The sequence below is a fragment of the Cinclus cinclus genome, chromosome Z (genome assembly GCF_963662255.1).
Source record: "Cinclus cinclus chromosome Z, bCinCin1.1, whole genome shotgun sequence".
Lineage (NCBI taxonomy): Eukaryota > Metazoa > Chordata > Aves > Passeriformes > Cinclidae > Cinclus > Cinclus cinclus.
This window is the reverse complement of record NC_085084.1, coordinates 47,498,393-47,642,571: the sequence shown is the minus strand read 5'-3', so window position 1 is coordinate 47,642,571 and position 144,179 is coordinate 47,498,393. Positions and strand designations below refer to the sequence as shown.

The 144,179-nt window shown below is 38.6% G+C and overlaps 2 protein-coding genes across 2 annotated transcripts; one reads left to right on the top strand and one right to left on the bottom strand.

Annotated features, from left to right (window-relative positions):
• The first annotated feature begins 26,873 nt into the window (after positions 1 to 26,873).
• On the top strand, positions 26,874 to 27,704 carry LOC134056975 (uncharacterized). The gene has a single exon (XM_062513939.1). It carries the CDS (start codon positions 26,874 to 26,876, stop codon positions 27,702 to 27,704), a length of 831 nt encoding a protein of 276 aa, XP_062369923.1.
• A 40,296-nt stretch (positions 27,705 to 68,000) lies between these two features.
• Positions 68,001 to 127,704, bottom strand: AGTPBP1 (ATP/GTP binding carboxypeptidase 1). The gene is made up of 26 exons (XM_062513109.1): positions 127,673 to 127,704; positions 126,580 to 126,650; positions 119,228 to 119,358; positions 118,613 to 118,680; positions 118,129 to 118,192; positions 117,608 to 117,754; positions 117,226 to 117,357; positions 115,321 to 115,414; positions 113,649 to 113,686; positions 111,903 to 112,111; positions 111,318 to 111,495; positions 103,744 to 103,841; positions 102,626 to 102,742; positions 101,316 to 102,028; positions 97,794 to 97,877; positions 97,452 to 97,538; positions 97,217 to 97,365; positions 95,749 to 95,836; positions 95,018 to 95,162; positions 92,165 to 92,318; positions 91,249 to 91,429; positions 89,753 to 89,882; positions 89,271 to 89,402; positions 87,470 to 87,646; positions 82,083 to 82,243; positions 68,001 to 68,178 (listed from the first exon to the last, which is right to left on the bottom strand). Exons 2-26 carry the CDS (start codon positions 126,609 to 126,611, stop codon positions 68,001 to 68,003), a joined length of 3,687 nt encoding a protein of 1,228 aa, XP_062369093.1. The 5' UTR covers positions 126,612 to 126,650; positions 127,673 to 127,704.
• Between the last annotated feature and the right edge of the window lie 16,475 nt (positions 127,705 to 144,179).

Below are 144,179 nucleotides of genomic sequence, written 5' to 3'. Positions count from 1 at the left end.
AGATTCCCAGAGGTTCCTCTCCTCCCCATCTGGGGAAGATGACATACTATTTCAGTTTGTCTCAGCCAAGGGAGAAACTTATATGCATAGGTTGGCAGTCATTATCCTGTCTGTCTCTAGCCATGAAAAACACCAACACAAAGCTCACCCACCATGGCAAGCCTTCCAAAACTGAAGGCAGAGAAGTGCATGCAGCCTGACTGTCAATGAAACACACTGCTGAGTATTGGCCACCTAGCTCAGCCAAGTGCCCACAAGCTAAAAATAAAATAAAGGCAAGCCTTAGGAGGTTTTCCCAAAACTATGCTGGGAAATTCAATGTTTCTAATATCATATACATAGAAGAAAAGCACTTATTGTGTACTCTTGCATACTTAATATCAAAAAATCTGCTTGGATTATTTGAATAGCTGACTGATGACTGAAGAAACCATAATCAATAATCATACACTGGAACCAAAGTCTAAAGGAATTTCAGCCACAAGTATATTACAAAGTAGATATGCAACGATTCAAGATTTTATTTGCCACAGCTGACAAAAAAAAGTGAGCTACAGATTCCAAGAATAATATTTTTCTGCTGCCAACAAAGACTAGGAAAGAAATGTCTTGATCTTACTACAGGATCTGCATTAGCAATACAGTCAGAGGTACTTACTAGAGACACAGAAAACAGCATGTGTGAGCTATTTACTAGGTGGATTTTCTTCCTCAAACAGCTGTATGCACTTCTTTCAAAAATCTATTTGTTTGAAAACCACAAGCTGAAAAGCTGCCACATTTCCCTTCAAGCACGTTGTTTCTTTGTGGTTTTCTCCATTCCATCTCACCACAGATAAACTGATGAAGCCTCAGCTTGTAACCAAAATAAATACAACCAGTATAAACACATTTTCCATGATACACTAAGATCATCTGTAATTACCAGACCTTGTGGTAACAAACCCTTTTATGAAGCATTTATTCAAGGTTTGTCTCTCCCAAACTGTGGGGAATACTTAATTTGTTTTCTAAGCCATACTTTGTGTAACTAAATAATTAATCTCATTGATATTCTATCAATACATCTTTCTTTAATGGTTAAACATATGTTAATAATTCAAATATCTATGGGTGACCTCTTTGCACTCCTGTGATTTTCAAAAACCCCAGTGCTCTTTGAAGGCACTCTATCATTATCGTGTGATGTGCAAGTTAAAAGCCTTTTGTTCTTTCTTCTTTTTTTTTTTTTTCCCTCTTTCATGAGCAGGTACCTTGCCAAGAGGGGTCCTTTGGACCATCAACAACCTGGGGTTGGTTTTAGGTGGAACAGGAAAGTTCAAGTGCTTCAAACTGCTGATTCAGGTACAATAGGTGAACACAGAGTAAATGTACTGAGTGGGCAGAAGACTGTTACAGAGTACAGTCCTTTTTGTACTCATCTGACAAAGCTTTTTAATTGTGATTAAATTCATCGGTAGAGTCTGAAAACCTCTGATGTTTCCCTAATTCACAGGTCATGTAATTATAAGTTATTAGAGTCTAGTAGTCTAATGCTGTAAAATCCCAAAAGAACCTGTTCTAAAATACAACCTCTCTTAGAAAACTTTAGTGTGTGCTGCTTACAGTGACAGCAGTGATGTTTCCAGGCAAACCAGAAATCTCTGTAAAAGAGCTCAGAAACAGCAAATACAGAAGTCTTCTCTTATGTCCTGAAAGGCATTTTTGGGCAAACCTTTCCCTATATTCCATTCATGGGAAAAGAGTGTCTTACTGTCAAGTTTTCTAGGTTTTAAGGTGAAGAATAGAGCTAACTTCCAAAGGTTACAGTGGAATCTTATAGCAGAGATCATAAACTACAACAGATAGTCTCTCATTCCTGTCTACTGTTTCAACATGAAAACACAGTTCCTTGTTAAAGCTAAGCTGATACACAACAAGAATTTTTTATCATTCAGTGAATCTTCACATATTCATTCTTTTGGAGTTGTTTTCTCCCAAAGGGTATGTCAAAAATTTTGTTTATTTAGTGTACTGGTTTTGGTCCAGTTCAGTTGTGGCAGAGCAGAGGCTGGAGCTCTCTGGGTGTGGCGATGATGCTAATGATATCCCACAGCATTCTACTTTATTGCTAGGAGCTGGGGAAAGGGACTCTCTCACACATCTGAGAACAAAGGGTGTTTCTTTTCCAGTGGAGCAAGACTGGCAGAAGGAGTGGTGAGGTGACATTGATCACAACCAGAGGGATTAGTTTGGGTGATGTAGCTGCTGTTGGGTTGAGTTCTCCATCTTTTTTTGCCTTTATTATTAATATTGTTGTTGTTACTGTTTGTTTTCTTATCTCATTACAGTTTCCTGTAAAATGTTCTTGTCTCAGCCTGTGCTTTTTGCTATTGTGTCTCCAATTCTCCTCTCTGGCCATCTGCAGGTGGAAGTGGGAGAAGGGGAAGCCAGTGAGCAGTATGTGGTTTTGGAGTCTCAGCATGGTGGAAGAAGGCAGCAAATTGGGGGATAGCATTTCTAAGCCATGACAGTCGGGGCTTCTGATTCACACAGTTTGGAAAATAAAGCAAGTTTCTTACGTAAAAGAAGTTTGGAGAGTAATTATGGGAATTTTGGGAGTGTTTTCTTGTCCAGAAAAGTTGTGAATGGTGTTCCCACTTTTTTATCTCTTTTAAACTTGTGTGTGAAACAGAACCAGAGACTGGCTTAGAATGAATGCAGCATGTGGAGTTGATGCTGGAACAGACTTAGTTTGCTTGTGTGTGAGGAATTATAGCAAATAAATAAATAACTGCTTACAGAGGTGAGTGGGAAGTGTATTTTTAAATGACACCACTCATGATCTCAAAATCAGTCCTATCAGACATACCATAAGAAAGAAGGTTTTTTTCCTCTGGAACCACCTCTTCTTAAAAGTATGGGGAGTGGAATAATTTACAGTATGACATAAGAACCTTTTGTTAATTTCTTTCATCTTCAGCTCTGTCTGCAGAGAGAAAAATGAATCTGTTAGTAAAGAGCATATACCAATTTACCCCATCTATGCTACCATGTAGTATCTATATATTGGTACACATTGCCCTACCTTCAAACTCATGATAAAACTGAGAAATACAGGTAGCTCTTCCAAGTCCAAATTAAAAAATTCCTGTTTAGGAAAGCTATAAAACTGACATTTTACTGTTGTGTTACATCAACCTGGTCTCATAGCCAAGCATTTTCCCCCAGAATGGCTGGGCCTTAACCCATGCTTGAGCACCAAGCGTCCTGTTGCAGGTCACAGAAAAAAAAAAAAAAAACTTTAGAAAGGGCTCTGACAAGTAGCACAATGGTTACCTGTTAAAACTTCCCCTGTGCAAAGCAAGAAAATGCTTTAAAATAACAGCTCAGTATCAGGATGAGAATATTTGTTTGACAGAGAGCCAGATTCATCACAACATCAATTCAGGACCAACAAACGCACAAAAGCACGCAAAGCCCATGTGCTTTCCTGACATTTCCTCAAAGTGGGATACACCTGCAAGTGTGTTAAATCATGACCCTGTGCTCATTTAGCCCATCACTTCTTTGCCGCAGAAGTCATTCCAAGAATTACAGAGCATAGTTCTTCTAAAACAACTGCAGTCTGTGTCAGAGAGGGAGACATTTTCTGAGAGCTTAGTGTGGGCAAGCATCTCAACAGCATACACTGTGGTGTGTGGTCAGATGACTTGTGGAAATCCTCCTGGTTTTCAGCCCAAGGGAAAGTCATATATCTCTGAATCCACATATGCTGGAAGGATGTATTCCAAATCAAAGAATAACTCAAAGTTCAGTTAAGAATGTTTATTGTTTTATCTGTGCCTGTTCTTAATATTTATGCCAATTTCCATTGCAAAACAAAACCATTTTTCTTTTTTAAGGTAATTTTTTACATTGTGGGAAATGTTATGCAAGGAAACAAAGCTATATACAGCAGTCTTGGAGGTCAATGCAAAAACAAAACCAGATCCCTTGGTCCAATGGCACTAGCTATCCCAAAGTGTTGTTATTAGACAAGATTTATGTCTATGAGGACAGCAGGGGTCTTTTTTCAGGAGTAAGGGACAGTGCTTACAACCCCTCAAAGAACTTTCACAGAGCACTAACCAAGAATACTATCTCTCCAAAATGCAAATTTAAGTTATTTATGGTTTTGTAAAGCCCCTCAGACTAGCTGGCCACAGATTTGGAGTGATATCCATATGAACAGAACAAACTTTATCCTTTTTGTTGCACATTACAGTCAACCCACTCCTTAAATACTATTTAATACAGGCATCAAATACAAGTAATTACTATAATCTTCAGATATAAAAATATGTACCCAGATGACTATAAGCAACAGCTGTCAACTTGAAACTAATTTAAAACCTTACTTCACAAGGTCACTAGGAGTTATATTTCTTAGCTAGCTGAGATCACAATCCTTTATATAGTTACTACATCATAAAAATAAGCACATTTTTCTCCTTTATGTTTACTCTTTTTCATTGTTAAGAATCTACATATTTAGGAACATTGTTTTATTCCCAAATCACTACTTCTATGGGGACACTGCTGTCACTCTGACTTGCTGATGAACCATCTGAGGCACTGAAATGTGAATTAGCCAGCTGGAAACTGCATAAGGTAGTGAAAGAGACAAAATTTTAAATAAGCATTTCCAGAACCCAAGGCCTTAGTTCTTTAGACACCCCAAGCTCTTTGTGCAGGAATCTTGTTGGAAAAACCTGGCTAGATGAATCAACAAAGTTAAAATAGGAATAATCTGATCCTTAACTTAATGTGGGGGGTGGAGTTTTGTTTGTTTGTGGGTTTGTTTGTTGTGGATTTGTGGGTTGTTGTGGCCTTTTTCAGTCTCTGTCATCTCCGACTTGCCCAGTACTATCACACCGTGACAATCACAGAAAACACTTTTCTTCCCAGTCCTAAAACAGAATTTGTGGTAACAACCTTTCTCCAGAGGCTGAGGTGGCTTTCTACCTTGGCTCAGAATGTTTTGGGTCCGAACAGTGTCCCTTCCCCTCCTATTGTGGCTGCAGTGACAGAGGCCATCCAGAGCATCTCTGGTGCCTGCTCTGTGACCTGGTTGTCCCTACACTGCCTGGCCAATGATGGTGGCTGTCCTGCGTGGTGAGCCTCTATTTGTAGAACACACAGCAAATATCTCCTTATGGCCAGGCAACCATGTGTAGATGAATGGGAATTTTGCAAAAAAGAAGACACTGAGCTGAGAACCTCCCTTCCTTGAAGTGCCAAGGAAACTCCCACTGCTTATCAAGCAGCCTACAGTGTCAGGCTCTGTTATAGAAAACATCAATTAGCTCTGGCTTTGTCCTCTGACAACATAATAAATATTTGATAGTCATAAGTTGCCTAATGCCAGACAAGTTTCTAGGGAGGAGACATGATCAAATCAGCTGTGTGCACACCTCTCATCTTTGCAGTGGCATGGAGTCAGGACCAATCACTTGTGCCTGTTAGAGAAATGAATTTGGCTGGTTTGGATTAGCTCATGGCCAACCCGCAGAAAAAAAATCAGTGCTGGGGTTGGAACCAATCTGAAATTTCTGTGTGATATATTCATCCCACATGCAAAAGGTCAGCCTTCTCCATTAGAATCCAGAGCCTCGGCAGATTCTGGATGCTTTTCCATTTTGAATTTTCTCTGCACACAACTGAGGCAAGAGCTGTGGTGTCTCCACTCCATGATAAAAAAAAATACATAATGTAGAAAAACTTCCTCTCCCAGAAAGTAGTAAAGAGTTAAAGCCAGTAGGAACGAATTTTTAATGAACTCTGACAGTGGCTACTACTTTCCACTGGAGCAGTTTCCTAGAGATAATGGGATCACACAGACATTTTGTATTTTGGGGTACAGTAGTGGTATTTTCTGAGGTTACTGATATTCTGATTTTTGTGACGGTAGATGAAAAGCTTAAGAAAAATCTTGTTGAATCAACATATGGAAGTAAACCTTGTGTTTCAAAATGTTATTTCAGCATTTTATTTTGATAAAATATAAGATTGCCATTACTTCAAAACACATCTTCTCATTGCAATACCCACATAGACTTTCAAAAACCATATATTCTGAAACTTCCAGCTCCATAAAAGAGGAGAGAAAACATCTAAACAAATTTATTTGGACATGTATTTATTAAAATAACTGTTGAAATAGTACAGTCTTTGTCACAAGAAAATCCCTCCTCCAAAGAACTACAAAGCATTCTATTTTGTAACAAATAACACTCATCAGGGATTTTAGTTCTTGCCCTGCCCATGTTCTAGGAAATTTTTCTTCACAATGCATAGAAAAAGTAATTTCTTCCATGAAGTCTCACTTTCCTGGTCAACATTCAAATTGGAGTGACTAATCTAAGAAAAATATGCTTATTCTAGAGTTGTACATGATACATTTGGTGTTGTGGTGTCGCTTTACAAACCTGCTTTGTACTTTACTGCTTTGCTCTGCCTGAAATGTATTCATCTGAAGAATAGCTCAAAGTTAGTTAAGCAGTTCTTCCAGTAAATATATTTGCAAAATGGGGAGGGGTTGAGGTTTTTTGTTGGTTTTTTGGGCTTTGTTTTTGGATTTTTTTAAATGTAAATATGGTGATCCTGTTAATATTTAAGAATAGGCAAATATCAGACCCTCCTAGCAGAGCTGACTTTTATTAATAGTACAAAATCTACTATGCTGCCTGTTCATCTTGCACAAGAAAAGGGAATCCACTCCAGATATTTTTAAGATGTTTTGGAAGCTCACAAGTCTTGGCCCTCCAGAATGATACTCTTGCTTGTTAGGATTACTCCAGCACTACAAAACTGACAGATCTCCAGTCCAGCAGTTTGAATCCAAGACTTTTTTTTTTTTTTTTTAATGCACTTGAAAGGGACCAAGGTAGCACTGCAACAATTTTCAAATTAGATCTAGCCCAAACCCGTCCCATTTGGAAAAGGTCTGGAAGGTTGCTGCAAATTCATTGCTGGCTGCTAACAAAGGTAAAGCAGTTCTTGTGGCATTGAATGCCACATTTTATCTTGAACCTACCATTTTACACTACAGCACAGATGAGAATAAAGCAAATTCCCTGGAACAGAGAAAACTACTTTTTTTAAAAAAACAATGTCCATCTTGCCATAACAGTTGCCCTTTTTCTTTCTGTCACCTAACTTTACTGCTTTTACTATAAACCTGGGACTTGCTGAGAAACAAATCTCATGGTTTGCTTGAAGCTCAGGATTCCTGTAGAGCCCAATGCAACAAAAGTTATGGTCCTACCTGCTGGGGAACAGTGTTTGGTTTTCTGGACAATAAAATGTAACATATTTGTTTAGCTTTTCAGACCAAGATATTAACTGGTATACTTGCATATGATATATGTATTTCCTGTGGCAAGGTCTGATCCCTGCTCATTGTACAGAGACCTGTCTGAAAAACAGGTAAAGGGCAAGTACATTTTTACCACTAGTTTGGTATATTTTCATTTATGCTGGCTTGTGCTCAAAAGGATATCCATGGTGAAAAGTCAACATGCAAGAAAAGAATAGTTTTGCCTGCTTATGCTTCCCATCAGAATCCTGGAAAGGGCATTTCTTCACAGTCCTCCTTTACCTACCCAGCGAATCTTGGGCTTGCTGAGGCTTTTCTGCTACCATGCTTGTCATCCAGTACTTGCTGAATATCACAGATTAGATTTTCTGGACTGTTTTGGAGAAAGGAACAGGTGAGAATGAGAAATATCTGGCTGGGAGTCCTTGCAAAGGAATGATGAACCCTTCCTTTGTCCTTGCTGAAATGCATATGCAGTTCATGTCAGCTAAGGCTTATATAAATCACTTAAATAATGGAGTTAGACTGACTCCCACCCACTGAAGTTCCCAGCCTGTATCCTGTTGGTATATTTTGGCATGGCCACAACCTCATTATTTTTTTGTGCAAATTGAGGCACTTCATAGAAAAATCTCTGAAGCATCAATTGAAAGAGAAAGACTGAGTTACAGAAAGGTATATTCCAATCTGTATCATGCAAGTATCTGACCCAAAGACATTACAGTAAATTCTTGTGTCATCTGTGAGAAGTCCTGGCAAACAGTTTTGCCATTAGAGTCATTAGAGATGGGCCTTCTTCCTTTTTCTTTCTTTTCATCAAATTCTCTGGAAAAGTCATTCTTTGAGTGCCCAGACTTCTCAGCAGATTCAGATGGAACTGGCAGAGGATTTTCATCTGAAAAAAAAAATGACACAATAGTTTGTGAATACTTAAGATACCTCTCTGAGAAAAAAAAGAAAAAGAAAAAAAGATAGGTGCATTCTCAAATGCATTTTTAGGCACGCAAACAAAACACAAAGGAACAGTTCCACTTTTACCTGTCAGGACGGTCAAAGTTCCCAGTGTATCCCAGGCTTGAACCTTTCTCCCACTTGTGCTCTTTTGCTTCCAGCACAGGTCTGCTCACCTTTGACATATTATTTTCCCTTTGGCATGGACAAAATCTTTCAACCAAGGAGGAAAAAAGGATTTGTACAAAGACCCTGATACACCCTGGAAGCTGGACATTGAACATCACACTACCTTTCTAACTGAGATGTATTTTTATTTCTGATGGGTATTGCTAGAGCAATCACACAAATGCTTCCATGGACTCTCAAGCAATAATGTCCTTTCATTAGCTCACTGAACCAGTGGAACAGAAAGACACCTCAAGCAGCTTCCTTCTTCATCTTCTGCCTACATGCCTATTAATGCCATGATCCTGATGAATTGTTTCAAAGTCATGTTAGACAGAAATTGCACTCTGACATTTTTTAGCACCTCAGAGATGGATACTGGACAATCAGGACATCTACTCCTTTGCTGTCCTAACCTTTAGAAAGTTTTGTCTCTGATTTTGTTCTTGCTACAGACCAGGATTCTTCTCTCTTTCCTGTAAACTTTAATCTGTCTAGGGACTATTATCTTTCAGTTTACATGGGATTCACAATTTTCAGTGCAGTCTCTCCAGGATTCCTTACTATGACATGGCAGTACATTGATGCTGGCCAGATGACAGGCACCTACCAAAGCCACTCTCTTACTACCCTCCAGAGCTGGACTGGGGATTAAAAAAACAACAACTAAGATATGGGTTGAGATAAGTACCAGGAGAGATCATACATCAAAGGTCATCAAGGACAAAACAGGCTCAATTTAGAGATATGAAGTGAATTTATTACTTATTAAATCAGAGCAGGACAATGAGAAGTAAAATAACACCTTAAAAACAACTTCTCCATTATTCCCCCTCCTTCCCAACTGTATCTCCTACCCCAGCAGTGCAGGGAGACAGAGAATGGGGGTTATGGTCAGTTCATCATCAGAGGCTTCTCCTGCTGCTCAGGGAGAGGTGTTCCCTGCTGCACCATGGGGTCCCCCCCACAGGGGACAATTCTCCATGAACTTCTCTGATGAGAAGTTCACCTCATGAGCAACAGCTCTCAGTGACCTGCTGCAATGTGAGTCCATCCCATGGGCAACCATCCTCCCAAAACTGCTGTAGCATGGGTCACTCTTCCAGGGGTTGAAGTCCTCCAACAACAGGCTGCTCCAGCATGAGAGCAGGGCTCCTCTCTGCACAGGTCTTCCATGGGCTCACAGTCTTCTCTAGGCATCCACCTGCTCCAGCATGGAAGTGGATCTCTGCATCCCTATAGACTTCCATGGGCTGCAGGGGCACAGCTGCTTCACCATGGGCAGTACAATGCGCTGCAGGGGAATCTCAGTTCTGGTGCATGAAGCACCTCCTGCCACACCTCTGCACTGACTTGGTGTCTCCAAGGTTGTTTCTCTCACATGTTCTCACTCTGCTCTTCTTGGCCACAATTGCATCTGCACAATAACTTTTTTTTCTTTCTTCTTATATGTGTTATCACAGAGAAATTACCACCATCTCTAATTGTCCCAGCCTTGATCAGCAGAACATCTGTCTTTGGAGTTACCAGAGATTGGCTCTTCTGGACTTGGAGAAAGCTTCCAGAAGCTTCTCACCAAAGCTCTGTAGTCCCACTGCTACCAAAAACCAGGCCATGCATACCAAGTACAAATATTTTGATGGATAAGACACCATCTTTGGAGATGTGATTTTGATACATAGGTTACACATGTACAGGAGTGTTCTAGCCACATGGCTTTAAACAATTGTGAAGAGAAAGTACAGGAGTCTTGTTATAATATGCAGAAGTCCTGTTATGAAATATATGGTACCATTTCACTTTTGTGGAAAAATTAATTTAGAAAAATCCGCATTTAAAATTCAAGTATATAACACCTGTATCCCATTCCATTCAAGTGCTGCTGAAAGAGCTGGCCTGTCCTTTCCTGAGAAGAAAATCATATGTGCCACTTTGGGAAACCAGATTCTGTGGTAAAGCTCAAACAAAATGTTTGCTCTCTTGTTCTAGGACAAAACCCAATATCGTGTAATCACTCTGATCACGGCAGGTTTCCCACATTATTGTTCAGCACCTCAATTAAAAAAACATAAGGCCCTACTCACCATATTCAGACATATTAACACTTCCGAAAATTATAGATTTTAAAAAGTCTAGGAACATTTAATTTCAATTATTAAAGCTAAAATAATTTTGGTCCTTATTTACAAATTTCTATAATGTTCTTCAAGAAAAAATTTAACTAAATTTAACCTGTTTTTCCAGAGAAAGATTCATGATGATGGGCAACATTCTTATTTTATTCAGAGTCATAGTGTACTATTCTTAAATTTAGATGAATACCACTCTGAATGACTCCTGAAAGAGAGATTCATATATTTTAAACAAATTTCTATACAAAAGCAATACAGAAACACTGTTTATCCCTCCATAAAGATTTGACTTCCTTACACCACACACTAAAGACTGTCTCACTAGGCAATCTTACACTTTGAGCTCATTTCCTAAAAAGTGTTTTGACTTCCTAGTAGTGTAGCATGCACAAGAGAAAGATATGCATTGTATTTTTCCTGTGTTTATTATTTTCTCTTCCTACTGGAGCTTTCTTTTTGCCTCATTACATTTTTCCCATTGAAAGTTTTGGTCAGAGTCCAGGGAATTGCGGTTGGGTTCTGCAGGGATTTTTTTCCGGGTTCTTTCTCTCCATGCATATTTCATGTGCCCATTACTTTAGGTGCCATAAACACAAATTAAAACCAGCATCATTTCTGTCAGAAAGGGCCATATTTCTCTACTCATTCATTATTTATATTGCTTCCTTAATTGGCGTTCTTGCTTGTCTCTAATAGAGGATACAAATTATTTCACAGCCTTTGTTCGTTACCAAGGTTGGGCTGATCAGGAGCTCCACTGAACTTTAAAAGCAATGAGACTCATCTCTGCTGATAGATAAATCCATGAACAATGTTTGCTGCTGAACAACCTGCCCCAGGCAGCCACAGAAACCACATTAGCCTCACCTTTCACTGTGTGTCATGGTAGGGATGATTTCTGTGCTTTGGGCCCATTTGAGCATCGAGTATTTAACCTCTGCACCTAGAATGGACTATGAACTTACATGGCACATAACCAACCTCCAAATTTGAGTAAATAAAGAGGTCTCCTGTGTCACTGTGTCTGATCTGGTGAACTTCACCTTCTTCTCAGAGACAAGTTCATTTAAAAATCCATTTGATTTCCCTCTCCTGCTGCTTTGATAAAGACATCTCCAGATTCTCTCTAATTTTTACAGAGCTTCCTATTTCATCCTGTATTTACATATGGTCAGATTTAACCACCCTTTTCTTTTTTGATGCCATCATTATTACTCTCTGATTACGTAGTCCTTTCCACCACAGTGCCTTTCCACTACCATCTCAGATATTGTATTTTGTTATGCAAAAAATGGGTCTATTAAGCCAAAGCAGAGACCACTCCACTAAATTTTGACTACTGGTCATCTGAGGCCTGCAAAAATCATGGCACTAAAGTGCCTTGCATTTTCCTGGGCAAATGGAGGAAATTTGTTTCCTACAATCAAGGCCTCTGCTTTTCACATTTTCAATCTGCTCCCACAAAGAGGAAAACTATACACTCCCTTTAAAAGAAGAGAAATTAGCTTATCTGCATGTCATGCAAATGAAGACTGAAGCACTGAGAACATCTAATGTTGTGAAATTCATAATGAAATTGTGAGACTTGACCACACCACATTAGTTCTATTTTATCTGAGTAGATCAGAGTGGTCAGTAGGCCTGTGTTATCATGTGCTGCAAGATCACCAGTGAGCCCAACCTAAAGAGGCTATAGAGGACTCCCGTATGTTAGCAGCAGTCAGATTCCCATTACACAAGGCACAAGGCATTTGAAGGACACTTTATTTCCCCCTCAACACCTGTGGTGCTATGGATGTCTTGTTGAAGGAGAGAAAACGTCTCAGGTCTAGTACACTCAATCCTTGCAATTTTGTGAATCCCAGAAGGACCAGAGCTTCATTTGACTGCAATCTGCAGTTTCTGGTGCTATCACTGACAGCTCACCTTGCAATGAACCTGACCTTCAGGACCAGTTCTGCTGTTCTCTTGGAGAGCTGAAGGACAGCCAATAAATCCTGGCAATGGGTGTTTGCTGTAGGCTGGTGTGTTTCCTCATTTTCAATACGTCCCAGCTAGGACTGGGGAAGCTACAGCATTTCCTTTACAGGAGTACAGCCTGCTTGGGAAGTAAGAAGGAGAAAGGATGGAAAAGAAGGAAAAGGAAGGATAAAGAATGGGTAGTAAGGACTGCAAAAAATAGGCCTAGTCCATGAAAGTCTGTGCTTTCCCATGCAAAAATTAAATACCAAATATGGCCCTAAGACCTACCAACTGTTTTCCTTCTACTGTCGATCCTTACTCTCAAGGGACTCTTGATAACAGAGATAACTGTTCCTACAATATTTACACACATTTTCACCCATTTCCAGAAATTTCTTTCTTCCCTTTCTCTTTAAGGGATTCCTTTAGACAGCAATGAAAGCTCAAAAGCAGCAGAGCTCTATCAGAGTAAAGGAATAGTATTTAAAATTAATTAAGAAAACAATATTAGGCAGGTTATGAGCCCTGGGTTGTGCAGAGACATCACTCTCTCTGTGTGTCTTCAGCAGGCAGCAGCACAGCACGGGCAGCAGGGCTGCTGACATGGCAGGAGAGCACTGCCACCAAGTGCAAACCCAGGTCCTCCGCATCTTGGTGCCAGGAAAACAGTTTTTAAAAGCCCCTATTCACACTCTCTCTTCAGTCCCTCGCCTCAATAAAACTATCACAAGTCCCACAGCTGGTCATATTGGGTTGGGGTTTTTTTTTACTTTTTGTTGTTGTTGTTGTTGTTGTTTTGTTTTTTTGCTGGCTGTAATTACTCCATCATTTCATCATTTTTACTCTGTGAACTATTATCTCAGCCTATTCTTTCACACCTTCTTTTTAATCATGAAGGTTTTTTAAGTAACTCTGCATCAACAGATAATATCATTGACCTTTTTAAGAGGTGATTATATTAACTGCATGATGGCAGGGCAGGGAGCAATCTGTGAAGTGCAAAAATAAGAAATCTCTCAGCTGCACTGAGAAGACATGGTAGAACATGGCTTCAAGATTTAGAAGACAAGATTAGGTTCTTCCTAAATGGAGAATATGGTTTCAAGACAGAAAACAAAACGGGGTTTTGCTATGGCTATGTTGGGATGCTGAAGAAAGGTAAACAGAGCTAATTTAAGGTGCAGATTTAAATCAGCAAACCACATTATATTGCAAAGAGAATTAAAAGAAATAGAAATAGGGCCTGGTTTTTTTTATTTTTTTTAAAGTCACCTGAATGAGGTAATGCAATTTTACCAATATATTTAAAATAAAATTTTATTAACTTTCCTGCAGGTCCTGCCCAGGCACAGACTAGCCCCAGATCATGATGCAAGTGTAAATAGAGGTGGCTGGGAAATGGTGATATTCCCTCCTGTCATGCTCTCTGTCACTGGTTTTCTGAAATTAATTTTGTTCTGCTCCACATCTGTGTCAGAGAAAGCAGCCTGGCTCCTGCTTCCATTGTCTGGATGCTAGGCAAATATGTAATGACTCTGTCTCTGGTTCAGCCACCTGCTGAATGGGGAGGCTACTTTTCTTTAGAGAGGGTAAATGATGAAGAAAATGCTTATGAAATACTATTCTCTCTTCAGCACAAAAAGATACAAGAATAAACAGAAAAAAAGCCATACTCAGTTGTCTACGTAAGGACAGACAGGCCAGTTCATTTTTATTTTCCTTTCCTCATTATACAACTAGTAATAATATAAATGTTCATGCTTAGCATTTAAATATTTATACTATCAGTGAAATTGAGAAAAATTCCCTATAAATGTAAACAATGGAAAATCTGAGCATCAGACACTTATTCTCAGGCAATATTTAGGAACTTCAGCTTGACTATGCTCCACCACAGTCTTCAAAACCAGCCTGTGCTTTGTTCTGTCCTCTGGATGCCAGCAAAATTGTTCACAATTGCCATGAACAATGCATTTAGTAAGGTTAATAAGCAGTTCCTTCCTGGCTGTTTCATATCACAGTTAAAGGTTAAGGAAATAAAATAAAGGAAATGTTAAAGGCTGTTACTAAATATTGCATTTTATTCCCAGCTTCATAACAGTAGAGTGGACTCTACAGTGATGCCCTATCATCTCTTTGTTAATGACTGGCCATATTAAGTCATACCACTACTTACTTTTAATAACTATAATCCCACTAGCATTCTTCATAATTTACATATCATACATCAATGAAAATAAAAGTTTTGAAAAAACTTTCTCTTATTCTTCCTTCTATTTTCCTGCCCAACCTTGGGGGAAATTAAATGTAGGTTAGAAAAACCACTGAGAACACAGAGAGCTGCTGACAAATCCCTTGCTTATTGAGAAACAAGACGCCTGGACAAGTGATTACACTCAAAAATAGGCAAGGCAGAAGATTTCTCATTGTCTTGCTCTGACATGGCCCCATGTGACTCTGCCATGCACAGTCTTTGCTGAGCACCTGTGCCTCACTCAGAGCCTGTAAACCATAGCACCACCCTGTTGTGGAGACCCTTGCCAGCATTAATCACAACCAAGTTCTTTCTTGTGTACTTCATGGAAAGAACTGAGGTCAGGCAGGAACAATGCTGCTGGAACTGAGGAGGGATGGTGGAGAAAGCTGGTTTGGATCTTTCCCAGCGAGAGATCGGAAAGGTAAAATATCCTGAATATTATTTTCAGAGAAAAACACGTGCACCCAAGGCACGTGCTTTCAGGTCAAGCCTTCCAAAAGGTTTTCAAATCCAGCCAGGATTTTCAAGGTGCAAGCTGCAAATGAGAACAGGGAGAGATGGACAGTGAGTAAACTTAAATCACATTCAGAATAAATCTTGGCTGAATTTTGACACTAAGCCTTTTGGTGCTGTGAAGTGAAGGAGCCCAGCCAGGATGCCAAACTGAACACATGGTATTTCCAAGCAGGTGGCAAAGCACAACAACCTTGCAATGGGAAAGTGAGGGTAAAGGACCCCTCTCAAATGTGAGGTCAAATGCTGGGCAGTCCTTCCAGGACAATATTTCCAGATGCCAGCTTTTGGGAAGGAAAATACAGTGTAGAACATTGTGCAGCTGCAGGGAAATACCAGGCACTTGTTTTAGTACAAAATTAATGAAGTCAGGGAAAAGATCCTGATTAAATCTATTTTTTAACATATTCCAAGGCTGAAAAAGAAATGCAGTAGTAAAGAAAGATAGGAGGAAGCCAGATCATATAGGACATTTACATTAAGTGGAATAAGCCCTTGCAAATGTGCAGCAGGGATTAATTGCACTATGGCAGAGAGGGACTAGATGACTTACTGCAACAGTTCTGGAGGTAGCTAACAGCCAGAATAAGTCATCTTGAAAATGCAGCAAGGAAGCTTAGTGTCGCAAAGATTCACAGCAGAAATGGCACAGTTCTTCTGCATGATAATAAGGAAAAGCACAAAGGGGTGAATTAAGGACAGAGGGTTGATTTTGCGTTTTAATTTCACAATTTTTGTCAGGTTATATTGTAATTTAAACATTCCTAAGAGGTATGGCAATTTTTTTACTGCAAAATTTGTATTTGTTTTATTTTTGCTTTTCTTTTTCTCCTAAGTAGGAGGGGGAAATATCTTATGACAGATTATTAAGTAGCTGATGCAGCTTGGCAAGAAGCCCTTTTACAGGGACGCATGTTGGAAATAAGTCTGTTTAGTGTGTGCACTACATGGTTATATCACAAATCCTTTTTTGCCAGGTAATCACCTTTTAAACAAAACTTCAGCCTTTATATAAGAATTCTTTTCTTTACCCTATAGATTCAAAAAGCTCTTGGGGAAATGTATATTTAGACATCTCCAAAAAGTGATTTATTTATCCTGTTCAATACATTAAATCTGGAGATTAGATGATTCACCTGTCAGACATCAGGGCCTCCTCAGGAACTGTTTTGTTCTGATAAGCAAATGTGCATTTCATGCCTGCTTACCAGGGAAAAATAACTGTATTTGCACAATATCTTGTAATGACTCTAAAGAGGTATTTAAACTTCACTAGCATTTTCAACCCCCTACACAAAAAGCAAACACAAAGACAGTCAATACTGTCCCTATACAGTCTGATAGTCAGCTATGCTGAGGCTTTGATTCAGGGTTGGTGAATATTTACATCTCTGAGACAACTGCTGTCTTCAGACAGGGAGTCATTTTGTCTTCAGACTGAAGCAGGCAGTGGAGAATCTATAAAGAAAATGTGCTTCTTAAAAATGTAATTGAGTCCTCTCTCACTTAGGGTATTCTAACTGAGAGCACATGCCTGTTACTAATGTAAAGGAAGGCAACATTTCTACTAAAAACAGAGTTGTTTATATAGGAAGAATGTTATTCCAGGCTGTCTTTTCAAGGTGGCTTAAAAAAAATGATGTGAAGTGCAATAACTAAAAAGAAAGGAAAAATCAATGTCTTTGTTTAGCATGCGAAGCTAGACCAACCCTACAGCAAGAGCTTATAATTTTCCCAGATGGTTATGTTTCCCCAAAGACAAACTCAGAATTGATTTTTTTTTTCAGCCCTCTACAATTTAGGGAAAGGGAAAGGGAAAGGGAAAGGACAATATAAGAATTCAGACAAGCCACCTAGATTCTCTTTCTTTCACTTCATGTGCAAAGGGAGAGTATCAAGAACAGTTTCCCAGCTGATGACTGTTTATACCATTTAAATTATTAAGACCTACTCTAGTCAGCAGCAAAGTGACTGCCAGTTGTTTGGGCATCTTCAGAAGAAAGGTCAGGAGTAACAAAGAATCTGAGTGGATTAATATGGAGCCTGGTTCCAGAGAAATAAGAAGTACTTTGGTGAGCAACAACAGGGTGGCAATTTGCATAAGAGACTGACAATAATATTGATACTGTCACTTTCTGGAAATGGCAAACCATTTTTAGAATTCTAAGTGAAAACTATTGAATTTTTATTGAGCGTGTTATGAGATATTCAGCGTAGAGGCTGGAAACTAAAAGCTACAGGAGAATCAGACAAGTAAAAAGAGACAGGATCAGACCCAAAAAGCTAAGTAAAGATGCAAAGGATACATTGCTATCAGATTTTCAACTCAAGAAGGCTTCTCCTTTGGGACTGCAGAAGGGAGAATTTCACACATTGGGTAAACAGAGGCAGTGGTATGGGAAAAGCCAGATTTTCAAAGTGTATTGAAACACAATGGAAAGGGGATAAAATAAAAAGCTATAGTTCCTTCGCCTTTATGACTACAATAGGTGCAAGCTTTTCTCTGCAAGAGGTATTCTGAATTACTCTGCTCATATGGGCTTAAATGTCCTTCCACTGCCATGCACCTTCTCTCTTCCTTTTCTTCCTCTGCCTCAATCTCAATACAGACCACCAACCTGTGAGACTATGGATGTCCTCTTTGAAACTTCTCACTGCTGGGGGTTCCAGTTTTGCCAACATAGTTATAATGGATGTCCAAACACCAAATGTGGAGAAGAAAAGTTCCTACATTATGTTTTTAAGTCACGTAATCATAGTAATCATGTAATCATTTTGCTCTTATAAAACATAATGTTTTTCATTCAAAGACCTCTGAGCTTGTAACTGATTATTTAATTTAGTCACAAAATGTTCCAGTGATCTAGGAAAGTATTGAAATGGGTGAGTAAACTAGTATAGATGAGTAAAGTCATTAGTCAAGATGACTAACAGATGAGAAATGTACTAATAAAGGGTAATTGCTGTAAAAGAAAATGAACTAGAAACAACTTAGAAGAGCGATTTTTAGAGATTAGCTCTGAACACCTACACTCTTTCATATCCAGTAGAAGCTGTGATAGTTCAGAAGTGCCTAAAAGCCAGACTAGGTCTGATTTACCTAGTTATGCTGACAAGGGCAGAAGAGACACTTTTGAATCAAAAATGTTTATGTGGCATAGGAACACAGTGCTTTGAACAACAGGCTGAACTAAGTCTACTCACTCACCTACATGGACAGCCACAGAAAATGGTTTTAGCCTAGGAGTCCCTACAGACCATATACTACTCACCACCCATCTCCAATGTCAGTTGTCATTTTAGATGATACTGGCACAGAAGTCTGTCCTGAGTGGATCTTACTGATGCTTGCTTCCAGTGGTGGATATGTGATCCCCTTCCTGCATAGATACATTTACTAAAACTGCATAAGCAAGACAACCATGGCTCTATTCAGTCATCCTATGCTGAGTTTCACTGCACTCTATGGCTCACCAGCATCTTTTCCAGAAGTAACATGAGAGAGGAGCAGAGAGAGACAGTGCCATTTATTTCCCTTGTTGAGTAGTGAGGGTACCAAAGGGCTGATGGATGCGGAGTAATGCTTAGGTAAGATTGACAACTATTTCCTCCTGCTTCATATACATAACCAGCACCCACCTGTTTTCCTCCCACCCAGAGATATTTTTGAAAGCTTCTTCTAGCAAATTTCTGCACCAAAATTAAACCCATATAGCAGTCAGCCTTATTGCCGTGTTCCCACGTCAGCTGTGTGTCATGACAACAGATGATAGAAATGCTGCTATTCAGGCTTCAGGGTACATGTTTCTTTTTTTCTTCTTTTTTTTTTCTTCTTTTTTTTCTTTTAATTTTAATAGCTTTAAAAAGAGCTCTGAACAAAAGTGCTTGCTCCATGATGCAGAACTGAGCTAAAGCACACAGGGCAGGTATACCTGCCCACATGCCAACAGGCAAAAATAAGTAGAGTGGGAGAGGTTTCCTGTGGCGCTGTGGGGGCTGAAGGAGAAATACTTTGAGGAGAAAAGGAGTTGACAAGATAAGGGAAAATGGAGAGGCAGAAGCAGAAGTGGTCCCCTTCCCTGCACCCCTCTGCTGTGGGCCTTCAGCAGTGGGGAAGCTCCATGCACCACACAGGGATGTCCCTGTACTGCCCCATCTCCTAAAACTGGCGAAACCTCCCTGTTTTGGAGTACTCCTTGGCAGACTCCCGCCTGATCCACCAGAAAGGGCACTGTTTGTCTCACCCTGGTCTGCCGTGAAGGAAGGGAGTTTTGAATTTCCAGGCAGGAAAATTCTTGTTCTGCAAATCAAATCTGAGTTATTCCATGGGAGTAAAGTACTAACAAATAAAAGCTTCCTCACATGAAGCAGTGCTATTCCCACAAGACATAATTTCTCACAGGTTAGACATGCAGATACTCCTTTCTACTCAATAACTCAAAATTTATCTATATGGCCTTGGTTTTGGTCGTGAGTTTTTTGTTGGTTTTTTTTTGTTTGTTTGTTTGTTTGTTTGTTTTGGTTTGATTTGGATTTTTTAATGTACTGCTAGATTCTCAAGGAAGAAAAGGAAATGAATCTAGTAAAAGCATGGTCCCAGTTACTTTAGGATCTATGCAAGGGCAGTCAGAAGCCTGTAGAGGAGGGCTCTCCAGCTGGAACTGCTGCAGTTCACAGCTCATACTTCAGTAATCGTCACATTTGTTTCTGTTTCACAGCATCATAAAAGACAGCAAGCAACTCCTGAGCCAAGCAAGAATTTAAATATGTCTTTGAGGCCTTCCCCATTTAGAAAATCGCTTGTGTCTGTGTTTGATACTAAGGGCTGCTTCTGAATATAAATGCTTCCCTGAATCAGGGTTACACAAGTATCAGAAGCTTAGATCAAGAAGCTGATCTGTCCAAATCAGACATTAGAGGCATGATAAAATGCTGCAGATCTTCCCTTTAATGAAACTTAGTTTATGAAAACCCTTTAATAAAGCTGCAGTGAGTATATTTACATTCCCAAAAGAGAAGAGCTCTCTCTCAAAATGAAAAAAATTGCCACAATTAATAATATACTGATATTCTTCATAATGCCAGTAGATTGCAAGTTTTTGTTGAGCTGTTCATCATTTTGAATTTCCATGCATCTCTTTATTCCACAATCACATTTATACCCACTGGGGCACTTTAGGGACTAAAATTCATCGCTGCATATTAAAAATAGCAAATGAATCTCATTATTTCTTTTGTACCTCCCCAGTTTATTCAGCATACAAAAGACAAAATCAATAGCATCCTGCCTGAGGAATAGGGTTAATTTTGTATTTGCAGATTTTTGGCTTTACTCTTGAAACTGATGCACTGCACCAATATATTTTCACTCTATGAGTTTTCAGATTGTCTGCATTTTGCTGTGCTAATCCCAGATGTTTAATATCAAGGAAAATAGTATTAATATCCCATTCATCTCTTTCTCCAGCATCTCCTGTGTATCTGCATGTTCATTTTCCATTGCCAAGAGTCTGAATGTTCAGAAATATTCAGAAATTTTCTTCTCAGTGGTCCAGATCCAAGTAAGCACTTACCCCTAAGTTTATGTATAATTTAAGATAAATTTGGATTTGAGGATCTGATGTACAAAAGAAATAATAAGCTGAGAGATGCATAATAGGATAAAGGAGGGAGGGGATGTCCCTATGGGGTCTACCTTTTGGGAGGAACTGGGACTTGTAGATCTGGGTAGAATTCTGGAATTGGTCTGCTTCTTGTAGAAAAATAAGATATTTCCGTTCCTTCCATTTTTCAGCAGTTCTACAATGGCCTACTGTTTTCAAATAGTTTTAAGTAGAAAAAAATTATTCAGGAAACAGTATCTTTAACACCTAAGGATGTGTGTCATCTAGGTCACCTGTATATGTCTAGACCTTTTAATTTTATTTTTTTTTCAGTTTATTCCCTTTTGCATCTACTGGGGTTGTTTTCCATCCACTTTATATATTTTTCTCAGATGAAAGCAAAGCAAGTTCAGTGTTTCTACCATGCCAAGACTTTTTTAATATAGTCTCCCTCCCAATTTATTAACAGATGGACTTCCTACAACCTTCCAATAGTGCTCTTTCCTTAGCATACTGATAAAATGCTTTCTATTTGTTCTCCTATATCTGAGAGGTACTCCACTTTTCTCTGTCCTCTTTTCTCTGTAATCATCAGCTGCATAATTACTCTATACACATGGATTCCAGTATTGCCCCAAACCATTCACTAGTTCTGGTTATTTGATTTTATTATTCTTGATCCTGAAACACAAGGCTGAAGACTTTCCATTTTATGACAAAATTCTTTCTAGTGTAAATTTTGGATATGTTTTACTATTTTTTTTACTTTTAAGGCAGAACAGAAAACACAAAAAAATACACTTTTTTCTTCTTTCACCATTTCTTCTGGGACTTCTCCCTGAAATGTGAACAGGTTTTTTAGTAAAGCAAAGCAGATGTTTTGCAACAGTTTTCACAACTCTATGTCTGTGACAAGCTATATATCTTAGATGTGTCCTGTGCAGCAACCATTGCATGATTATCTTTACATAAAACGAGTCACAATAAAATTAATATGAATATGTACCCCAGTAAGCTAATCTTCCTGTTTGGGAAAAAAGTTTTCTTTGTATTTCCATATATATATTTCTCCCCTTGGTAAACTGATTACAAGGAAACCATATACATTCTTACAGTGATATGAATTTGTGATAGAATTTGCAAATATTTTAGTTTCATTTCTCTGACTTCTTCCTAATTTATGACTCAGGTAGCTACATGATGTGTCTAAACTCTGACTAAATGTTTACAAATTTAGAAAAAATGGAGGTCTGATACGAACTTATATTAAATTTATCTTGAGTGCACTTCAGATGCTCTAACTGATTTCATCTCAACCAATGTACCCAAAGAGGAGTCATCCTTGAAAGACATCTTGACTTTTTTCCTTTAGAAAGTTCAATCATTATCAGTTTGCTTCTGTTTCCTTTTTTCTTTCACTGAGAATGTTTGTTCTCTCTAAAAAAATGGAACCAAACAATGCTATTATGTGAGTCATCAGAAAAGAGCAGCAGAAGTCGTACATGGCTGTTGATGGTGATCAGTCTGAATTGCTTACTGCCCCACTGCGAATCCTGTGGAAACTTTGGCATTTGGAGGATAACTTACTTGTTTGGGTAACTTGGTGCCTTGCTGCTCATAAGACAATAAGCAAAACCAGTTTTACCTGAGAACTAGGTTTGCATTCCAAAAACATTGCAAGTCTTTTACACTGCAGACTTTCCTTAGCTGACTGCAAAACATCAAACGCTAGTAATGAAAAGTGGAGATGGCTGCCTTCTACATATAATACAGGATACATCCCTAGCTAGTCCAAAATACATCTAATTTTGCTAGATGTGAAGAGATGTCATGCTGCCACATCAAAATGTTTCTTATTGTCCTTAAATTGATCATTCAATCCACTTGCCATCAAACAGTAAAAGTAGCCTTCCTGCTTTCATCTCACTATGAAAGGGAAAAAAGAGAAGATATACATGGCAGTAATTCTTACATCCTATGGCTTTTTTATTTTTTTATGAAGAATAGCATGCTATCAGAGCAGCAGTAGGCAAAGAGAACAAGAAAAGAAAATTCAGTCTCTTTGAGATTTTACTATGCAGAAAATCTCTTCTTGTTTCTCTGCAACCCTTCTAATATTGCCATCTGAGTTAGAACCTCACATACTTGTGCAGTTGGACATCTGACAATAGCTGGAGCAAAAAAGATTTTGAGGCACGCATCATCGACATGTAGATAAAAAATTACAAGGCCTAAACAATTCAGAACAATGCAAGGAAATTACTGAAATTAAAAAGGATTGAGAAATATGTTGATTCTTCTTGAATCAAATATCAGTGTGAAAGAAATTAAACAGACCTCTGCAGCTTACACTACAGAAAAATTGTCATTCGTGGATGTGTTCTGTAGATTTGTACTAGCCAGCAATAAAGATTTGTTTGTTCTGTATTAAAACATAGAGAAGGGGGAATCACAATACTGAAGCACCACCTTCAGGTTCCCAAACCTGAAGCACAGCAGCAGAGGCAAATTAACGATATTTAACGCACCCAAGGAGTCGGGACGGAGCAGTTGGCCCAGCCCGCCGGCACCGCTGCTGAGGGCGGCAGCGGCGGCCGAGCGCCCTCTAACGGCGAGCGGCGGCGCGGCGGGGGCTGCGGCGGGGCTGCGGCACGGCCTGCGGGCTCTGCGGGCTCTGAGGGCTCTGCGGGCACGGCCTGCGGACTCTGCGGGCTCTGAGGGCTCCGCGGGCTCTGAGGGCTCTGAGGGCTCTGCGGGCTCTGCGGACTCTGAGGGCTCTGAGGGCTCCGCGGGCTCTGAGGGCTCCGCGGGGTCTGCGGCGCTGCTGCTGCTGCCGCTGCCAAGGAGCACTGCCATGCCCCTCCCGCCCCCGTCCCGCCGGCAGGAGACCCTCGAGACTTCATCTCGCCCCAGCCTTCTCCGGGCCCTGCTTGTTTGTCCTCTCGTACAGGGAGGGAGGGTGGGAAAGTGCCACTGAACGGGAAGATTTTGCAGCGTGCTGTGGTCTCCCAGGGATTTTTGGCAGGTTCTCATTTCCTCGGGGAGCCAAGAACATTTTGTCTCTGCATCTCACATGCTTCCCTCTTGTCTTGGATGCCGTGCAGGGGCAGTGCTGCCTGGAGACATCTCAGAGGGGCTGGCGGCTTCTATGGCACTCAGGTCCCAACCTATGGGGCGTGTAAGGACAAAAGTCCAGGGCACAAGGGTACAGGCAGCAGGGATGAATGGGGATGACTGCAGGTGTTCGAGACTTTGGCTTAGCTCAGACTCAAGGCATTATGGAAAAGACTTTTGGGAAGCAAGAGACATATGTGGAAATTCCTCCACAATAAGAGGCAAAAGTTCCAGTGCAGAATTATCAAGCAGAGGGTGAAGGGCCCAGCCAGACATTTTAGCAGAAACTCGTAACTCTGGCAGTCAAATCACTACATTCTGGGTCAATAAAGAGAAACTAAGTTACACTCACCCACTGGCACAGGCCAACATCCTTCATCAATACAGGTGCCTACAAAGGCCAGGGACTGACTCCATGCCTGGGGCTCAGGAATGCCTCACACCACTTGTCAGCCTCTCTCTGCCAGCACAGATGAGTCTTTCATGCATTCTAGTGATGCAACATCGTCATTGCTGGAAATCCCCAAGCCTGTTGTGGCACTTCTGCCACACATCAAGCTGTACTCTCAGTCCCAAACATACATCTCCTGGAGACACAGCAGGCACCAAAAGCATACTCAATGGGTTTGCCCACACCGAGAGGAGAGATGAGAGGAGGTGAGGTGTGAGACCAGATCTATGTCTCCACTGTACCAGCTGGATTCAGCATTGTTATCTGCAGAGGCCAGCAAAGGGAAGGGGGAAGAGAGATTGGTGACATGCACACCCGCCCATGGTCATGCACAACCCACAGCTCTCACTCTAGGAGGTCACACTCCTGTGGCCACCAGTGGTCTAGGAAAAGCAACTTTCACTCCATTTTGTGGGTAAAAATGGAAGAGCTTGGAGAACAAAAGCTATTATTAATTCCCATCTGTTGAAAGGAGGCTGCAGCTGTTTTGAGAGGTTTTCCTGCAAGCTATGCAGAACTGCTCAGAATTTTAATGGTTGTTTACCAACCAAAGCATGCCATTGAAAGAGCAAGATGTTTCCAGGCAAACATGGTGTGAATGTCATTTCAGCCTAGAAATAAATCTCTTCTTTCTTGCAAACATTTTTCTAGGTGACAAAAGCTGGCTTTGTATTTTATTCTTTTCAGCTGTTCTCATCCTTTGCCATCTAAGAAACATACAGGAGAAGAGATACCTTGCAATGCAGTTTTACATGCACAAAAAACCTTGTTAACCCCAAATATTCTGTGTGGTCACTGTAGGTAGCCCCACAAAACACTGGTGTGCAGCTGGAGTAGTATGTGCTAGTAAAACTGGTATCTGTCCAAAGAACCTAGCAAGCCCCTAAGAAAACACTGCATGCAAAAGATGAAAAAAAAGGGAAAAGGCTTTGTTATATTCTGGTAAATGAAAATACATGTGACAGGCATTTTACCTTACATTTTCTGCCATGGTCATATCTTCAAGAGGATTGTTATTGCTAAGAAATTAACATATCTTTAGCCAAACTCTCTAACGTGTGTTATTTATATCAGAAATTAAGCCCCTGCAACCATGCCCGTGTTTTATGGCTGTGTACAATGAAAAGACTTGCTTCTGTGATATTAATACATGCAGTTTCTCTGTGACATATATCTTGTATATAGCAGAAAGAAGCACTACAGAAATGCCTTAGATAGATTTAAAAAAAACCCAGTTTTTCACTACAGTGCATTAGAAATCCAACCTTTTTTTCTTTATTCCAGTAGTCTTTGAGCTTTGAGCTGCCTGACTTACAGAAGGTATTTACAGCTAAAATGACAGTTCATGAACACAGCCTAGTATTCCTGGTATCACTGCTGTAATTGGGGGATGGGAAAGATCCACTATCACCCACCACTTAGCCACAAAATTATAACCATCCTGCATTTAAGAAAGACTATGCCTGAGAAACTGAAAAGACAAGAAAGTTATATGACATAGTAAATGGTCACCAGGAAATGACCAGGAAATTAATATAACATAGAGGCAGTGCTAAGGAGAGAGTTGGACAGCCTGCTGCTATTCCATCAGGTCATGCAACAGAAAATATTAGTGAGAAAATTAAACTATTTATCTTTCACTAAGACAGAAGTGAAAAGCAATCTGTGCAGTCTGACCTTCTGATCTAAGTCAACATGTAAACAATAAAAATGGCCTAATATTTCAAGGAATTTTGTTCTAATGACTGTGGGGGTTCAAGTTACCAGGGGGTGTTTTCCTGTAATATGATAGAATCCCACTAAATGGTCATTATTTGACTTCTGGTAATGGAGACATCAAGGCTCTCTCTGTATCCTATGTTTCTGTTACAGGGGTCCAAAGGCTACTGAGATGGATTTCACCCATATAGATTAGAATTTATTTTCTCTTAATAAATGCTAACCTACAGTTTTGTATAATGGCAGTGTAGGTCTGCTCTGTGATAGCTAATTCATGGCAACTAGCTTCTACATGAGAATGAACAGCTGTGAACTGATAAATATTAGGAATTATTAAATACACTTTTTTACAAATATCATACTTGCCCATTCCTTACAAATAATTTTTCTGTTTTGAAGTTCAGTCTCCAGTATAGCACAAACAATGACTGAAATAAGTGTTACAAAAGAAACACTAACAGATGGGAAATCAAGAAAGTGATAAACATAACGAAGTAAATGGCATGACCTAAATTCAGCAGAGATATCAACTGAGGTAGCCAAGGTTAAGAAATCACCTCTCACTGCCCAGTTTTTCCTTACAAAGAGTGTTGATGCCCTCTGCCTTGGTTTGAAAGACAGGTGTCATCTAAGGAAAGCAGAAGCCTCTGTTGGAATGGAAAATATGACCCATTTTCCTCCAAAATATTATAACTCTGATATTAAGGGCCTTTCAGGCAAAGGTGTGGGGAAAGGAGTAGCAGCAGTTCTTTCCAGTGTGTGTATGTATGAGCAGACAAACGGACAACGCCAGTGCCAGCCCCAGCAGAGCAGAGCAGCAATCCCAGGGAAGTCTCTCCCCGCTCTCCAAGCCCTCTCCCCGCCGGTGCCAGCCCCAGCAGAGCAGAGCAGCAATCCCAGGGAAGTCTCTCCCCGCTCTCCAAGCCCTCTCCCCGCCGGTGCCAGCCCCGGCAGAGCAGAGCAGCAATCCCAGGGAAGTCTCTCCCCGCTCTCCAAGCCCTCTCCCCGCCGGTGCCAGCCCCAGCAGAGCAGAGCAGCAATCCCAGGGAAGTCTCTCCCCGCTCTCCAAGCCCTCTCCCCGCCGGTGCGGTTACGGCCGCAGCCGGCAGGGGGCGCTGCTGGCTCCCGGCGGGCAGGGCAGGGCGGTTGTTCCCCCGCGCCGGCAGGGGGCGCTGTGGCGCGGGGCCGCCCGCGGCTCCCTCACGCGGTCATGGCGGACGGGCTGGCAGAAATGGGCCCGAGCAGGAGCCTCGGAGCAGCGCCTGAAATGTCAGGGCGGGTTCACCCGGGGCAGCAAGAGGCAGCAGAAACTGCAGCTGTAGCTGGAACCGCGCCGTGCCACCGCAGGCAGGGGGTGCGGAGCTACAGTGTGGCAGCAACGCGGAGCTGTGGCAGAGGAACGGCGGGGTTGGGCAGTGGCAGCCTGGCTCCCGAACACAGCTGGGAGAGGTTCCCTTGGAGAGCAGAGGGTCTCGGGGTCCCGGGGTTTTCCTGACGGACCCGAGCAGGTGGTGAAGGCTCCTCTTTGTAGTGAGGTAGTGTGTCAATAAGATCCCAGTGTCATGGCAGCTCTTACGAGTGGAGCTCCGCTCGCGGTAGAAGGCGGCAGCAGGAGCCAGAACCACACAGTGGTGCTGAATTCTCCCCACAGCAGCTGCAGCCTGTCTCCCACTTCGAACCCAACAGTGCAGGGAGCTAGGAGCTGTGCCCAACCCCTTCCCCCAGCCCAAATGTCAAGGTATCTCTGCTGCTCCAAGAGAAATCCCTCAGACGAGAAGTGCAGCCAGGTGCCCATCTACCCTGAGCCCCGGCAAATTCTTTTGTCTCTCCTAAGTACCAATTGTTACGGTCTCTTAGTGACAGATGGGACAAAATTCCATGACAGAAAGAAACAAAAGGAAAAATCCTAAACCCCAACACCTTCCCATATTTTAGAAATGTTTAATACAATTTGGCGTTATAATCCAGCTACCCCAAATCTTTTTTAATGCATGCTGGCATCCATGGATATGATCTCAACAAATCTAGGCCCTTTGATTTACTATGACATAATATCAAGAAAACACATTACCTGAAAATAACCTGATTTAATATATCCTTGATTTTACCAATGCACTGTCTGCATGTCTCTATAGGTAGACAGATGAATAACAGAATCACAGAATTTGTGTTGGAATGGACCTCCAGAGATCACCAAGTCTGACACTTCTACAGTTAACATGGACATTTTCAACTGGATCAGGCTGGTCAGACTTCTGACCAACCAGATCTTGAATGTTGCCAGGCATGGGGTATCTACTCTCTCTTGACAACCTGTGCCAGTGTTTTATCATTCTCATTGTAAAGACTTCTTATATCTCATGTAAATTGACCCTCCTTCAGTTTAAAGCTAACATTCCTTTTCCTATCACAGCAGATTCTGGTAAAAGTTTTGTCCCCATGTTACTTGTAGGCCTCTTTCAGTTTTTGACAGGCTGCAACAAGGTCTCCCTGGAGCTGTCTTTTCCTCTGGCTGAAAAACCAAGCTCTCTCAGCCTATTTTAATGGGAGAGATGCTCCAGCCCTCAGTCCTCTTGGTAGCTCTGCTGTGGACTGACTCCAATAGGTTCATGTCTTTCCTGTGCTGAGGACCCCAGAGCTGGAGAAGCACTCAGGATAGGTCTCATCACACTGAATCAGAAAGGCAGAATAACTTAACCTGCTGGCCACTCCTCTTTTGATGCAGCTCAGGATACACTTGGCTTTTTGGGTTGAAGGTGCACATTGTCTGGTCATGTCCAGCTTTTCACTTACCAGCATGCCCATGTCTTTTTTTGCAGAGCTGCTCTCAAAAAGTTCTCCCCCCAGTCTCTGTTTATGTCTCATGCAACCCCAACCCAAGTGCAGCGCTTTACACTTGGCCTTGACAAATCTCAAGGGATTCTCAAGACTTCTTGAGCTTGGCCAAGTCCCTCTGGATGGCATCCTGTTTTCGGGAATGACACTCTTCTTGATGTCATCTACAAATTTTCTAAGAATGCACTTGATCTTTTGTCTGCATCATGGATGAAGACATTAAACAACACTATTCCCAATACAAACCCCTGAGGGACCCCACTTATCACTGATCTCCATCCATTGAGCCACTGACCTCTAGATGCAACCATCCAACCAATTCCTCCTTCACTGAATAGGCTACCCATCAAATCATATCTCCTCAATTTTGGGAGAAGGATATTATGGAAAACCATAATGTCAAAAGCCATCCAGAATTCCAGATGGATGATATTCATGGCTTTTCCCTTGCCCACTGATGTAGACACTCCATAATAGGTTTTCTCTCCACAAAGATGTCTCCCTTTCAGTTGCCCACAGCCAGCACTCTGCAGCCCAGTACAGTACTGTTAGATTTCTAGTGCTGTGGGAATGGGCAGATAGCAGTGAGCCACCTATCCATGTCGTCCCACTGAATGAGCTCCTCTCTTTCTTACACAAAACTTGTCCAGAAAACAGGACTGTATAATTTTCCAAAAAAAGTGTGAACCACAGAAACAGTAGAAATTGTCCTTATTTCAAGATGTGAGAGTTCATTGTCAGACTGTTGCAATGCCCTGAGAAATACCTTCTCTCACACTGTTTCTGGATCTGTCTTCTGTACTTCAAAAAGCTAAGCACTCACTGAATTCCTTCTTCTTATAATATCTCAAAAACATCTAACCTGTGCATGCCACCCAAGACTGTTCACCCACCTTGTCACTGCTGCCACTTGGGACAAAACAATGCACAGTCCTAGTCACAGTTGTAGCACTTGGACACAGAATGGGTCATGACATGGAGAACCAGGGAGTCCCAGCAAGTGCTCTGGCAGTTTCACATGGGGAGCAAAGGTATGACCTGAGGTGCAGGAGACTAGCTTCCTTTGGATCAAAAGAGAAATTCTTATGTGCAATCAAGGGATTTTGCGTTCAAGGAGGACTATGGGTCTTTACTGCTACAGCCAACACAAAGGAAGAGCCTCCCTACAAAATGAGTTATGCTAAAGTGTTGCCAGGGGTTGGCAGGGAATTCAGGGTTGGTTTCCATGAGCAGAGCTCAGGGACTGTCCCATGCCCAACATGGATTATTCCAGTCAGTGAGAAAATGGCACCTCCACTGGCCAGAGGTGAGGAGTCCATCAGTCCACCTAGTAGTGTCTCTGGAAAAATATATGCAAGAAAGGGTAAAAAAATCTCATACTAGTTTTGAGAGAGGATAGTAAGAAATATGTGGCAGCAATAGTCCTGCAGACACCAAGGCCAGTGCAGAAGGAGAGGGAGGGTATAGTCCATATTGTGGAGCAGAGGCTACCCTGGGTGAAAATCATGGAGAACCAGATGTCAACTCATCAAAACAAATATTTACTCCTTGCCTGAACCACCACAAAAATACTGTTGGTGTTTAGATAGAGGCAGATAAAACACCTGTTCTCTTTGTTCGGAGAAGTCCTTGGGCATCTTCCAACTGTCTTTGGGAAATATCTTGCAAAAGTTGTTTGAAGAATCTTGGAATGACTCTAACCTGCCTAAACCTACAATGTCCTGTACTAGCCTCTAGATTCATTACTATACAAAGAACCATCTAGAGTAATTTCCTACTTTTTCCTGTGTAGAGTAATTTCTCACGTAGATTAACTTCCTACTTCTTTTGCCACAGCAGGAATCCAGGACCATATTACATTGAAAGAGTGTGGATTTTATGTTACACAGTGATGGAAGTGAAATGCTTCTTTTTTTTCTACTGCTCATCTGAATAATATTAAGATAGACCATTTAAGTGGTCAGCATACATTTGATTTTAGAGAAAATACTCTTTTTTTTTACAACAGCACTAGAAAGTGTCCTTAGTGGTAGCAGTTTATATCCAACTTTCTTTGAGAAACCTTATTATTAAATTACTACAGCGATTATCTCAGCAAGAGTACAGCACTACCTAATCAGCATCAGGCTGTGTGACACTGTTAGTTCAGACCCTAGCCCTCTGTTTACAGTGTATTCTGCAAGCCCACATCAGTGTTGCTGTAGAAATGCAGAAGTCTTGCTAATGCCCAAAAATATTTACCTCATCCTGTTCTTATTTGGACGCTTACTCACAATCTCAGTGACTGGTGCAGATGCTCATGAGGTAGACATATTGTATCATTGACCACAGGTATGGTGGCTTATTAGATTCTCCCAAAGGTCCTTATGGGCCAGATTATACCTCCCATGAAGTCTGCAGTCAGATTGCAGTGGGCTGTTAGCTGGGGGAAGGTAACACTGCATTAGGAGAGCTGAACAGTGCAATATTCTCTAGAAGCAGCCTCCCACAGCAGGGGGATTCATCCTAATTTACTTAATAGGACCAGAAATATTTGAGGTTGCTTGAACAAAACAAAATATTTCAAAGCCAATTGGGCTAACCTTATGTGAAATATTAGCATGTAATATCTGAGACAAATGGAAAACTTCCTGATGCAATGTAATTTTTTAGAAACTACACTTCATGACGTAAAATAATTTTAAAAATTCTGACTAGCTTCTATGGCCAAGAAGAGTCTGTCCTTTTCTTGCTCATGACTATATTTCAGATGCTATAAACATCAACTTTTACTTGGAAGATAACATCACGTTAAAATTCTAATTAAAGCAAACAAGAGCTGAGAGTGCTTAGCATAGGCCTTTTTATTCTAGACTAGCCAAGTCATCAATTTAAAACAGGAACAGGCCAAATAAATATGACAAAGAAAGAATGAAAAATTGTGTTTTAGATACACTCTGCCATCTATTCAAAACAGACCAACCAGAACACCTGGCTCCTTAATATAGAACAGTAGTTGGGTCAGCTCCATTAAGGGAAATTGATTTCAGCAGAGATGGTCTTGGAAAAAAAAGTAATTTCCAAAAAAAGTCATATGGAATTACTTGTCATTCCCTGTGCTTCCTTTTCAAAACTGCTTCAGGGAAAAAATTTCAGGAGCATTCAAACATAGTTTTAAACATAGCTTCCTTGTGTCTGCTTCCCACAGAATTCTTCATGCTCTACTTCTGATTAAAGAATCTGTTCCCATCAGGTTATACAAACATCACCCAGATTCTAGTTCTAATTCCTTCAGCTCCTGTTGGTCTCCTTGTTATTCATCACCTCCTTTAGAAGAAATTACCACTTCACATGAATCATCTATTTAATGTCCAAATTCAGCTGAAACAATTGCAGCAGGAGGAATGAAAAATTAAGATCTCAAAGTTATTTGATTTTATTATTAATTAGTTATTTGGTTTTAATCATCAAATCTGGTTCTGTGAGACAGTTAAGAGACTTTCCCCATTCATTAACATTCACACCACTGCTAAATTCAGTTTCAGTTTCAGTGGCTGGTAAGGAGTCCAGCATCATGTGAGGTCAAATATTTTCTTGGTCACATAAGCAGAGATGAATTTGGGTAGGAAACCAAAACTGCAAGTTGGGTGGTAAAACTTCTGCTTTGACAGAAAACAAAATCCCCAGCTCAGGAAAACAGAATCAAATTGATCTCTATCATGACATTTCTAGAAATCTAAGTTCACATCTTAAAATTGCTTGGCTGTTAAATGAATCATTATTCTATAAATGCAAGAGAAATGAAATATCTTTCTTCACCTTTTTTCTGCCTTGTCTTCTTGTCTGTCTTGCTTCTGTGTATCATATGCTTCTTAGGAAGGACAAATCTAATTTCTTTTCTCAGAAAGTTTCAGACAATCACAGAATGGTTAAGGTTGGAAGGAACCACTAGAGGTCCAACCTTGATACTCAGACAGGGCTATCTGCAGCAGCTTTCCAGGTCCATATCCAGAGAACTTCTGAAGATCTCCAAGGAAGAAGATTCCAGCACCTTTCTGGGAAAACAATGCCAGTGAGAAGTCAAAGTATAGACAAATTTTAGATTTTTTTTTAAGCTTCTTAAATAAGCTTATAGAAAATTTATACATTGCCTAGCACAAATAGCCATCTCCTTGTCAGGTGGACAAATGATGGCTACCTAAAATAAAGAACAAGAAGAGCACTAGGGTTTGCAATCGTGGCAGTGTTTGGGATCTAAAAACAAGTAACATCAATACAAGATTATGCGTGTAATCATATTGTCACACATGAGAATTTATCTGCTATGTAAATAAGTAACTTGTTTACAAGGGAATAAACTTGTAAACAAGTGTTTATCTGCTTAACAGTATTTGAATCACTTCAAATGAACCACTGCTCCTCAACAGCTGGCCAGCAGTAGGATGGAGGGTTCAGTGCATGCCTAATGAAGAAGGGCTTGAGAATCACTATTCTAACACTGTGCAAGGAAACATAATATATTACTGATATGAGATGGTGCAAACTAAGTTTTACTGTTGTAAAACATACAGAGTGTTGTCTCAGACATATCCATCCTAGTTTCAAATCTGGCAGTAAATCAAGGTGTTTTTTGGCCAGGCAGAGGTCAGCAGGAATATAACTGTTCTGTTGGAAGTCTAGGGGTGGGCTTTGTTGTGAACATCAGTGGAAAAGACCCTTTCTCTTTCTAAGACTGCTTCTTTCACACAGTTGCCTATTTGGATTGCAGGTAACATGGGGCTAGGTTTGCATCACAGTCCAGGTGGTAGCTTTTAGTAATAGTTTTGGCTGCAGTCTTTCCTTTCTCATTCAAATAGGGTTTTTTTCATTAAATTATTCATCAAGAACAAAGGTTTTTCTAAAGACTGAGACTTTGGGTTCAGAGTATTTCAGAATGGGTAAGGGAAGGGAAGAGACTACAGTGGGTCATCTGGTCCAACCTCCCTACTTAAGCAGGGTCATGTAAGAAGTGGCACAAAATTTTATCCACACATTTCTTGAATTTCTCCAGTGAAGGAGACTCCCTAAACTCTCTGAACGATGTGTTCTAGTGCTCCATCACTCACATGGTGAAGTTCTTCCCTGTATTCAGGTGGAAACTTCTTGTGCATCAGTTTCTGCCCATTGCCTCTTGTCCTATTGCTCAACACCACAAAGAAGAGCCTGGGCCCACCCTCTTGATACCCTCACTTCAGTTACTCACAGACATTGATGAAGTCCTCTCTCAGTCATGTATGCTCAAGGCTGAACAGGCCCAACTCCTTTAGCTTTTCTTTATGAGAATTATTACAGTCCCTTAATCATCTTTGTCCACTGGACTCTCTCCAGGAACTTCATTTCTCTCTTGTACTGGGGAGCCCAGAACTGGACACAGCACCCCAGATGTGCCTCACCAGGGCTGAGTAGAGGGCCAGGATCACCAGGGCACACTGCTGGCTCATGGACAGGTTGTTGTCCACTAGGACTTCCAGGTTCTTCTCCTCAGAGCTGCTTTCCAGCAGATCAGCCTCAGCCTGTGCTGGTGCCAGGGTAATTCCTCCCCAATTCAGGACCCTGCATTTGCCTTTACCAAATTTCAGAGTGTTCTTCTCTGCCCATCTCTCTACCCTATTGAGGCCTTTCAGAAGGGCTGTGCAGCTCTCTGAGGTATTGACCACTGCTCCCAGCTTTGTGTCATCAGTGACGAGCTGAGGAGACTTCTGTCTCTTTCTCTAAGTCATCATGAATAAGTTAAACAATACTGAGTCCAGTACTGGCTCCTGGGGAGCATCACTAGAGACAGGCCTCCAACCAGACTCTGCCACTCATTACAACCCCCTGGGATCTGCTCTTCAGCTGGTTCTCAATCCATCTCATTGTCCAGTTATTTGACTCTTTAACACTTCATGAGTTTGACTGTGGAGATGTTGTGAGAGACAGCATCTAAAGCATTGCTGAATTCAATGTAAGTAATATCCACTGCTCTGTCTTTAGCCATACTAGTTGTTGTTCCATTATACAAGACAATCAGGTTGTTTTAGCTTATTTTATCTTTAGTGAATCCATGCTGACTACTCCTGATCACTTTCTTGTGTTCTATTTTTCCTCAAAAAAACCAATCAATAGACAAATAAACATTCTTCAATCTCTATTTTTTTGTTCTGTGGGAAGAAAGCCTGATATGAAGTTAAAGATTCATTTAGCTAGTCTGGGGTTAACTTGCTTTGGACAGCCCCTCTCCAGCTGTCAATAATATCTTAGTATATATCTGTATCTGTATCTGTATCTGTATCTGTATCTGTATCTGTATCTGTATCTGTACCTTTTTTGTCTGTGTAAATACCACTGAACAGCTGAAAAGAACACAAGTGCCATGTTAAATGCCAATAGTTTAGTCAGTTTTTATGTCCCTAATGCCCATAAGTAGTATGATTAGAAGCATTACTGGAAACAGTGGGAAAACTTTTGTTGTGCTTTTTTGCTTTTGTGGGTTTTTGCTACGCATAACAAAACTCCTGCAAACTAGTGTTGAAAGAACATTTGTGTGTTGATTTCTGGGGGCCTTGGTTTCTTTGGAGAGTTTTGGGTTGTTTTTGTGTTTTTTTCCCTGTTTATTAGCTTAATACGGAGTTGCTGAATATGAAACAGAAGCAAAAGATCACATAAAATTATACCATGTAAATACTTGGGAGGCAAGATATCTACCAGAGAAGCACTCTGGCAGAATTGAAGTTCTCAGTTCCAGAATTTTCCCCATGAATTATGCATTCTGAACCAAAATGTGGCCTTCTGACACCATCTAGTAAGGTTCCCTGTAATTCTGTCCAAACTGTTTTCAAGACAGCCATACTTACCACGTTGTATCAAATAAACATGCCTCAAATACACTTTCAATGCTTAATAAACTTTCACCTTTTGCTAAACCAGTATAAATCCACTGAAGAATTAAATCAGTGAAGCTACTTACTTACTCATATATCAAGTTATCCATGTGCTACCCATTGTTAGCATACATATCCATGAGTGTTTTTAACTGTATTGTTACAAAGGTAAAAGAAAAATTTCAGAAAATTAACCTTTCTCCTGCCACTATACATTTCATATATATTGCCTTTCAACTAAGTTGCCAGTGTACACATAAAAAACAACAACAACAACAACAACAAATCAAACACACACACACACAAAAAGCAGACAGTGAATATTTTATGTCCTTGGAGCTCTATTTTGCAGTCATAGAAAAGACCTATAAGGAAGAAAATGTTTTAAGGAAACTTCACTAGAGTCTACATTTTTATTTCAGAAAAATGTTGGCAACATAATCAGCAGAGTTCTCTGGAAATATTTAACTGTTGCCCATCTTATTTGAGCATAAGCCTCAAAAAGAAAGACACCTTTTAATATTTTGTTTTGGCTTTTTTTGTTCTTTATTTGGAAAATGCCCTGACACAAAATGAATAATCATCAAAAGACCTGATGGCAGGTAGCAATACAGATAGAGGGGTTCAAATTAAGGAGGTGTTATTTACATTTTTTGTATTATTTATATCTCTGCTTTGTAGGATGAGTGCATAGATAGGAAAACCCACAAAGGAAGAGTTTTTAGAGTTTTCAGGCAATCTGTTTGCATTAGTACTAGTGTGATAACTTTCGCTTTTCTAACTAGAGAAGTATTTCACAATAAATATGCTGTAACTAGCATAAGAAGCATGTTCTTTCAAGTTTGATTCACTAAGTTGAAATCTACTGTATTGCTCAGAATACAGTTTTCCATATGTATTTAGAGTGCAGGGGGTGGGTTTCAGCCTTTTAAATCATTGCTGAGGAAGGAGATCATCGCTGGTTTAACCTGTGATAGCACCTTAATATGTGGCTTAGCAATGCTGAATTTTCACCCAAACTGGGGACTATATTCTAATTTTAGATACAGGCATTAATGTCCAAAAGACTTGGGGGGATTGTGCATGCATCTAAGGGCAGGGTTTGACTTCTAGACAATTTATTTTTTTGTTTTCATTTTAAGTCCAAATCAAATTAACTGTTTTTTTCTGTGGTTTGAAGGGAGAGAAAGTATTACACCACCTTTATGCTAAAATTAGACACTTCCTTTGCATAGCATAGGTAGAAAGTGAACTCTCTATCATTAAGTAATCAGTAATTAACAAGTAATTGAATAACCAATTAAAGATTCAAACCTTCCTGTAAACCTACAATCCTTCTTACCTTTTTTTCAGGTAATTGTAATATAAGTGACCTTGTGCTTATATTTTGGTAAAGGTCTGGGACAAAGTTAAAATAGCAGCAAGAGGCTTTGTGGAACCATTGACAGGAGTCTCAACTTCGTGCATTTTTTAATAAGGAGACTAATCAGCCATCCAGACAAGAACAAAGCATATGAACTTCTGCTGGAAAGTTGGAAAATCATGATTGAAAACATTGCTTCTAAAATTATGGCTTTCAAATGTTCCTTTTTGCTAAGTCCCAGCAATCTTTCATTGAAACTATCAGTAGTGCTTATTATATTCATTAAGTCCTTTCTTAGAATCAGAAATTTAGCCTTTGGGCTCATGTGGCTTTGGCACTAACAGATGTTCACATAAAAAACTCAGGAGTCTTACGCTCAATTTTGTTTGTTTAGGACTCTTCCCCCTTCCTCATCTCACTTTTTTTTTTCACTATAATTATTTCCCTCTACCTTTCACAAACAATTCAACTTTAGGCAAAACTCATGTACACAATTTTGCTTAAGGCTGGTAGAAGGACAAAACTAGGAGTGAGTCATGGCAGAAACATGTGGATGACTGGCAGGAGGACTCTGAATAGGGTTATAGATCAAGCTTCCTAGTGCCTTTCCACTGTAGAGCTCATAGAAGTTCACAGATGTTAAAAACAATTATTCATGCTGAAGAACTAGACAAACATTAAATGTACATTGGATGTCTTTCCCAAGACCTCATAGTAAGCTTTACAAAGAGTTGAAGTCAGGCCATATGATTTCCAGTGCCAGGCATTTTTCTCCAGTATGTCATAGCCCTTCAAAACACTGTTGATTATTGTTTTTGAGCAGGATAAATTTTGTCTACCAAGGAATGTGACATCCAAGTCTCCTGAAGTCAGGCTCTGAAATCCATATAATGCTATGCTTAAATAAATAGCAATACTTGTGAATACTCTAGAGCAGGCAAATGTTGACACTGACATCAGTGGAACAGTCTTCCCACTCTCTCTGCCTGGATCTGTTAAGCTGCCCTTAAGAATTACATGCAGCAAAGGTCTGTGACAGCACTCTGCGAAAAGTGCTCTTTGTGTATAGTAAGAGAGACATAGTGAGGATGAGAAAGTACAGAACCCTTTACAGGTGTTCTACCTATTGGCAGCTCATTTTGCACCAGAAGTTTACCCAGGCAGATTGTCATTTTTGTGACCTTGTTCCCCTGGAAAAGGGAAAAAAAAAGGAAAAAGCATCTTTTCATGCTTTCTTTCTTAGAACCAGAGCCAGGCTCACCCCTGTGTTAAAGGAAAGGTTATAATAAGAAAGTCTTGCAGTGCTTTTCATCTTCATTAAAAGATACAGAGGGATGTGTCAGCTGTGGGGCAGACATGGAAGATGCAAATACAACATGAGGCAGTTTTTTGTTTATATATGCTTAAGCAGGTTTTCCTGAAGGGCTTGGAAGTCCTTGTTGCATGAAAAGAAAGACAATTTATTGGTTAAAAATATTAACATAAAAAAGATTAATTTCCTGTGCAGTTTTTCACACTTATCTAAAGCAGATATTGCTTTCCATAGCAACATCTTCTGAAATAAAAGTGAGAAGAACTCACTCCTTCCTGTTTTCAACATTTGTAATATCTTGGCTGTTCTGTAAAGGTAATTTATTCATGTCAGGAAAAGAAAAAGAGGAAAAGACATATTTTTGTTAGCTGCTAAGGTATCAATAGCTAGGATCTGTCCTCCAAAGTGAGAGTATCACATTTGTGTATATATCAGTCATAAAAATCAGACTAATATCTATCCACATGTTTTATCTAAAAGTCTGGACATACAGAGGAGGTATGGTTAACACCATACTCCAATAATTTTTACAAGTGAAAAATCTGAAATGCAAAGATACCATCTCACTCTTACTTGCAGAAGTCAGAGAGAGTGCCTCAATATGCTGGAAGTGTCAGGTTTTTTCATCCTCATGAGACTTGACAAGCTCTATTTTGCATCTTTCTCAGATGTTTTGATCTACTTTCCTCTGCTCATCCTTGAGGAAAAAGACAAAGACAAGCAGGTAAGGTGAGTGGTAAGGCCTGGATTAATTAGTTCTGCATGCAAAAATACATCTCAGTAGTAGGAGAAACTTCAGACAGAGAAAGAACAGGGGAAAATGGAAGAATTAACTCAGAAATTAGAGATCTAGTGGATCTTTATCCAATGCAAAAAAAAAAAAAATACTGTAATATAAGAGTAGCTGTTCTGCTCTACACAAGTGCTATTTTGGCTTCAGAAGTGCTGAGCAGAGGGCTCTTGTTCCCCTTGGTCAGCTGATGACACTCATGTTATTAAGAAAGAGTGTCAGGAAACGAATATAAGTGTTATTGTGAGAGGAAACCTGTTTCAACTCCCATGATTACAGTTTAGCACAGCTGCACCCCAAGAGAACAATAGCAAGATTTATTTCTTCTATAAGTCTCAATTTTACAAAGAATAAAACAGTCTGTTAAAGAAAGCTGTGAGTACAAGCACTGTCTGGGAGGATGTAAACACAAAAGAAGGAGAGGAAGAGAGAGCACAAGAGGACAGGAGATGCACATGTACTGACAAAAGGGAAAATAAACATGTTTCTGTGTAATATTTAACTAGTTTCTTTTGCATACTTAAAGAAGAATACTAATGATAAAAAGTCCGATATTCTAAGTAAAAAAACCCCAACAAACTAGTAAGAAGTAAGGCTTGTTTTACACACTCTTTATAAGCACTAGTACCTGTATGCAAAGCAGAAAAACTAGGCACCCAGGCGGACAGCCCACCGGTGCCTGGGCATCTCACAGTCCATCTGCAAAAAAAGGACCCAGGGGGTGATTTTCTTGTCTTCCTATGGCCTGCCACTTCTGCTTTACATCTTAGTTTTTGGTTTTGCTCTTGCCATGGTACAAGCAACTCTGGATTTATAAGCAATGCTTATGTTGCAGTGGCTGCATGCAAATGAGGCAGGTGCATGTGCCTTGATGCCTCATCTCACCCCAGAGCCATAGGCATACATTCAGATCTGCAGTCAAGAATGTAGAAAGGGGGATAAAGAATGCTGGAATGCATTTTGTGTCTTGCCAGTCACTGCCTGAGAAAGGATCTGCAATTTTCTTTGTCTCTTCTGCCTTTTGTGGAAAACCTTCTGTATAAAGGCATTCCAGGTAGAGGGACTTGCTGTTACTGTAGGTGTCTTCCCAAAATGGGCCTCCTTCCTGTTTGTGACTGCTGATTCTACCGGGCTGGTTGTGAAGGCCTGTTGTTCCCTACCACTGACCCAACACTCAGACCCAGCCACCCGTCAGCATTCCATCTTTGCAGCCAACCCAGACAGATTCCCATGCCTGGGGAGGAGACCAGCCAACAGGAAATCACATTCAATGCAGTGACCATGTTAAGTCTGCAAGAAACGTCCTAACCCCAGTTTGCTGTTTTGCAGCTGAGACAAGCAAGTCTGCTTCTCAGCTGAGAAAACAGAACATCTATTCTTGTGATTATGAAAAAAAATGTTGAGGAAACAGAAACAATAAAAGAAAAAGCCCGGCCATCAGTAAAAACACTAAGCAGACAGCACATCCTACCAAGAGAGATCATCTCTGCATTTATTTTACTAATTAATAACTAAATCTGATATCCATATACTTAAATGTAGTATACTGCTCCTATTGGTCTGCAAAGTTATTGTTCGGGTGTGGAGAAGACAGGACAGAAATTATGTTATTTTGTGAGAAATACATGAAAAGAACTGCTCAGATGCATTCCCAAATACTGCATTTGAAGTCAAAATTCATTACAGTTACTTTCATTTGGTGAATCTATTTTTCAAAAGGGCATGGCCTTCACCACTGGCCCTGATCTATGTATTAAGTGTTGCCTGATGGCAATTTTGGAGTGTCAGTTCAAAAACATCAGCATTCAAAAATGGGAGAAGTTATATATTTTGGTTATAACAGAGTGCTTAGTCAGGAACTATTTTGTTTTCAGATCTGCTGTGGATATAAATCCCTTTGACAAATCCCTCAGTCCTCCAGTGTTTCTGTTTCCTTGTCTGTATACAGGAAATCAGCTATTTTTAAATTGCTGTGAGAAGCCAAGGTGTACTTTTTTGTGAACAAAACCATGAATACTGGTTTTTGAAATGTGCTCAGCCATCCCTCTGTGTTATTAGAGACAATATATTGTGACGTGAAAGACAAAAATATCTGTATGTTATTGTTTGGATGCAAAGTCAGAAGTATCATAATCCAATGTTATTTTTTATATGAGGCATCTGAACAGAAATTCATATTTCAAAGGGAAGGTAGAGCATGGGAAAACATGTGGTAGCCATACCATACTTCCTAAGACTTCCTCCTATTTCTCCTTCTATTCCTACGTGTATATTGAATATAGAATGAAGGAAAAGGAGGGAAAAAATCAAATTAAAGACATTTTACACAACTAAAATCAAGATTTCAACATGTTCAGCTTATGACTTTTTAAATTTAATCATTTTAAGAGAATTGCTTTGCTCTACAATCCAAAAGATAAAAATCACAGTTAAAAAATTTCAGAACCAGTTTTATTTTCTTAAGCAAAGGAGTGAATGTTCATGCATTTACTACAAAAAGTAATCTTTCCGTTAAAGCAATTTTGAAAACAGAATAATTTGACTTATTTTTACCTTATTTTTATTTTCAACTTTTCCTTTTAGATAGGCAGGTTCTATTCCACTTTATGTCATTTCTTACAGACATTCACCAATGTGTTGAAGTCCATATTTCCAAATGCAGAAAAGCGTATCTCGTAATTTAATTTTTTTATCTCTATTTACCTGTCACAAATTTGCAGAGAGTGAAAAGAAGATATTTTCACAGTGTTGGATTTGTTTCTATCAAACATCCCTTCTCAGATATTATCACTCTGATGTTTGAATTATGCAGTAATAAGGCACTTGTCCCAAAAAGCAGGAAAGTTTTTAAAATCTTTGGGAAAATTATAAGTCTCTGAACTTGCCACTAACAATACTATCATAAAAAAATACAGAATAAACTTATATTTGTCATCATGCAAAGGGACAGAAATTTAAGCTAAATTATGAAGGAGTCTGGCTCCAGAATTTAGACCTTGTTGGTACTAAGGAATCGTGTAGCAAACACAGTATCCAGATTTTCTCATTTGGAGCAAATGTTTTCTATTCCTTTGCATATAGGGGCACCAATAGATATGAAGAAAAATTTTAGACCATCTCTAATAACAACACTTTAATGAGCTAAGTATGCATTACTAACCCTTGCTATCAAATGTTCACATCTGTTTTAAGATGTCATTGTGAGGATCACACACTCACCCAGTGAAAAGGGTGGGCTCTGCTATCCCCATAAGAAAATGCTTCTCATTTTCCTGGAGCATGACTGTCCATCAGACTTTAAGTGGAAGAGGGAGACAGAATTTTCCTCCGCTATAGTTGAGCCACGTCTAGCCAAGCAGATTCCCCCTTCAGTGTAGCTCTTATGAAGCAGTTATCAAGGAGATACACCATCTCTTTCTCCCAAAGAAAATGTCAGAGAGGATGTCAGGAAAGATACCTACAGCTGCTTCTCAGTCAGAAAGACGACAGCTCTAAGTGGAAAAATTTTCTACAAGGGAATGGCCTCCCTCCTGAGAATGCCACTTGTTTAGCTACAAGACATTCATAGCTATTACTAAGCGAGAAACCTCCCACCACTTATCCTGTGGGATTTGCAAAACCAAAACGAAATTCAGACTTTGAACAACCAAAAGGGTCAAAAACTTCTTTAAAATAGCAAAGATTCATATCAGAAAACCAGAAGTTGATACAGAACTCTTTCCTACCAGCAGATGTCAGACCTCTGCTATTTCCAGAGCACCCAGAGGAACAACTTTTTCTCTCATCTTGTTTTTCTAATCTAGGTAACTGTTGGTTCTCTCCCTTTTCCCTCTGTGGAATTTTCCCCATTGTCATGCTAAGATACCTGTTGACTGGGCCCTGGTGGCAGGGGGAAGGGGGGAGGGGAGGAAAGAGGGAAACCCCTCGATATCCAAACAGCCAGAAGAGGAAGCGGAAGGCTCTGGCTCGCCCCATTTCCCCCGTGGAGTTCGGACGAGAAGGACGATCACCACCTCAGCCCCATCCCTACCATCCCAGCACCAAGACCCATCCTCACTGCTGTCAGACCCTGCCCGGCTGTCTTCTCACTGTAACCTGCCACCATCCAGCACTCTGCTGAGCATTAGGACCCACACCGTGAGCAGAGGGCTCTCTCTCCATCTCTCTCTCCCCCTGGGACAGCGCTGCCATCACCCCCAGCCCTCCTGCAGCTCTGTGGGACCTGCCCACCCCCAGCACCGGGAACTGCAGTTCAGGGAAAAGGTGCCTGCAGCCAGAAAGGGACTGGGACTGAGTTACTGTTCTGTTTGTGGCTAATTTCATAGCTGTTGTTGTTCTTGTTTGTCTTGTTAGTGATACTAGTAAAGAACTGTTATTCCTATCCCCATATCTTTGCCTGAGAGTTCCCTTAATTCCAAGATTATAATAATTTGTAGGGAGGAGGGATCACATTTTTCAGTTCAAAGGGAGGCTTCTGCCTTTCTTAGCAAATACCTGTCTTTCAATCTAGGACAATAAATTTATGGCAGAAATCAAAAGATTCTCCAAAAGAAGAAGGAAGGAGCAGGGAAGGAAATTTCTCACACCTTATACATGCTGCAACAAGAAACCTATTTTCCCTTTCCAGTCATTGCAGTTTGCCCTCACTCCCCTGAGTTTTTAATTACCACCATAACTTTAAATAGTTTGCTGCTTTACAAATTTAGAATCTGAAATTGCCCTATCTTCTCCTGTGATTGCTATTACCATATCCAAGGCAAGATTGCTGGTAGTAACATTTAGCTAGCATTTGCAGGGATCAATAAACATCAGGGAGGAATTATTACTTCTGTTCTCTGCAGTCAGAGGGAAAAACAGATCTGATACCACATGAGCTATCATCCTCCTATCTGCTGGAAGAAATAATATGAGGGTTGCCAGCTATAATTTTTTTTTCCAACAGAAAAGTTGCCTAATATTATAATATTTGGTGTCATTTCTTTATTAAGCATGCGTAGTAAGTTGTTTTATTAACTAGTTAAAAATTTCAGTGATAGACACCACTTACCCAAAACACAGAGTATGAAAGAAATTAGGACAAAGACACTCAGCTTGCCATGGAGCAATTTTCAAAGTGAGGCATGCAGAGGACAGGTATCCTACCTGCAGAGAAAGGCCAAGTACTATACTGGAAGAAGCTGTAGTGGGAAAAGGAGTAAGTGGATGATGATACAGGGGGAGGAGGGAAATCACAATCCTTTATAAGCAGCAAATCCCACAGGGCCAAACCAAAAGAAACTATTATTCCCCCAGGAGTAATCTGATCTGTCTGGTCAGCTGGCTCACAGTGGGAATCAACATGGTATAAAAAACATGTCCCCTAAAATGCAGATTTTCTGCTGATCCTGCACAAGGAACACTGTGGTCAGGAGAGACATATTCTGATTTCATCTAGAGGGAACCTCTTAGAACTATTTCCAGTCAGCTCAGCTGTGTTGCTGCACACATCACAAGTGACTCAGAGTCATGAGATATGGAACAAATAGAAAAGTAGCTGTTGAGAAGAGAAATTAAAGGCCCAGTGCAGTAATTAAAGTCATGTTTCCAATTGTTTTTTATATAAATCATCAGAAGCTAAATCAATCAGCCTACAAAAAAGGGAGGAAACTTTGTTCTCCATGTCTTGGATTACCTGTTGTATGATTTGCTAAATTAGCTTCTTTTGTTTTTCTTTGCCTTTTAAGTCATTTTCTATAAGCAGAAAACAAAGAAAACATCTTGATTTTGAAAGATATTTCCATTTGAAAGCAAATAAGCTAGTGGCATTTTGCAGTAAGTTTTTAAATTATCTTTTCTTTTTAGAACCTTTCTCTAGCTCAGCACTGATGCACTACTTTCCTTTGCACAGGTTTTACTTCTCTCTGTGGGTGCTGTTGAGATGACAATGCCTAAGAAACCCTTTCTTCAAGGAATCATTTGACAGGAAACATGTATATGTAACATGTATAATATATACGTAAGTATATTCTTTCCATGTATTAATTTGGAAACCATCCTTTTGAATTTGCGGTGCGAGAGAACAAAGAAAACATAAATTAAAAATTTATTTCTCCTAAAGCAGGTCCAGCTTATCTGTCCTTCTAGAAGCATCAAGTCATGGCATATCAACAGGTTAAAAAGGAAGCACATCTTCTTCACATTCCTTCTTCCAACATGTACACAGGTATTTTCACTCCAGTATCACTAGCAGGAATATAAAAACCAGGCATATACAACAGTTACTGTCATATTTCTCCTAGAAAATTAGCCACACAATTAACACAGAAAATTAAATAGGAATTTTTCACATGTGTAGCACTGCAGAAATATCACTTGAAGTATTAATTTGCAAATAATGACTTTTTCAAATAGCCTAGAGATAAACGGGTTGCATTAGAGAATCTGGGTCCAGTTAAGCCCCACTAGTCAATACAAGCTACAGGATAAATGGATAAGGATGTAGAATTCAGTTTGATGGACAGTTTTCAGTGAAAATTGTTTTATTGTCAACATTTATATTAATGGCTGGAACAAATTAAATAATGATTCTTTGACAGAAGAAAAGAGTCAAATATATGGAAAACTGTGGTGCATCTTGTTCAGGACAAAAAATACAATAATTTTATCAACATTCTGAGGAGAAGCAGCCACAGAACCCACTAAAAACTTCTCACTCACCACTAGGTTAATAAAGGCTAGAATAAGTGTTGCAGCCATAAGTTCGCAAGAGATATATTACAGTTAAGTAGTCCAAGAAGTTTATTGCCTGTTTTGTGAAGGCTAGTTCATTGAGTTTACTGTTGCAAACCTCATTAGAGTTCCAATTTCTAAATCAAATAGTTTTATCTGTCAACAAGATCCTTAAAATGCATTTTTCCCAAATGTGTGCTTTAGATTCACATCCCAGGTTTTTCCCTTTAAGGCATTTGAAACCAGGCTGCAACTTGTCTTCCATTGACCTAGCCCATAAACAAGAGGGAGTCAAGCACAGGTTTCTGTGGCAAGACACAAGGATCCCATTCTCCTTCTCCCATGTGAAGATAACATCCAAACAGCACTCAGAGGGCAGTGGATGATAAATAGGGGGATAAAGGTGTGCTTAAGATCATGAAACTTCCAGCAGAGATGGAGATGATAACTAATTACCTTGTTTAATTTCTAGTCATAATCCTAGGGATTCATTTGTGGCTGTTTTAAGTGAGATATGTAGACAACTGTAACCTTTTATCTGTGATTTTGTCTCCAAGTTGCCCAGGAATAGGATGGAGTACTATATGAGTCCTGCATATGAGGAGTTTAAGCACCACAACATAGAGAATTAAGTTTATTGAACTATTTTTGTTATAAACCTTTGCTTTCAGTATACAGAGCATTCCACACTTTGTACCTTTCGGTCAGGAATTTTCCAAGCTAGCCTTTTGGATTAGTACTTACATACTTGTTGGAGAACATGAATACAAAAACATCTTCCTGTATGCTTTAGAACCAAAGGGAAGTAGAAAAATTATGCATTTGGCTCAATGTTGTTCAAGTCATAGATTCATTTTGCCCAACTTCTGACTGAGAAGGTTAAAAAGGGAAAACTAAAATAGTTTACTAGGGCAAAAGTCAACATCTAACAGGGAGAAAGTTAAATAACTAATATCATGTCTGGGTGAACATTAGTTAAGTTTTATGGAAAAAACATACCCTCAAACTTCCCCTGGAGCCCCATATTCCAGGCATGGGATATTTGTCTGCTTCTCCTATCTATTTTCATGATAGCACGGCAGAGCAGCTCCCAACCCTTTCAGCTTCCCACACCACCCAAGCTGACCCCAGGGGTACTTCACCTGGCTCTCCCTCAATCTCCCAGGGGACAGCACCTTCCTGGAGGACACTTGAACTTTCCTACAGACAGCCCTATTATGGCAGTGCTGCCATAAAAGTGCACTTCCCAGGACAGCCTGATTAGCAGCAGCTAACCAGGAAAGTGAGCCCCCTCATTCAAGAGTTGGGTCCTCTGGCCTACTTGCAACTCTCCTAGCTGCAGGTGCCAGGGTATTGCTGTTTGTCTGGTGGATTTTGTTACTGCAGCCCTTCAAACTGACCTTTGACTTGAGACCACCAATTTGCTTCCCAGAAAGGGATTACAAACAAGCCAATCTATCATATCAACTTATTATATACAATTCCTGAAAAGAGCCAGCTGTCCAAATCAATAAACTATATTAAAAGGGGTTTAGTCCATTAACGAGCCCTTGAACTACCCATACAGCTTCTTTCGGTGTGCTGGAGCTTGTGGAGAGGTGACAAAGCCCACACAACAGTGTGACATTGTTGATTTGTAATGAAGGATGTTGTAATGCTTCCTTGCACAGATACAGCTCACTTACATAGGAAAAACAGTAGCTTTATGGCACTGGCAAACAAAACTTTCCTTGGCCTAAAAAGCTACTCAGTATTACATCAGAGAAGACTGAGTAGAAAATCAACATGAATTAACTAGCAATTAAGTAAAATAATTGGCAAAATAAAAGCTGGGCCAAATCTTCTCTTCAAACCACACCTGAATCAAAATTATTCTTTTAGCTGATAAGAGACTTACATGACATCCCACAAGCTGCTACTTCTCATGTGGTGATCCAACTGTTTGAGATGATCAGAAATTTACCAACTGTGTCTCCCTTCCCTAAAGTTATAAATTGTTAAAGCACCAACATTTTACAGAAACATTCAGTACTGACACCACTTCTCATGAAGAAAAGAAAGGGAAAGAATTTCCATTAACCTGTTGAACAAGTCAAGGACAGGATTGTTTAGTTTTTGTCTTACTTTAAAAATTTTTCTCCAGATTGTTGGTATCCCATTTTGATTGCCACAAATTTTTTTTCATGACAGTGTTTTCAACATTTGCTGTTAAATTTGTAACATTTGCTGCCAAATAGAATGTCTGGTTCCTGTACACTGTCACCAAGTCCATGTTCAAGGTATCTGTCCTATGAAGGAATGAACTGGATTTTAATCCATGACTGAAAACACATAGATAAAGGAACATAAATATTCTACAAACACTGTGTTAGTATGATAACATGATCTTATGTTAGATGCAAACACCTGTGATTTTAATTTTTTCTGCTTTATTTATAAAATTCTGCAAAGATGCTATTTGTGGCTGTATCTCATTGAATCAAATTAGTGTGTTAGTCTGTGCCTGTGAGCCATCCCAGTAAGTTAAAGTGCTGCTTTCTGTGAATGTTCTTGAAGAAAAGAGTCTGCAAAGAAACTTGATATCCATGAAAATTATGAAGTCAAAGAAATCTACTGCTTGGCATATCTTATGATACTTCTCAGCCATATTTTAAAACAGAGTACTTGCACAGAATTATGTTTTTTTTAAATTGATTTGGTAAAACAGACTAAATAATCTCTGAAGAACATGATGAAGTCACACAGCTGCAGTTAAAGAGGTGTCAGCTTCTCTTTGCAGTTATGACTTAATTTTCTTTCTACTTTCCCATGTTTATACAGTTGTAAGTATTAAAACCAGATGTATTTGCTTTCCTAAGTAAATACATGTTCCACTACTTGCTTCTATTTATTAAAAATAGGCAGTTATGAATACATGAGAAAGAGAGAAAAATGGAGTGACATCTGACAGAAAAGGTTATATGATGAGAGTTCCTGGTTTTATGCTGGTGAACACGTCAGGTAGATTGATAGTCAGATGCACCTGGGATCTCAAACCTCCAATTTGTTTTATTGGCCAGATGTTCTTTTTATTGTCTCTTCTCATACCTGTGCATGTCCAAACTCACCCACACAAAAGAAAGAGGCTGCAGACATTTTTCAAATTTTCCTGGTTGCCAAGATCAGTAGTCCTGAGGCAGAGCAAGGTTAATACTGGAATTTGAACCCAACAATAACCAACATTAATGATTCTTTGGTTTGGGAAGTAGTGTCAGAATCATAACCACAGCACAAGATCAATGAGCATTTGGCTACTGCTGTTCATTCCACAGTTTTCATAAAAGTCCAACAGAAAAAAGTAACTCATAACAGGCATTGTCTGGCTTCAGGTGGACAAGCATATGCTGTAGACAGATCAAGGCACTGCTTTTAGGAAAATTTAAAGGCTGCAGACTCTTGACTTGCCTATGTGAACTTGGGGAGAGGGAACAGCTCCTGCTGGTCTCTGAAGAGACATGTATTCAAGCCACAGAAATTTTTTTTCCAAGCATTTGAGAGAATGTTTGGCTTGCATTTGCTGTAAAATAAACAAAATAGTTCAAGGGATAAATTTTGACTCACAGGCTTGAGCTATCATCACACAGATTTTAAACTGCCCCTCAGTCTTGTAGGTTTTTCAATTGGATTTGCATAGCTAAGAAGCTATAAATCATTTGGTTTAGTTAATGAGCTGGAAACATGGAAAAGGGATAGTCATGCCTAAATGTCAGATGGTAATCAATGCTGTAATTGTGCAGCCTGTTTTAGACAGAATGGATCACTTTATTGACATGTACTGCACCTGTGTACTGATACCTTGCAAGGAGTTGGGTGCAAAAGCCAGTCTTTTCTCCCAAAATATTTTATGAGTCTCTTCTTCCCAGCACTGGATATAGTTTGCTCTGGAATCCCCTATTCCAAGGCCATGTTCAAGTAGCTCCTAAATGAGGGACAGAGCCTTTTCATCCACTCACATTATACCACAGACAGCTACAATATTGTCTGTAAATGGGTAAGATATTTCTCTTTTTCATTTTTTGTCCAGTGTTGTGCTCCGGCATTTGCACGACTCCCAGACTGGACCATCCAGGGGATGTGGCAAATGAAATAGAAACAGCAATGACTGAGATGCCCAAAAATAAAAATTTTAATAATGACAAAACAACAGAAGACAAAAGCTGTGCATGGTATGGGGTGATTTCAGAAGACCCAGACAAAGGGGTGAACAGAACTGTATATAACCTGTTCTGAGGGGTAAGGAACCAGTGGACAGTGGGAACTAACAACATCACCACATACAGAACAAGTTGGCAACCAATCGTAACTCGTAACTCAGAATATTACTATATAAGGAACTGCTTCACTAACATAACTGTACCCATAATTGCATTCTTCTCACCTTAACCTAACTAGATGTCTCTCTTCTTAGCATCCTGCTTCCCAAGACCTTAAGTTGATGTCTTTGTCATTGATGAAGGCTGACCTACCATTCATCCCCACTAGTTGAATTCCCACATCTCCCCCTTTCTGTTTAACAATAAAAGCTGGATTTAAATTGCTTTGCTACTACTAGCACAAGGACACGGCTGCCAAGATTTTGAGGGACTGTGCAAATGATCAAGCACAAGCAGCATTAACAATTCACCGCTTTGCGGGTGTAGGCCAACCTAACGATCAAGCTGCAAATTTCCCAAGGCAGGTATTGAATAACATCAAAAATGCAGCAAACAGACATTTTAGAAAGGACTGCCCTCAGCAAAGAACAAAAACTAACAACATTTCATGGTATGTAGAAGCTGCTCAAGACCATCAACTGGGTAAGACCCTTGCTTAGAATTGCAATAAGGACTTAGCTCCATTATTTGATTTACTGAAGGGAGATCCTACATTGAATTCATTAAGACAGCTGACCAATGAGGTAAAAGGTGCCTTAAATAAAGCATCTCAAGCCATCCAAGAGCGACAAGCAATGCCCCAACCCTGATTTCAGGGCACACTGGAGAACAAAATAAGACAGGACACTGTGTCCCATTGCTACATTTTGGTCATTTTTGTACTGATTTTACTGTAGCTGTATTTTCATAATTTATACAGAAGGGTCATTTATTTACTATTCCTGTGTTTATATTTTGTGGTAAGCTGAAGTATAGTAGATAAGATGGGGAGATGAAATAGGTGAACCACATGTCCACTGTTCTCTGATTTTATATTCCGTTGTGGCACATATTTATTTTATCCAGTTCATTGTTATAATGGTTTGTTCCTATTTACCCCTGTGTTTTCCCCAGTTGGTTTACCCCAAGTTGTATCTGCCCCTGAAACTATCTTTTTTGGCATTCCCCACTCCTTCTTCCAACTCCCTCCCTTTCCATCATTGTTTCAGTCCCTTTCTTGTTAGTCCCACCCTGGGCCCATCTCAGGTTTTTCCACCCCTTTGGACATTCCCCATTACTTGATGCCCCATTGGCCCATGGACCCTTTCTCCTCCCCCTGCTCCCCTCATTGGTTTCAGCTCTGTAAGATCCTGCCTTCCACACCTCCCCTAAGGATCCCTCATTGGTTAATTGTTTGCACCCACCCCCAGATTTGCACCAGTATTTAATACCGGCCACAGTAGCACTTGAGGCTCTTTGACCCTGAACCCTCCAACCCTAGTAGGTGTGTTGGAACCTCAGAAGCTGAGAGCCTCCCTCGCCTCTTTACCTGACCCCAGATGCCAAGCATACTGTGGAGCAATTAGCTCAAAAGTTCTGCCTCCAGAAAATCCTACTCTGGGGCAGTTCCCCACACCTGGTGCAGCACCAGTGTGTCTCCAGTGAGCTAGCCTGGGCTCTGGTCATCAATATTCTTCTAGTTAATGTACTGTTTAACACTGTATTCCTAATAAGCTTTACATGTTGCTTTTACAGTCTATGTTCTACAGTGACTGCTGATGGTACAAACCTGTAACATATACTTAAGTACTTAGCTTTACATTCTGGAGTAACTCCAACATTTCAGTGTTTCTAAACTTATTTTCAGTTGAACTCTGAGTGTGGCTGCAGTTTCAAACTGATAAGTATTTACAACCTGTTGCAGTCTTTTTTGCAGTCTAGGCAAAGCAGCCAAAGGTGTTATTAAACATTTTTGCAGGGCAGTCAATCATCAAGAGAGCCCATGGTTCCCTCAAGAGCCTGTTGGAACAACAAAAAGGAGGAGTAGAGACCCTAGGTACAGGAGAAAGTCTTTCAAAGACTCTATTTGTATTTAATTTTCTGAATAATTCATTTATGGAGCCAAATCCACCGATAATAAGACATTTTTCTAATAGAACACAAGTTAAGAGCCTTGTTAGTTTTAATTAAAACTAATAGTTTAAATAAATATCTGGAAACAAGTGAAATTATGGGACCATGGTTCCAGAAGCACCATTTTCCAACATGGTGGCACCCATGTAACCAGCACCAAGGCATATGCTGGAGGTCAAGCACTGTTACTACTCCCCCACTGATAATAAAAAATTTGTCCTCATGTCTAGTTATTCCTCTTCCACGTCTGAAGAAGATCTAAGCCCTTCCCGATCCAGTGATTCCATTGACCCCGGGAGAGAATCCTGACAACAGCAATAAAGGAGTGGTACTGGAAGATGGTGTCTAAATTTACTGGTGCTCTGGTGCAGTACAAAAGGGGGGACACAAATCCTAGATGGGAGCCACTAACGAACATATGGGGAAATATAGGAGGGTATCACCTTATTTCAACAACCCAGTACGGGCTACCTTCACCACTCATATTCTAACACAGCATGATTAAAAGTATATCATGACTATGCTGCTATCCCTAATGGAATACACCCTGTGGGAAGGGGAATGGAAAAGGTTATTGAATCAGTTGCTTCAGGACTATGCTAATGATCCAGCGAGGACTTTGAAGGCATGTGCTGTATGGATTTATCTGACCACAGTAAGTTAATAGATCCAGATATTAAATAAAGGAGTCAAGAAACTACAAATTGAAGACAATAAGGATTGGTTAAATGGCCTGTTCAAAAGCTGAGGTTTATCGGGTTGTTTGCTATCTATGGTTAAAGTGGAATTGTCAGTTCTTGTGGTTGTTGTTGTTGTGTTGATATTATTGCCAAGTTTGATAAGTTGTTTGTTGAAGGTTTTTAAGAAGTCTTTGAATTCAATGTTTATGGTTCAAAAGAAGGGGACATGTAGGAATTGGACTGACAGGGACTCACAGTGAGTTGGCTTTGGTTGACAGTGAAGCTGCCACCAACCCTGGGAAGCAAAGTACTAGGCCATGGGAAACATACAGTTAGATTATGGCAAGAAGAAAAGGATCATGGGAGTGGTTATGTAGATGAAATAGTTCCATATAAGGTTATGTTCTTAGTTCTTGTTGATGATTGGTTGGTTGTGTTTTACATGCTTTGAGTTCTTGCTGTTCATTGGTTCACTACCCTGGACCCTAGGTTATATGTTGTTATATTCTCCCCATTGTTGGGCCTTTTGAAGTTACCCCATACAGTGTTCAGCTTATTTGGTACTTTTTATTGGCACTGCCACCATTTTTAAAGTTTCTCTTTCAGGCCTACTTGATCATTCTCATCCCAATTTCATTTGCCACATCCCCCACCTGGTCTGGTCTCAGAATCACGCAGACACCAAAGACTGCATTGCCTCAACCTCCATCTGTGACTTTCCTATATTTAGGCACCAGTTAGTCAGAAGGAGAAACATTATTAAAAGGGACTATTAAACACATGCAGTTAGAATTATAAGAAAGCGAAGACAGAGAATTTAATGAATAGATACATGTCCTCAATGTTTCAAACTATATATGTACTGTTTATGAAGGTGTGTGAAATAGAGGAAATAAGATTCCATAGACCTATAAAACCTCTGGGAACATTGATAACCTTTTCCAAAACAAAAATACTTTCAGCAAGTCCTGAAAAAAAATATTTTCTTAGTGACTGGAGCAAAATGAAGTAATTCTCTATTTGCAGTACATTGCAAATAACTGATGCTGTTTTCCTTGCTGTACAGAGTTGTTTTATGAATTGTTACTGAGGTGGTTCAATGCCTTTTAATTAATATTAAAAAACATTTTGCTCCCAAGAGAAAGCCTAATGTAACACAGTAGGGTTACAGGATATTGCTAAGGCCCAGGGCATCTTCCTCTATGCAATATAATAATCTTCAAACCCCTGAATTTTCTTCATATGCTCTATTATCAAGCATTTTAAATTACTTCTTAGTTAGTAGATCTGGCAGTTTACTACATTAAGCAAAATCTTTCAGCAGTGTCCTTTCTGGTCAATTAGAAACACTGAAAGTTTTGTCAACTGCCTTTGTTGCTTGTCATGGTATGTATGGTTCAGGCATTAGCTGTGCACAGGTTTCACTGTGCTTTTCTCCCTATTACAATGCTAAGTACAGCAGATGCTGGGCACTGTTGTCCTGAATCAAGTACTAAAGCAATCTATTTGAAAAAAAAAAAAGCTTAAGTAATATCTAACACACATGTTTTTAGCTGTTACATTTCCTTGTATTTCATCTGTAGTGCATGAAAGAATTTATCATCTCTTCTGCAATTGCAATAAAACCTGCAATTAAAAAATTGAACATTGTATAAACTCAGATTATAAAAGTTCAAAATTAAAGAATGCAGCAACAATAAAAAAATAGAATCAACATTTAATAAAAATTACTTCTTTAAGTGTTTATGATGCAATTTATAAATTTCAAACAAAGAAGTGCATCTCATCTCACAGGACAAAACTGATTATACAGCCTATTTTTCAGCCAAGTCTAGGCTGAATTGTTAATTCACAACATGCAATCATGTAATGATACTGTTTCTTACAATGTTGTTGTAATATAAATAATTTGTAAGAACAGTTCAAAGCAAATAGAAAATATTTTTCATATGCTTAATCTAATTCCAAGATAAAACGGCTTCAGCTCCATAAACCATATTCTCCCCAACAGATCACAATTCAGGGTCTTATAAAAAAGTCTGAAATCTTATCTATTTTCCTGCCGGCTCCTTAGCACCAAGAGCTAAGCACAACAGACCTTGAAGCAAGCAGTTGTGCAATCTCTTAGTTCAGCTCATGGTTTGGAAACATAAACACAAACCTGAACTAGAAGATTGTTCTGTTTTGAGAACAGCAATGTCTGCTAGACTACTACAAAAACAAATTTAAAAATCCAGACCTTGCCCCTTCTAGGGGAAGTTTCTTGTGGCAAATCAGACTCATCAGTGGGGTTTTGCTCCCAAACCACAGCATTGTTCTTGACTTCTCTCAGTTTAAAATTAAAATTAAAAAAAGTTTAAAATTTGTTTAATGAGAATTCTCCAATCTCAAGGAAACAGAAAAAGAAACACAGCTAGACATCGCATGAACTTTAAATCCTACCCCTCTTCCCCATGGTAGGAAGCCAAATAAGAATAGAGCAAACAAAGAGAGAATCAAGTTTAAAAATAGTTGTTCTAGGCCTAGAATATGCTTCAGTCTGCTTCTCTCTTTTCCCCATACTTCTCTACAGTAAGGTCTCAAGAGCTCAGTACTTTCGGAAAGATGTGCATGTGTCAGGGAACATTGTCTTCTCATATTACACAAGCATACAGGAAAGAGAAAACATGCCAATCCCCCCAGATAGGTAATTTTTGTGTCAGAATGCTGAAGCAGATTGCATAAGAGTGAATATGAACTCTTCCTGAGCCTGAGGAGTATGGTATGAACTCATCAGATCCCTGGAGTGAAGTTGTTCTCATGCATTGTGGGGTCTCCAGAAAGATCCCAATGTGAGACATGACACTCACATTTAAAATTTCAAAGGTTTATTAAACCTTAACAAAATACAGCAAATGACCAAGTAAGGAAAGACAAAATGACACCAGAAGCATACAATGATCTGCCACACGCTCACCCACCAAGTGTCTGCTCCCCCTTTTATACCCCTGGGGGTTGCATCAGCCAACACTGGCCCCTCCCAAAGTCTGCCCATCGACTCTCCTTTGCTGTCCATTGGTGGAGATCATTTTCTTACACCTTGGTTGGAGGTCAGGTGCTATCTCTAAAGTTCCTGTCCTGTCCCAGCCCCCAGGATATGCTTTCCCAATACTTCTCTCTCTCCACACATCCAGTTTCCTGGGCATGGGACTGGTCTGTGGCCAGACAGCATTTGCCTGCTGTGCTGTGCCCTGTACATCACAGCCCTACAGCTGCTGTGGCCTCTCCCAGGAGGGATGGCATGGTACAGAGTGTTTCTTCAAGGTCTGCAGAGCAAGGCTGTGAAAACAAACTCACAGTGACTGCCATCTTTCAACCAAGGAAATCTCCTTTCTTTGCTTTCTTTTTTTTCTTTTTTTTTACTAAGAGAAGAGCTAAATGAAATATCTTGAAGGAGGGAACTTGATCAACTGAACATCTACTCTCTGAAAAACAAGCTGATAATTTTAAAAATTCCATTATTTCAATTCTCACCTCATATATTAGGTATTATCATTGCATGGTTTAGGTTGGAACAGGCTTAAAGATCATGTAATTCCAAACCCCTCCCATGGGCAGGGTCACCTACCACTAGATCAGGTTGTTCAAAGCCCCATCCAGCCTGGCATCAAACAATTCAAAGGATGGGGAGTCCACAACCTCTCTCAGCATCCTTTTCCAGTGCCTCACCATCCTCACAGTAAAGAACTTCCTCCCAACATCCGTTCTAAATCTTCCTTTCTTTTAGTTTAATCCCCATGTTAAAATCCATTAGGTTTGTTTCTAGTCAGAACTCCTTTCACAGGATGTTGTACTCCCTGTGAGGAAAGGGACTGAGGAAATTTGAAGAAAGCAATTATAGTGGCTTTTTGTTATAGAGCTGCTAATGATCCCAGTCTCTGTTTATAGCCAAATGGTCCGGGGTTGACTTTATGATGCTTGTATCCCCAATTGTCTGTTCTGTTGGTGTTGGATATTGAGTTCTGCAGCTTTAAGGCTGGTTCCAGGAGTGAAGGGAGAGAGAAGAGGTGCAGAGTTTGTTATCACAGACTGCACTTGCTCCCCTGCACCCTTCACACAGACTGTGTTGTCTGCAGTGGGCAGCAGGAGAGAACTCTCCTTTGCTCTTGGTTAGTTTTCCTGGCTAGCTGAGGCAGAGAAACTCCCTGGACTGTGGGTTTTTGGTTTTTTTTTCTCCTTTTTCTTAGAATTGTTCGAACCTGCTCTGGACTGAAAACCCAGAGGAGCACTGGGAGCTCACATCTGTGTCCCACCAGGCCTGGCCTGGGCTGTGACATTTCCCAGCTCTGGAGGGACTGAGAACAGCCTGAGTAAGCCAGGCTGAAACACACGGAAGAGACTTTTCTGGATTTATCATCTCTTCAGAGCAGTGAGAGGTTTTGCTGTTTAGTATTGTTCATTTTTGTCCTGGGGAGTGCTTTGCCTGTTAAATAACAGGTTTTCCACTTCTCTCCAAAGAAACCTTTTCCCAAACCAATTAGGGGAGATGCCACTTAAATTTGTTTTCTGGAGGAACCCCTTTGGATGCTTTCTTCCAAATTTGTCCTAAGCCAGAATAAATATGAATCACCAAAACTCTGTGTTTCATATTCATATATCTTCTGTATTTCTCCGGGATTTTTAGCAATTGCTGTAGGGAAACAATAAATGGCAGACAGAAATTTCCTGTTGCATGTTTACATTACAAACATCCCAAAATTGATTCATTCTGTGGTCCATTTCTAGGCTAATGAAGACGTGAATGACATCTTTTTTTAAACTCTTTGTGATATTAAAGAGACCTACTTTCACAATTTCAATTATGATCCCAAACATCAAACACAGACTTCAAGTTTGCAATCCTCCTTCTGCTATTTGGAACTTTGTATCTCCCAAGGTCTGTGGAACAGAAGAGGAATTTTCCATTTTTGCCTTGACACAAAGAGCAAGCAAAAACATGAGTAACAGCCCTTTTAAAAAACTTTAAAATAAAAGCAATTTATATTTCGAAGAATTGGAGGATCTAACACTGGAGACATGTTTGTTTTTTGCAAGTTATTATTTCTCATTCTCCTTTAAACATGATTATTTTGCATTCTTTCTTTTCAAAATAAGCACAAGATTAAAACAGGAGTTTGAATTCTTGTATGGGGATATTTTAGGGAATGTTGAGCTTTCTTATTATGTAAATAAATTAATAGTGTTTTACAGTTGCCCTGTCAAAATGTCTGTGTGCTCTACTTATGTTATTGCAGAGATGAAAAGATGAAAAAGCTCTGACACATTCTTTTCTTCTTATTTCAACACTTAGAACTTGGTGAAATCATTTGAAGATAGTGAAACTGAAACAGTATTTACAGGTTCCTGGAGTGCAGTGAAAGACCCAACTGTGTGCTCCATGAAAAACTGCATTAAGGTAGCAATAAAGGTACATTCAACAACTTGAAAGTTGCCCGTGCAGACTCTCCTTAGGCCACATATGCTTATAAAGTATGATGCAATCCTTAAGCATAAACTTTTTTTTCCCCTTACCTCTGTACCTTGTTCACTGTATGTATACTTAATGAGTGCATCCAGTATGCTGTTTTGTACCTATTGTTCAGTGCAGAACAGTACTCCTACCTTATTAACTTCACACTGTTCAAGTATTCTGAAACCAAAATCCTACAGTTCCTCGCAGGACTGTGCATCACTGTGCATCACTTCCTTGCATCACTGTTTTTAATACAGTGATGTTCAACGCTGTATTTTTATTTAACAAAGCCAAAGTAATAGAGGCCTTCTGTCCTGCCCTTTTAGATTCCTACCTGTTACTGTTGAACTCACAACAATAGTTTAACACATCATTAGCACACTGATTAAATCTTAACAGGCATCCTGGGTTTTCACTGGCTCGTGTCTGTAGGCCTTTCCTCATAAAATACAAGAGGATTGTAGCCACCTATAATCTGAGACACAGCAAACATAATATTTAATAGGACAGAAAAACTGTGGCACAGGACTTTCACAGGGATAAAACCACCACAGCACTTTACTTAAGTGAAGATATTAAACAGTACTGCAAGCAGCAACATCTGCATACACTGAGTAAATATGGTCAATTAATGAAGGGAAACAAGCTTTTTTTTTCCCCCTTTTTTTTTCTTCCCTTTATTTTTTTTTCCTGCAGGATTTTAAATAATCTGTTTCTGATAGGGGCAATTATGTTGTGGCTAAGTTAAATAGCTCCTCATCTCTTTCCTAGATCTGTCAACACTTGCTAATGGCTGAGTGAGGTTACAAACACTTTCGCTGGTTCTGTATCACAGGCCCTATACCTTTTCCAGGCTGTGAGAAAAGAAATATATTAACATGGAAATTGTGTCAGTATAAAGAAACACACTGAATATTTTTGCTATCATATAGATACCTCTGGTATCACCTCATTTGTGGGTTAATTGCTGATTATTCAATACAACAGAGAAAATTAAAACAAACCGGAGGAAGAAGATTAAGTATTATTTAATGGTTCCTGCTAACATTTCATGGTCAGTACTTGTTGAAAGACACTTCCTTCACCACTCCATTAAGCTAAGCCTTGCTTCATTATAAAAGATCCCCATTCAAAAGGAGAGTTACCAGTGAAACACAATATAAATATGACCTTTAGTTGCCACTTATTGCTGCTTGGAAAGTTTCCCATCCACAAAAATGGCTTTCTCCTCCTGCACTTCCACAGCACTAGTTCCACAGCAACTTTCTGCTATTTATTTTGTTATAAAATATTTACTGTCAGCCAGGTATATGGTGAAAATAATTAAATTTCAGATGCATAAACAAGAACTCTGTATAAAACTAGGAGACAGATTCTCCTCAGAACAGTCTTGCAGCTTTGAAACAGGCTACACTCCACAGAATGCTATGTGGGCTGCTTTTTCACAGTTTTATAATTCCTAAGGGGATTATTCTAATAACTGGCATGTAAGCATGTGAGTATTTTACATATGTAATACTATTAGGCAAGGCATTCTAAGTGTCAGTCATCATAGCCTTTATTACAGCAATCAATATTTTGTATCTTTAAATGATGTGATATAAATGCTCATCCCATCTCACAAACCTTGATCTGGACAGTACATTGACCTTCATTAGGAAAGAACCTTTAAAGGACGTCACTGTAAAGAAGAAGAGAAAACAGGTTAGGATTCATGCTATACATGGCTGTGACCTGGTCTTTTGCAGGAAACAGTACTGTACTGCTTCTTCTCCCTGCATACCAGGAAATTTCTTTTTTTCCAATCAAGACAATACCGAAATTTAATTAGCTTAGAAATTAGCTGAGTAACTAAATTTTAGAAACTCAGAGTTTCAGTAATTGCAGAAATTATATTGAATTTGTTTTACCTGAACTGTGTCATGTCCCCTTCTCCCTCTTGTTTCTATGCATTAAAAGTAAGTACAATTAAGCTTCTGAAATCCCTTTTCCATATTCTTACTTTGCCATATCATAACCTCTTCTCTTCCTCTTTTGGAATAATTTAAATCCTTAGCACTTAGAGACGTATCAAACCTTTCAGCTGGGAATGAGAAAATGTCTTTTCAAATTTCCTGAGAGTTAATCAGTCTCCAGCAGACACATTTGGCTGAAATGTCTCTTCCTGCAAACCTCAGAGCTCCATCAACACACAAGGCTTCCCACACATGGGATCACAGACACATTTTTTCCACCCTCAAATTGGAAAATACTGCTAGTATTTTATTGTTAGATTCCATTTATGTTATTCCATTTGTATGAGCACCTGCTAAGGGTGAACATAAATCCTTATTGATGTAAACCACTAAATTTAGCAGGGATGATGCTCTAGTTAGATCCTGGTTTAAAATACTTGGCTGTAGCCAGGTGGGGGTCAGTCTCTTTTCATAAGTAACAAGTGACAGGATCAGAGGAAATGATCTCACATTGCCCCAGGGGAGTTTTTAGACAGGATACTAGGAAAGATTTCTTCACTGAGATGATTATCAAGTACTGGAACGGTCTGCCCAAGAAGATACTTGAGTAACTATCCTTGGAGCTATTTAAAAGATGTTCAGATGTGGCAGTTAGGTCCAGTGGTGGACTTGGCACTGTTAGGTTAGTGGTTGGACTCAGAGATCTTAGGTGTCTTTCACCACTGGAACAATTCTATGATTCTGTGGTTTTACTCACTGCCTATGATGGACAAAAGGCAGCTGGGATTTAGTGATCAAAGTCCAAGCCTGCTGTTCGCTCCAAGAAGGCTCTGGAGTCCAGGTAGGCCTTGGTTCTACACGCAGAGTGGACTTCCATGCAATGTTCAGCCCCACAGAGAGATGCCTGCCACCCACTGGCACCCACTGGCACCAATGGCTCAGCCAGTGACTCCTACCTAGCTGCTCCCTGGTCTTCCCTAAGATTTCTATGCTGGTGTTTTCTTTCTGGAATCCTTGATTGGTCCATGATCTCATTTCAACAACTCTGCTCACACCTCCAGCATTACCTTTCATGCCACTGTGGGGATGTTCCCAGTAGCCAGGCCTCAGGTCAGCAAATTGTGTCCCATCAGGGCCTCCAGCTATGGCATGGTGTGAAGTTCATGGAAGGAATGTGGAAAGGGAGTTTCACAGGTGTCATTGCTCAGGTCCCATTTGCCTCTTCTATTCACATCTACAAACCAAAGTACTGTTTTATCTTACTCTATTCTCTTTCACTGACAGGGGGACTTTGGCCATAGCCATCTTGCCCTGGTGGATGAATCCTGCATGGATCTTCCAAAGCACTAGTCTGTGTGACTCTTAATAATCACTCATTCTAACTTGTCTTTCTGTCCCTCTCACTCTACCATAGAGCACAGCTGAGAGGCAAAGGGGAATGTGCCCACCAGTCTCTAGAATTTGTGAGGCAGACACAGTGAGATGAATGATGTCAAGATGAAGACTTCTTCCTCTGCTGTAACTGACAGCATTTTCTCCTCAACACAGGAAGCTGTGTGAGAAGGAACACCAAATGACTTGGCTTCCTTATAGAATTAGCTGATCAGGAGGCCCCCTGCATGAGTACATCAGATTTGATCCATCTCCCTGTTAGATTTTGGGGCCAGGAGCTTAGCATAAAGAGATTTTTAGACTTAATATGTCTCTGAATTCACTCACAGATCTGAAAAAAATATTATTCTAAAATATCATCTACTTATGTTCTGAACAACTTGTCTTTGGACAAAAGGAACAAGTACCTGACACACTGACAAATGAGCTACTGTACTTAAACAGATTATTTGGGGAGTCTCCTTTCATTCTGGAACACAGTCAGATATATATTTCATAACAGCTTCATTTTCAAGCAATACTGTCTGATGGGATTCATAAGAGAGAGCTTTTGTCAACAGTGAAGTTGGGCTCAAAAGAAGAGGACAACATCACTGGCTCATCACTTAAGCTAAAGGACTCATTTGACTAGATTGGATGCCTTAGGAAAGCAAAGTAATCTAGACCAGACAAAGATTAAACAGAACAGGTGTAAAAGTGTATACAAGAACAATGTCCTTTTAAATTGGACTTGCATCTTTCGTGATTATACAAAAGCCAGAACAGGAAGATGATTGTTGCAGAGTTGAAAATTTCTCCACCATCTTCACAAGACAAAGCCCAAGGTATTTATTATTTTGGAACACTGTCTGACCCAGTCTAGGACTTTTCATTTGGCAGTATAAAGTACTAAATTTTGTGGGATGTTGATCAAGGCCAAGTATTAAGGCAATCTGTTGCCTGGAGGTTTGTGCAGGACATCTAATTTCAGTTTGTCTTCATAAAATGTGCAATCAAATCATTTTCATCTGAGGGGTCAGCTGGACTATCATTAAGGTTTATGTAAATACAATACCATTAAGCAAATACTATAAAGACTATTAAAGAGCATTAGTCTTCCTTACTCTGCATTTCATGTCTTGTTTGTACTGAAATCTTTTCATGTCCATTTGCTTTTGGGAACAAAACGAGCATGAATGCAATGCTATTAGCTAAGAGCATTTTATGCTACCGTAGTAATTTATTAGCTTTATATGTCCGGAGGGACAGTGTAGAGAAAAATCCTATTTTAGGTCATTTAAAGTTAATATCCCCTCTCCATGTTAACAGCAACATTACTATTGTGGAATTTTGTTAGTCAGATTCCTTTTCTAGTTAGCATTCAGCCCAGTGAAAATTGTAACAGTAGTTATGTAATAATGAGGTGATGGTAGTACATATTCTTCCAATCTACCATGAAGCAAGCTGCATGAGAAATAACCCCATGCCAAAAAGAAGGGCACACACTAAGCACATCTTGTGTAAGAATGTTGCAGGGGCAACAAGAGGCAGCATGTGGTTGACATTTCATATCCACATAATTTGGATTAGCAAATCCTCTGGTGTGTCATTTCCTTTCATGATAAACCCATATTGTGCACCAATTACTTTTTCTGGACTGCTTCAAAAGCTGTACAAGAGCTCTAATAAGAGCTGTACTGAGTGTACTAAGACTATTGTATTTTGGTGTGTGTGGGGGGGAGTTTTGGAGTTTTTGTTTTGCTTTTAAAAAGGCAAAAAAAAATTACACCAACTAACTTTTTCTAATAACAAGAAATAAGGGGATGTCTTTCATAATTATGAAGTATTGTTTAGGGACTGGATGAATTCTTTATATGATACTGTTGAAAATAGCCAAGACAATGTATTCTTTATTAGGTGTCACAGTTGTTTCACATTTTGTATTTAAAGCCCTTTCAAAAGTCTTTCAAAGCAACCTAGAATTAGTTTACTTAAGCAAACAAGATGTGAGCTCACATCTCAAGTGATTTGCATCCTGAAAACCTTAGAAACACTGAAAAAAGAAAGATATCCTAAGACTAATTTGATGCTGTGACAATTTGTATATCCTTAAAATAGTTTAGATAACAAAGTCTGTGAAGCTGTTCAACTCAAAGTAACATGACAGGTGTTGTTAAATAAACTGCAAATGTATTTACTAAAGTTACATTGATGATACCTAATAATCACTTGCTCTTTTCAGACAGCTGCATAAAACCAGATGACCTCATTTTATCTTAAGATTTCCCTCAAAAAATTGCTGAAATCTTAAAACTGCTACTACAAAAATATATATAGTAAAAATAACTCCTCAGCTGCAGTCTGAGTTGAATTATAAAGGGATGACTTACTAAGGAATAATCTTGTGCCTTTCCTAGGTCACATTTAATATCCTATTAACTGTGTGGTAGGGAAAGACTCCCACCAGAAGGCACTTCTGTGTGCTCTGCAAAAACCATCATTGTGGTTCATCCAGTCTTCCTAACTCTTATAAACATTGCTGAATCTCAGAAATTTTTACACAGTTATAATTCAGTCAATTAATATGCAAATGCTACGCTAAGCCTATAGCACACCGAGTTTAATTTCACAGAAATCAAAATACTGTTTTTAAAATGCTACTGCTACACACTGCTGTCCTTATAGGTAAGAACATTGCTGCAAATGCTAGGATGTGGAATCCTTAATAATCACTAACCAATAATAGGGAAGCAAAATATTGTAATTAATTCTTTATTATGCATTTTTATTAATAAGTATCGGTATTTGGGGCATGCATAATAACACTGCAACAATTATATCTATCACAGCATTACAACAGAAATTATCTGAAACCTTGTATTTTTGCATTCTGTGAACAGTGTCTACTGCTTCTGCAGTCTTACTTGAGATACAAACCAAACTACTTGGCAAGTCAGGCTGATAAAGACATCCACCTCAAAAATGACCAAGCAAGTTTTTGGCACAAACTGCTTTAAGTTACATTACACCAGGGGATGTCACCAGTGAAGACACAGTACTGAAATTTGTGATGCAACTTGAATTATTCCTGGAAAGGGAATAGAGTAATTCATCATCTGGCAATTACTTGGAAGCAAGACAGTAAATAACACAGATGTAATTATTATTTACACTCTTACTTGTTATTACTGGAGGAAGATCTAGGGATATGTCCTCTGCCTATACAGAACCAATCACACTTATAGCAAACACCATAATTTAAAACCAAAGCCACATTGAAATGCCAGTGCAGAGAATAAAAACAGTCAATTGTCTAGGGCAGACCATGCTCAATGACTGATTTGTGACAGTCCAAGATGCTTCCATTATTTGCTATCATTCTGCCCATTTCTTTGGGGTGAATGCCACAGTAACAGAATGGAATGTGTGCTCAAGTGTTAGCTGTTCCTTTTTCAGCTAAACACTAGACTTCCCACCAAAACACATAAAAGGGGGCACCAGCATCTGTCTGCCAACACCACTGCAACAATGGCTACAGGTATTGGAGAAGGGATAAACAGTATGAAGCAGTTCTCACTGCACCAGTTCTTCCCGTGAGCTGGCATCCCTGTGAGCATGAATGGAAACTACCTTCCAAAAGGCAAGTACTGGAAAATGTTTGAGGTAACAATGTTTGCATTTTCAATAATGTGTAAGATAGGGAAAAAGTTTCACCTCGTGTACTAGAATTAATTACACTGGTAGAAGCTCAGACCAACAGCTGCCAGAGTGACATCTAACACCAAAGTGACATCTAATGCATAACTGAATTACAATCTAATGCATAAACATGTTATCCTGAGACATTATATAGCTGACAGCTCTTTTTTTGCACAGATTAAAAGCTGTAGGAGCCATGAGAAAAACAAATATACATACGTACTCAGAAAATTGAAAATACAATTTTGTACTACTAAGCCACAATTCTTTCTAAATGGATGAAGTATATTTCTAGTCTTGCCAGTAGTATAAAAATAACGTTCCAAGATGAATACAAATTCAAATGGAACCTAAGAAGACATGCACAACAGAGTTAACAAATATGTGGCATCCTGCATTCTCTGAAATTTAAGTGAAATTTTTAATGAATAATTTTATTTATCAGTTCTACTCCCACTGAAGTAGGAGCCCTTAAGGATGAAAATCTGTTTATGCAGATAATTAGTATCAGACTGGGCAATATGAGAATTTTGGACTGCTGTCATTGGACTGAAAAATAATTCAAATTCTGTAGCAAGATTAATTCTTCCATTTGACAGATTCCAAATTTCCTCTACTTTCAATGCAGAGGGCCCCTCTTCAACAGGGTAATAAATAAATAAATAATTTTTTTTATTTACAGAATGTAGTTCACAGAACAGAAGGAAAGATAATTTTCACTATAGAGAAAAATTTATAATGGAACAAGACTCTAAATGTTTCCAGTTTTTCCATGTTTTCCATCCCTACATTCCTCTGCATGTTTATTAATATAAATTTAAGTATTTGAACAAAAATACAGTCGCATATTGCAAGAGATCAAAACCCCTTTCCCAGTTTCAGAATCAGGATAGTATGGACAGACATTACCAAACAATGCTGAATTTGAAAGAACGGATCCTGGTGCAAATCCATCTCCTGGCTAAAATCACTGATACAATTAATTCTCATAAATTTTCTTCTTTTTTAATCTCTCTATGGAAGACACCCTTCCCCTCAAAAATATAGTTTTATTTGGAACAACAAACATACGGAAAATCCTCATCAGTTAAAAACCTGCTATAACTTAGAAATGTTATTCTTCATGTTCTTAAAGCCCTTTCTCATGCAGAAGAAAATGAATGCCCCAACTGGGTCACATCAAGTAAAAGTAATTTTTGAAAGGTACTTTTCATTGCAAAACATGCCAATTCTGTAAACCATGGGCTACAAACTGTCTTCATTTGTCTATAAGATCTTATTTTAAGCAGAGATAAGAGGCAATAAGAATTAGAAGATGACAGGAGAAGATGAAAAAGTGTAAATCCCATACCTGACAGCTTGACTTTAAACATGAAGAACACAAAAGCACAGAATAATTATTCAGCCTGGAAGAGACCTCAGAAAGTTACAGTCCAATCTCCTTACCAGAACAAAGTTAACACTAGGTTGCAATCAGGCAAAAAAGGTTAAAACCAAAATACACCATCCCCCTTAAAGCAGTAAATTTGGTATATAGTCAATGTGCCTCCAGTAAAGTGAATGTTTTTTTAACTATGTGCATATTCAAGAAGAAAAATGAAGCAGCTGTGTAGCTGAATATACATGGAGTACATACCTGACTTCTTCCTGTAGACATGTACACTTAACAAGAAAACTTCTTCAAATTAAATCATGCCTATTTTATGGGTGAGTTTTTTACAAGAGTTTTGCTCTTCTTAGCATAGGCTGCATTGGTCACTGCGCAAAATTCCTGAACTCTGAACAGACATTAGTAAGAATTTTCACTTAATACTGTGGCAAAACTACATAATCATAAGAAGCAAGAAACAAGTGCAAAAAATCATACATCATGTTCTCATTTTTAATTTAGTAATTATTGAATGGTTTCAGAGCAGGCACTACATTGCTTCAAACACAATTAAGTATCATTGAAATAATGTCAAAAAATAACCTCTTCACCGCAGTATACACACGCGCATATACACAGACATACACAAATTAATTTAGAAAATCTGTACATATATATTTTTCAGGAAGCAACTCAAAGAACTGTACCACAAAAAATTAGTTTCTGTACTCCGACACACTAAAAATTATAACCCATTTTTCTGAAGATGGGGCTTAAGGACACAAAATGCCATGCAGTACTGTTTAGTAGAAAATGAACTGGTAAATAAATTTATCTATATAGGGCTTAAAGAATACACATAACTCCTTAAATAAAACAAATGCAAATGTATCAGAAATATTTACTGTCCTTGAGCTATGCAGGCCCCAGTTATTTTTGTTAACTGAAGCTTATCCCCTTTGTAGAAAACAGCAAGGAAGCATATGACTGGAAATCCAGGATATTTTATTTTCTGTTACTGGCAGCAAAGCTGATTCAAGAAAGGAGTATCCTTGTTGAATCTGAGTCTGAAAGCCTGTCATCTTGATTAGTTGCCTCATAATCACCCGTATTATCGGCTAATTCAACATCTTGATCATCGTTACTCTCTGCGCTGTAATCAACTTCTTCAAGGAAGCGAGGCTCATCTTCATCCAAAACGTATGTAGTGGGGCTATAACAAACAAAAAGCTCCATGAATCATGTTAAAAGTATTATTTGGAATAATACATTCAGACCATGTGCCCTGTCCCTTTCCTGACATACAGGAATCCAAAAATTACCTCTGGAAAGGGGCAGATTACCTGAAATGGGACTGGATTTTTAGTTGCATATCAACCAACTGAGAGACACACCCATGTTTGTAATGCCTTGAACTAATTAGTAAATTATATACAACTCATTATCCAAATGTGCCATGACAAATCCACTACACTAATGGCCTGTAAGAACTTAATGTAAATACAGCAGCATCAGAAGTTGCTGAAGAAGAATTGACTACCTAAGGACAAGGCCTTGCTGTAGGGTATAAACAAACTGCTGTATTTTATTGAAACACACACTTTACTGAAACATACTGTAAGGGATTACTTTAAACATATCAGAGATGACGGAACCGGGGGTCATGGTTACACCTACAATTAAGTTCCCACACAAATCACTTAACTCCTATCAGATTCTCACACATTTGCATCCTGAAAAAACTTAAAATTTGTCATGCATTGCAACTCTGAGGCAATGCACGTAGTGAACTGATGCTCTGCCCACAAAATGGTCTATGCTCACAATTAATGGCCTCAAAGAACAAGAGGATTAACACCTTTAATTTTAACTGGAAAAAGATTAAACAACAATTTCTGATCTTCTCACCTCCCTAGAACAAAAGGGAGGGGTTAGGGAGGAATCAGAAACGTGTTTTCCAGACCCAATTTTACTCACTTTGGACATTAAAAGCTATCTGCTTAAAAGCACTAAATACTCCCAAATATTTAATAAATATTTCTACATAAGTTTTAAACCCTAAGGAGGTTTTATTATGCATTTTACCTAATAATCAAATCATACAGATCTACAAAACAGTGATAATGTTCTTGTTGAGAAACATGATACAGAACTTGTAGAAGTACTTGCATGTTGATTTTAATTAATTTTCTCTGAAGATACACAAAACCTAGCTTGGCTGTGGCTTTACAATTCAAAGGACTAATCATTGCTTCTTTCTAAAGAACTTTTAGGAACTCAACTGCACCACTTGAAATCTGAAATGCTATCTCTTTTCATTATAAATTTCACGGTATTCTTCCTCTACCTATAATGTCAATGACATGCCAAACTGTAACATTTTTTGCTGGTGACAGTTAATTCAAATACTGAGAAAAAAACTGTTCCCTGCTTAGTGGGGAAAAAAATTTACATTCAAAACTATCTGTATCATGGTCCACTAAACAAGTCTACACTCAATTAGCTATTTGAAACAGAAAGCTCCACAAAACAAAGTACTTTATAGGTTATTTAAGCTGTAATTAGGGCAATAACCCACAGTTAGTTAATGAACTGGGTGTTTAAAAGAAAATTGTTTCCATTTAGGAGAGACAGAGAATGAAGAAAATAACCAGGATGTTTACTAAGAAATCACTTTAATTTCACACAGTTCACCCAGTATAAAATAAGAATACATGCTTTGCATGAAGCACCTGTAGGAGAATTAGCAAAAAATACAAATTTTTTGTGTTTTCTCCTGTGATACTTTCTGCCCTAACAAGTCACCACCTACCAACAATTCCTCTAAAAGAAAAAAATGAAAGGGACTTCACCAAATATATCACATTCTGACAAGTACACAGATTTTTTTCAATCTGTGCTTCTAATCACTTAACACAGGTACTGATTAATTTTTGTATGCAAGGAATCCACACTTCAGTTCGAAAACAGACTGTGTAATTCACAGGAAATGGAGCCATAAAATCTGTGTGTTGACTCAATATTATGTAATAATTCTGTACACTGACAAAAAAATACAATGAGCTGTCAAGGAGAAATATTAAACCAGTGACAATGGGATGCTTAAGGCATTATAGGCACTTATAAAAATTCATCTTAGTGACATATAATATAGAATAGTAAAGTTCTCAAAAATTTTATCCACTTTTTAAAGTGCAAGTCATTGTTTGGACACTAAACTAACACAGTTGATCCTGTTAAGACAGAGCAACCAACAAAGCCTACCTTGTGGACAAAAACCACAGAACTGGACACACAAGGAAACAACACAGTTCACCTCTTCAAAGTGTTACGTCACTTCATATAATATGCCCTATGTTATATAATCTTGAAAAACACACAAGTATATTTATGCAATATACTTTTTTGAATAGTTGCATAAATTTTGCATGTGTAAACACACAGGCATGCCCCAACTTCAGAAAATTCAGGCACTCTGAACAGTCATAAAAAGCCAACCTGTATGCCCTAACACATTCTAGACATTTGCTCTGGTACATGTACACCAGAACTGAAGGATATGTTTCGCACTTAGTAAAGCAAAAATCAACATTATATGTTATTTTCTCTATTGAAGAGAAGTACCATTAGAATAGATCAAAGATTAGAAAAGATCTTACTCAGAAAACTCCATAAACCTTTAAAATAAAAAAATGTCTCTGAAATCTTCATAATAGTCTTAGCTTTCTACTACCATCCAGAGCAACACACCACAACTTCACAATTGTTTATTACTCAAAATAAGGATTATTACAGTATTTGCTAAGGTCATTTTTTTTCCACTTTCCCTTTCTTGGGTTTTCATTTCTCATAAAACTGTATCCAAACTGTATCACATACTTCTCATATATTTGCTTTCCCATGACATGTTGGGAAATCATTGCTTTTGATGTAGCAAATGTAAGCCCTGAATATTTAACTTCTCAGTAATCTCTATTCTAAAGGTTAGCATGAATCTGAGAAGCATAATTAATAATCCACTGTTTTATTGAGGCTGGAACACAAATATAGAAATCAAATACCTGAAAAAATGTATTACTCTTTAATCAAATTCTTTATTTGCCTCCCTGCTGCTCCCCACCCTCAGCATATCTTGTAACAATATATTTTTGGCTGCAGTCATGCTGATTCTATGGGTTTTAATTTCCTAACTTTTCCCTTGGGGTCTTTCTAATTAACTTGCTCAATAACCCTTCTTCCTCCACTCCTACACCTCCTACTTTTTCTTTTAAAAGGAAACTGTTATTTTTCTCAGGTTAACAGAGGTTGTTTATCCCACACCTACAGTATTGTAACGTAAGGGATGCCACAATCTTTGTATTTTCTTGGAAGTCGTGGCTTTTAAAAGAGAATAGTATATTAAATTCTGAAGTTCTGAGTATCCTCCCTAAACAGCATTTTATAGGTAGAAAAATGAACTCCTAAATGCCTGATTAATACACCTGATATAATATTATGGTCTTCAAGTTTATGAAGAACTATAGGAATATCTCTTTCATTTAGAAGAGTATTTTCTTCATCACCTGCCACTGAATACACTGAATTTAGGAATCAATACAATAGTTTTCTAACATTAATTTTTATTATTACTTAAAACATACTTTAATTATTGAAGTCAGTCAGGCACACACAGCAGTAATAGCGGCAACAGCAGTGGCAGCCATGGCAAGCTCTGGGGGCTGAGCACTAGAACGAACTGGGCGGGGCCTCCACAGTCAGAGAAAAATGCATTAAGAGCTGAGAGACCCACCAAGAACCATCATCTCTCATGAGGCTGACATGGTGTGAGTAGTGCCAGGAGATTTAAATGGCCCCACAGAGTGCAAGTGAGCAGGGTGTGGTGCTGTGGTCAGGGCATGGTGCAGCAGTTCTCCAGGAAGGGCACACAGAAAGGCCACTTAATTCTGCTTGGGCAGGAAGAGGAAGCAGTCTTCTTCTACTAAAAAAAAAAATGGCATCTACACATTGCATCTGTCAGGCTAAAACCAAGAAACACCACAGCCAGTTTGGGTATATACGTCCAGATCCAAAAAAACTTGCTGAAGACTAAAAGAACTACCCACACCCTCAACTGCATGGAACTCCATACCTGGGCTCTGAAGGCAGAGGTAGGTGTGATGGGTGCAAGTGTGCCCAGACAGACAACCTGCCTTTTGTGCAGGTTACCATGTTGTGTGAGGACCTCATCAGGCAGCATGCTATCTGGGAATCCAAGCAGGAGACTGATGCATGCAATTATGCACTGACACAGGCAGAGAGTGCTGCTGTAAGACCTTGGAAACAGAAGGTACATTACCATCCAACCCTGAGACAGGCTTGATTGATTTGTAAGGCAAGGGAGACTGGACTCTCATCTCTGCTTGGAGTGAAAGAAAGAGTCTCCCCCTTGCTACCAAACTGTCCCTACATGACAAATATGACACTACGAGGCTGGGAGGAGAAAACTTCACAATAAGCAGTAAAGAACAAGAAAAGGACAATCCTATAAAACTGGTACTATCAACCATTCATATGAGAATGAGCGCCACCAAAAGCGCATGAAGCATGGCAATTACTGGAGAATCCTCAGTGAGATACATGGAAGCAGCTATTTACTATCCAACCTCTCTAGCAAGACTTGCTGCCTATCAAAGCCACATTCATCATGTTCCAAAGAGGCTACTAAGACTGGTAAAATCACAGGATTATCAACCACTCCTGCTCTTTCATGTAGGGTTGAATGAGGCTGCAACAATTAGATTGTGAAATATCAAAAGGGATTTCATGTCTCTTGGAAAGACGTTGAAGGGATCACGAGCACAAACGGTTCTCTCCACACTTGGAGACTTCATTGGAGAAGAGCAAATCATGACTTACCCATCTGATGGCCTTATATGATGGATGGGAAAATCCACAATCTAACAATCAACATGGGAAGATCAGTCTGTGTTATGAATCTAGACTTCCATAAGGTCTTCAACATGGTCCCACATTACATGCTTATCACCAAACTGGAGAGACATGGATTTGATGAGTGTACTGTTTGATAGGCAAGGAATTGACTGGATGGATGAAGCCAGAGAGTTTTGGTCAAAGGCTCCATGTCCACAGGAGGAATTCCTCAGAGCTCTGTCTTGGGACCAGTGCCCTTTAAACTCTTTCCTAAAGACACAGACACTGAGGTCAAGTGCTCTTGCAGCAAATTTGCAGACATAAAGGTGAGCAGTGCACTTGACACAACAGAAGGACAGGATGACATCCAAAGGGACAAGCTTAAGAACTAGGCCCAAGAGAACCTCAAGAAGTCCAACAAGCTCAAGTGCAAGGTTCTGTAACTGGATCAGAGGAATTTCAGACATCAACACAGACTGGGAGAAGAAGTCATAGAGAGTAGCCCTGCAAAGCCCTATGGATGTAAAGCTGGATATGAGTCAGTAGTGTGAGCTTGCAGCCCCAAAACCCAACCATGTCCTGGGCTGCATCCAAAGCAGTGTGGCCAGCAAAGTGAGGGAGGGGATTCTACCCCTCTGCTCTACTCCAGTGAGATCCCAACTGGAGTACATGCAGCTCTGGGGTGCCCAGCACAAGAAAGACATGGACCAGTTGGACTGAATTTTGAGGAGGCCACTAGGCTGGTCAGAGGGCCAGAGCATCTCTCCTATGAAGACAGGCTGAGAGAGCTAGAGTTCTTCAGCCTGAAGAACAGAAGGCTCCAGAGGTAGCTCACTGTGGTTTTCCAGTACCTAAACAGGACTTACAAGAGAGAGGAAGAATAACTTTTTACACAGTCAGAAAAAGACATGACAAGAAGGAATGTAATTGAACTAAAAGAGAAGAGATTTATATTAGATACTAGGAAGGAATTATTTACTGTAAGGGTAGAACAGATTGAACAAAATATCTATGGATGTGCCATCCCTGGAGGTGTTCAAGAACCAGGTTGGATGGGACTGTGAGAAACCTCATCTAGTGGGTTGCATCCTTGTCCATACCAGGGGAAGTTGGAACTAAATGATCTTTAATATCCCTTCCCATCCAAGCCATGCTATGACTCTATTATTTTTTAAAACAATAATACCCTACTATGTGTTTTTCATTTACATTAGTGAACATATTAAAATTTAATAAACTTTTTCACTAACATGATTTTTTTTTCAAAATAATATTTTAATTGTCCCATAAAAGATATACTTGGATTTTTCATTATCCACAAGACTCAATTACAGAAAAATCAATCCACAAGGTAGATGTAATCATTACCAACTTCAACCCCATGGAGATCAGCATTTTTTTGTCGCTACACGGGATGTGTGTACAACTTACAACTTTGGAACAAAAAATTAAGAAATATTCCCTGTGAAAAGTATGGAGAATTGCAGCTACGTGGGGAGCTGGGAAGGGAAGGAGAGAGAATTCTGAACTACTAATGATTTCTTTTAAAACTGCATTGTCATGGGAGGGTAAAAAAATCTTAGATGAGAAAGGCAGTTACAAAGTATCACAAAGGAATTGTTTCTCCAAACTTTCCCTTCTAATTTCTCTTTAGTGTCTCTATTCTTTTCTGGAGATTAGCAATCCTGCTGCAGAAGGCAACATTACACATGCAATTACAAATGCTGTTCAGTTCAGCTGCTCTTAAACTATGTGTTTTTTATAAGTAACAAGGATATTTTCTCAAGGGAATTGCCAAGGCTGAAGGGAGAATGTATAACTCTTTTCCAAGCCATTAGAAGCTGAACATCCAAATCCTGTTTAATTATTATTTCTAACTATCTTCACATTTAGAGTTACAAAATTTTACTCCGCAGCTTACATCAACACCTTCTATGTGTTCTCACCCTGAAATACAGTTTATGAAATTCAAAACTGAATCAAATCAGTTGGGATTCATCAATCATTAACTGTAGCCCATAGTAGTATTTGGATCATACCATCAGGAGTAGAAGAAAATTTAAAGAATGCTATGAAGAATATATAAGATATTTGTCACTTTTTGTTTGTTTGTTTTTTCCTTGATTACTGGTTTCCTTATTTTGCCCTAGAGAAGACAAACAGTACTCTGATGCTACAGTCTACACAGAATTAAAAGCAGTCACTTTCACTGAGGCCAGAGGAGGGGCCTGGCGCATGGGCACTGCTACCAGGTTCACAAGTGGAATTCTGAATCTGATTTTTAATAGCTTTTTCTTCTAACATTTGGAAGGGGGCAGACTGGACAAAAACTGCTGCAGTTTAAGATGCCTTCTTTTTAACAAAGCTGTACTCCTAAGGTACTGGAAGAAAAGCCAAGAAAAACTCCAGCCCTGCAGGAGAGTAAGATGGAAAAAACCTTTATTCCCAGGTGAAGAAGATTAAGTGCATACAAATGTCTGGGCAAAAATTAAGCATTATTAAGAGGGAGAGAAATAAAATAGAAATAAAATAAAACCAGTTTTTATCTGACAACCTAGAGAGAAATCCTTTGCAACACCCTTCACACACTCCCACTGCATATACCCTTCACCCCTTGCCTCACCAGTCTGGTGTTTTTTCTCAATTGTAAGCCTAAGTGCAGGAAATGGATTTTTCATCAAGTTTTTCCATTCCCACAGCTCCTTTTGGCTGTCTGCTTTTTCTACCATTTTCTAGATGTCCTGGGTCCCAAAGCTCAGTCTGCTTCTCTGCTATAATTGAATCAAATTAGCAAATACAACCACACCATGTTCTAGAACACACCAATGAGCCTCCAAAGAATCATTGGTATGAACTAGAATTTCCAAAAAAGTGGTCAAGTTTTTGAGCAGAGGATACATCTAGTAAGTTGTAACAGTTATGACTGCGGTCATATGTTTTTTGTTTCATTGCATATAGACCCTATCAAACCTGTCAGCACAGCAACTATAATTCTCGATACAAGACTAGTATTACATTTAGTCTAATCTTTTCCATTTGGAACTGGATGAAAACACTGTCAAATGGGTTGGAAATAATTAAAGAAAAAATAAGTGTTTAATTCATCACATAAAAGGTTAAAGTTCATCGCCAGTGGGAAATAAATCTACTTCTTGCTTTATTTTTCTTGTTTCAGACATGATTCAAAATGAACTAATGCAAATTCAGCCTATGTGTAATGAAATATTGGCAGTATATCCTAAAATATTAACAAGAATTTGGTCTTTATAATTACAATCAGAAAACCAAAAACAATTTGAGAAAACCCCAAAATCATTTGCAAAAACAAAATCAGTGATTCTGTGTTTAAACTTGCCTGCTTAGTCTCTAAAGCATTAAAACTGTGCTTTAGTAAAAAGTAATACCAGTCATATCCAAAACTAAAGGAAATAATCACTATCTTAGTAATTGCTCTACTCTTACCCTACAGGAATGCTACAGCTGTGTAAAAATATTCTGGTTTATACTTCCTGTTGATGAAGTCTTTACCTGATTTTTCTGTAGGTATCTTCTCATTTGTCTCTAATGGCAAGTAAAAAGCAGCAAATCATGTTAATATAAAGAAAGTACAAGCAGTTCTTTCACTGTAAAAGAACAGTGAGAACTGAAGTTTGGGCATAAAAAACAATAAACTGTGTGACTATATTCTGACCCATGACTGTCTCTGAAGAGGAATAGAAATCAGCTTTACAAACTTTGCTCCACAGAGGCTCTTTGTATATTTCTACCACTCAAGTGAATAATAAATGCACACCTTGGCTGACAAGATTTTTTAATAAGGCCTAGGGTATACAACAAAGCTCTGCTTCTGAGCTTCTGGCAACAAAAGAATGGGACCACCTCTTAATTCCACATATGGCAGTATTGACCCCTTTGGCAGAGAATAAAAGAAGATAATATGCAAACTTAAATATTATATGACACTTTCATTGCTAATAGCAGAGGTTCTGTGAACAAAATTGTAGTTTCTTGTTTATCATAGAATCATAGAATGGCTTGGGTTGGAAGGGACCTTGACAATCATCTAGTTACAACGCCCCTGCTGCGGGCAGGGACATGAGATTGCTCAGAAACCCAGGTACAAATTCACAGCACATTTCAGTCTTAAGGCCAAAATTTAAATTAAGTTTTTTGGAATTCACACATTCAGTTTTTCCATCACAGATTCTCACATAGTTATACAGTACTGCTAGGTGAACACTGAGAGCAATGTACTTATTTTCTCACTTCATGCTGTGCATTTTTCTGTTTTATGTTTCAGTGTTCTTAGATTTACATTTAATGACTTTAAGAAATAAAACCATCAGGACTTAAAAAAACTGAAACAGATGTTAATGATTCCTTCAATAAACTTCAACATTCCTTATATGAATGTTCCCTATTGATTAAAAATATTAACTCTTACATGCACAGAATCTGATTTTTTTCCCCCCACTCTCCTAATTTCTTTAGTGCAGAAGCACTTGGTGGTCACCTTTCACCATGTAACTGTGTAACACCCAAAGGTCATGTTAGGGAAAACCATTTTAGAAAAAATTTCTAGATATAAATTCACATTCAATAAACTGAATGAAGTTATTTAATCATCTCTCTCCAATTTAAAATTTTATCTTCCAGTACAATTATTTTTGTGATTTTCATGACCTAGTCCTTTGGATTGAACTGAACCTGCTGGGCTTTTTTTTAAGTTCCAGAGTATTAGTTATTTTCTTCACAAATCAGGATTATAAATATTTCCACATAGAGTCTCAAGAATAGTAAGCTTATTATGAGCCTAATGTTATATTTTACCTGTGTTCATACGTAGCCAACAACACTCTGTTTATAGCCTTTTATCATTTCTGAAAATCCAAGCTAAAACAGTTCCTGTGCCACTCACTCCCAGAAATTAACTATAAATCAAGTCAGAAGCAGTTTTCCCCTGCCCCCAGCATGGTTGTATTTCACATGCAATTAATTTTAATACATAATAATTTTCTAGTGATAGTGGGATCAATAAAGTGTTTCAGCTGGTAAAGGAAGTCTATTCATAAAGCAGGATTTGCTTTATTTCATAACATTAAAACAGGCTATGTGTTTCCATTTGTTCCTTTTCTCATCTCTAGCATACTAAAATTTGCTATCAAACAAGAAAGCAAGCATGACATCTCATCTAATGGTAAAGTGTTTTGGATGTGTCTTTAGCAGATACTAAGGGGAGTGACTTGTGTATGATATGACATTGCTCAATTCTATAGGTGCTCTTGTAAGGAAAATCCACCATAAGGAACATTAACTAACAGAAATCCAGCATATGACTTTTTTCCAAAGAACAGCAACCTGTGAACTAGGATGCTAACTTTCTCCCAAGACACAATAGAAAATTGCCTGAGGCACCTGGCAATATAAAGTTACATGGAAATCTGGGGCTGTTTTTCAATGCCAACCTCACGGATCAATTTCTCAGAACCACATCCTGATTCAAAATTCTGTAACTGAAGTTTAAAATTTCAAAGAGACAAATTTATGCTGAAGCTTTAGTTCTAATAAAATTGACAGTGATATAACACAAATGGGAAAAATATTAGAGTCTCATTAACATATAATTGTAGCCACAAATGAAAAAAAAATAAGCATGATAAAAAGGTTTAACATGTAGACAATTTCCAAGTTAAACATTCTGCACATGAGGAACTCAAGAAACACATGTGCTCGCTGAAAGGCTATCATTTAGAGACCATTCACAATAGCTGTCAAGTGAAACTGCTTAACAGCCAGCCTGTATTTATGGAAGAATTACTATTTACAAAATCATTAAAGCAAATGTCATGGTCTAGGAGCAGGATCCTTCAATTCAGTATTCCTGCAAAACCATGTGCCACTTACCTTCCCTGCCAGCTGGAGGGACAAAAGGCAGAGATCACAAAAGGTTGAGATCAGTATAATTTACTGGAAACAGCAATAGGTAAGAAAGTGAAGAGTAACAGCAACAATATTAATAACAAAATATATAAGAAAATAAATAATCCACAGAGAAAGCCCTCAACAATAAACAGTATTAGACTGTTCTGTTTGCCATGTTTTCTCCACTGGGAGGAACCCCATATCCCCTGAAGAGAGTCCCTTCCCCCTGCACCTGACAATGATGTGAAGTGGTACAGAATAACACCCCTCCTAGCTACTGCAAAAATTAACCTTGTCCTGGATGGAACCAGGATAGTATATATGACAGAAATGCCAAGGGAACAGGATCGTGGCTGCTTAAGTTCTGAGAGAGACAAATGCAACTAATCTGTCCCTTTTCGAATCCTGTATTTTAATTACCTACACTAGCACTCATACTCTAATTTCCTACACTAGCAATCACATATGAGGTGTCCAGAACACCAGCATTCAGTACCTTTTGAGAAAAGACTTGAAGACATACTTACATATATACATATATACATATATATATATATATATACAGCCATGTGTCATGGCTCAGTGCCCCCATCAGAACTCTCCCAAATCAGATGCTGCTCGCTTGCTGCACCCACTTCCCCTTCTTCTCCTTATCCTCCTTCTACTTCTCCTCCTTCTCCTTCAGGAACAGAGTTAAGAATTGGAGGAACAAAGGTAAAAATTACAAATTGAGATAACAACAATTTACTGGAAGCAACAATGAGAGGAGAAAAGAAGAGGAAAGGCAACAACATTAATAACAAAAGGTAAAACACAATGGAATGATACCACACTCTTCACCTGCCTGACCAGAAATGAGGGAGTCTCTTACTCCAGTCCCTGACAAGTGATGTGAGATGGTATCAAATAACATTATGGTTTGGCCAGGCCCTTTTCTGTTTGAGGTTAAAAATTAACCCTCTCCTGGCCAAAACTAGGCCGCCTTTCTATGTATATTATGGTTAATGCAATTTTCTCTATAGTTTGCACTCTTGGCCTGTCAGCAGATACTACTGGAAAAAGCCTGGCTCTACCTTCTTTACAACTTCCCTTCCTTCAGGTATTTGTATACATTGATAATATGCCTCTTGAGCCTCCTCTGCTCCAGACTATCAGACCCTGCTCTCCCAGCATTCCCCCTGTGGAAGGTACATCCATATTAGGGCTCCTCACTGGACTATCTCCAGTATGTCCATTACACTCCTGTACTGAACAGCACAATCCTCCAGGTGTACAGGCCTCGCCAGTATTGAGGAGAAGGGAAGGATCACATGTTGACTACTTATGAACACCTACTCTTCAAGTAGCTGGAAATACTTTCCAGGATTAGTTGTTTGATCACTTTATCAGGGATCACAGCAAGACTGACCAGCCTGGATCCTCCTCCTTGTTCTTCTTGAAGACACACAGGACATCTGATTTCCTTCAGTTTTCAAAAGAACCTGTCCAAATTATTATGATCCTTCAAATATTATTGAGTGGCCTCATAATGACATCAGTGAGCTCCCTTAGAACTTGTTGGTGCATCCTGCCAGCATCTCTGGACTAATGTAAGAATAGCTTGCTCCAACCTGTTCCTCTCCCACCACAAGTAAGCCGTCCTTGCTCCAGTCCTTCCCCAGTGTCTGGGACCTTAGCACACCAAAAGCCAGTCTTTCTAGTGAACAGTAAGATGAAGAAGGCAGCCAGCACCACAACCTTTTAGATGTCCTGTGTCACCAGGGCTCCTGCCCCATTCACCTGTGGACCCATATTTCCTCTAAAATTTCTTTTACTACTTACACACTTACAGACATTCTTATTCAGCCACCACAAACCCACTTTTTGACACTATCTTTTCCAGGAATCACTAACTCAGCTTTAACCAAGCTTAACATTTAACCAAGTTTAACAAAACTTGTTCTGACAGTAAAAATTCAGTTGTTACAAACATCCTGATGCTCAACTAGTGAGCAAATGATACTGGGGGGATCCCAACCATCACTGGAGCCAGCAGATCACAGCCAGTATTCATACACTTTTAACCACTTTCCTAAGACATCCTCCTGTCATTACTCCTGTTGTTATCACTTTTCAGCTTATGCTTCACTTTTCATTACTATCTCCAAATGGTAAGCATGAACAAGCTCCAGTTTCTCTCAACAGTCAACATTCCAGTAACATTGATGGGTCTGAATGAGAGAAATAAACATTATTTCACTGTCATAGGGTGTCACAGATGCCCTCCCATAGTTCTGCTAGGTTTTCATGGTCTACAGAAAAATTGCTTATTAATCTTACATCCAATGCAAGTCTTACTTTCAAGTACTTCCTTGTTTCAGCTGTCCAAAAGCAGTAACAAATTTCATTTTCCCCCAGATTTCTACTCTATTGCCTTAGCTAAATTGGAGCTACAGCCAACGCTAGTAGAAATATTATACCATGTAAATCTTACTTCTTTCCAATGAATTTTTTTTTCAAGTCTGGAACTCAGCTTTATTGGTCTGTCAACCACATTATCAGAAAAATATGCTTGTACATTCGAAATCACTTATTTGCTGTCCATCCTTAGTTACTGAAGTATCCACATGTACGTGTGGATACTTCAGTGATGAATTACATGAATGGAAAGACGCAATGTATGCATACATCTGCAAGCCTATTTACTACAGATTTAAGAACTGGCAACTTAGTAACCTGGTTATGGAGCATATAAATTTCTTTTGTGACCCAAACTATGTTATATGCTTTAAATTCTTGAAGTCTTGTTATATATCTCCACCAGAAGATAAACAAGGAAACAAAGTTTGGAAGAAATACTTTCAGTTCTTAGTGCTTTAACTCACAAACTTCAAGTCTGTTTAAACACATTTTTAATACCACAGCAAGTTAAAAAAAAAAAAAAGAGAGAGAGAGAGAAAGAAAAAAAAACCCAAAACGCTTTGAAAGAGACAAATGAGACCTTATACCTACTACTGAATTTTATGGCCTGTAACAACTCCCCAGTGACATTAAAATCCCTAGTGTTTATCCCAGCAACAAATGTGACATATAGTCCTACTCGGTCTGTATTGTTTTCTTTCTAAGTTTGAAGCAACTGAATTAACAAAATAGGTCTCCAACATATTCAGATTATTGTTACAGCAACAGATCACATCAGCATTATTTGTGATGAGTGGAAGAATATTTTTGAAAGATTCTTTAAACCACTTGAGAAACTACATTTTTTCCCCGAAAGAAAAAGTGAATATAATTAAAGTGTACTACCTTGTCACTTTACAGCTTGACTCAATCAGATCATTTTCAATATCCAACAGACTAGAAGGCAGATTGTATTCCAAAGGTGAGGACATTCTTTTTAAACGCAGCAAGCCAACACAGAACTTTGCACCCATCTCCTCCAGTTCTCTTGTACCTATCTGCAATCCCTAATTTGAAAATAAGATTTAAAAATACAAAATAGGTACATGCAGATGGACCCACACATACTGCAGAATAACTCTTTAGGTTAGTATTTTTTTACTTTATTTAATACATTCTCTTGCTTTAAAGACAGAACAAATTAGAACTGTAGAATTAACACTTAGAGTATCAGAGAAGACTCAGGAATACCTACATGATTCCTCCAAGGCTGAACAGGCACATCCACATTTTTTGGAGCTTCCTAGTCTAAACTTCTAGCACCCCAATATTAACAATCTTTTCCCAGCAGCATTGGAAGAGAGACAGTATCTAGATTCCTAAGTATAAATTATTTTTAAAAACTTCAGACAAGACTTATAAAAAAATTTAAAATACAAGACTCTTCAACATAAATTCCATCAATCCAAATTTAAAAAAGGAGAGAATTAATACCATAGCTGTGATCAAGTTCATTGCTATGTTTTGACACATAGGTAAGGCAGCAGTTACTCCATGAGACAGATGTCTCTTCCCCGCCCATAAGTTAGAAGCTACATATGTTAAATCTGAAAGCATTTATTCACATATTTGGTAATTAAAACTTATCAAACAAATTATCAAAAGCCATAGCTCTTTTCTAATTTGAACACAGCCAGGCATTTTCCTCTGCAAGAACTATTTAGAAGGCAGAACTTATGAAATGCTCTCCAAGTTTACATATCTGATAAATCCTCCCATCAGGTAATTCTATGCTTTTAATTTAGCCAGAAGTGCAGTGTATAGAGACATAACATCTGACCTCAATTGCTTTATGAAAAGAGAGTAATCTAGACTGAGTCTCAGCAGTTATATAATTGGCTAGTACTAACTCTACATACACTAGCAAATTCAGTGTACAGCTCGACTCAATTTTTCCCATTGCAATTTCTGTATCTCTGGAGAATTTAAAAGGATTTTAGCTTAGAACTTCTAAACACCTTAACACACAGATTAGTTAAAAATAAACTTTGACAAAACAAACAGGGAAAAAGAAGAGCCAGGAACTGGTGATAAGCTAAGTCATCAAGTATGAAAGAAGCAAAAAAGAATGAAGTAGGAATTTTTTTAACAAAAGCCAGGAAAAAAAACCACACTGACACTTCATTTTAAAATGCAAGGTTTTAAAAGAAAGCATGCTGCTCCAGAAATGGTACAGCACACATATTCTCCATGTGCTGCTTTGAACATACTTAACAGAAGAAAAGTTTTATTTTCTTCTGAGTTCTTTTTTTTGCCTTGGTAGTACTTATAAACAAAGAGCCTTTTAGTAACAAGGAAGGTAAAGGAATATCCATGATTCTGAACAGTGCCATCCTCTGGACAAAAGGTACTGAAACCTGTTACCAGCAAACAAGAGTTGAATATTTGAGTATTATTCTTAATAGTAATACTACTTACCTCTTCTATAATGCTTTTGTGCTGTAGGTTTCAAAGCACTTATTAATAAAGGAAGAATTATCCTCACTGTACTGATGGAGAAATGGAGGCAGAGAGGGTTGAAGCGATTTGCACAGTGTCTCACAGCATGTCACTGACCCCGCTGGGAACAGAAATCAGTTCTCCTCACTCAGTGCAGTACCTTATCCACAGAGGCCAATTTTTTGGCTTTGTTTTGTATTTGTTTGCACATCAATAACTTTCGAAGACCCCAATCATAGCTGGGGCTCCACTATGCTAATCACAGGAAGACACAGTCCCTGCCCCAAAAAGATTAAAATAACATTAAGGTCAAGAGGCAACAAGTATGCAGAAGAGGAAGGAGAAAGGTAACAGTAATCTCACTGTTACACAGATTACTAATGTGCACAGCTTGATGGTTCAGAAACTTTTCCAGTTATCATCTGCATTTGATGCTGAAGAATTTATCGTTAGTTTGCATGTTCCTTATAGACAAGCTATGTCTAACAGAAGTGTCTCTTAAGTTGAAAAAGGACAAGAGTACAGCATGAAGGAAAGTGCAAAGAGAATTGTTATAAAGATAAATAGCGTGCGCATGTTTCGTGGCTGCTATTTTTAGCACAGCAGAAAGAGGATGTAACTAAAGAGAAATAAATCTAAATGGATCAGATTGGAGGTGGATGACTGGGAAACATCTGAAGGATAAATTTTGAACTTACTGCACTGAAGGGTCTACACAATTGTGGTAAAAGCCTCATGCCAAATCTTGATTGGCTTCTTTCATTTCTTTTTATCATAAGGGAGAATGTAATATCATACAAATACTAAATTTCTTAATTGATTCTTCCATCAGCCAAACCTTCTCATTTCCATGAAAAATGATCCAAAGTCTGGCTCAGGAGATCATCAATTGCCCTTTACTAAGAGACCTGAAGTCAAGTTCATTTTCACTGAAGCTTTGATTACACTCCTTTTCTCTATCTTCTAATGATCTTCAACTTCTTGTTCTAGTGCTTTTAACAGAGGCCTAATAAGTTACTTATATGCTACAGGCATTACTTTTAAGCTCAAGTCATCTCAACATAGCTTCTTTTTTAAAAAAACGGAATATAATTTCTTTTTCTCTACATCTCTACATCTTATACAATTATCTTTCTTCTAGACAGTAAAATTTCAGATGGAAGGTTGAAGTGTTCCTTACTAAGCATGTCATGAAGGTATCTTCATATCAATAGAATATCTCAATGATTAAATTTACTACTTCAAAGCAAAAATGCAAAACAAAGACACTCCGAGCAGATTGTGACCTCATGTGGAGAATACTTCTATATTCTTCTATATTCTATATATTCTACACATTCTTCTATATGTACTTAATGAAAGGAAAACAGCCATATAAAGATGTGGAGAAGTCAATTGGACAGTAAAGTATCATGTAGATCTTCTGATTTCTTATTCAGCAGAGGTTATAAAGACATAATCATTTTCGAAAACTCAAATTCCAGAGACTGAAAAATCACAGTTATTGAGAAATTTGTTAACCAAATCTTTATTTCCTGAAGTCGTCTCTTTATGTGTGTTTTAAGATTGCCAGGTAATAAAATCTTCTTGATTAACTTAAAAGTCAGGCAATACTTCCAAATATATTAATCTCCAATCAGGAAAGACACTGATTTCTGTTTTCAGGTGGCATGAATCATTGAAGACATTGTTCTTTTGTCTGGCATCTTAATTATGCTCCATAGTAGATCCTGGAGAGTGCTTTGATTTTCCACATCTTGAATCACAGATAACTGACCTATATTTGCAGCATTTATTGTTAGCACACTATGAAGACTCCATGTGACCAGCTCAAAAAAAAAACCTGCTTCCAGAGACAACTCTGTCACCAGACATACATCCTAAATTGAGGTAAAAATAGCTAACTTCAGCTCAACAGCTTCCTGGCTGGAAATAGTCTAGATTCATCATTGTCCAAGTAAAAGAAATTAGAATAAAAAGAAAAATTACGTTCAGCTTTGACAAAGACTCAGTATTCCTTCCACAAAGAACTGAATTGTTCTTCATGCTTTGAACAAAATTCAGCAAGGATGCCAAACCAGAATAAGACTAAAAAAGTGTTTCAGATCTTCATGTTTCCATCCCTGAGATGTGACCTCTCATGTCCTTTAGGACGGGAAGTAGGAGGGAAGGAATTTCTGTAGTTCAACTTCTCTCTGTTTTGAAATAACATATTATGACATACATAATCTAATTTATACCACAAATTTATTTTGGTATATGGACAGAGTTACTGCCCTACTCCTTCCATAAAATAAATCCCCAAAAGAAACCAAACAATACAACAAAAGCACCTCCCAAAAACCCTGAGCTTAAGTATTTTCATCTCTTTCATCTTCTCACTGGAGAAATGCAGCTCTTTGCTTAAGTCCAGTCACCTTGACTTTTTAGATATATTTTCTTAGTAAGTCTGAGCATTATTACAGTGAAGAAAAAATTCAGAATCTTCTTGTGTGTTCAGAGGATGACTAAGAGCTCACAAATCGCTTTACTACATAAAATAAATGGCAGAACAATAATTTATTCTCTACTGGTTAGTTTATATGGAATAAAAGAATGTTCTTCCCTTGAGTAAATGATTCTTCCACAAATTCAGCCATTTTTTTCCTTTCACTAGTGAAGAATAGCTTTGGAGGTTTAAGCATCTTGAAAGTTTGTCCACAAAGAATCTTCAAGTCACTTTTCTTAAGAACTTCCTGTAGCAACACTGCTAAAGCCATGAGGGTCCATGTTTAAGAATATTTTCAGAATTTTAAAACAAGGAACTTGGATGAGTTATCTTTTTTTAAAGCTCTATAATGCTGTCATCTGAGGAATATTCTGACAAGGAGAGGAATGCATCTGTTGTTAACTGACAAAAATGTAGCACTTACAGGCCTACTGAAATTCTGAACAAAGTATCTGTCTTCCTCCTGTCTAGGGACATAAGCACAGATGTTGGAGCACACATTAATATACTAAATATATCTTGTTTCAGCTCTTTTTTTTTTTTTGTTTCTGTCCCACCCAGCATTCTGACCATCTTTCAGTCAACACCTTATTTGAGGCTTGTGATCATTTTCTTGATTAGCACTCCTAAACTCAGTTTCAAGCAGAGGAAATCCATTTCTTCCACACATGCTGTCTAATAGTGAGACACTACCAACATGGTCACCTTTTCTTTGCAGCCCTGTTAACACTTTTCAAGGAAAAAAAATGAAAACAAATTTTAAGTCAAGAGGCTAGAGAAATTTGTGAGTTCAGAGATTACGTGTAATTTGTAGTGCTGGTAACCCAATATGGAAGTTTTTTTAAGCCTGTTTCTCCAGCTATTTGGGAAAATTCTATAAGAAACACTGCTAAATATCTGTTGAAGAACCATGATTGCTATGATGAAGTCTGAAATTGCCATATGTTATGGAAATTTTTATTGTAGCATTGGCATTTATTACTACCCTATTCTAATAACCTGTTGGGCAGAACAGCTCCAGGTTTTTTTAACTACATGAATACATATGTGTTACAAGCAATGATTAACATTAATCTTGTTAAAACAGCCCATAAGCATAACTGTTATGCAACCTACAAAGCTGAAAATCATATCATTTCATTCCAGCATTAGCATACCCAGACCTTAAAAGGTTTCAGAAGCTTAAAGCAAGCAAGAATTGAGCAAGCAGGGTTACAGAGTAGAACAAGAAGGGAAGAAATTAAAGTTTGTCCACAAAGGAAAGAAATTAAAAAGTAAGAAATATTTAACTGCTGTATCCTCTTACTTTATACTTGCCCTGGTCACATCCGCATAAAGTGCTTTCCATTGTGTAGCTCCTTTGTACTCCTATCTCTCTCCAGACAACAACTCGTGCTGTAGATTCCTTGGACTTTTCCACTACAAAGCTGCAGCTGCCCATGCAGAATGCAGGGGCAGTCTGACTCAGGATCTTGGGGAGTGCCTGCAGGACAGCAATTTGAAAAGTACAGTGATTTTTTTCACTTCCCATATGGAAGGAGGTGGAAAGGGACCAAGTAACCACAAACTGTTACCAGAAAATTTGGTGCAGCTTGAATTAAAAAAAAAAAAAAGAAACAATTCTCCATCTTGAGTTTTCAAAATTCAGTGTGCTCAAGTAAGAGTGTCTTTAGGCCTTTTTCTAGTTTTAAAAATCCTTTTCTTCAGGTTCAGTCACTAAAATTGTTAGTCATGCAAATAAGGATCAGGATACAAGAGAATTCTTCAGCTGATCACCATCCCTCCTATCTCACCAAGTTAAGTTTGCTCAGATTAAGTATACCACATACTCCACAGAAGTATTGAATTCAACTGCAGATTGTTTCAGAAATCCCATTTACAGAACTAACAAAAGCAGTATTTTATTAACACAGAAAATTAATTTGTATTCAGCAAAGAATTAGGTGCACATTTCACTTCATGCATGTGAATCAAAGTTCCATTTGACTGTTGACATAACACCTTCAGAGAAAAGGTCATGCAAATATATATGTATTTGACTAATGCTATATGACTGCTCTTCTCAGGTTTTATTTGTGTTAGTTAAGACAAAACACGTGACTGCTTCAAATTTCTTATTTCAGTAGTAATATATAGTCCACTAGTGTAATCTTGCCCCAACACTTCAGTCCACCTTTTTGAAAATGAAAGACTTTTTCCAACAGCCTTTATTAACTACTGTCTTTTGAGCACTACATTAGTGCAGAAAAATGTTAGAGCAGCAGATGTGATTGGCACCCAGCTCAACATCCAGGAAATCACACAAGCAAATCAAGAAGACACAGATTTTTTTTTTTTTTTTGTGAGGGAGATTTAAAGACAAAAAAAATTAAGAAAGAGTCTGTACTCATTTGCACTCAGGGATGCATAACAAGTGTTTTAACATGCATTCACATGCTTTTGAAGCTTAACTCTGAATCTTTTCAAGAAAACATGGGGCCTGGACACCTATAGTTCACAGAGATTTGCAGTTCCCATGAGGAAGCAGTGGAGGGAGACATGCAGAAGAAATGGGTAACACTCCAAGAAAAAAATAATTCTTTAAATTTTTGACATTTTTCAAAGCTTGTACAATGAAGAGGATGTGTTTGTGCAAGTTTATTATATATACCTAATTAGGGGCCCATGTCTTAACTATACATCTTTATATAAAGGAATAAATAAAAAGGAATTTTGCCATATGCAAAAATAACATTCAGAAAAAATCAGTTCCTTTTTAGCTTTCTTGTTAGAATATTGTTTTCCATACTTCAATGACTTTTTTTTAATCTGGTAATTATAAATGCACAGAAGCATATTTTCCATCTATTTTCTATAAAAATAATATTAAACACACAAAAAATATTGGTGTAAAAAACAACATCAACAAAAAGCACTATGTATGTTTAAAGCTCCAAGCACACTTCCTGAAGGGTACTTTGAAGTACACTCATGAACTAAAAAGAGACTGTTCTAAATAAGTCTGCTTATGCTATAGAGTCAATGTTTGCATATGAAAGGATAAGGATACTATTTGAAAAGTATGCTCCAAACCCATGCCAAATAAAAGGTTCAAATGTCAAACTCACCCTGTAACCAGGGTCTTCTGTCAGGTTACAAGAGGCAGCATTAACACTTGTATGCCACATTGTCTCTTTGATGCTGCAGCCATACATGAATACATTCTTTTTACGAGAATGACCATGATAATCACAGTAGACCTATAATAAATCATTTGGCAAAATAAACTCAAGGCATATGAAAATAACATTGTATGAAAGTAATAGAAAGATAAAGTTTTAAATTTGTACTGTTCAATATTCCAAAGAATTAGGCAACAAAATCCCTTATATAGATAACTCATGTGTTAAGACAAAAAGTGTGTGATTCATCTAAAGAAGACTTAATCTTCTAGCCTACCAATGTAACAGATCTATATCTACAGGTTTACAGGAAACCAGTTCTCCAAGTCAAATTTGAGTGTGACATGGTTTACAATACGTTTATTTGATGGACTAGCTACATACACAAAGTTAAAAAGATTCAGAATTGCTTACACACACATACTTACCAAAGGCAAACGTTTTATAGCAGCCAGATATTGCAGTAACCCTTTAGCATGGTAAATAGTGGGATGCAGGTCTGGATTTGGATTTTGCCACTGTCTGTTTAAATCTTCTCCACTTAAAGAGCAACGGTGGCTATTGTGGGGGGGGGTGGAAAAACACATGATGTAGTCTGTATTATCATACTTTTAAATAAGCCTCCCCCCCACCTCAAGTTTTCCTCATCACCACTGCTTCTTTGGAAGGAGTCTGGCAAGCAACAAACTTCAATTTTTTAACATGCCAAATAATAGAAATGTTTGGGGTGTTTTAAGCTATGTTACAGAAATAAAAACATAAATTAGAAGTAGCCTCTTATGTGAACTGTACTATTACTTATTTGCTGTTGAAACTGAAGGCTTGGAATTCTATCTAAATTCTAGTTCAAAATCAGTAATTTCGAATATATGGTATCTTTACAATTTTGGTGTCTTCTGTAATTTAAAGACTAATGTCAAATAGAAATCTAATACTTGAAATGTGAAGTTGTTAGGAGACAAGGAGCTGTGAGAAAAACAAGGACAAAGAAACCCAAACAACCCAGCAAACAACAATATCATCTCTGTATTCAGTCAGTGACCAGCAAGAACTTTTAAATTTGCAGGATTTCATGATCATGCTGTCATCTTCACTACATTTGCCTTAAAACTGTGTCTCCTGGGACAGCTTTCTTAATTGTCCCTGTATCCTGAATTATTTAATTACACATGTTCTAGTATATACATTCTTTTACATATATAAAAATAAAGGTTCTACTGAAATCCGTAATTAGTTTTTTTTTATTATTATTTTGTTCATAATACTTTTTAAAATAGTACCTATAATAGATGAATAGAAACTGTAGATTCACCACAGCAAAATTTCAAACTTCATTAATTCCCTGCAACCAAGTAAATGCAGACTGCTTAATGTGTATTAATAGCAGTTTCAAAAGGTTCTGAAATATCCCTTAAATTTATTAAGAAAAGTATAGCAATTGAAATAACAACTTTTAATCAACCAAACCAGGATACTCTCTTACCCTTTCTCTTACATACCTATTAATTTCCCACCTTTAAATAAAATTATGTAAAAGGCTTTCTTGAATATAAGGCACTTGTTTTTTTCATGTAGACCATGACCGTGTTTAGCTTTTCCTAAATGCAGGTGTGGTCTCATAAATTACACAAATCCAAGACAGAGAGACAATTAAAATGTCATGTCGCATCACACAGGAATGATTATCATCTATGAACAACTGAAAATATTTTTGTAAAACTGAAATTTGTGGAGGAATGTAACTGCCTTTTAAGAAGCCAAAAATCCTAGCAATATTACAAGTGTCTGTTGCCTTTTATTACATTAAATTTTGCATTTGTATCTTTGCAGGATTAGTTTATATTATTCATTTTTAAATATCGATGCAAAGATCTAAAGGCTAAAATATTTAAGGCTGAATATTTTTGAGTAAATATATGCTTACTTTCCGTTGATGACGCCATCTGGATTGAGCATGGGAATAATTTTGAAAATATAAGATTCCCGTAAACATTGTGCATTTGGACTATTACTCATAAGGTATTCCAGTGTTCCCTTCATAACCCAGCTTGCATTAGTCTCTCCAGGATGTACACGAGCAGACAGGAATATATAAGGACGATTCCCTGAAAGAGATATCCACAGAAATTGCAAAACATGATTTAATCTAAGTAACAGTTAGTTGATTGGAAAAAGAGCCAATAGCCAGCTGCATTTATTACAATGCAAATCCATTTGTAACTTGAGTATTGCTGAGTATGGGTACTATTGATAGAGCTTGCCACAATATTTTTGAAAGGACTGCTAATTATAGAAGTGTCACAATGCAGCTTTAAATTTGATCAGACAACTACACAACTAATTTGATCTGGCAGTTACGATTTTCATGAATTTTTTCCTAATAGACAGGAAAAATATTGAGGTGGACAAACAGATCAGGAAATGGCAAAAGCTCACTTCAAATCACAGTAGCTGGATGAAAGATAGTAGCTTTATGAAAGATTTTTTTGACAAGCAAATAACCTCAGAGTTTTAAGAAAAAAATTACTTGTCCAGTATTATTTTCCAAGAAGTGCTGTCTGCAAAATGCAATGCACAAACCTAGCAGCAAAAGATTTAAAACACATTAATATATACCCTTACATTTTAAGATATATATACCTTTGTTTGTCTACCAAAAGTAAGTATTATTAAATACAAACCTAATCCTGACTACTGAAGCCTCTTAAATTTCACAAAATTAATTTACCTTAATTTACATTGCTATTTTTACACTGCATAGTGGTTAAGACTAAATTTTTTCTACAAATACCTGGTTTTGCACTATTTTCAGTTGATGCAAAAATAAGAATTATACTTACTGAACTGACAGATATGTTCATAGTAATTAGACTCTGGCATGGCTGTAATAGTGACTAATGGACAGCTGTTTCCAGACAGGGTCTCACAGAGAACATCTTGCCGAAAATATATCTGTTGAGGGTTGTGCATAGACTCCAGCTTCTTTAGATGCATCTTCATCCCAAAAATAATGAAAAAATACTTCAAATCTTTGCAGTAACATATGACAGCATATTTCAAGGGTACTATTTAACAGATCTTTCTTTTAGATGTTCTAAACAATGTTCAGGTTTCCAGGATAATTTTGATAATGAAATATAATTTTCTACATCTCTGACTGATTGAATACTTCTCTTTACAGTCTGGTTTTCCAACTGCTTTGAGAAAGAGGAAGGAAAACAGGGTAAATTATTGTACACAGATGGTACTATAAGGGTATATGGAAGGCATGAGTCTCTGCTTCATTAAGGTTATCTGATAAAGACCTTTTCACTGCAAAAAGTAGTAGGAAGTAAAGGAAGAATCAATACACAGAAAACAGAGACCTGAGAGACATAATGGGAACCACAGCAAAGACCAAAGTCACCAGTCTCCCATTGAACAGGCCATTAAGAATCTACAAAGTCCTGGAGAGAGTCACATGATAAACAAGAAGAACAAAATAATTCTGGATATTCAAGAGAGGGGTGTGGTGCCATACAAAACTCAAGCACTTGATTCCTACAGTACAGCCTTAGCCATCTCTCTGCACAGCCTTACTCTACCCCTGTGCATCCAAGTGCTGTGTGAACCAGTGCAACTAAAAGGACAGGTATAAGTCAGTTTAGGGTCAACAGCTGGAATGCACAAGGGTCTCAGCATCAGTAGTTGGAGAAGCCAACCTCTTGGGATCATCTCTGGGGCTCCCAGGTGCTCCCAGCATCTCACAGGCTATGTGTCCCGTCGCAGCTAATGTTGCAATCAAAGCAGACTCCAGCAGCTGGAGCTGTAGGCATTGCTGGCTCTCTTCAGTCAGTGGTGTTAGCAAAGAAGCAAGGGGATGTCCCACTGCCAGTGACCGCAGTGGGTAAAGTTGCTGGTGTCCAACCACTGAGGCAAGGACACTGTGTCTGTCTGGTGGGACAATAAAGGTTGAGTTTCTCAGTGACAACACCTGAGCAGGAACACGGGTTACAAGACCATGTGCCTAGTAACAGCTGCTAGGGAATGGGGCTGGAAGGATAGGAAGCATATGCACCTTCCCTACAGATGGTGCATGTAGGGGCACACGTGAAAATTGCTAGTAAACTTCAAGATGAACTACTCAGTAAGGATGGGCTCAGGTCAAGGGAGGCGTATCAAGCAGGTAGACAGTCCATGCTGGCATCTGGGCAGAGCCACAAGTGCAAAGTGCCTCTGAGATGAGTGTGCAAGTGCACACATCTGTTTGCTAGTGAGCATCAGGCTGGACTAGACTGCAAACTGGAAGCCTGCACAGCAGGTAAGAGAGACCTGGGATCAAGGATAGATGGGCCATGGCAGTGCTCCACAAACATGCTTGTAATTCTAGAGAATAGGTTGGCTCGTACTTTCACTACTGGACAGCAATCCATACGAACTGCAGGGGAGGACAGCATGTCTGTAACTGTAACCAAAATCACAGCAGTGTTACACAGGTGTGTGACTTGTCTGTGCCAGTGCTTGTAGCCAGCCCTGTCCAAGGGGCAGTGGGCATTCACAAGTGTGTGCGCCTAAGTCTCTTCCTCTCCCTGGGATACAAACTCAGACCTGCTAATGAATATATAAGGAAACAGGAAAGCAGCAGCCATGTCCATCAGCCTGGGACAGATATCCTCAGGTCCCTTGTCTGGCCTCCAGAAGCTGGGCAGGAGAAACCTCCAGGATCAGGAGCCTCTGGAAGCAGCAGTCGCTTATAACATCTCTTAACAGGTAATTCTTTCAAAAGCCAGCACAGTTTAGTGAAAAGCTGCATTTAAAGATGCTATACACTGGCTACTGAATTCTCTACTTTGCTTTTACTGACAGAGGCAAACAAGAGATATTCTAGCCAAATTTTGCTTAGTGTTAAAAGCTTCAGAAGACTTCTTTAGACAATTCATAGACCTAAAAAGATATCTAATTATTGTAGTTACATCAGCTTTAGTTATCAAAAAGTATATGCAAAACAGCATATATACAAGTCATACAAGTCATTTAACTCAAACACAAACAACTATATCAAATTAGCACTGCTTCCAGTCAATTATCACAGAATCCCAGAATGCATAAGGTTGAACAGGATGAGAGTGAGACATCTGATCCAACCTCCCTGTTTCAAGCAAGGCCACCTTATAGCACATTGCAGAGGATTGTGTCCAGACAATGCTTGAACTCCCTAAGGATGGAGATTCCCCAATCTCTCTATGCAATCAGTTCCTGTGCTCGGTCACCTGCACAGTAAAGAAGTCCCTCCTCAGGTTCAGGTGGAACTTTCTGTGCATCAGCTTGTGCCCATTCCCTCTTGTCTCAATTCTTGGCACCACCAAGCAGAGCCTGGATCCACCCTCTCAACACCCCCCCTACAGATACTTCCAGACATGGATGAGGTCCCCTCTCAGTCACCTCTTCTCAAGGTCTTTCCTCATAAGAGAGATGCTGTAGTTACATAATCAATCATCTTTAGGATACCCAGGAAACCCCTTTAGCCTATAAGCATCAATTCAGGGATGTTCATTAGAAGAACCTACACATTTTGTCAATCTAAACACTAATATGAAAATTCTCCCTTGCAAGGAGAATTTTCAACTTCACAAAAAGAAAGAATCCTTTCAGTCATGAATGCTTATATTATACTTATATTATAAATATTAAGTAACAGATTATAAGATTCTCACCTTTAAAGTTGAGTATGTATACGGATAATGGTAAGCAAAGTAGCACACATCATCTTTATGTTGGAAAGTCACTGTGAATGTAATTGTGTAATAGGACTTTCCTTTCTGGCCCCCAGCAGCAACTGAACTTCTTGAAAAGTGATTCCTAAATCAAAAAATGAAGGTAATACACATATTATTTTTTCCCCACTATTGATTATTTCTGAACACACATTCTGAGAGTCAAACGGATTTTTAGTGACTGTATTTATCTTCAAAAATTTCATTCACACTGATAAAAGGTGAGCAAACAAAAACAGGCAAGAAAATAAAACAGACAAAAAATAAGCAAACAGCTACCAACCAAGATGGATTACACTAAAATAATTCCACCCAGATTACAGAAGGTTCATCACAAGGACCATGAGGTCAGTATTACTGGAAGTTACTAACATGATTTCAAGTAAGCATGCATATATATGCTCCCTTAAAAGCTTCGCAGAAACTGTGTCCAATTTCTAAGAAAAGCATAAAATATGAACAGCTTAAATATTAGTAGTGTGCTTACAAAATGAAACCCTGTATATTTCTATCACATATATTACTCTCTGCAGTAATTCCAAAAAACCCCCTCTTCACAACACAATAACATAGAACTATCAAATGCAGACACAAGTACTTCTCAAAAATAGTACCTCATGCTAATCTTCAGTGTAAGATTTGCTGTATGTATGGTTTGTGTGTGTACTTACTTGTAGTAACAAATATCTGTCCCAACACGAGTCCAACTTGGTCGAGAACGCAGTGCTTCCTGAACAGAATACATGAGGGGCTGCATACCTGAAAGAAATGCATCACACTTTAGTGCTTATCATTAAACAGAAACATGTTAGCAGTAATGGACCACATCAACACTTACCTAAAAGTATACAAATTACCTCCATTTATTTACTCACTGTCAGAGTGCATTTTCATGAATGTCTAGGTATTTAAACGAGGTGACAAAAGATTGCTGATTTTCAGAAAATAACAACTAAAAAGAAGAGTAAGACCTATGGTTTAAATCAAAATTGAGGTTTGCATGAATGGTAGACTACAAGCAGTCTTCAGTTCCACTCCATCCAACTTACACTACAAATTGATATTATCATCCATTAATGTAAATAGCTAAAAAATGATGTTTCAGGACAATTTTTCTATCAAGTAACTCTTTAAAGTCTATTTTTTGATACTATGCGTACATTGAATACTTAATATGAAGCTAGAGGAGAAAATAATATATACTAATTGAAAATCATTCATTCATTAGATAATTAGTCAACCACACTGACCGATTCAGTCAGTATATTAAAAAAAAAAATCAAAAGAAACTATTAAGTAAGTATACACAACATTAAAAAAAAATCCAAGCTAATTGATGAAGATTAATAATTAACTTAAAAGCATTCTATTACTAGTGAAGCTACCAGGTATTCTGCGACTTTATCAATGTGGATAAAAGTATATGACAAAGGAGAATACAGTATTACTTGGTAACAAGAGTTTGAAGCTGGAGGTGGGAGGAGAAATTTCTTCCTTCCTAAAGGATAAATTTCAGAATATACAGAAGGAAAAAAACAGTTTTGTGCTGAGTGACACACACACTACATACATACTCACAGAAAAGAGGAAGAAAGGTGTCCTCAGTCAGCCATTTATAAACTTTTGAATGAGGCACACACTGCAAACACTACTTACTAGGGACAGCAATGGTCACTTATAAACCCCAGCATCTCAAAGCAGACTTATTTTTCTTTACCATCATAAGACAAAACTGTTTTGGAATGTCTCCACTTACATTCATGTCTACCCCTATACAGAAATGGATTAATGATGACAACTGTCATTCTTCTTGATCTGTGTGAATCAACAGGTCTTTATGTTGCTCTCCCCTGCCCAATGGTCCTAACACAATTGTAGTTGCAGCTACCAGTTAATTTCTTCTGCTTTGGCCTCACTTACAACAAAACTTCATTTTAAAAAGTGACTGCCTTGTTAAGATGCATTTCTTCTTTTCAATTACAGCTGTCAAAACATTTTCTAGCAATACTATTAAACTAAAGAATTTAAAGTGACAACATGAATACTGCTAATTCTGTGAAGGAGGGAAGGAAACAGCTAAGTTAACTAGTACAGGTTTTTTCACATATTTCTTCTCAAAGTATGGGAAACATATCTTACCATAGTTGAACTGACTGTTTGACTTTTCACAGTTGATGATGTTAAACCGGTAACCAATGCCAGTTTTCATTCCACTGACTTCAAAGTAAAACCACTGATGATAATGATTGCTGTTTATATCTGAGTTCAGAATTAGATCATACTCATTTCTGAAAATTAACAAAAACATATCAATGATTGTAAGAAGCAAAAATAAAAGGCCTAAACCATGAAAAGTAGAGTTGAAATATCTTACTTTCTGATCTGAATAACTTTACGCAGGTTTCCAGATTCAAATTTGGAATTAAACTTCAAAACATCTGCCTCCTCTGGTACAGAACAACTATGAGTAGAAAAAAGGACCAAAATTTATAAAACAAATTTAGGCAAAACAAATAGCTTTCTTTTAGTCCTCACTTGGCAATTCAGAAACTCTTTTGACCCTTCTTCCAAATACAGCCTGGATAGTAAAAACACTGTTATGTCAGATGAAACTTTGTATGAAATCTGCTGTAAATATTATGATCCACATCACAGAGAAAGGAGAACTGGCTTAAGAGTATTATTTGAATTTTGTATACAGAAATGTAAAACTTACCTCAAATTATCGAGGTCATACACAACTCTATCTATAATGTCATTTTGATAAATCAGCCTTTCAATATCTTGACAGATTTTTGTCCTGAAAAAGAAAAGCAGAGTTCTCATTTCAATTGTCACTTACTGTTTCCAATCACAAAAGAGGAATTGCCTCCTACAGGAAAACTAACAAAGTCAACATGAAGACAGTGGCACAGTTCAGACAGACCTCAGTTTCACCCCCACTTATGTGCACAAACTCAAGGTGTACTTAAGTTTAAACACTTCAATTCACAGCTCACTGAATCCGGTATTTGTATTTGAGGGAAATGAGTTATCATGCACACAACTCACTGGGTTTTATCTGAAGGAAAAAAAAATAATGCAGTTTTATACTTTGTAATAGAAGCAGAAATTACTCAAACATTACTTATGTTAATGCTTTAAACCATGACAACACTTGATAACATTAGTAACTTACATGAATCCTACCATAACCAAAATTAAAGAGTTTTAGGGAGCAGGTTGTACAGTGAGTGTGTTAGTGAACTAGCTTTTCACCTCTGGAGATCTAGGTTCATTTATCAACTATGTAACAAATAAGAAAGAATTTGGTGATGTCAGCCAAATGTCAGGTGTGTGCTTATCCATATCATAAAGCCATTGCACAACTGGCAGTATCTAGGTCCTGGCTTGGAAAAGTAAGAGTGTGTTGCAGTTCAAGTATAAAATATACTGGCAGAGCTGTGTGGAAAAGCTTGCACAGCACCTGCAATAAGAAGAAAAGGAGGCAGATTAACAATGAAGAATACAGAAACATAATGTTAAAGTCTATTCATTCTCAACTTAATTAAAATAAATACTGTTAACAAAAGAGAAACAGAAGGTAAGTGCACAACACTACCACATTTTATTAAAAATTGAAATTAACTGAAAAAGAAGTCACAAGTCCAAGGTACTGACAAGATTGTGATAAAGGCTGACTCACCACAATCCATCTGAATAGTTCCGCTTAGGACAGAATTACAGATTTTTGACCTTACACTTGATCTTAGAAAACTCATTCCATCTTGGCATGCTTCAGCTCTAAAATGCCATAATACCTCCTAATATCACAGGAGTTTTGCCAAGACAAAATCCATCAATGAAAATCCACAATAAGTACTTTGTAAATAATAATGACATTTAAATACCACCACAATAATCAGTGTAGATAAAAGCAAGGAAGAAATAATATTCAAGATGCTCAAAAGAAGGAAAAGTAGTAGCAGACAATTTCATATTCCAAAGAAATGAAGATAAGCTATTTAAAGAAAATTCAAGGAAAAAAATATAGAACCGTTGATGTAAGCCCTGTGGTTAGAGATTACCCCTTGGTGGATCCTGATGATTAGAAAACACCAAAGTGTACAGAAAAAAACCCAAACCTTATTAAATTTTTAAGGAATAGAAAAAAGTAGAAATTTAAACCCAAATTTATAGGGTATTCTACTATATAATAATTTTCTTCCTGAAAAGATACAGTAGTATAGAAACACTTCAGCTATTATCAATTTCATTTATCCAAACAATAATACATTGGTGAGGTATTTGGTGATAATTACATGCTACTAAATTTAAAAAAGGAAGAAAAAGCATGAATTCAAAAACATTTAATCTCCTGGCACACTGCAAGACTGAAAAAAAAATCCTAAACCCCACATTGTTCTAATAAAACTAAGAAGAAAATCCATTAAGTCACACCTTAGACCCCACACAGTATTTTCTCAAATTACACGGATGGAATAAAGCAACCATTCATTTTCTAAATAAGACTTACCCAATGAGCAGTAACTAAGTGCTTACATTACAGAGAACATAAATCTCACTGAATGCCAGGAGTTTGGACACAGCTTTGTAAAAGACTTTAAAACTTTTTCATGCTCCCTACCAAACTAGTTTTTATAATCCACTATAAACTATTAAATCATAAAAAGATTAAACCCTTTTTAAACAAGTTCCCTTCTCAGAAGCAAGTTATGCAGCAGAAGACTGAGTCATTTGTAGAAAACTGAATTCTTAAAATAGTGTTCCTTAAAAATGTGATGTAGGATATTTGATTCAAGTTTTGCCATATTACCTGGTATTTAATTCTATTTCACACAAGACCTCAAAAAGTTACTTTCAACATAAAAAATACAACAAAAATAAAACACTTTCAAGTTTAAATATACCCTAAAATTATCTTCATGGTCTAGAAATCACCCTTATGTATAATTGTACAAGGTTTATTTTTCCAGTTCCTTATATCTAACAACAAGCCCTGGAATGATAAACTGTGTCTGACTTCACTCAATTTTATTCAGGAAAATTCAGAAATATTAATTACTACAAAAATCCTATAGGGATTTGTGAGATTTGCTTAAATGCAGTTCTTAGGCGATTCCTGACACAATACCATCGCCCTTCTAAATCAGCTGAATCTATCTAATAAATAGCCTGCAAGGGAAGATTCTCCTCCTTCAACACTGAACAACATTCATTATGTCGCAAGTGTTTCAGCACTTGTTTTTTCACTACAAAGATCACTTTTCCATGACTTGCATGCAACAGCTGAAGGATTTTCATTCAACCACCTAAAAACACTTAATCTCTTAATCATTTTAATTAATATCTAAATATAAATACAAAGAAACTCATTAAGTTGGTTATAATTATGAATATAAAGGTGAAGGCATTCAACCTCATAATTAGGCAAGTGGCGAGGTCTCATAGCTACTACTACATGTTCTGCTACTGTACTCACGGCTTTACAGTAACTCACTATTGTATTAGCCAGCTCTTCACACCACTTCTGCAAATTATTCTGAAGAATCTCATCACTCTTCATCATCTTCTATTATCTCAGAGTGAAGAAATACAAGGCTGTGTTGGTGTGTTTTTCTTGTATGTCATTCTTCAGGACCTAACACAAACTGCATCCTCTGCATTTGTTACCTCTAAACTCTCTTATACTGTGAACACTAAACACTTTAGTGTACTAATTTTTTAACTTTTTCCACTATGTTTCCCTGAAAGACAGATTTCTAGTTCAGCAGAGAAAACGTGAAGAATCTTTTAACTATTAACTGTCCTATCTTTGCTAAGGCCTGAATGGAGGATTCTGGTGAGGATGTTGTTGTTTGAAAGGCGGTGGGGTTCTGTAGGTTGGTTTATTATTTTGCAAACTACAAAATTTACATGGAAAGTGGTGGGAAGGCAGAAAGGAAGAATATAAATTGAATTTTGTACTTAGAAGTTGAATTCCAAAATTAACAATTACAGAATCAGCTTGTGTTCTTCTTTATGGTTCTGCACTGATCAATGCGTACTCACCTCCCTTCAAACTGCTTTTCACTGGAAACAGTTTTGGATTCCGAAGTAAATAGTGCAACGTTGCTTGTTAATCACAGCATACCTAGGGTTGGGTGGGACCTCTGGATATCATCAGGTTAATCTCATCCTAAACACAGTTTCTCAAAGGAATGAAAACAACAACAAAAAAAGGAGTATGGTAACTCACCTCTGCACCCCATATGGCCTTTCCAGAATAGGTTCCTTTAATGGGGGTGGAATATGGCCAAAATAATCTGGATAGGCCACCTCTGAGTAATCTGGAATAGATTTTGTGTCCTTCACCATTTCAAGATAAAGATCACAGTCATGAACTGGTGATACATCAGAAACTTGAAGCATGACATGTTCTCCTGATGAACTAGATCTGGAATCCCCCTCTTCCTCTGAATCCACCCCAGTGCAGCAGAGTTTTCCCAGCTGGACAGATGATCCTTCAAAGAGACTACCTCCACAGGGTGAAACATGATCACAGGGTTTACTACAAGCAAGTGTGGTAAGGCTACCTTTGCTTTCCTTCTTTACTATACACCCTGCACCATAATATTGATCACTTTTTGCACTGTTCTGGAGACTGATTCTGTCCAAGCCTTTCACAATTTCATGGCTTAGACACTGGCAGGATGGAAGCACATTTCTTTGATCATTTTGCGGATGTAAACTACTGTCTTTCATGTTATCTTTCCTTGGTAGCTCCAGAAACACTGGCCTTTTATTGTATTCCTCTGTCAATATAGGATTGCACTCCTTCAAAGCAACTCCTTTGGTTGATGGATTTGCTTCAGCCAAGTGCTCCTCACTGGCTGTAGGAACAACAATAGGTCCACTCATATTTGCATCAGATGCAAAAGGCTTTGGTTCCTTGGAAACTAAGTCCCATTCCTTAAAATACAAAAGGTGAAAAAATTATTTTAAAAATTATTAACAAAAAAAAGTAAACAGTTCTCTAGTTTCACCTACATTAGAAATATTTATCTTTCCTTCTTTTAAACACAATTTAAAAGGTGACAGCTGTTACAAAGCATCAGAGCAATAAAGTTTCATGTTTTAAAAGAAGGCCTCAAAGGGCTAACAAGCAGTTAGTTAATAACAAAGTAAAAAGTCCATACACTTGCCCAGATACTTTAACTACCTATTTTAAGTAGGTGCACAGTATTTAAGGAGATGCCTAATACAATGAAGCTCTTTCAGAAATCTCACATCCTTCTTCAGTATTTTATTTTCTGCTGAATGCAATATTCAGACATCAGAAAACAGTTTTCCTTTACACCTACCCACAGTTCCCCCTTCTCAGTAAGGCTGAAGCAACCATAAAAGCTAATTAAATAAACCGGGATAAAGTACTCCCATATGTAGGTCCAGATCTGCAGACCCATGATTCTTGGCTAGGGGAAGTATCCACTGAAAAAAGAACATAAAAGTATATTCCAGAATCAACCTGATATGGCCAACAATGTCCTGGGAATTTATATGCTTTACCTGAAAGTTTTCTGAAAGTTCTGGGAAAAACTGGTCATACATTTTCAGTTCTTCCATGGATCTTCCCAATTCCTGTCTAGGTTTCAGTTTGTTAATATCAGTCTCAATATCATCATTCTGAAAGATCACCAGAACAAATTAATCTTGCATCCAAAATTAATGTACTTCTACAACATTAATCTGAAACATTCACCTTTTCTCCTGACACATCCATGTTCTAAAAGATAAAATACCACTATTCCAAAATTAGCTGAACTGCAATTTTCACCACAAAGATCTAGACTGCTCAGTATTATTAGTATGCCTAAGCCTTCATTTTAACACCATTATTATAAATATCTCAATTTTCTTGCTTTCACACGAATTTATTATACAGAGATATAATATTTTACATTAAATCTGTGCATATTCCCAGTAAGGCAACTTGGAATGTGAAGGCTTCATCTGATTGCAATACTGCTTCCATGGAAGATACTCCCTCTATCAGAGCTCATGAGATCCTTGATTAAAATATTTCTTTCCAGTTCATGGACAAACAATTCAATCAACTCCTAAATACACGTAACATAAAAATACAGAATAAGCCAGTTCTGACCAAATATCCACCTGTGACATGCCTGGCAGTGGGAGAATAGGAGAATACCTTCCCTAAGTGGTGCAACAGTGAGAGGTATGATGTCTACCTCTACAGCTGAACTTCAGCTATGTTGCTGAAACACTGATCTAGTCAATCCCAGTCCAGAATGCTGGAAAAGGTTAGAGCAGCTCCTACATATGGACCAGCTTATGTGAGAAAAGCAGGCTGAGAGAAGTACAAGTCGGGAAAAGAACACTGCTAAAGGAGTCTGTGGTTCTGCTCCACTGCACTTCAGATACATCAAGTGTGAAGGAAACACATTTTGATAAAAATCCTGAAGCAATCTGAACAAGAACGGTTGATATTTTCAAGGGGCACCCACCTTCTTTAAGTTTCTGAAGCTTTTTTAATTTTAGAAATTGCCCTGAAAACCTCTGAAACTGCTTCTAACACTTAAAATGTGTCTATATACCAGATTCAAGCAACTTAAATAAAAAATTGCTATACCTGACTTTTACCTATTAATTTTGTCTCTACCAACCTTAAAATCTTGGTCCTTGTCATCATCAACTTCAGTTTCTGTTTCTGTTTCTGTTTCAGCATCATCGTTATCATCACTTTCATCTACTACATCATCCACTACAATACAAAAAGGGTTTTGTAAGGGAGATTATACATTTAATCCAATTATACATGCTCAAAGAAGATTTTCTATGTTCTGGGTTTATTTTCTTTCTCACTTACTCCTTGAAATGTCCTGATTTACAATACAAGATATATATTCTATTACCATCTGAGAAGGGTAATCATCCTTATCTCTGTGGGAAATGTCTTCTGTTGATAGGCCATTGAGTCCTGCTGTATAACTAATAAGATTACATCATCCCATTGGGAGATGCTCCAGCCAGGAGGATGAGCCAAGCCTTTCCTACCTAGATAAAAACTGAGGTTTAGAATGCCAAAGGCAGCCTTTTTCCACTGGATTCCAGAAGAAGAACCAGGCTTTTTTCCACATCTTTGCTGGACCCTTTGGAGGAAAACTGCACCAGCACCCTGTATCAGGTTGTATTCTGACTCTGTCAGTGGTTTTATTTTTTATTATTGCATGTATTTTGTTTTTCCTTTTTCTCTTCCCTATTAAAAATTGTATTACTGACTTGAAGTCTCACTGGTTTTGCATTTCAAACCAGTACATTTATTGGCGCCTAACGAGCAGCACGAAGGTACTGAGAAAAAGTCAGCATTACAATTTTGCATTGTGCCAGCCACCTATTCACCATGATTCTCAACATGCTTACATGGGTTTTATATCTTACTCTCTATATTTTTCCACACATGGGGAACTATCTGCTGGTTGTAATGCTCCTGTGTAGACCAGGGTATGGTATTAAAATTGCTTTATTGGTCTATTATGTCTATTGCATGATAACCTCTGAGGCAATGAACATAATTCAGAATATATACTCAATTTTGTTTGTTTGTCCTAGTCTAGGCTGCTACATCTGGGGTCTCAACAATTGCACCCAGCCCCTGGGGGGAGGGGAAAAGGATGACTTTTTCCAATCTTTCAGGCCTGGCACAACAGTTTTTGGAAATGTTGAGTTCTCTCTGGATACCAAGGACAGCATAATGTTGTTGTTAGTTCTGCTTTGTCTCCTCTGCACAGCCTTCACAGCCTGCAACATGCTTAGAAACAAAACACTACATGGTATAGTGCAGCGTATTCTTGAGGAAGAAGAAAAAAGAAACAAATAAACTGCGTACATGTCTGCACAGAGTGTCACAAAGGAGAAAAGAAGCAAACACAAAGCAACAGCATCCGTGTCTATGCAGACTGCCACAGAGGAGGAAAAAGCCGAAAGAAAAGCAACAGCGTCCATCTCTACACAGACTTTTACCCAGGAGGAAGGAACCAAAAGTGCCATCAGCATCTTTACATAAACTGTCACTGAACCAGAACAGCCCAGACCAGAAGCAGTTGCCCCCGTTCAGAAGAAGAAATCAAAGAGCAAATCAGTTTGCATAGTCACTGATGAGGACGTGGCAGGACCTTTGCACCCAGCAGAAGAGACAGAGCCAGAAATCATCACTTGCTCTCTATCCCTGGGTGAGCTGCGTGATCTGTGGAGGGAATTCACCCGCCAGGCAAACGAGTCCATCCTGACCTGGCTGCTCCGCATCTGGGACGCTGCAGCCAATGACACAGTTCTGGATGGAAGTGAGGCCAGGCAACTGGGATCTCTGTCCCGGGATGTGGTCATTGACCAGGGGATCGGGAAAACCCAAGAAACCCTCAGCCTCTAGTGGCGACTGCTGACAAGTGTGAAGGACAGATACCTTTGTAAAGAAGATCTCCAGGTGCACCAAGGAAAATGGAGCACAATGGAACAAGGTATCCAATGCCTGAGGGAATTGGCTGTGCTGGAGATCATTTTCTCAGAAGGTGGGAGATTTCCTAAGAGCCCAGACTGTGTCCGGTGCATGTCACAGATGTGGTTGAGATTCGCACGGCTTGGACCAGAGATATACTCCCGTTACCTGGCAACGCTGCAATGGAGGGAAGGTGAGGACATGGTAGGCGTCTTGGCCAATAAACTAAGAATTTATGAGGACACTGTCACCGCCTCATTTCGTACCCATGTCTCAACCGTGGAAACAAGGCTGGTTGAGCAAGTCCGGAGCTTGATTGAAGAGGGCCATCAGAAGCTTAAAAAAGAACTTAAGGAAGAAAACTACCAGATCTCACCAGAACCAACAAGAGTCTCTGCCATTAGGAGCCGGCGTTTCCCATCCAGGGAGAAAGGACACACTCCACGAGGTAACCTCTGGTTTTTCTTTCAGGAGCATGGAGAAGACATGAGGAAGAAAGGTGGGATAGAAAACCCACCTCCTCCTTAGCAGCCCGGGTACGTGAACTGAAAAGAGGGACACCGAACACAAGAAGCTCATCTAGAGTCAACGCTGCTCCAGTCTCTCGTGCACAGAACTCCAAACAGTATCAGAACGATGATATGACTGATCCTCTTGAAGGGACCTCAAGAACCTATCTACAGGAAGAGAGCAACGTGTACCAAGACCAGGAATAGAGGAGCCCTGCCTCTAGCCAGGTAGAGGAGAGGGACAATCAGATCTACTGGACTGTGTGGATCTGATGGCCTGGCACATCCGACCCACAAAAACATAAGGCTTTTATTGACACCGGTGCCCAATGTACCCTGATGCCATCAAGGTATGTAGAAGCGTCAATCTCTATTTCTGGGGGTAACAGGAGGATCCCAGCAGCTGACTGTAGTAGAGGCCGAAGTGAGTTTAACCGGGAAAGGGTGGCAGAAACACCCCATCGTGACTGGCCCAGAGGCCCCATGCATCCTCGGCATAGACTATCTTCGAAATGGATATTTCAAAGACCCAAAGGGATATCGCTGGGCTTTTGGGATTGCTGCTGTAGAGACAGAAGACATCAGAAAACTGAATATCTTGCCTGGTCTCTCAGATGACCCCTCTGCTGTGGGACTACTGAGAGTCGAAGAGCAACAGGTACCAATCGCCACAACAACAGTACACCGTCGGCAATACCGTACCGACAGAGACTCTGTGACACTCATCCATGAGATGATTCGTAAACTGGAAAGCCAAGGGGTGGTCAGCAAAACCCATTCACCCTTCAACAGCCCCATCTGGCCTGTGCGCAAGTCTGACGGAGAATGGAGATTGACTGTGGACTATCGTGCATTGAATGAAGTGACTCCACCGCTGAGCGCTGCCGTGCCGGACATGCTGGAACTCCAGTACGAGCTGGAGTCCAAGGCAGCAAAGTGGTACGCCACCATTGACATTGCCAATGCATTTTTCTCCATTCCTCTGGCAGCAGAGTGCAGGCCTCAGTTTGCTTTCACCTGGAGGGGGGTGCAGTACACCTGGAACCGACTGCCCCAGGGGTGGAAGCACAGCCCCACCATCTGCCATGGACTGATCCAGGCTGCACTGGAAAAGGGCGAGGCTCCCAAACATCTACAGTATATTGATGACATCATTGTATGGGGGAGCACAGCAGGGGAAGTCTTCGAGAAAGGAGAGAAGATTATTCAGATTCTGCTGAAGGCTGGTTTTGCCATTAAGCGAAGTAAGGTGAAGGGACCAGCTCAGGAAATTCAGTTTCTAGGAGTCAAATGGCAAGATGGACATTGTCAGATCCCAACAGAGGTAATTAACAAGATCACCGCGATGTCTCCACCAACCAACAAGAAGGAAACACAAGCTTTCCTAGGTGCCATAGGCTTTTGGAGAATGCACATCCCTGAGTACAGCCAGATTGTGAGTCCTCTCTACCTGGTTACCCGCAAGAAGAATGATTTCCACTGGGGCCCTGAGCAGCAGCAAGCCTTCACCTAGATCAAGCAGGTCACTCATGAGGTAGCCCTTGGTCCAATCAGGACAGGACCAGAGGTAAAGAACGTGCTCTACTCTGCAGCTGGAAATCATGGTCTATCCTGGAGCCTTTGGCAGAAGGTGCCTGGTGAGACTCGGGGTAGACCACTGGGATTCTGGAGCAGAAGCTGCAAAGGGTCTGAAAACAAGTACACTCCCACAGAGAAGGAAATCTTGGCTGCCTATGAAGGAGTTCAAGCAGCCTCTGAAGTAATTGGCACCGAAACACAGCTGCTTCTGGCACCTCGACTACCGGTACTGGGGTGGATGTTCAAGGGAAAGGTTCCTTCCACACATCACGCCACTGACACCACATGGAGCAAATGGATTGCCCTCCTCACTCAGCGCGCCCGTATTGGAAATCCAAATCGCCCTGGGATTCTGGAAATAATTACAAACTGGCCTGAAGGTGAGACTTTTGGGTTATCTTCTGAAGAAGAGGAGCAAGTGGCACGTGCCGAGGAAGCCCCACCATACAATGAGCTACCAGAGACTGAAAGACGATATGCCCTCTTCACTGATGGTTCCTGCCAAGTTGTAGGCACTAACCAAAAATGGAAAGCTGCAGTATGGAGCCCCACATGACAAGTTGCGCAAGGTACCGAGGGACAAGGTGGATCGAGTCAGGTTGCAGAGCTAAAAGCCGTCCAGCTGGCTTTGGATATTGCTGAACGGGAGAAGTGGTCAAAGCTCTATCTCTACACTGACTCATGGATGGTAGCTAATGCTCTGTGGGGATGGTTGGATCGCTGGAAAAAGGCCAACTGGCAGCGCAGAGGGAAACCCATCTGGGCTGCTGAGATTTGGCAAGACATTGCCACCTGAGTAAAGAAGTTAACCATGAAGGTTCGACACGTGGATACACACGTACCTAAGAGTCGAGCTAATGAAGAACATCACAACAATGAGCAGGTGGACTGAGCTGCCAAGGTAAAAATATCACAGGTGGATCTAGACTGGCAGCACAAGGGAGAATTATTCCTAGCTCGTTGGGCCCATGATGCCTCTGGTCATCAGGGGAGGGATGCAACATACCAATGGGCCCATGACCGAGGGGTGGACCTTACTATGGACAGCATCTCAGAGGTCATCCAGAACTGTGAGACCTGTGCCACAATCAAATAGGCCAAGCGGGTGAAGCCTCTGTGGTACGGTGGATGATGGTCAAAGTACAGGTATGGGGAAGCCTGGCAAATTGACTACATCACCCTTCCCCAAACCCGCCAAGGCAAGCGCTACGTACTGACCATGGTGGAAGCAACCACAGGATGGTTGGAAACCTACCCTGTGTCTCATGCTACTGCCCGGAACACTATCTTGGGCCTAGAAAAACAAGTCCTTTGGAGGCATGGTACCCCTGAAAGAATTGAGTCAGACAACGGAACCCATTTCAAGAACAGCCTTATCAACACCTGGGCCAGAGAACATGGTATTGAATGGATATATCATATCCCTTACCACGCTCCAGCTACCAGGAAAGTTGAACGGTGCAATGGACTCCTTAAGACTACCCTGAAGGCACTTGGTGGGGGAACCTTCAGAAACTGGGAAATGAACTTGGTAAAAGCCACCTGGATGGTCAACACCTGAGGGTCCATCAATCGACCCAGTCCTGCCCAATCTGAAGCCCTGCACACAGTGGATGGAAACAAAATCCCTGTGGTACACATGAAAGGTATTTTAGGAAAGACTGTTTGGCTCAATCCCACCGCAGGTAAAGGCAAACCAATCAGTGGGACTGTTTTTGCTCAAGGACCTGGTTACACTTGGTGGGTAATGCAGAAAGATGGGGAAACCCGCCGTGTACCGCAAGGAGACCTTATTTTAAGAGAGAACTGTGTGTAGGGTTTCATTCTGTATTATATATATATATATATATATACATATATAAATATATATCTGTAAGAGGGTATTGGTTTGGGTATAATGTAGATGGTAATAGAATAAGGGGTGGATTATGTCCTAGTTTACAATACAAGATATATATTCTATTACCATCTGAGAAGGGTAATCATCCTTATCTCTGTGGGAAATGTCTTCTGTTAATGGGCCATAACTGATAAGGGTGATCATCCTTATCTCTGTGGGAAGTATCTTCTGTTAATGGGCCATTCAGTCCTAATGTATAACTGATAAGATTACATCATCCCATTGGGAGATGCTCCAGCCAGGAGGACGAGCCAAGCCTTTCCTACCTAGATAAAAACTGAGGTTTAGAATGCCAAAGGCAGCCTCTTTCCACTGGATTCCAGAGTAAGAACCAGGCTTTTTTCCACATCTTCGCTGGACCCTTTGGAGGAAAACTGCACCAGCACCCTGACTGACAGGGTATCAGGTTGTATTCTGACTCTGTCAGTGGTTTTATTTTTTACTGACTTGAAGTCTCACTGGTTTTGCTTTTCAAACCAGTACAACCAACCAGTAAACTAGTGCTGCAGGTGCTTTATTAAATTCCCTCATAGAGTTTTCCATGCAGGAAATTTGCTGATTGTCACTAAAATGCTCATTCAGAGGTTTACAAATGATACTGATTTTCTAGTATACTCAGAACAACTATATGTACTGCTTTTACAATACTGACTATACAAGATTATACTTTTGATAAACCCAGACCTCTACCCACTCCCCAACATTCCATATGTCTTAAAGCACTATGTATCCTATTTCCTTTGGTTTTTCACTTCTTTTTATAACAGATAACAAACATATTAAAGAAACATACCATGAGTTCACTTTAGTAAACTAGGACATTTCTAAACAGGTATTATACAGTACCAATCTACTGTATTAAGCAGAGATTTAATTTCTGTGGGTTTCTAAATTAATTTTCTACTTTGAAGACAAAACATAAACAATCTTTGAACTACTGGAGTCTGACCCATGTGAACCTCAACAGGATGGCTTACTTCTTTCAGACTATGATCACATTTTGTTTCAGGAGATATCATGAATAGAGGATATTAATAAGCTGACTTTGACCCTTCATTTTAGAGTAACTCTCTGACAGCAACTTCATTAGCTGCTTACCAGGTCTGAAGGTGCTTCACCTTATCAGAATATGTATTAATTATCTAATAATAGTGAAAGGTGTTCACAATGGGATGAATCAATTTCCTACAAAGAACCATATAAATGCTTTGCAGTACAGTGTTTTCTAAGAGACAGCAACACTCCAAGAAAGCAGCTCTACTTTCCCATTATGTAACCACAATAATATAAAAAAGTCAGTGCTTCAAACAGCACACATTTATCTAAATTCATCACATCCTAACTTCTCAAAGTAACAGAAAGAAACAAAGGGATACACAGTCCTCTAAGACAGGATGTACACTACAAGACATTTCACTTAGAAGAATATATACTCTTGAGTATACGCATGAGTTGGAATGAGAGACCATTTAAGTTTGAATATAGCCTATTCTTTACACTTCAGAGTTTGATGAACATCACCTTTTAGTCCTTGTTTCCTCTTTCACTTTATAACCACATGTAAATGGACAAATTTTCTATCACTTTGAACTTAACATTAGAAACTGGCACTCCACACCAACAGTCACAGATGTTTTGCTTGCTGAGAAGTGTCTCAGAGTCCTTTCAGCAGACAACACAAATAGGTGCAATTGATTCCACCTTCCATAAAGCAAAATTCCACGTACTTGAAGACAAGATACTACAAAATCACCATACCATCAGGAGGCCAACTGTACAGCTGAGCCACAGGACCACTGGCAGGAATAACTGGGAGTTGAAAATGGAAAGCACTTTTAATAGTTGGTAAAGGAAGACGATTTTTGGGAAAACATTTTCTCATTATTAGACTGGATGTATTGACAAGAGGATCAAGAGTTCTTACAGCAAGGCACTCCTGTTAACAGGAAAACAAAGAAAATTATTTCTCAAATTGAAAGTCAAATTACATTTATATACTGTTTACAAAAAAATTGGTTCACATCTTCTTTGAAGGACAGAAAAACTTCTACAAATTCAAATTCACCTTTTTTAAAAATCCAAACTTCAAAATAGAAAGGCATTTTCACCCTCTCTTCTTTAAAACTAAGTTCCACTGCCCCTCCCAGACATAGCCACAGCAAAATAACAGCAAGTACAAATTTAATTCTATACTCTTTCAATGTGGTACAGTGTGTTGTACAGAATATAATCCTTACTCCCATAGTCAGGAATGACCATGAAACTCATAAAAGAAATAAGACAAACTTTAGGTCATAGCCAAAGAGGCAAAAATAAAAAAAAACCCTATCAGGATAAACTTACCTGTGAAGTGTTGTAAAGAATTTTCATCCCATTGGCATCAAGAAATGCTTTTCTTCCCAGTTTGATGTTTGTAACACTTTTAATGCACTGTAACACTCCTTTACGTATCAGCATATATCTGTGTCGACTGTCGTGACGGTGCCAATCAACATAAATCGTTAAAAGCACCTGCACATATCCTCTGTCTACTGCTCTCCTGGCATTTGTTTCTTTGCAAAAAAAAGTTAGAAAGAAGTGACTTCAATATTGCTTTCAAATTTCACAAAGTATTCTTTTTATCCAAGTGACTGAATTGTTTCAGTTTGAGTAGTACTTCAGTCACCCTTAGCAGAGTTTTACATCAGCCTAAACAGAAATTATTGGATAACTGAGACCAGTAGCCTAAACTTCATTCTTAGAACATTTAATGTAACTTTCATGGTTTACTAGAAGAACAGCATGCATTATGCTTAAAGGCAATTGCAAGATGCTGTCACCCAGTAAATTAAAAAAAAGTATACAAAGTATATCTATCACTATCCACACACACTGTCTAGAAGATTTGAAAGATTTGAAAGATTTGAAGATTTGAAAGATTTGAAAGATTTGAAAGATTTGAAACACACTTCTTTTTTTCACTTGCAATCTGTACTGTTTTAGAAGTATCACTCAAATTTCATAAGCTGGAAATACTTCTACCCCAAATACTGGGTAATCAGCATGACAGCAGGAATATATAGTAGACTAATGTTGTTATGAAAATATTTACTTATAAAAAGTATATGAAGTTACAAGTTAAAACCACTAAGGAGAAGACACCCCTAAATAAATGAATAAGAACTCCTGTTTAAAAGGAACACCTTTTGAACAATTCATTTTCCTCCCCAGTATTGAAGTTTAACTGCCAATTTACAGAATAGAATACTGACAACAATTTGGAAATATTTCTTTCCCTAAACTTCCCAAGGAGAAATTGCAAAATTCATAAATACACAAACCTGTAAGACCAAGGTATAATACTGAATAAACACAATTAAACTCAGCACCCTGTGATAAGCGGCACAGAAATTTCCCTCCATTTGTGTGAATGGTTTTCTGCAAATGGCATCACATCTCAATTCTTATTCAACTCTACTAAATCTACTACAAATGCTGTCACTTCAACACAACTCTTTGGAGAAAATGAGTTTTTAATTCCTTGGTAGTTACAATGCTGGTTCAAAATCTGCAGAGATGACACTTGAGAGGATCAATTTCTGCTGGCGGAGACAGTTCACGTCTGGAAACACACCCTTGGTTTTGTTACCTTTAATTCCACTTCATGAGCATCACTGACAGATTTGTTATTGGGACCCAAGTCCTAATTACTCAGGAAGGTACTGAAGAATATCTGTATTTTTCCTAGCTATCCAAGAGATATTTTCAGATGTATGTATAAAAAAGAGGCACAGGAGTTAAGCTATAGACATCTATTACTGAATGGTTGAGGTGAGTGAATGTAGAAAGTTATTTGTCCACCTTGGATAAAGATCAGTTCTGCGGAAGCAGTGCAGCCTTTCTGCTGCATAACTGATGAAACAGTAACCAAGTATTAAACATATATGTATATACAACGTAAATAAAGCACCAGAAACTGCAGATGAAACTTATTTCTACATTTCCTCGCCTTACTTCTGTTTTGTTCACCAATTTAGTTTTACTGTGTTGATATATACACACACACCCGTTATAGCTCAAGTAGACATTTTCTTGCAGTCAAACACTTACTTGATTTTAGCAATGCAGCAAGTGTGTCTAAAGCAACCCTGTCAACATAACAAGAAAAGTCAAAACAGCAACCAACCAGTAAGCTTAAACTACAATTCCGTAAAACTATACAAAATATTTACTGCTTACAGACTTATAAAGAGTCTAACTTCACGTTTGCCTGGTTACACTGTAGCACAGAATTCACTTTTATATTTTACTTTACTAGAAGACCATGTATCTCTACTATATCTGAAGTCTGATGACAAAATTTAAAAATATCAATGCAATTCAAGCTTTTGCAAAAACACTGTGACAATGTAATGTTTATGACTGACACTCACTGGTTATGATACTCTGAAATTTGTGTCTTATTTAGCAGCAGAACAAGTACTTCCACAAAATAAAGGACATTATTTTAGAAAACTGTAGGTCGATATGGGCAGTATATGAATATACCGAGAAGCAATGCCCATCAATCTCTACTACAACACAAGATGATCAGCGTGAGATTTTTCTTGTACCCAAAGATCTTCTCTCAATTCAACTGTGGAACTACAAAACATATATTCTTATTTTTCCTCTCTTTCTGAAGATAAACTTGATGCATCTGATCTTAGACCATAAAAAATGATATAATGATTAGTCACATCATAGAATGATATGTTCATATGCAGAATTTTAGCTGAGCCTTAAAGGAACAGGAAGGATATGCTTTTTGAACACTACTCCTGTGACCACAAATACCAAATTTTGATCACACAACACTACTTCTTTTGCACAATATGATATTAATACTTTGCTAATCAGATGAAAAATTTAGTTTTCCACTGGTATACAAAAAAGGTATACACCTTAAAAAAGGTGTATTTTATATATATATATTTTAATTCTATAAATAAAGGATTATCTTCAGTTACATCCATTTAGCTACTTTATAAACCTACATTCACCAAAAAAACCCAACCCAAATCAAAAAAACCCAAACAAACAAAAAACCCCAAAACATACAACCACCACCAGAGTGGGAATCTAAAGTCACCACTTCAACCTACACTAGTGAATTTTAATTTTTTAACAAAATAGCCCACTAGACAGAAGCTGGGGCTTCCTATTCTATGTTTCATGTTCTTGCTCTGAATGTTTATTTTGCAGAAAAATGGAAAGAAAATTCTATTACCAAAAAAGGGACAGTATCAGACTAAAAGCACAAAGCAGATCACAGAAAATGCTGAATTGGAAGAAGCACATAAGGATCATCAGGTCCGGCTCCTAGCCCTGCACAGCACCACCCCCAAGTGTCACACCCTTTGCCTGAGAGCATTGTATGAATGCTCTTGAACTGTCAGGCTTGGTGCTGTAGAAACAAACAGAAAAATGATGGTATTGTCTTGATCTGCCTGTCAAGATTTGGGGTTAACCACTGTACAGTTTCCATGCAGGAATATTAAGAGCTAAAAAAATAACATATTATTTTACCAGTACTGCGACTAGACATTCAAGTACTTTGTGTTACTTTACTGGGGAAAATTAAAATTTCTTGTATTTGTGGTACTCCTTCCCATCTCCCTTCACTTTAATCTTTAAATATTAATTGCATTTGATTCCTCCAATATAGTTTTTTATTTACAAGCAAGTTTTGAAAAAACATACAAGGTTTTACCATGTAGTATATTAAAGAAATCTTACTTACTTCATAAGGCTAGTGTTCCTTTTACTAAAAGGGCCAATGATCTTAAACAGCAGTTCTACTACTCCATTCTTTCCCAGAGATACTGCATTTACAGCTGGAAGTTAAAAGCAACTGATTTTAATCTAATGTAGGCAAAAGAATAAGATCAATATACTCAAAACTAAAATTCACACAAGTTAATTTTGAAGTACAAAAAAGGCTAGACATTTTTGTCCCTTAAGACATACAGTGAAAGCAGACACTACTCTGGATATAATTAGCATCATGATCCTATCCTGACAGAACTTGGAAAAGAAGAAAACTTAGTTATTACTTTTAAATAAAACCACATACTACTTCCAATGCAAGGTTATTCTTTCTTTGTTACTAAGATACAGCACAAAAAGAATTTTCCTTGTAGAAATTCACACTTTATTGAACAACAGGTTTTCTAAAATATCAGGCTCTATGACTTGCTGCTACCCTTCAGTATTTGGACAAACAGGTATATTGACCAGGATTTGAAATCCAAGAGTCTGCTATAAAATTTTAAAATGCTAATTGCTATCGCTTTCCTGAACTACATGTTACGAATATATGTTCTCAGAAAAAAAAAAAAATAAAGGGAATCTATTTGAAAGCGGGCAAACGAAAACAAATTATGCTAAGACCTATGTTACAGAAATATGTGCTTAAAGTGTATGTTTGAAGTGCAACAGCCAACTGAAAATACAAACTGCTGACGCAGGCACAGAAATTCCATTCCTGACTGAATTTAGCAATATGTTCTCCTAACAAACTAGGAAGAGAGCAGCTAAGAATTTACTTCAACATAATAAATGCTATTATCACTGCAGAATTTAGTACGTGAACCCAGGTGGCAATCTCATCATCATTAGCAGCAACATTATACCAGAATCTAAGTGAAGTTAGGACTTATTCTAATAGTAATGGTACACAAACTTGAAGTAGTACTACTCATCAGAATATTATAAACTACTATTTCTTCTCATAAAGAGTAAGGAATACAGAAAAATAGAACTGATCTAAGAAGTCAAATTAGAGACTTAGTCACATTTTCAGGATGAAGCAAGTTTTCAGATAAGCAATGTTACTAAGGTAACTATCTCTATTAGACTTTTCATTTTAGAAGCATTTTACCTCATTGTCAGGCAGCTCAACAGAAATAAAGCTTCCATGTTTTGAAATATATTAGGACTTTATGAACTATAGCTGCTCATGTGAATGACCTGAAAACATAATCTTACAGATTATCACATCAGTTCTCTGGGGGAACACGGCCATGTTTTCAATTTCTAGCACTTAAATAAGAAGATTAACAATCATTTCAAGCTCAAACGAAAATAATTAAGAGCATCTAACTGACAGTAGAGATACAGAAAGAACCACACTATTTTCATCAACTTCCTACTGCCTGCCCCAAAAAATAGACTCTTGTGGAAGAATATTAGTCCAATAGTGAAAAGTGGAGCTCTTGAACAAAAGGAGTAAGAAAAAGGTTAAATTAAGAAATAATTAGGTTAAACTGAAATATTTTCTGTGTTAACCAAGTTTTAAATTGGTAAAGAAACAAATAAAACATGTGAAATAAAAAACATGAGAATGAATAATAAAGGAGAAAATTATTTAACTCGAAGTGCTTCTGCCAGCAAAATGTTAGCATATCTGGATTAGAGATTCAAACATCAGCATTTATGCAAATTAGATGGCTCAAAATCCAATAGCACTGATCAAAAAACTTTTTTTCTAGAATTTAAGCATTATTAGGAGAAAGAGAAAATTGTCAGGAAAAAACCCAGTTAAAATAATTAACACTAGACAAGCACTCCGAGTTGGTATTTTAACCTTATCTAGATAAAAAGTTTTATTCAAATAGGAAAGAAAATAGTTTTCTGCAATACTTACAGTTGGTTGAATAAACTCTTAATACTTGAAGACATGGCAATACTAGCCTGTGGTTCTGCAAATTATGCTTCACTAAATTCAACGATATGTTTAGGACACCATTTATTCTTGCTTTCATGCCAATCTTCTTGTCTGACATCAAAGAAATACAAGACCAGTCACACTAATTTTGAAATTGTTAAAAAAATACAAGTTAAATGCCTGAATTCTTCCTACTGATGTCAACTCTGCTTATGTACTTTCCACCATTCTTCCCTCCCCTCTAATTTATTCCCTTTTTTTTCCTCTCTACAGATTCTGAGCATGTGGATGCTTACACAAAAACAGAAAAAAAAATCTAAGTTTCGACTATAAAACTGTAATTATTAAGCCATAATATCACCTTTTGGACCAATTTTTGCAAGAAGAGTATGAAGAAGCACCATTAGTTCTTCATTTGGTGGGGAGTCTTTGCTGGCAGTCAAAAGCAGCTGTAACAAGATCTGTGTCCCTCCTTTGGTGACTAAGACACTTGCTCTCCGACCACCACCTAGAAATTATAATTGAGCTGATACATCTACAGCCAAAGAACAATTAAATATCTAAGATACAGTTGTCATGAAGTTAGTCTTTAGAACAGCAGTATTTTCTTTATATGGGACTTTCTTTATACGCCACACAAGAACATGCTAGACTTACACTTATAGCAACATAAACTATGGTGTAGGATTATTAGAAAGGAAACTTCAGTCTTTACATTATTTTAATTCTGCATACACTTCAGCAAACAACAACAAGCAAAAACCAAAGCAATGATAATTTATGAAAAACCCAACAACAATAAAAAGTAACTAGTGAAAACAAAAAATATCTGAAAAAGAAAGCATAAATATAATCGTGCATTACTCCTTAATGAACACTTACCAACAGAGACTACCTCAATGAGAATATTCAGTACATTTAGAACAGTTTGAAGATCTCTTGTATTCTGCAATAAAAAAGAGAGATCTGTGTTTAACATGGCAGTCTAATAAAATGGTTTGGATACTTGAAGCTACGAGGCCACCACAAAATCAAAGAGAATCTTGGATGTACCCACGTAGCAGCCATCCCACTGTACGGCCCAAGTTAACCACAAAACCAATGAAAACACACTTTGTAGTATGGGACATCAATTAGAACTGATAGGTGACTAGCAATTTCTTAGAATAGCTAAATATAAGGCAGAAAAATTCACAAGTAGGTTACTTTAAGACAGTATCTATTCATTACACACCAACACATTTTTGAAGACTCCATAGGATAATAACATATTTCATAACACAAATATAATAATAAATATATACATTTCATAATGATAGAATGCAAATGCTATGAACCTATAACCACAAAAATTAAAATATTTTACCTCTAGGGTTGACAGGATAACTTCTATTCCAGTAGAGCCCTTAGAAGTAATCTCTTTCCTGGTTTTTTCTGCCAGAGAAAAAGACCAATACTGGCTTACAGAAAAAAAATATGTTATCATCTACAAATTGACAAGAAAATTTACACTGAAAATAATAAAACTTATTTTAAAATGCATATATGTATGCAGAACTAAGCAAAAGACTTAAGCAATTTAAAACTAATTTTTGTTTTTAATTGTTCAACAATCTTGTGATGGCCCTGAAAAAACAGTAAAGAAAAATATCAGTAAGGAAGCTGCCTTCCAGATACTTCTACTTTTGATTTATATATAGAGACAGACATATATATATATATATATATATATATATATATATATATATATGAAGTGAATTATTACTTAAATTACAGCTATTTGACAACACAAAATAGACTCAGCACTACAGATACTATACTAATACATTAAACATGGTCTTAAACAGATGTTTTCAACAATCAGTGACAAAAACAGATGGATAATCAAGTTCAATAAACAAAAACTTAAGTCCACCAAGGGAGACACAAGAAGCAAGGGTCAAAAAGGAAACTACTAAAACAACAAAGCTTAGATAATTACCTTGACTCTGGACCAGATGAAGGATCTTTGAGGTAACATATCTGGCATTGTCTGATTCTCCTAATACAGAGCCCACATTGATCTTCTCCAGCTGTGACAGCAGGGATAAAGTCCGAGAATTGGCAGAAACACTACAAGAAAGATATGATTTTTCCATCTGAATCAGAGAAAAAAGCTCCTAACAACAGAAACTCGATGCTAGAGAAATGGCTGTGGCTAATTCACTTCCATATTCTATCTGGACTGGAAAACAGTCTTAATTCTCAGTTCTGGCAAATTTACAGATTTTGCAAGGCCTGCACTGCAGCAGACTAATTGTATGTAACAGAATCTCCAAGAGTGTAAACAGGGAAATCAGTTGCAGAAAATAAAATGCAGCTATAGGTACAAATGTTGTTCATCTATGTCATCTGGAGTGATTTATATTTAATAATTTCTGTTAAGTGACAGGATACCCTATCAAACCTGCCATTCAAGGAATAACTGGCCACAAACACTCTGAAAGACTGCATGCCTTAGGGGATGGCATTCCAGAAAAGGAATAAAATAATGTCCTTTGTGAAGTGAGCAAACTAGCACACACCAACTGAAGAAAAATCACCATTTTGAAGCAAAACACTTAGGAAGGCTTCCAGAATTATTATCCAAGTTTGGATTCATTTTGAATACACAGGCATTTTGGCCTGCTGTCATGGGTTTATACTGGTCACAGGCCAGACACCCAGCAAAGCTGCTCACTCCCTCAATGCCCTTTGCAAGTGGACAGAGGAAAGAAATCTTAACTAAAGGTTTAAGGGTTGAGATAAAGACCAGGAGAAGTCACTCACCAAATACATTCATAGGAAAATCAGGCTCAACTTAGAGATATGAATTTTTTACTGACAAAATCAGAGCAAGATAATGAGAAGTAAAACAAATCCTTAAAAGCAGCTTCCTGCCACCCCTCCCTCCTTCCAGCTCTGCCTCCTACCCCAGCAGTGCAGGGAGACAGGGAATGGGGGTTATGGGCAGTTCATCACCCGAGGCTTCTCCTGCTGCTCAGGAAGAGGAGTCATTCCCCAGCTGCACCATGGGGTCCCTGCCACAGGGGACAGTTCTCCATGAACTTCTCCAGTGTGAGTCCATCTCACAAGCAACAGCTCTCAGTGACCTGCTGCAGTGTGAGTCCATCCTACAGGCAACAGTCCTCCCAAAACTGCTGCTGCTCCCAAAACATCCTGGGTTCCTCTTTTACAGGATACAAGTCCTTCAAGGACAGGCTGCTCCAGCATGGGGCCTCCCTTGGGCTCACAGACTCCTTTGTGTATCCACCTATTCCAACGGGGGCCCTTTGGGCTGCAGGTGGATCTCTGTATCCCCATGGACCTCCATGGGCTGCAGGGACACAGCTGCCTCACCATGGGCTGTCTGCACCTGGGGCTGCAGGGGAATCTCAGCTCCAGTGCCTGGAGCATCTCCTGCCCCTTCTCCACTGACCTTGGTGCCTGCAGAATTGTTCCTCTCACGTGTTCTCACACTGCCCTTCTCTGGCCACAGCTACATCTGCACAGTAACTTTTTCTTCTTTCACTTTGAATCTGTTGTCACAGGAGTGTCACCACCATTTTTGACCAGGCCAGCCTTGGCCAGTGGCACATCCGTCTTTGGACCCACCACAGCCTGGCTCTGCCAGACATGGAGGAACCTTCCAGCAGCTTCTCACAGGAAAAACTCCTGCAGCCAACCCCCTGCTATCAAAACCAGCAATCCCAATACTCCTGCCAACAAAAAATTGCCTTGAAAATGTATTTTAGTGTTAGACACCAGTTCAGGCATCTGTATAGAAAGGTAGATTACAAAGAAAGAATTGCTCTAAGTGTTTATTCTAAGCAGAGTCAGTATAGAAACTTTTATTTGTCCTATAATTTTAGATCATAACAATTATTCAGAATAGCTTTGAGATTCACATTCCTACATGACAGTAATTTTTAAACAGATGTTTAACATGTTAATTGTAGTCATCAATTAACTACAGGAAACTATAACTTCCATGCATTAACGACCTTGGCTTTTCATTCATAACACTGGAGTCCTACAATGATCAACAACAATACATTTTACATACACATTGCTCTATCTACAATAAAAGTAAAGTCTACAATAGTAGCTTTATGAGTACAGTCAGTTTTGTTTAAAACAATGAGGAATTACTACTCCTTGATTTATATCCTACACCTGTGTAAAGGTTTCACACTTAACTCTACTGAAATGTTAAAATCAAGGGGAAAAGTTGTCTGAGGGCAAAAGTTATACTGCAAAGAAAGCAAACTGATGTAAGAACTGCAGAGGAAACTGCTTCCACCACTCTCACTTTCCCACACTGACATCTAAATAAGAAGTATAGCCAAAAATCAATTTCAGATTACAGACGATACTTACAAGCTGGTAACAACAGGAATAAGAAATGGTTATATTAATTATAGCTCTTAAATACAAGTAATTTTATATTGTGAAGTAAGACTATCACCTTCTCAGGTATTTATTAAACTTAGATTGAAATTTTTAAAAAATGAATTATTTAAAGTCATTAAAATTATAATTATTAAAATTTAATTTTTAAATAATTTAATTATTTTTTAATCTAAATTAAATCTGTGTTGGATGCTGAAACATTAATTTCCTTGTGCAAGTAAAGCACAATCATTCCAATCCTTTCTCATCATCTATCACCATGCTGAATAGCATAAAGCCATTATTGTTTGTATAAGTTTTGTCTTGGTTATTTCTGCTTCTCCATTTATCCACTGAAGTTGAAATGCTCCAAAATTGACCCAGTATTGTAATGAAATCTACAAGCTCTGCTGACCCAATACACAAACCGACCAACTTATATAGGATGTTATCTTCACCAGCTCCACAACAAGTAAGAGTCCAACCCACATATAAACTGATGCGTAAGAGAATTGCTGCTTCAACTCATGTGTGTGTCTATCACTTCCACTGTGGTATACCATTCATACAATGAAATTGATGTAGTTTGAAAGCTGAAAACAACCCAAGAAAGCAAAGCTGATGCTCAGGAGGAATAGGAATGGGAATAGGAATAGGAATGGGAATGGGAATAGGAATAGCAATAACAATAAAAATAACAACAAGAACAACAATTTTTTTTAAAGTTTTTGCAAAGATAGAATTCATTTATAGGCATTAAATGTCAGAGTAAACCTGGCTTTTGACTGCTGCAGCCTGGAAAATTCAAGCAACACTGACACACAGAAGCAATTTACTGCATACAGGAAGCTGACATTTAACATAATTCCTCCTCAGTTAATGAAAGCTTTAAAAGGTCTAAGTAGGATAAATAATTCTCAGTACCAGATGGTATAACAACTTAAATTCTAAGATTTAGAATTATAATCTCCTGCTGTGGACAGAGCTTGTATCAAGAGCAACAAGTGCTTATTACAGCACAGGTATCTTTAAAAGGGTTTTAGGCTATCATCTTCTATAAAGTCTTTCAACATAAATACAGTTACCTACATTTCATGTCTTCAGCATACACAATAAAGCATACTTAAAAATTAACACCAGCCAACACTGAAATACAAATAAAGTCTTGATTTCCTCTTAGTTATGGCTGAGTTTTCATCTTAAAACAAGAATTCTACACTTATTTAGCAATATTCTACACTAATCTACCTAGTGGTTGCAAAACTATTTGACAGTTTTCAATGCCTGCACAGTACATCAAAAAGATCATAGAGCAGGAATTACAGCAGCCAGACAGACATACAGCAGGAGTCAGTAATATTGCTGTGACCACCAATTAACCTCAGAACAAAAAATGAAAGCACAAGTTGTAATGAGATTCTCTCGTATTTCTAATGTAAACATGTATGTTTACATTACATTCAGCATCCAAATCTAGAAGACAGCTCTCCAAACCAGAGAAGCACCTTGCAATTCAGTATTTTCAATCCCACAAAAAGAAATAGTCAGAATAAACTCTGTTCTGTCAGAGGTATGTTTTCTCTCAATCTGCCAATATTGCAGAACCTCAAATGAATGTCCTCAAGACTGTGGCCAAACTTTCATAGTGACCAGAGAGAGACAAAGCAGAAGCCAAAGACTCAGGAGGAAGAGCTGAGACTTTCCTGTGCTTGAACTGTGAAGGCATAAAAGCCCAGGGGTTCCTTTGTTGGTGGTCGCTCCTAGGAGGCACCAGCTCAAGACATTTCTGCATTACTGCACCATGATTAAATTGGCTTGCAGAAGGAGACATCAGAGACTTTGATAAAGGAAACACGGGGTCAAACTGGTACAAACGCAATGCAGACCAGTCTCAAGAATTCTGACTGGAGTCTCCAATATAAATTTGAGTCATCAGCCATTTAACTATGGTTTCTACTCAGTCAAAAGCCATTGTCAGAAGGAATGGGATGACTCAGACTGACCTCACACATCAACATGCAGCTGTCCAGGTCTCCAGCTGCAGTGAGTGCCTGAGCTTGTCACTGATGCTGGAGGGCAGCAAAGACAATATGAGACTAGTTTTCCCACAAAGAGAAGAACCCTTCTTGCTATTAGGAGCGACATTTTTCACCCCATACATTCTAAAGCCTCACAAGAGCACTATGTCACTGACGGTATTTACATAAAGTCTCTACTATCTTTAGTTACTAAGAAACACATCCAAAGAGCACCAGAAGAAACTTCATAACACCATAAAAACTGTTCACTTCAGATCTGGATAACACCAGAGCTGCTCTTCATGACATACATGCCAAACCAGCTCCTGATGATCTGCAAAAATTATTCAATTACCACAGGCAATCTCATTTTTTGTATCCCTGCATTTGAAAGGCTTTCTCCCTCAATATTTTCATTTCAGGCACTTCATACTATAAATGTAACTGCCCTTTATCTGTTCCAGTGACATACATCTCTAACCACAGTATCTTGCACATATTCCCATCAAATATTCTTAACCATTTTCTGCATTTCACAAGAGTATTATGAAATAATTTCATCCTCCAGTAGTTTTGCAGATCTTTTGACCTTCAGCTTGTCCATAATTTTAACAATTTTCTTCTCTTACAGATTATTAGTAAAAAACCAGAATATTTCCCACCACTAGCTGTAACCAGAAAGAGAGAGAGCATATCCAGAAGTAAACTGTGCACCACTTCCTTCTGAGACCTATCAACTACCACTGATCTGGTATCCAGTCAGTGCTCCACTTTGTCCAAAGATAACCAATAATTATTATTCTCTTATATATTTGCATTCTCTTTTGGTTGCTCCAGTACAGTTCATGTCTCCACAGGCAGGAAACTCTTTCTTCATCCCACATTCAAACGCTACTGTTCAAAATGCCCCTCGCACCACCACTTCGCCAGCATAAAGGAAGCACCCCTGTCCGTATGTTGACTGTTACCAAAACTTAAACATGACTCTAGCTCACCAGAGAGCTTTGTGGTTTTCCTCCTTCTCTGGTCAGGATAGCCACAAGTGGATAATAAGGAAGCATGCCCAGACAGTGAAGAGCAGAGGACTTCAGGGTTTCACAATTCAAGAACTATCTCAACAAGAAAACACCTTCTCAAAGAGAGATTCCTCACTACAGAGACACCTCTTTCACTCCCAAAAGATTTAAGCATTTAAACTCTGATCTTGAAGAAGTGCTAGATTCACAATCCTCCGTTACTCAATGTATACCACTTTGACTATGAAAATGCTAAAACAAGTCACTGCAGCTTTTTACGTGCCTACCTACAATGAGAAACATAAATCTAAGCCACGGCTTTTCACAAAAATTCAATTACCTTAGAGTGGTTTTTGCCTATTCACATTGCAAGAAGCCTTACAAAATATAATAGTCAAATGAAGGATGTCATCAGTTTCTCAATTGTACCTACTTCCTCTGAAACTGGTGTTTGCACACACCCAGCACACAGATGTATAAGGGAGTTCCTTCTTCCCCCACAGAAAACAGAACTGCATTCTGGCACATTATCATGAGTCTTTAAAACCTGTTTTTAAAAAGTTATGCTTCTCATGAGTTTGTTCTGATTTTATTCCAACACAAATAATTACAAACTATGGCATTCCACTTCCACAGTTACCAAGTAATCATTAGAGAGCTGATACCTCTGATTAGTTCATAGCTATCTCTGTACACAGAGTCAGCTTAAGTTATTCACAATTTAGGGAACAACTGTTTTGAATTGCAGGGATGGAAACTTTCATTTTGTCTCTAGGTAGAGAAAAATAAATGGCATGTAAGTAGCAGCTCTGCAAACATCTAATATTCTTTGTATCGTATATTTTATGCATTATAATTTGTAGTATTTTCAAGAATACTCATTGATGACATACAGCTTGGTTTGCTTATCACAATGCCTAAGGGGCTAGTCTACCAGAATAAGAAAACATAAGAGTTTTTTTACCATTTCTTTTGATCTATCCCTCATAAAAACAGGAAAAACCAGTTTGATATCAACCCTAACATTGTTCCACCCAAAATCAGCAAAAGTAAGGATGATTCTACATACAAGAATTTAAAGTCAAATTTTAAACAGATCTTAAGATACAAACATAATTCATAGTAGAGCATGTTCTCCATGAAAATTCAACTCCTCACACAGAAAATAACTGGTACTACAGAAAGTTAAGACTGAAGTTTTGCCGACTTTACTTTTTTTAAAATCTGATTAGATGGCTTGATTTAACAAGGTTTAATCTGTGGTACCTTAAGAAAAAAAGTAAGATTGAAAACCTTTAAATAGTTTCCTGATGTTTAACAGCATTCCAGAGATAATCTCACAAATTTCTCAAATGCTAGCTAAGACAAGTTCACATGAAAATAACAAACACAGCTTTTCAACCTGACATCTTTTGTATTCCACTCTGAGCTGTCCTAGTTATGTTGCACTGCAAGACTGTTGCAGGATGACACACACCTCATGATAAATTCATGGCTTCTTACACAGTATTACAAACTTCTTTAATTCCTTCAGTAGAAAAAACTGTGTTTTGCCAATATGTGCATAAAATTATGAAATTAATTAAATTTTCAATTAAATTTATTATGTATTTTATAGTTGAACATGTCTAACACTAACTGAAAATTTGAATTTAAAAAGTTATCTATTAAATGTGAAGATACTTTGTGCTAATCAATGTTGACTCCCTCAGTATTTCAGGACACCAATTTGCACATCCCTACTAGAGACCCACAATGTATATTTTATTTATCTTCTTACTAAGAAGATATTCCTAAGAAGATAAATATATTCTTACTAAGATAAAGACTGCTTTTTCACAAATCTCAAATATCTTGATGTTAAGCAGTGTCTATGGTTTTAAATTTACCTTTTTTCTGATGACGTTTTTGCTTTGTTCATATCGGAAATATGATTCTTCAAATCACCATCTCTGACAACCTGTAAGATATTAAACAACTACATATTATTGACATATTTTGTTCTTTAGAGAAGAAATGCTGCCACCACACTGAATGTCCCTTCACTAGAAATGCTAAATTAAGTTCATTCACACTGATTGCACTTCTCCACACTGTCACAAGCTCTTGTCCTGCCACATTATTTGATCCAGCTTCAAAAATAAACTATTGCATTTTTTAAGTATGCAGTATGATTCTGCATTATAATTCAGGCCTACCAAAGTTCAGAAAGCCTGATTACAATAAAACAGAAACTTGTATAAGTATTTACTATTTCTGTCAATGACAGAATTTTAGCTGAAGCCAGTAAATACACTTTTTAAATTTACTTGACAAGACTATGAGATGCCACAACATACTGATTTCTGACTTCTATTTTATGTATCTATAGAAATAACTAAGGCTAGAGACACAGTGAGAAACATGGAGTATTTGGTGTTCTTATTTAAGCAAGACCTCAACACATTCCTTGGACAGAAACCATATCATGCCAAGGACTCAATTTTCCTATCCATCTAAGGACATTGTGTCCTCAGGGCACACTGCTTCCTCAAATGGTGCCTTCAAGCAATTAAGGTTGCAGTCTACAGGACCATTAACTGAGTACCAGTACTTCCATCCGAGATCTACTATGAATGACAGACAAATTACTCTCACCTTGAAAAAAAACAGTCCTCAAAGAGCACAGTGGTTAATTTAAAGGCAGAAGACAGAGAAAAGGGGGAAATGGATGTTCAAAGCTATGGGTGCTGAGAATGAGTAAGATAAAACATGTCTTCTTTTGATAAATGCAGGCAAGAAATTCAGCCAACTACACAAACAAAGGTGGCCCCCCACCCCCACCCCACATCCCCATCTCCCCAAAGAAATGTGTAAAAGCTCTCAAAAATCCTTATTGTTCAGCACATAAAAACAATTAAGTTTTTATTACTGGTAAATTCCACTCCACTGCTAAAAGCCTATAGCAGATGAAGTATGAAACAGGCTTATTTCCAGACTTACCTGAAAGCAGGATGTTTTCCCAGCAGCCAGGAAGAAAATGCTTAAGTTTTCACCAGAATTCCAGCTTGACTCAAGTTAACAGGTGTCCTAGCTTTGTCCAAGTACCCTTCAGGTGTAAACTATCTTGAAATCCTTAAAACAAAATAAATAGTTACAAGAGAAGAGCTGTGTCCACCATATTACTGACAATTCCATGAATCACAAAGACTGGATTATTCCAAACAAGTTGCAAATCTTACTGGGTGGAAATCAGACCCTTGGATTCAAGTAACCAAGAGCTGTTTTGCTTGCAGCAAAAGTAGGACCTGCTGTCATGCAGATGATGAACAGTCTGCCAGTGGCAATAGTGTCTATACAGTATTGTGTACTGAACTGCTGTACAAGTGGAGCCAGCTACTGAGCTAAACTATCTTGAACTACAAGGTCTTCATTTGTTTGCCTAAATTCACCACAAAGTATTTCTGTAAGCACTGAAGTGCTTACTGATGCTCCAGGTCAAGGGGAAAAGTTAAGTAGAAAAAAGAAAAAGCACAAGAACAAAACCAAAAAAAGACCCAAAAAAACTAAAAATTGATGAGGAGCAGGGAAAAATGAAAAGAGAAATGCACAGAGCAGCAAACACAAGAGAATTGTGGTGGGACATCTATGCATAAAGTAAAGAAAAAGAAAAAACAAATCTAAAAAATTTTCTTTAACATTTGACTAGGTAATACAAAAAAAACAACTTACAAATATATTTAAAACTTTTAAAAGTATCCTTATTTTGAATAAACATTTGACAGAAAACTAAAGGCAGAATGTGAATGAATTTGCACATATTTTAATGCCACTTGCCTTTCAGTGGTTGCAGAGCACACAGAATATTAGCATCAGTTCTGCTTGTAAAGGACCAACAACTGAATGAAAGCACTTCAAGTTAGAGGGAAGAAGAAGAGAGAAAGAAGTGCTGACTAAGTAAAACTCCAAGCCGATAAATGCTGGATTCTCTGCAATCTCCCTTTGCCTTTTCACCTTAGCTATAAAATGTTATCTCGTTCATCCTCTTATCTAGACAGGGGAAACAGGCAGACTTCGCAAGATCAGAAAGCTGCACTGTAATAATTGCTGTAATAATGCTATCAACAGTACAATAAATTAAATGGTCTGCATTGAGTTACACATAATTTTCACATTATCCTTTCTCCTCAAAAAAGCACGTATTTTCCTCAACCCTAGGTGAATTCTTTGTCACTGAGCCACTGAATCACCTTCTCTGCTGATCCAGCTTTTCAATACCCTGAAAATGTGACACTCATTGTCAAAGTTAATGAAAAAGCAAAGAGGATACCCTCTCCAGTATTTATCTTTCATATACAGTTTGGTATTTTTTTGATAGATTTTGCCAAAATCTATGAATAAGATGGAACTCCTAGATCTTGGATAAATACTCAACCACAAAACTACTCTATCAAATGGCAAGGACCATCACAAAGAAATTTTCTTTTGCTCAAAACAGTGGCTAAAGAAATGAACTTGCACTGTTTCGTTCAGACCTCACATTCAGACAATCAGGCATTACTGGAAGTGCCAACAGAAGACTTGTACAAACTCCATGCTCTTGAATACTAGGTTTATGTACCTACAAGAAGAACACCAAGATGGTCAGCCTCTCTGAGGCAGAAATAATTCTAGTCAGACATCATAATAGGATTCAGAGCTGATTTTACTGACACAAGTTCTAGGGGTCCCAGCATAAGAAGGATGTGGACTTACTGGAGTCCAGAAGGGGGCAATAAAAATGACTGGAGTGATGAAACAATTCTCTTACATAAAGGCTGAAAGAGTTGGAACTCTTCATCCAGGAGACCTTAGAGGGCCTTCCAGCACCTAGAGAGAACCTACAAGAAAGCTGGGTAGAGACTTTTTACATGGGCCTGCAGTCATAGAACAAGAGGCAATACAATTGCTTTAAACCAAAAGGAGAAAGGTTTAGATTAGGCACTAGGAAGAAAAAACACATAATCACCATTACAACAGTTCAGCGCTCAGCATTTCTGTTGACATTTTAATAACATTATACTTGAAAGAAATCCTCATAAATTAAACACACAAAAATATTGCATCTGAGGCTCAAAACTTTTATTTTAACTAACAGCACCTCTACTTTCATGTTATGTTTTTCTTCCTCACTGAAACTGGCAGAAATCCAACCTCCCAAAACCATGGAGAGTTTTCATGCTAAAATTCTGCTAGTAAAACTTTCTCTTAGAGAAAACAAGGATAATCTCTCTGTTACTGAAGGTGAATGACACTCTCAGTTTACATAAACAGAATTCACATGTTTAATTGACCAGAATACTTTAACACAGAACATGCCTGCCTTGGAAGCCTAAATGTAATTTTAAAAAAATTTGAAGTCCTTTCACATTTTCTTTACTTTAAAACCTCTTGTACCTCAAGAAACCAGCAAGGCAAAAACTACCACACACATGAAAACCAACCAAATAATAAGAAAAAAATCCCAACAACAACAATAAAAATTGACTACTTCAGAGAGCCAGAGATGTCTGAAAATTTCCATGGCTAATACTAGGATTTTCCTGACAAGAACTTCATAATTATATTCCAAAAAAAAAAAAACAAACAGTTTTCTCCAAGCAAAACTAGAAAAATCAAAAACAAGTATTGATATAGAAAGTTTATCAATACTGTTGAATCTGTTCTACTTGCACCATATTATCTTTTTTCTTTCCCAGAAAGTTTTCTTAATAAATATTATATAGAAAGGCATATGTTTTGAGTCTGTCCAGTATATATTAAAACACAGTATCTTATTATCATTAATAAGGGAATTGCTAAAACCACATTATCACATTATACTTATCAAGAGAAAAAACAAAATTTAAGTTTCTTATGTCTATCTACCACAACAGCTCTGCAAAACCTGTAAGACTGTTCATCTATACATACATACATGTCTGTGTTTTACTTTGTATCCAAAGCTTGGTACAACCCTACCTCTCTTCAAAGCCAAAGCTCAGACTCCACTTTTGATTATCAAGGCGCTATTGATTTGAAAGGTGAAAAAAAGTAACTCTGAACAGGTCTGCAGCAACTAAGTAATTATTTTAATGCCTACTTATCAGATAGTGCAAGCAAGCAGCTGAACAAAATCTTTGGCAAATGCTACAGTAAAAAAAAAGGCAAATTAGTATGCAAAAAAGAGTACAAAATCTCAGGTGACAGAATAGTGTCAAAACGCAACACATTAAAAATTAAATAGAAAAATCATAGGAACTGAGAAAACATGTAATTATTTTAAAAATCACAAATGTTAGGGAGAAGAAAACCTATAATGAAACCCTGAAGGTGCTTGCATTCTGGGGTAGGCTTCCAAAAGCACTTCTACCTCTCACAGAAGTACATGTGAGTTCCCCCAGATCAGCGCAGATTAAACCACAAGCAAATGCACCTTTCATAGTATCTCATTTCATGCATCCCAAAGTCTCAGAAGCTGTTCACAGGTCAAAATATTATTTTTCGTAGTATTTATAAGTCCATTTAAACAAAACCATATAAAAATACTTCTGCATTCTTTGTGCTCTAGGCAATCTTAATTCCAAAATACCACTTGCGGTTTACATTTTTAAACATTGAAGTAAGTTGTTTGCAAGAATAGATTATTTATCTAAGTGAATTTACACTTGTAGGAATTTACTCTGTGTTAAAAATTTAGGATAACCAGCTATACATGGCAGTAAGAATCATGGTTTCTGTACCAACAGCAACCTGTCCAAAAAGCTTTTAGAGACCAGGTAAACAGCATGATAATCAGCATTCTAAATATGGCAAAACCACACAAATAACACACTGTACAGAAACAAGCAGTATGTTACCTAACATTACACAAAAGAATTATTCACCAGAACAGCAAAATACTCTTCCACTGACAGCAGTAAGAAACAGCCACTGCTATTAATACAGTGGTGCAGTCTTCTCCATCTCATTCTCTTGCACCATAAGGAGGACTGCCCATTTGCAAAAGTCTCAGCAATTATACCTTAAGTAGCTCCTTTGTCTACTTAATCCTTTACTCTTTCGTGCCTAACATATTATTTTCCAGTTCAGTGTTTCAGATGACAACTTATAGCTTTTTGAAAAAATGGTTGGTTGTGGGTTGTTTTTTTGTTTGTTTGTTTGTTTTTCAAGAATGCAGCTCTATTTCAATGCCATACAAACTAGCAAAATTATTGCATGTGAACAATTCCCTTAATAAAAACATGATACCTAATGTTAGGTAAAAAAATCTCACAAGCTATTTGGAGATGCTAAAGTTTTTGTACAAACTGCTTTATATTCTACAAGCTCAATCCACAGAACAACATAAAAGCTTTTGTTACCTATAAACCGTCCTAAAAGTCTGAGGAAATCCTTCAAGCTTCACAATTTAAGTTTCAAGCTGGCAAACACTACATTGTACTAAATCACAATCCAGTAAACAGAACCATATACATAAAGAATGATAACTAATATGGTAGTGAGAATCTGTTTGCTGAAGTTGACTATTCTTAGCCCAGTTCCTGAACTTTTACAAGCACTGGTAAACAAATCAGATTTTTGGCATGGTTCCATGCCAAATCTTACACTGTGTTTCATAGGAATTAAAGTCCTAGTCAATAGCCCAGAGACAGTCAATTATCAGGATTTTTAAATTGTTTTTTTAAATTGAATTGTAAAACAGAATGGAATGGCACTGAGTACACACTGAACAGCTATCTCTTTCTAAGATTTTAATATATAGCAGTACAAAAAGTTTTACTATCATCAAAGTATTATAATATACCTAAAAGTATCTTAGAAGTATTTATTCCATGAGAAAATGTTTGTTCAAGATAGTAGAAAAAACAGAGATACTTTTCTCCAGAGGTAATTTTATGACTTTAAGTGAAAATGGCAGAAAATAATCCCTTATCTAATGACGACCAAACTCCACTAAGCAGAAAAAAAAAATGAAGCTTTTTGAAGTGGAAGAGAGTCTAATTCATAAATATAAAACAAAATGAAAAGGCTAACAACCTTCTCTAGTCAAAGAAAAAATACTTCTGAGAATCAGTTACTGCCTTTCCCTTATGCCATTTGCTGTATTTATAGCATGGAGTAAAAAAGTCAGCTGATTAGCTTACCTGTTGCTGCATTATAGCAAACTGACGACTTTTAGATGTGATTAGATAAACTGCAGCATATAATCAGACATTCAAAATGACATATATAAAATTTCACAGATGACTGAAGTACTTAAGTTCTTACAGCAGGCTGCCAACTATGCAATGCAGTCATTACCACCAGTCCACATGAAAACAAAGTCTCACAAAAGTAACCAAAAAAGCTAAGCAGGCAAGCAAGAAAAGCATTTGCTGGGAAAGGAGCAGAATAAAACACCAATACTTTATTCCCTGCCTAGGAAAAAAGCTCCTAGAAAGTTACTGGCATTGCAAGCATAGGGTTACTTCAAGGTATGACAAACTTGTTGTCATCAGGGTCAGATAGTATCACGTTCAAAGCTTACGCAATTTAAGCTGACAGAAATACTGCAAAAGTCAGCTCCTTCTTGCCCAGCCGGCATAACCCTTTCATCAGGTAGGAGGTGAATGGCACAGGGAGGGAGGAGAAAGCAATAAAAATAGCCAGAAGGAAAAGGACAACCACATTAGAAGCTAACTGTTTCCCTGCACCAAGAACTGAACAGGAACTGGAAACCTAGGAAGTTTTGTCAGCTCTTGGAAAAGTTTAATACGATGGAAAATGTCAGAGGCGCTTTCTAGCACCTAAACCAGTAATTACTCCTTTGGGTTACACTGTCTTGATGGTTAAGGTCAGTCTGTAAAAAAATAAATGCAAAGATCTAAACTTCCTACTTCACTGAGTAAAGCAAATCCTCAATCCTAGTTTTAGTCCAGACAAAAAAAAAAAAAAAAATCCATGGCTCTATGTTGCAGATTTATCTACTCAAATATACTTCATGCCCTTCAACCTCACTGGTGCGCAGAAACACAATCATAACAACCCACAATGCTCCCAGCAATTGTTTTCACTTTCAAAATCTTGCTTTGTACTATATAGCTTATGAATTGCACTTGGAACAATTAAAAGAGTATTACCTACCTCCACTGTGCAAACCCCAGGATACCCTGTGTCTCAGAAATTTCAAGTTTTATAAAGGATGTAGTGAAAGTTTTTGTGGGCCTTGCAATACACTTAATGTTTTAGGGTGACATTTTCAGGACCATTGCCTCTCCAGCTGTTGCAAAAGAAAGGAAGGATGTTTGGGTACTCCCTCCTCTCTGCTACTTCCAGTCTTTCTACAGTTACTGTATTTCCAAATGGAAACCATGCTGAATTGTCCATGAATCCAGGACACACACTGTATAGTTCATAATCTTCTTGAAGCTTAGCACAGGATATTGGACAGTTAAGCTGTGGATAGTGGCAGGGCCTGAAAACATACCCAGAGATACACTCCTGTTACAAATCTCTCCTAAGCACTCACACAAGCAGCTGCCTTGTTCAGCACTCTCATACTCACTCTGAGAAACCTGACATCCCCTCCAAGAGGGGTTCCCTAAGGAGTTTCAACACTTAAATTACTGCAGTTATACTCCAGAGCCAGGGCAACTTGATTAGTACTCAGTGTTTTTGAACATCAGCAATTCAAATCATGGGAGCAATCTCCTAAAAGCAAGCAGCTCACAGATACTGGAACTCAAGGAGACGTTTCAAATAACATATCAAGAGTCAAAAAACAGGTGATCCCCAGCTACGTCTAGTAGAGTATCGCCATGAATTTCGAAGACTGCTATGTTTCTAATCATGAGACACACTGCTGACAAGCTGTTGAGTGAAAAGATGAATGTCTTTCCTAAACTAAAACCTAAACACAGGTGAAATAGCAAACTCCTTCTGTGAGCTAAAAGGACTTCAGAGCCCTTCTCCTTTTTCTCTTTACGTGTAGCCACTTTCACATAATTTCAAGGAAATTTCTCCTAGTAGTAGAAAGATAACTAATACTAATCTTCTGCCAAGAAAACTGAATTTTTTCAAGCTCAAAAACTTCAATTTGGAAAATAATCCTTGAATATGAACACTAAAACATGAGCACTACCACCTCCAACACCTGAACTGAAAGTTGATCCTGATATCAGGTATCGCTTCACACAAACATATATCAGATGTCACTTCACACACTACAACTACTGCTTGGTTTGAGATAATTTCCATCCTTTTTGAAAAAAAATAAGGACAGAATTTTTTTAATGAAACTTTTTTAAAAAATATGTTTTGCTTCATTTATACTAGTATTAAAAAACAATCGCTGTAGTGATCTGAACTATCAGAAACTATGTGTTAAAACTGACATTAAATAGCAAAGTCTTCAGGAAGGAAGATTATATTGTCACTCCCCAGCCCAAGACATAAAAAGATATTCCAACACAGACTTGCTCTCACAACACACAGCATGAGCTGTAATTTCCAGAAAAACTCCTTGGCCATAAGAATAATTTCAAGGTAGGATTAATCAAAAGATGGGGCCATCCCATCAGCAACATTCAGTCACTCAGTGTTACACAAAACACACACTGAAAGCTACCTGCGAAACAGAGAAGCCTTTCCATGAAACAGCCTATAAAGGCAGTGCAGACATATACTTCATTAAAAGAATAACATTCATGGGAATACACTCATTGGAGAGCTAATTTTCTAGTGCTGGAAAAACTAATGCACAAAGATCAACAATCACACCACAAAGCTATACAGAAGTTTCATGGCGTTTTTACACCATGCAGGTACAAAGGAATTCACTTTCTGCCTATATATATACACTATAGAAAGCTTGCTGCTCTTAAGTAGCCATAACAGTTCGTCCAACTGAGGATTTCTAAACATCTCACACACAGCTCGGTGCCTGAAAGCAGTTTACACTGAAGAAAAACATCACCCCACCCTGATGTGCAACCTATTTCTTAAACCTCCGCAGAGCATTTGAACTGATACCTAGAAAGAAATCTACTAGCGGTAGATTTCCACCACTGCAAGAAAAGGCAGGAAAATGAAAAAGAAACAAAAATAAAAAGAAAAAGAAAAAACAAACCCCAAGTGTTAACAAACTCCTAGCCACGGAGCGTTAAGTCAGACAGACGTTGGGCAGGCCAGGTCGCACGGCACATGAGGCAAATGTTATCCCAACCGCCCATGGGTAGCGCCCACCCAATGCCCATGCTGGTGACCTCTCGGCGGGGCAGCGGGGGCAGAGCCGCAGCGCTCGGGGCGGGCAGGGCCAGGGCTCACCGCAGCCCCGGCTGCCGCAGGGCCGCCCGGCAGAGCGGGGAGCGCTCCGGGCCGGCTGCGCGCCGCTCTGAGCGCAGGGACAAGACCGTCCCTCACCCGTGCCACCGGCGGCGCCGGCCCGCGCCGCACCGCACCGCGGGCAGGCCCGGAAACCGGGCACCGCTCCTACCGTAGGGCCTGCGACCATCTCGGCGGGCGAGAGCGCGCAGGGCGCGGCTCCCGCAGAGACCCGCCGTGCCCGAGCGGCTCCGCACACATCCACCGGCGTCCGCAACGACGCGCCCGGCAGTCCCGGAGAGCCCGGCACAGAGGAGCCCCGCCCCGCCCCTCCCCGCCCCAGTCCGGATCCCGGCCCCGGCCGCGGCCCTGCCCCCGCCGCGGCCCGCTCCGCCCTGCCCGAGGCGATGCTCGCCCGCGGGGCTGCACCTTCGCGGCAGGCCGGGAGCCCCTCACTCACCCCGCGGCGCTCAGGCGGGGGCGCCGGGCGGCGGCGGCTGCTCCGCGCTGCGCCCCCGCCGTGCTCATGCGGCGGCGGCAGGACCTGCCCGCACCGCAGCGCGTCACCGGGCCCGCCGCGCCCCGCCCGCGCGCAAGCGCCGCCGCCGCGGGGTGAGTGAGGGGCTCGGCCCGTCCGCGCCGCACGGATGGAGAAGCGGCCGCACGGCTCCAGGGTGTGAACCACCCTGCCTGGCCGCCCCCCGCGCCGGCCACTCGCGCCCGGGGGTCCATACTTCTGTGAGATGAACATGCGTCTAATCGGGGGACGCGGAAGAGCCAGACGATGGAAGCAGGCTTTTCTCCGTGGCTCGCGAGCAGTAGGACAAGAGGCAGTGAGCACAAACTGATGTACAGGACGCTCCACCCGAACACGAGGAAGAACTTCTTTGCTGTGCGGGTGACCAAGCACTGCCACAGATTGTCTAGAGATTGTGAAGTCTCCCTCACTGGAGATACTCAAGAACTGTCTGGACACGATCCTGTGCGGTGTGCTCTAGGATGACCCTGCTCAGGGAGCAGGAGGTTGGACCAGATAAGCCGCTGTCACCCCTTCCAACCTGACTGATTCTGTGATTCTGCAATACCCTCGTGGGGCGCTTCCCTCCAGCCCAACCTTTATACACAGTTCGTTGTGGCAGCTAAGTACCTGAACCCAAAGAATCCTACTGCCCAGGGCACAGAGGTACCACAGAAGCAAGTAAGACAATTTATAGTGATTCATTGGTCAAAGACGTTGTATGCCTCCTAACATGCCCCCCACCCCTTTCCCCTGAGAATTTTTGCAAAAGAAAAGTAATACCTTACACGCTTCATAAAGCATTTTATGGTAAATTAACCTTTGTGCGCCTAGCACCTGGTTTTGAACCATGTATCAGTATTGCTGATGACTTCTAGAAGTGGGTAATTGAATCTCCCTCTCTGACACTTGTTAAACTGGAACAACGAGGTATTTCCTTTTTCATGAAGTTGTTCAAATGAAGAAACTACTAAGACTCTGCAGTCAAATCTTTATACCAAGTTTACAAATCTGACATGGGTATGAGGAAAGCAGCCCTTAAGTAAAAGGCTGGCAAACTGAAATCAAGTTCAAATCACACTTACATTAAAAATAAAGTCCCTAACAGACTGCAAAGTTCTTAATATGCAAAGTTAATTTTCCAATAAGATTGTGTATCCATGGAATTACCCATTCTAATTCTTGTTCAGTAAAAAGCAGATTTCAGATCCTTTAAATTTACACTTTTGTTCATCTTCCCTTTCAAAGTACAGATACCTGGCTACAGCACTTGCAACTCCTCTCCTACACACATCATTCCATCTACTCACAAAGGCAAGAGCAAAGATAGCCAAGACTTTTCTTCTGTCTAGGATGTAGCTGTGCATTTTTTGTTGTGACAGTTTGCCAAGACTTTTCTTCTGTCTAGGATGTAGCTGTGCATTTTTTGTTGTGACAGTTTGCAACTCTTCCATAGGGCTGATACACATGAAGGATGGTTTACAGTTACTGTTTGTTAGTCCTTTTACTCGGGTTACAGTATTAGAAAGGTGAGTTCTGCTCTTATCATACACACAATGGTACACAGATGATCTGCACAGCGAGCATACACATCCATACCTTATGGACACAGAACAAAGCTACTTTACTGGCAAGTCAGAAGAAATCATGGAAGTGAGGAGCAGTGATCTAATTTTGTCGAGGTATGACAGATGGGAGATCCTGGTCCGCCTACCTCCTATTTATGCACAGATGCTTATATATACATTTTAAGTCCTCATCCCACCATATTAACAAAAATGGATAGTCAGATGTCCATTTATTCAGTTATTCACATGGCCTTTCTCCTCCAAATAATTCAACATTATGTTTCTTAGAACTAGAACCTATTGGCTATGATCAGAAAATATATGTGTATTGGGAAAGAGCTTCCTTCCTCCCTTACAAGTTTCTCCAGGTATCTAGCATGGATGAAGAGCATATTATCAGAATGCAGAACTTTGCAAATGCATTGGCAACAGGTAGGAACAGTCCCAGTTGTTCCGTAACACTGGTCACATTGGAAAATTGGTAAGAGAACACTTAAAACAGAATTCAGTACAGCTACAAGTTGTCTGTGAATTCTATTAATGGAATTATTTTAAATGCGTAGCTCTGTCTAAGGCAAAACAGAAGGCATGGAATAAATTCAAGTATGACTCAGGCAAAGACAAAAATAGTACTGGGCAGGCTCTGGCAAGTAAAGGACAAATAAAGGAGGTGTACATAAAAATTTCTCAAATATTTCGAAGTTGAAGTCAGAGTCAGTTTATTTAAGTTAGGTATGAAAATAGTATTTTAAAACAGCTCTGTATGTGTCCTGGCACACAACAAAAATAAATCAGTTATAAATATGAGAATTTTCTACTGAAAAAAAGAGGACCCAGCAGTAGCTCCAAATAATTTAAGACTGGCAAAAAGTGTGATTTGATTTTAGAAAACATGAATTATAGTAATGGGCCTAATTAAAATACTCATATCAGTTACTGACATGAATTAACTTTTTTGACTCAATGTAAATAAAGAAAATGCAGAACATAATTGAATGTAAGTGTTGCATTCATCTTAATTATTTCACCCAAAAGACCATTCTAAGCAGAACTCCTATTTTTACTTGCTAAACATTTGTTTATGGAAAGTTAAAGGTCACTGAATTATTGAACCTAGATTCTTCTTCTTTTTTTGGCAGGTAAACTGGTTCCAAGTTTAAGATTTGTTCTCCAGAAAAATAACTTTACCTTTAGAAAACCTGACTCTGGTGTACAAATGGAGTAGCAGACTTTTGCTGATCTTATATACATAACAATTCTCACCAGCAGGAATATGCCCTAGCTTTATCTGTTTTCAAACACAATATTGTGTGCAAAAGTGAATTGTTTATCCATTGATTTTTTTAATGAAGAGTTAATACGATTCATTATTCTTTTGACTTCCCAAAAATTTTAACAAGCATACAAATTATTCCAAACAATTTACATTTATGTTAACCAGAGCAAGTAATAAATTTGAAAGTAAGGTGATGGCAAATTACAGAGCCATCAAGTAAAAGCTTGATGAGGAGTCAGGCATGCACCTCTGAAAATTGCAGCAATAGTTATACTGTCTTGTGGAACAGAATGAGTTCCACCAAAATTAAGTCTCTAAGTTTGATCAAGTGACCCAACTACCAGATGAGAGAACGGCTGTGGGTGTTGTCTACCTGGACTTCAGTAAAGCCTTTGATATTCTCCTACAGTTTCTTCATTAAGAAACTGGCTATTCGTGACTTAGGTGCAGTTTGCTGGTTGTTTGTTTTTTTGATAGATAGCTGGGCTGAGGGTGTTGGTGAATGGAGCTATCTGGCTGACAGTCAGTCACTACTGCAGTTTGCTAGGACTCACTGCTGGGACTGGTCCTAATTAATGTCTTTATCAATTATTTGGATGAGGGGATCAAGCACCACCTCAATTTGCAGACAATACCAAGTCAGGTGGGAGAGTTCATCTGCTGGAAGGCCCTGCAGAGGGATCTGCACAGGCTAGATCAATGATCTGAGCCAGTGGTATGAGGTTCAATAAGGTCAGGTGCTGAGTCCCACCCTTGGGTCACAAGAACCCTATTCACTATGCAGGCTTGGGGCAGAGAGACTGGAAAGCTGCTAAGGTGAAAAAGATCTAGGTGTCAACACCAGATCCTGACCTGGGACATTGAGAATTGTCCAGAGAAGGGCAATGGAGCTGTGATGAAGGGCCTGGAGCACAAGTCTTATGAGGAGCAGCTGAGGGAGCTGGAGGTGTTTAGTCTGGAGAAAAAAAAGAGAAAAGTATGTTCAGGAGTGACCTTATCTCTCTCTTACAGCTAGCCGAGAGTGCAGCAGGCAAGGGTTGGCCTCTTCTCCCAGGAAATTAGCAACTGGAGAAGAGCACATAACCTCAAGATATGCTAGCACAGGTTCAGGTTGGACATGAGAAAGTGGTTTAATCAACGGTTGGACTTGCAGGTCTTTTCCAACTTCAATAACTTTATGATTTGTAGGGAATTCATGCTTAGGAATATACCTTTTAATGGGACAATCCATGGACTTAGAGAACAATTATATACCAATCTACACACATTGTGGAAAGGCAAGGACATCAGAGGTGTCATAAGCTAAAACAAGAAGCTTCTAAGTCCACATAAACCATGTTGTATTAATTTCGTTTTGTTGACAAGGCAATACAAGTAAAGAAATGACTCACAGATTATGGACATTTATGCAGAGACACAAGTTTTCAGACAAAGATAGTCTTCTCAGTCCTGCAATTTTACAGGCTACTAAAAAGTACTACTAAGTAAGCTGTACAGCATAACATGTACAGGATCAGACCATACAGCTAAAATAACCACAAAAAAAAATTTAAAAGCTAATGGTTAGCCCCTCTGGAAGCAGGAAAGGGTTGTAAAGCATTAAAAGAAACTGCCCAAGAAAGTGGTGGAGTCACCCTTTCTGGAAGTGTTCAAAAAAGTATGTGGATGTGGGACTTGAGGACATGGTATAATGGTGAACATGGTGGTGGTGCTGAGTTGATGGCTGGACTTGAAGAACTTTTCCAGCCTCAAAAATTTTCTGATTCTATGACAAAAGCAAGGACGATAAGAAAAAGCTCTTCAAAATAACTTAGTGGGTAGCAATATAAAAGCATCTCTAGATCCAATCCTGTTCCCTGTAATTAACAACTGGATAATCATTGTTTCCTATTAAAACTTAACCTCTACTAGTTAAATCTGCCTTGCATGTTGCTATACTCCTATTACTGACCAGATCCAGTCAGTTCCAGATAATGAACAGTTCCAGATGATTAAGCTAACAGCTCTCCATCACTCTTAAAAACAATCACTCCTTCATTTGGAAGCCAATGCTTGCCTACATGCACATTGGAGAACTTGTTTTTGACTCTTTATCTCTAATGTACTTCACCAACGTTGCCACTTCTCTTTTTCACCTCTGAGATGATCTTTTGTGCTCTGTTACCCATGTATTTCAGCTCATAAAAAACATTCTAGTTCAACTTCAAACCTGTGCTTCATTCAGCTACTTTAGCCTCTGTAATACTACAAATGCAATAACACATCACTATTCTGCACGGAGAATTCAGAATGTATAGATTTGGTGGATATTTTCATCTAAGTTTCTGGGGACTGAGGATGGGAAGGAGTGGGCACTGTTTTTCAGAGCAGGAAGAGGACAAGTTTCTAAAGTGATGCACTGTTTCATAGGTTCATACCAAGTTAGTCACTTTTTTCTATATGCTTACTGACAATCACATTTAATTTATACATGCAGGATGTTAACATAATCCTCCCTAAATGACCCAGCCAAAACTAAATGTGAATCTTATCTGTTTCAGTTTAACAAGAACCTCCACATACACAGTATAAAAAACAATTAAAACATCTATGTGTATCATTTTCAGCCTACCTGAAGGTGACCATCTTTGTATTTATCAATGTATTTGCATACTTTGAGATCTCTCACCATCCTTTTTCTCCCCGCACCACTTCCTTCCATTTAGGAAAGAAGCGAAGCAATGGTAAGTTCCTGAAAAATCAGTAGTACTTTAAACAAGGCAAAAGGTATAGAATAATCTTCAGAAACAAGTATGAGATACCTCCTTGGGTTAAGGCTATGAAGATATCCTGCAGCATATGACCATTTCCACAATGGACCTTTTGAGGGAGAGGACAAATCTCTGCTATTTAGAAAATTATAAACAATTGTAATTTTGTACAAACAGGTCAGTAAGTAATTCTACACACTTCAAATTCTTTAGAGCAAGCAAAACAGATTTATCTCTCAAAGCTGATTTTCATTTCACGCAGTACTTGGAAAACTGGAGAAGCCTTTTGCTTATGCCAGTAATGTAAATTTCTTTTACAGGCCAAATAGTAGAGGACAATTTTGTTCACTTCTCCTCTTAAGTATCCCCAAAAAATTCATAATGCTTTAGTATGAGTTTCTGAAGTGTAAAAATAGACACCTTGTATTACAAACTCATACAAAATACATCAGTACTTTCAAAATTAAGGTAACATCATTTTGGAAAGACGAAAATATCAGTCAGTGAAATGACTGCACCCGAAACTGTCACATGGTTAGATGAAGTTTCCTTAAACAAAGCAGACTATTTAAGTCAGGTATATCATCACATGTTCTAACCGTATTAGAGGAACAAAGGTACTCCATAATTAATACTGAACCAACTTCCTCATAATCCTTGATCTACTCCCACTTCACCAAGACAGAAGCACAAAACGTGTTGCATATAACCAGCAAGTATTCTATGAAGGTTGCTTTTTTCTGTCTTGCTTAACATTGAGGACTACTTTGTGGTCTAAGTACTGGACAAAGGAATAAGTGATACTTTTGTAATGAACTCTAAGGCATTTTAAATACTAGTGATTTTTTAAACTATCCCCACCAAAAAAAAAAAAGTGTGCATAATCGAAAAATAAATTAAAAATTATTTTGTTTTGTCTGGATTTTCCCATGTGCATATCACATATACCAGAAGTTAGATCAGTCCTTCACACCATTTTGTCAAGGCACATCATTGTATCATTTCAGGCTGAAGTGCTTTGATGTTCTTAAAGCAAAGCATTTCACCTTAGAGGCTATTGCAGTGAACATGTAGTGTCTTTTTTAACTGCTATGGTCACTTCATACCCACATAACCAACCTGCTGTTCATTTTCGATGCTTCGTATTTTTGCCAAGGGAAGTGATAATTGCTTACATTTATTTAGGATTAAACCACTACCATGATTACTTCACAAAAGTCAGCTTATAATTGCAGCCATGAAGTCTGTGCAGAACCACAAATGGGTGGAATACTAGTGGAATACTCTGTGACAAAATCTTTCCAGAAAAGTGATTTTTGTTATATATTGTGGTTTAAAAAAAAAGTAATTCCATAGTGGAATTATTATTATATGGACTACAATCCTTCTGTCCTGAAACTAAGTAAGATTTTTCCTGAAAATCAACTACAGAAGAGAGTGCTGGTCAAGCTATCACTGTTTTCTGTATCAAACTCACACACAGATTTCATATACAGATGTTTTACAATCAACATCGGGTTCAATAATAGTAATCTGTTCTTTGTACAATACCATTAGGTTAATTACAAGGTGTCTGCTATATTGTTGTATATCACCCCTGGAATTCTTTATAAGTACAGTGCAGCTGTGAGCCACCAGACATTTCAACAGGCATTAAACTAAAGATAACTTATTCTTTCAGATAAAGTAGGTTGCTGTCATTGGTTTAATAGGAGCTCTCACTGAAACTTCTCCTCTTGCTTCCCACCAAGCACAGATGCTCTGTACTTTGCATGTTGAATAGAAAGGACGATGGATAAACTTAGTGCTTTTATTTTAATCTCCAACTTGTTTCCCAAAACCTTGGAGACAAAATGTACTTAAGATATCCTCCACCAGGTCAGTAAATCACATTATTAGCCACTGTCTTTTACACTGGTGATCTTGGCCTGAAACTGCAAGCAGTCATACTAAAACCGTAGTTCCCTAAGACATCATCTCGGCCTCCTTCTCAACAGAGATAATCAACACATCTCCGTAGACCCTGTGCGTAACACAGTTTCGTAAGCTTTATCTTAACCTTTTTGTAACCGGAACA

What these genes read in the sequence shown, in the direction of transcription:
- AGTPBP1 (XM_062513109.1), bottom strand. Translation starts at nt 126,611, where the DNA reads ATGAACAAAGCAAAAACGTCATCAGAAAAAAG. An exon ending in AACTTTCAGAAAACTTTCAG is followed by an intron (nt 102,029 to 102,625) that starts GTAAAGCATATA and finishes TTGTATTTTAAG; the next exon opens with GAATGGGACTTAGTTTCCAA. An exon ending in TGAACATATCTGTCAGTTCA is followed by an intron (nt 91,430 to 92,164) that starts GTAAGTATAATT and finishes TATCTCTTTCAG; the next exon opens with GGAATCGTCCTTATATATTC.
- LOC134056975 (XM_062513939.1), top strand. Translation starts at nt 26,874, where the DNA reads ATGACCCATTTTCCTCCAAAATATTATAACTCTGATATTAAGGGCCTT.